The following is a 144179-nucleotide window of genomic DNA, read 5'->3' on the forward strand; positions in this document are numbered from 1 at the left end:
CAGTAACAGTTCAGTATATTATCTATGTACTTTGCACTCTGCACTTTATATATTCATGTACTGTATTTGGTTTTAATACTGTGCTGATGGCCCTGGCTGGGTCTATATACTATATACCTATTTTGGGTTATTTATATACTATGCTGTATTCTTATGACCCTGCCAGTACTGATGTGCAGATTGCCTAGTGGTGTCCCATTTTTTATCCTGTGTGTTCTCCATTCACCAATGTATTTGTCTCTCATTGTATTTTATTGGATTTTTCGTCTCTTTTTGAGACTATAATAAAGTTTATATTCATTGCTATTTGTGCTAGCCTTTTGGTGTTGTACTTTGCGTGCAGGCTTTAGCACGGGTACTCACGTCTGTGAGTCATTTATTATTGGTGTTGTCACGGCCATGGTTATGGTCGTGACTCCTTGAGACCCGCATGCATTTGCCCGCGGTCTTTTCTTTGTCAATCACAGGTGAGGGCCATTATCTTGCCTCACGTGTGGTTGCCGCTGGCAACTTGTGGTTGTTGGGCAGTGGAGCAGCCGGAGCTGGTGGCTGGGTGGTTCGCTGTCCATGCGTGCGGTGGTCTTTGGTAATGTGTGTATGTTATGCACTTTTGTATGTCTGGTGTGCACTTGGTGTTATGTTTGGTGTGCACTCTGACATTTTCCCTTCACTGTAGCTGCCCGTGGCAACGTTTGGTTTGATGTACATGTGGTGGCAGTGTCTCAGCCTTTTGGCCGGCTCCCAGGACACGTTTGCCACACATGTCGATGTCATCGGTAACAGCTGCAGTGAGTATTTGTGTGTATTTCCCTTTATGTGGTCTCACTACACTTCCTGGTGTTGGAAGGGTTAATTCCCTTCTGTGTGTGTGAACACTGGGCGTGTCTGTGTGGGTGTGACTACTTGGGCCTATAAAGCCTCATTGCTATCTCCAGTCTGAGGGGTACTTCAGCCATGACTAGCTGGAGTAGCCTCTTGTGTTATTTCACCTGCCAGTGGGGGCCACCCTTGTGGTCATAAGTTTAAGTTTAAGTTTGTGTGATGTTCAGTTTATGTTTTCCTTTATTATTCTGTGCAGCTATGGATCTGGGTTCCTGTGTGTGGATGTGTGAGTGCTGAGTTCTATTTGTATTGTTGTGGACTTCAGCTTGCCTGCACACGGATCCAGTCAGCAAGGCTGTGGCAGGTGGCTAGAACTAGTGCAGCACCTGCCATATCCATAGGCCTGTTTCTGTTCCCCTTTTTCCTGCAGCTTGGCCAGTGAGACTCCTGTTCCTCCGTGTCCAGAAGGAACAGGTCGTCTTACCCTTCACTCCTAGTTCAGGGACCGGCGGAGGGTAAGTAGGGATCCGAGGTTCCTGAGCATGGGCCCTCCTACCTTCAAGGTCGGCCCATGCAGCTAGGAGTTAGGGACGGATTAGGGATGCGTTAGGAGGTGACCTGCTCCCTAATTCTCTCGACCTGGCCGAGCAGGGGTTAACATCTTCTGGCATCGCACGGCTGAGGATTTTCCCCGTCCTCAGCCGTGACAGGTGTATACCACCTAGAATCAAACCAGCAAGGAAACACAATACATGAAAAGACTTATCTGAGCAAACAGCAGCAGCAGCCTCCAGCAGTGAACACTTCATCCAGGTAGTAGTATAAACCGCAAAGTGAGGCAGTATGGGAGGGAATATAAAGGGAGACGATTAGTCTAAATAGGTGACACCTGGGAGAAAAAAAGAGATGACAAAGTGAAACCAAAACAAAGAACGTCATGCAAGAGGTAGAGAAGGACGTCTGCCAGACCTCACAGAACTGGCGGTGACACCTGATGCGTGGCCTAGTGTCACAAGGAGGGAAACATTTTGGAAGATGGTGTACATAGCAGACTGTATCAGCGTCCTCATTGATCCCTCAGTGCCTTACAACTATTGGGTGTCCAAGCTGGACACGTGGCACGAACTGGCGCTATACGCCTTGGAGGTGTTGGCCTGCCCTGCCACCAGCGTTTTGTCTGAGCGGGTATTTAGTGCTGCTGGTGGCATTATAACAGATAAGCGTATCCGCCTGTCAACTGAAAATGCTGACAGGTTGACTCCTTATAAAAATGAACAAGGCCTGGATTGACCATGACTTCTCGACTCCACCAGAGGAAAGCTGATGAACATAAAGGCACTTTAAATGAGTTGCTTATAATGTACTGAATACACTGTATTCCCATGCAGCCCTTCCACCACAAACAAGGGTATATGGTTGAATATTCCTTTTCTCATCCTCCTCCTCCTCTTCCATCATATCAACATGCTTATTCTTTGCATATAATGCCCTTGCATACATGCCCTTCGCATATAATGTTTTACAGGGTCAGCTCAGCTGCAGACCCTCACCTACAATCTTTTACAGTGTCAGCTCACCTGCGGGCCCTCACCTACAACCTTTTAGAGGGTCAGCTCACCAGCAGGCCCTCATCTACAATCTTTTACAGGGTCAGCTCACCTGCAGGCCCGCACCTAAAATCTTTTACAGGTTCAGCTCACCAGCAGGCTCTTGCATATAATCTTTTACAGGGTAAGCTCACCTACAGACCTTCATATATAATGTTTTAGAGGGTCAGCTCACCTGCAGGCCCTTACCTACAACCTTTTAGAGGATCAGCTCACCTGCAGGCCCTGGCATATAATTTTTTAGAGGGTCAGCTCACCAGCAGGCCCTCACCTACAATCTTTTACAGGGTCAGCTAACCCGCAGGCCCTTACCTACAATCTTTTACAGGGTCAGCTTACCTGCGGGCCCTCACATTTAATTTTTTTTTTTTATAGGGTCAGCTCACCAGCAGGCCCTCACCTACAAGTCCAGTCTCACTATCCAGGAGTCTGGTCAACACAATCCTCACCGCAGGGGGTTGCGTAACTAGTTATCACGGAGGAGTCTCGTTCGTTATCGGAATTAACCAAACAAATCACTCCACCAACTAAGAACTTCCATGCACCACTACCCACAGAATCTAGATAGAGCTATCAGTCTGTCAATCTTTTCCGTGTCCGGGTCGGGTGACGTTTCCCGTGTTGAGTCAAATTAAGCCGCAGGCTCCACTCCTGGTGGTGCACTTCCGTCAATTCCTTTAAGTTTCAGCTTTGCAATCATACTCCCCCCGATCCCAAATTGGATTCCCGGAAGCTGCTCGGCGGGTCATGGGATTAACGCTGCCGGATCGCTGGTCGGCATCATTTATGGTCGGAACTATGATGGCATCTGATAGTCTTCGAACCTCCAACTTTCGTTTTTGATTAATGAAAACATTCTTGGCAAATGCTTTCCCTTTGTTTCGTCTTGCGCCGGTCTAGGAATTTCACCTCTAGCTGCGCAATATGGATGCCCCCAGTCGTCCCTCTTAATCATTGCCCCAGTTCCGAAAACCAACAAAATAGAACCGGAGTCCTATTCCATTATTCCTAGCTGAAGTGTTCAGGCGACCTGGCCTGCTTTGAACACTGTAAATTTTTTCAATGGTCAGCTCAGCAGCAGGCCCTCAACCATAATGTTTTAGATAGTCAGCTCAGCAGCAGGACCTCGCCCCTAATGTTTTAGATAGTCAGATCAGCAGGCCCTTGCTCCAAATGTTTTAGAGGGTCACCAGCAGGCCATCAATCATCATTTTTCAAGGGTGTGTATGATGCCCTCCTTTATGTGTAACAAAGGGTGTATTGGAGTGCCGGTTCCTTGTAATTTTTGGCAGCCTTTTCACTTAGTGCATAGGCTTTATGAGTGTAGGAGTCCCATTACCTGAACAATTGTACCCCAATGTGAATGAGGCCCTCCTTTATGTGATATACAGGTTGTATCGGAGTGCCTCTTGCTTGTAATTTTTGGCAGAACTTGCACTTTATATACAAGTAAATATACGGGAAAGAATGTTTCCTAGCAATTTTTCCTCTAAAATTGATTTTATCTTTGGTTTTGTGCGTATTATTGTCTTAATGTGTTCAGTCAGAACACCCGAGCACTTTGGTGCTCAATTAACACTACTCCCTACATCCTTCCAGCTGGCTCATTAATTTTCCCACATACACTCACCTAAAGAATTATTAGGAACACCATACTAATACGGTGTTGGACCCCCTTTTGCCTTCAGAACTGCCTTAATTCTACGTGGCATTGATTTAACAAGGTGCTGCTAGCATTCTTTAGAAATGTTGGCCCATATTGATAGGATAGCATCTTGCAGTTGATGGAGATTTGAGGGATGCACATCCAGGGCACAAAGCTCCCGTTCCACCACATCCCAAAGATGCTCTATTGGGTTGAGATCTGGTGACTGTGGGGGCCATTTAAGTACAGTGAACTCATTGTCATGTTCAAGAAACCAATTTTAAATGATTCGAACTTTGTGACATGGTGCATTATCCTGCTGAAGTAGCCATCAGAGGATGGGTACATGGTGGTCATGAAGGGATGGACATGGTCAGAAACAATGCTCAGGTAGCCCGTGGCATTTAAACGATGGCCAATTGGCACTAAGGGGCCTAAAGTGTGCCCAGAAAACATCCCCCACACCATGACACCACCACCACCAGCCTGCACAGTGGTAGCAAGGCATGATGGATACATGTTCTCATTCTGTTTACGCCAAATTCTACCATTTGAATGTCTCAACAGAAATCGAGACTCATCAGACCAGGCAACATTTTTCCAGTCTTCAACAGTCCAATTTTGGTGAGCTCGTGCAAATTGTAGCCTCTTTTTCCTATTTGTAGTGGAGATGAGTGGTACCCGGTGGGGTCTTCTGCTGTTGTAGCCCACCTTTCTTTCCCATTCTGACATTCAGTTTGGAGTTCAGGAGATTGTCTTGACCAGGACCACAACCCTACATGCATTGAAGCAACTGCCATGTGATTTGTTGACTAGATAATCGCTTTAATGAGAAATAGAACAGGTGTTCCTAATAATTCTTTAGGTGAGTGTATATGCAAGATGGAGTACATGTTCATACAAAATTAATTCTCATCCTTCACAATTCTTGAGATATCTTGGAACTGACATCTTAACCCAGAGGTACTTCAAATGGGATAGGTCCAATTGCCAGCTGGAGGCCAGATTCCCTCTCAGGTATTGATGCAGTTCCCAGGACTTCTCAATAATCTTGGTAGTTTTTCCTTTTGGTACATAAACTGTTGGTGCACATAAACATAAGCTTAATCACAGCATATACTACTATTATGATCAACACTACTTGCATTATTGTTTGTCTTACCACTAGGGAGCCTCCACCCACCCTGCTATGGGAAGAGGGACTGCAGTGGAATTATACTTTTGATCATCAGACCCTGGTCTTCTTTGTGAGACAAACTGCCAAGTACAAGACATATGAATAAGTTCTTTAAAAGTCAAAGGGATTGCCAGATAAGGCAGAGTTCTTGAACTCGCAGGACTGTGAGTACAGATCCAACAGTTTTTAATTTTACTGTCAATGTCATTGAGTCCTCTAAACAACACCTGGTGGTGTTGGATAGGTGCATTGTCCCAGTTATCCTTCAGTTGTTGGTACAGTGATGTTGTTTCCAGGATTAGGGCGGCCATCATCCTGGCAGGATCCTCATCCTGAAGTGTCAGAACTTTCTTGCAGTGAGAAGCGTGTATCCAGTTAGGCTTTCCTTCAACTTTTACTGCTGTATGAGTAGTTAACAGGACTTGGAAAGGACCATTAATTCTGGCATTCAGGCCTTTTCTCACATGTCTTTTTATCACCACCCAGTCTCCTGGTTGCAGACTGTGTGTTCCTTCTACTGAAAATGGATCTGGAAGTGAAGCAAACACTTGTTTATGGGTGTACTCAAGTCTCTTTGTGAGGGCCTGCATGTAGCTTGTTACGCTATCATTGTTCATTTGCAACTGTTGTAGAAAATACAATCCTAATCTGAGGGCGCTTCCAAACAGAATCTCAAATGGGTATAATCCTGTCTTTCTGTTTGAAGTGGTCCTAACTGAGTATAGGGCCAAAGGCAAACACTCTGGCCAAGACCGCTAAGTTTCCTGCATGGCTTTCTGAATTTTCAATTTGAGCGTGCCATTTAGGCGCTCAACGCTGCCGCTGCTTTGGGTATGGTATGGTATGAAAATCTTGGGTGACCCCTAAAGCTTGCATCACTTCCCTCATTACTTCTTCTGTGAAGTGGGAACCCCTGTTTGATTTAATAACTTCAGGGACACCATACTTGCACACCAGTTCACTCACCAGCTTTTTTTGCTGTGTTCTTTGCATTTGCCTTTGCCACTGGGAAAGCTTCCGGCACCCTGAAAAGAGATCAACACATACAAGGACAAATTCCTATACTCCTACCTTAGGCAGTTGTATATAGTCTATCAGCAGTCTCTAGAATGGGTAAAATGGCCTGGGGTGTGCTTGCTTGGAGTCTTCACCACTTGACCGGGATTGTTCAATGCACAGACCATACATCCTTGTACAAACCGAGCAGCTACTGTAGAAAATCCTGGAGCAATCCACCCTGTATTAACCACACTTACCATGGGACCTTTTAATATATGAGTGGGCCTCCTGAGCCATAGCTGGGTATAGAGGGCGTGGTAGACAAATTTTGTCCTTGATTCTCCAAATTCCATGTTCATCAGGTTTTCCCCCTTGTTTTGCCCAAAGTTCTTTTTCCTCTGGAGGGGCTTGTTCGAGCATTCTTTGAAATGTACTTACAGAAATGTCCTCAGGTCTCAGGGCCTTTAACAGGGGTGGCGTCAGGATTTAGTGGCTGGAGTACAGCTTGTTTGGCTGCCTTGTCTGCTCGATCATTGCCCTTTGCTTCCACCGTGATAAATCTTGCATGAGCCTTTACCTTAATAATAATAACCTCCTCTGGTAATAACAGAGTTCATAAGTTCAAGTACAGTCTTTATTTTTAATTAGCTGGCCTGCTGATGTTAGAAAGTCTCTACCCTGCCATATAGGTCCATAGTCATGTGCAATACCAAAAGTATACCTTGAGACCGTGTAGATGTTCACCTTCTTCCCCTTGGCCAATTTACACGCCTCAGTGAGTGCCTTCAGCTCTCTAATTAATTTCCTCCCTGGAGTTCATTGGTTACCCATACTTCAAGGGTTCAGCCCTGTACCCGTTCAATACACCCCTAGGATATCTATAGAAAACAGGAGAAATGGCGTAATTTAACCCCTTAAGGACTCAGCCCTATTTCACCTTAAGGACTCGGCCATTTTTTGCAAATCTGACCAGTGTCACTTTAAGTGATGATAACTTTAAAACGCTTTGACGTACCCAGGCCATTCTGAGACAGATTTTTCGTCACATATTGTACTTCATGACACTGGTAAAATGAAGTAAAAAATATTAATTTTTATTTAGAAAAAATACCAAATTTACCAAAAATTTGTAAAAAAAAATGGCAAATTTCCAAGTTTCAATTTCTCTACTTCTATAATACATAGTAATACCTCCAAAAATAGTTATTACTTTACATTCCCCATATGTCTACTTCATGTTTGGATCATTTTGGGAATGATATTTTATTTTTGGGGGATGTTACAAGGCTTAGAAGTTTAGAAGCAAATCTTGAAATTTTTCTGAAATTTTCAAAGACCCAATTTTTAGGGACCAGTTCAGCTCTGAAGTCACTTTGCGAGGCTTACATAATAGAAACCACCCAAAAATTACCCCATTCTATAAACTACACCCCTCAAGGTATTCAAAACTAATTTTACTAACTTTGTTAACCCTTTAGGTGTTCCACAAAAATTAATAGAAAATAGATATACAATTTCAAAATTTCACTTTTTTGGCAGATTTTCCATTTAAATATTTTTTTTACTTTTACAAAGCAAGGGTTAACAGCCAAACAAACTCAATATTTATGGCCCTGATTCTGTAGTTTACAGAAACACCCCATATGTGGTCGTAAACCGCTGTACAGGCACACGGTAGGGCGCAGAAGGAAAGGAATGCCATATGGTTTTTGGAAGGCAGGTTTTGCTGGACTGTTTTCTTTTTTTTTTACACCATGTCCCATTTGAAGCCCCCTGATGCACCCCTGGAGTAGAAACTCCATAAAAGTGACCCCATCTAAGAAACTACACCCCTTAAGGTATTCAAAACGTTGTTAACCCTTTAGGTGTTCCACAAGAGTTATTGGCAAATGGAGATGAAATTTCAGAATTTCAATTTTTGGGTAAATTTTCCATTTTAATTAATTTTTCCCAGTAACAAAGCAAGGGTTAACAGCCAAACAAAACTCAATATTTATGGCCCTGATTCTGTAGTTTACAGAAACACCCCATATGTGGTCGTAAACAGCTGTACGGGCACACGGCAGGGCGCAGAAGGAAAGGAATGCCATACGGTTTTTGGAAGGCAGATTTTGCTGGACTGTTTTTTTTGACACCATGTCCCATTTGAAGCCCCCCTGATGCACCCCTAGAGTAGAAACTCCAAAAAAGTGGCCCCATTTTAGAAACTACGGGATAGGGTGGGAGTATTGTTGGTACTAGTTTAGGGTACATATGAAGCAAAAAAATCATGTTTTAGTGTTTCCATAGTCTGAGAGCCATAATTTTTTCAGTTTTTGGGCGATTACCTTGGGTAGGGTAGGATTTTTGCGGGATGAGATGACGGTTTTATTGGCACTATTTTGGGGTGCATGTGACTTTTTGATCGCTTGCTATTACACTTTTTGTGATGTAAGGTGACAAAAAATGGTTTATATAGCACAGTTTTTATTTAATTTTTTTTTACGGTGTTCATCTGAGGGGTTAGGTCATATGATATTTTTATAGAGCCGGTCGATATGGACGCAGCGATACCTAACATGTATACTTTTTTTATTTATGTAGGTTTTACACAATAATATCATTTTTGAAACAAAAAATAAAATCATGTTTTAGTGTCTCTATAATCTGAAAGCCATAGTTTTTTCAGTTTTATGGCGATTATCTCAGGTAGGGTCTCATTTTTTGCGGGATGAGATGACGGTTTGATTGGCACTATTTTGGGGTGCATATGACTTTTTGATCGCTTGTTATTACACTTTTTGTGATGTAAGGTGACAAAAAATGGTTTATTTATCAGTTTTTATTTTTTACGGTGTTCATCTGAGGGGTTAGCTCATGTGATATTTTTATAGAGCCGGTCGATACGGATGCGGCAATACCTAATATGTATACTTTTTTTTTATTTATGTAAGCTTTACACAATAACAGCTTTTTTAAAACAAACAAAATGATGTTTTAGTGTCTCCATATTCTGAGCCATAGTTTTTTTTTATTTTTTAGGCGATTGTCTTAGGTAGGGGCTCATTTTTGGCGGGATGAGGTGACGGTTAGATTGGTACTATTTTGGTGAGCAAACACCTTTTTGATCGCTTGCTGTTGTACTTTTTGTAATGTAAGGTGACAAAAAAATGGTTTATTTAGCACAGTTTACGGTGTTCATCTGAGGGGTTAGGTCATGTGATATGTTTATAGAGCCGGTCGATACGGATGCGGCGATACCTAATATGTATATTCCCCCCCCCCCCCTATTTTTTACCAATTGTTTTTTAACTTTATTTGGGGAAAATGACGTTTTTGTTTATTTTTACTTGAAACTTTAAAAATTTTGGGGGGAAAACTTTATTTTTTAAACTTTTTTTTTCACTTTATGTTTTGTCCCACTTTGGGACTTGAGTTTTTGGGGGTCTGGAATGCATTGGCTGTATGAGTAATACAGTGTGAATTACTCATACTGCTTCCAGGGCCTGTAAGATCCAGGGGGCTGGATCTCACAGGCTCTTCACCGGAAGGCAGCGCAATGCCTTCCTTAGACATTACGCTGCCTTCCATGTCATCGGGTCCCCCCCTACAGCCGCATGGGGACCCGATGGCACTGCCGCTGCAACCGCAGGTAAAATCCGCAAACCGCAGGTCTGAATTGACCTGCGGTTTGCGGCGATCGCCGATACGGGGGTGGTCGCATGACCCCCCGGCGTTGTGACAGGATGCCCGCTGAGGATAGGTCATCAATATGGAAAAGTTCGGAGAACCCCTTTAATGGGAATGAGCTGCAACTAGGCCATGTGACTGATGTATATTGGCCCAGAAAGAGGCTCCTAGGCCGGGAGTCGGATCCCACCGATCAGATATTGATGATAGTATCCTGAGGATGGGTCATCAATATTTGACTCCTTACACTAAGGCCTAGTTCACACGATCGTATGGCTTTTATAGTTTTTTGCGGTCCGTTTTTTACGGATCCGTTGGTCCGTTTTTGACTTCCGTTGTGTTTTCGTTTCCGTTCTGTATGTCCGCAAAGAATAGCCGTATGGTTTCCGTTTTCAATCCGTTTTTTGCGGATCAGAAACGGAATAGAAAAGATTGGACATCATCAATTTAGGCCACATCCCTTTTTCACTCTCCCTATTTAACTTGTGATAGTTGCAGGGGCGGACTGACCAGTCGGGCACTTCGGACGTTGTCCGAGGGCCCGGCTGGGATGGGGGCCCACTGCAGTCGTGCTAAGGAGCTATTTTTCACCACGTATTTTACATTCCCGCGTCACGTGACCTCCCAGGAGCCCATACATTAGAGGCTTTTTCTAGGAGGCTAAAAGACCTTTCATGATGTCACTACCATGTGATCCTGTGTGGGCGGAGTCAGTCTCCAGGCTGTTCAGCAGGAGGAGGTAAAGGACCTGTGATGATTTCACGACCATCTGATCCTGTGTGGGAGGAGTCAGGCTCACAGGCTGTGCATTTGGAGGAGGTAAAGTACCTGTGATGATGTCGCGACCCTGTGATCCTGTATGGGCGAAGTCAAGCGGATCACATGATCATGTGCTGCTGTACTTGTTGGACAGTGACCCAAGGAGGTGGAGACTGGTAGTCTAATGGGCGGGGCCTCTTTCTAACAACTCCAGTCTGCCTCCCCATACATGCCGTGTAAAGAAATGCAGGTATGTGTGTAGTCTCTGCCATTTTCTGTCATTAACCCCTTCACTACGAGCTCTCTGCTCTTGAATTACCTCCTATTCCTTATTAACACCAGGAGGCGGTTAAAGGGAATCTGTCACCTGCTTTTACCATTTTAAGCTGGCACCATCGCTATGTTGACTAAAGTACCTTATTTCCAGCAGTCTTCTTTTTACTTTATTTCGTTTAGTAGTTTTGATATAAAAGCGATTTTAATGTTATGCTAATTAGGGTGCAAGGTGCCCAGAGGGGCGTTTTTTTCACTCTCCGGTGCCCAGTGATCCCCCCTGAAGTGCCCAAGAACGCCTCCTGATCATCAAATAACCTCCCACAGCCCGGCAAACTGTTCCGCCCCCTCCTCACGTCATAGTCTACCTTATAGAAATGCCCTGTCCTTCTTCCTGTCTGCGGCCAGAAAACTTGCGCAGGCGCAGTACCGCCTGCGCGATCCTCAACCTCCTGAGGGAAACAGCCTCAAAAGTCTCACTGGGCACGCGCCGAGCCCAGTGATGTGACCTGAGCGCTGTTGCCCTCAGGACGTTGATGATCGCGCAGGCGCAGGCCGCTGGCAGTACTGCGCCTGCGCAAGTTTTCTGGCCGCAGACAGGAAGAAGGACAGGGCATTTCTATAAGGTAGACTATGACGTGGGGAGGGGGCGGAACAGTTTGCCGGGCTGTGGGAGGTTATTTGATGATCAGGAGGCGTTCTTGGGCACTTCAGGGGGGATCACTGGGCACCGGAGAGTGAAAAAAACGCCCCTCTGGGCACCTTGCACCCTAATTAGCATAACATTAAAATCGCTTTTATATCAAAACTACTAAACGAAATAAAGTAAAAAGAAGACTGCTGGAAATAAGGTACTTTAGTCAACATAGCGATGGTGCCAGCTTAAAATGGTAAAAGCAGGTGACAGATTCCCTTTAAAGGAGGTTCTCTGAGCACACACCTCATGGGAGTATTATTTCTATACTGTGTAATGGACTTATATAAGGGGCCACATGACCCTGAGGCGGGTCCTGCTCCTGGGTGTATCCTCCTGCCCCTTACCTCATCCTAGTGGTGGTCCCAGCCCTTCTGTACCTTGCTACCTCCATTACAGCACCTGCGTTACAGTGTGTCAGCACACAGAGAGCCCTAAATACAATCTGCTGTCTCCATCTAACATAAGCTTTTCCAGGGTGAGATCCACCTGAAGCTGCTCGGTTCTTTCTTTCAGCCAGATGTTCTCTGTGATTTCTGGGATCTGTCTACAGACGAGCTGTCTGGGCCGTACTCTGTGAGCGTCTGTCCCTGTGTGTGTGTGTGTCTCCCTGTGTATCACCATCTCAATGCCCACAGTGTTCCTATGTTTTGACGCAGCTGCATCAGGACGTTCTGTGCGGGGCAAGAAGAAGAAGATGGAAGAGGAGGCAGCGCCGCCAGCATGGAGTCCATGGGAGTGAGACAGGGAGGCGCACTAAGGATGTAGGTAACACTACCACATTATCAGCACTAGTGTTTTCTGTAGTTTTACATAGGACTGCAGGTAACACTACCACATTATCTACACTAGTGTTATCTGTAGTTTTACATAGGACTGCAGGTAACACTACCACATTATTAGGACTAGTGTTATCTGTGGTTTTACATTGGACTGCAGGTAACACTACCACATTATCAGCACTAGTGTTATCTGTGTTTTTACATAGGACTGCAGGTAACACTACAACATTCTCTGTACTCAGATAGTCATCACTGTGTTATCTGTGTTGTCACATAGAACTGCAGGGGACATCTACTATATTATCTGTACTCAGAGAGTTATCACTGTATAGGGGGGCCCACTGAGACTTTATCGCCCAAAGGCCCACATGAGCCTGGAGCCGAGGCGGTGCAATATGTGGGTGGGGCTGTGTGTGGGTGTGGCTTGAGGGTGGGCGGGGACACAGGGGCCCCATAATCTCTTATTGCCCGGGGTCCCATGAGTTGTCAGTCCGCCCGCCCCTGGATAGTTGTGACTCCATTTTCATCAGCTTGTTTCAGCATTGAGAGCGTATTTGGAATCCTGTGTTTGCCAGACATTGGTTTCTGGCTACAATTTTCTGCTGTATCATGGCTGAGGAGGAACTGGTTCTCGTGTGCTGGCTGCTTTCTCGGGACTTCGAACCGCAGCCAACTCTGCAGAACGTGGAACCGAGGAGGAGGAGGAGGCAGTGGGTTCACCCTATTGTCTCTCAGCGGCACAGGAAGGGTCATTTCCACACGCTGTACATGGATATGCGACAGCATCCTGAGAAATTTTACCGTTATTGTCGTATGTCTGTGAGCAGCTTTGACTTGTTGCTAGCGACTCTGCGTCCTGGCCTCACCTACCAGGACACAAATATGAGGCGCTGCATTCCTCCAGAGGAACGGCTCATCGTCACGTCGAGGTATGCATCGTTTATTTTATAGAATGTGCTTAGTATTACATGTTATTAATGTTATCAATTTGTTATATGTGTCATAGTGTCGCGCCAAATTTTTCAATGGTAAATAGAGAAATAGTAGTGTAGACGGGCACTCTATACCAGGAGACACACACATGTAGATATAGAGTGCACGTCTACAGTACTATTTTTCGATTTTCCATTTTATCTGACTGGGTGATTCAGGCTAGACGACTAGCACCTATACATATTTACTGAGCGGGTGACCAACCACTTTGGTTATATTAGTTGTAAATGGTGGTTGTTATAGTATATAATCTTTTTTTCTTTTTCAGATTCTTGGCAACAGGGAATTCATTTGTATCTCTGCATTTTGAGTTCCTGCTGGGAGTCTCGACGATTTCTATGATAGTTCGTCAAACATGTGATGTGATTTGGCAGCGACTCAGGGAAGCGGTGGTGCCAGAGCCCAAGGCTGAGGATTGGATCCGAATTGCTGAGGGTTTTTATGGTGATGCGCAGTTTCCAAACTGCATTGGGGCACTGGATGGCAAACACATTCGTGTTAAGAAGTCGCCTCACTCAGGGTCCCTGTACTACAATTATAAACAGTATTTATCTGTCGTGCTAATGGCCTTGGCTGACAGTAATTACAAGTTTATAATTGTGGATATTGGGGCATATGGGAGCACTGCAGATGCGCGCATTTTCAGCGCTTCCAGAATGTGTGAGAGACTTCGAGCCAACCAGCTTGCCCTACCAGAGCCCAGATTGCTGCCAGGTTCTGCGGGACCACCGGCTCCATTTGTAATTGTGGCTGATGAAGGGTTTGCATTGGCACCACATGTCATGCGACCCTTTCCCAGACGCAACCCGGATGACAGCAGACGTATCTTCAACTATCGGCTGAGTAGAGCTCGTCATCCTTACAGATGGCACCGGAGAATGCCACCCGGGTTATTCAAGCGTGTGTGATCCTGCATAACTTTGTCAGGATTAATGATGGTCCCTCAGAAGTTGAGGATTTGGAATCTGGTACATATTCTTCTTCCGGAGGATTGGATCAGACCCTTCACGGACGACCTGGAACTGCAGCCCTTGCAGTTCGGGCCCTCTATGAAGAATGTTTTTCAAGTCCTGAGGGAGCAGTGCCGTGGCAGAGGGGCGTAGTTCATGGCTGAGTGCAAAATAATCTGGACTCTGGTAATCCTAGTAACTTTATTTTCCTAGTTGTATTTTTTTATTTTTGGTGGTGGGGTTATATGTTGATAGTGTAGGGACTCACAAGACAAAGAGGACCCTTGACGTGGGCTTGTGGGCTGGGGTTTTATTGTATGAATTGTCAAATAACATTCGTGTAGTCGAAATTGTGAAATTAGTACATTTTCTTGACTACAAAAATCAGATATTTGATTGTATACAACAACCCTCTAATACCTCTTAAAAACCACAACTAAATCGGACCTATGTTATGATTGCATACGCACCCATATGTTGCAATACTTATTCCAAACTTGTCGTTTTTCCCTAGGCATGCCAAAGACTTTTAAAGATGCTGTCCAAGGTCCCGGATTCGGAGATTATTCAAGCACATACATGATTCCGGAAGGTTGAGCAGCGTTGACTTTACGTGTATTTCCAGCCCGAGTTGTAATGATTCACCAATAAAAAGATGTGTATGACGTTTGGAGTGTAGTGATGTAATTCAAACATGTAATGTATACCGTTTAAATGTTGATGCTCTGCTAAGGCTACTTTCACACTTGTGGCAGGACGGATCAGACAGGCTGTTCACCCTGTCGGATCCGTCCTGCGGCTATTTCGCCGTGCCGCCGGACCGCCGCTCCGTCCCCATTGACTATAATGGGGACGGGGGCGGAGCTCCGGTGCAGCACGGCAAAAGGCCGCCGGACTAAAATTACTGCATGTCAGGCTTTTTAGTCCGGCGGCTTTCGCCGTGCACCGCCGGAGCTCCGCCCCCATCCCCATTATAGTCAATGGGGACGGAGCGGCGGTCCGGCGGCACGGCGAAATAGCCGCAGGACGGATCCGACATGGTGAACAGCCTGTCGGATCCGTCCTGCCGCAAGTGTGAAAGTAGCCTAATAAAAGGATAGATATTTTTGGAATCTATGTATATATTTGTAACATTTTCCAGGGTAAAAATAAAAGTGTCAAATACAAAAAAAAAACATAACATCAAAATTACATTTCGGATAATTTCCGCATAAAAGGGCCCTGTGTGCTAGGGCCAGCCACATTAGGGGGTGGTGGGTATCTCATCCTTGGTACAGGACAAGGGGGTCGAGGGGCAAAATCATGTTCTTGGGAAAATAGGGTCTGTGAATAAGTTTGTTGGATGGGCTGCTGGTAATACATACTGGGCCCTGGTTGGGCTGATGTGCCAACGCTTATAGTTAAAGCCCAACAATGTACATTATGGACTGCCCGCACTAGCTCCACTGGGTCCATAGGGCTTTTTAGAATGTTGGCTACAGTAGCCATAACAGAAACAAATATATCTTGCTTTTCAGCAGACAAAGGTTCTATAAGTGGCGCAAGGCCACTGAGCATTCGTTCTTCCTTGCCCTCAATCCTTCTCTGCCTTAAATACTCGAGCACCCGACTTTTAACAATGGCTCGAGTATTTAGGGCAGGTTCGGCAGGCTGTGGTGCGCCCCTTCTCCACTGTGATGGTCTCCTTAATAAAGGTTCGGGGCTCGACTGAACCTCAGCCCCAACCTCCACAGCAGAGGACTCCTCCCTCTCTGCCGGATGCAACGGTTGCGACAGTTGTGGCTCTTCAGTGGCCAGAGAAGGGGAATCCTGTGGAGCAGCCACACGCTCCTCATCACTGGTCGTAGACTCATGGCCCCTCTGCTCTTCCAGGCTGTCAACGGTGCTGTGGAATGAGAGAGTAATGTAAATAAGATTGGTATATATATATATATATATATATACATTGTATGAACATATAAGCCACATTTCGTAACCCACACTGGATGACATGGGTCCAGTAGACATGTCACATATTGAATATCAGGATAACTAATCAATCTGAAAAGGCGTTTGGAGATCCCTATTATGTAATATAGAGCTGCACAGATGGTTGTCCCTTATCGCTATCCTCACCTGTTTATAATGTTAGCCATTTGTGCCGGTCATATCAGGATAAACAATGGTAGCTGGAATACTTTAGTGATCATTGTGGTGACAAGGGCAGTATATTCACACAAGTTATTATAACAACATGTACCTGGCTTGTGCACTCCAGCCCTAGTTGTATACTAGCCTATAAAACATTACTGGTAAAATTAAAAATATTTTACTAAAAATAAACCACTACTAATATATTTGGGGACATTTCTAAGCAAACATTCAAAATAATCTAGACATTTCATACTCACGGCCTAAGGTCCAGCACTGGCTTTAAGAAAGCCAACTGCCGGGTATAAATGTATGGCTTCTTTCTGACGCCTCCATCACCACTTTTGCCCATGGCCTGAACTCGTTTCCGGCGGAGCTGATCCCGGCACAACTGCCAGCGAGTCTTTAAGCATTGGACTGTAGAAATATAACATAACAACAATTGGAACTTAAAAAATGTCATCACACGTATAAAATCACATCACAAAATATGGTTACTACTACATTAAAACCGGCAAATACTTAAAGGGGCTGTCCAAGTTATATTTATTGATGACCTATCCTCAGGATAGGTCATCAATATCAGATCGGCGGGGGTCCGACACCCGGCACCCCCCTCCGATCAGCTGTTTGAAGAGAAGGCGTGGTGTCAGCGCTGCCTCCTCTTCACTGTTTACCTTCTAGCCGTTGCATCTGCAGTGGTGAGCAGGTGTAATTACACTCAAGCCTTCCTATTGAAATGAATGGGACGGCTTGGGTGTAATTACACCTGCTCACCACTGCAGATGCAACGGCTAGAAGGTAAACAGTGAAGAGGAGGCAGCGCTGACACCGCGCGCGCCTTCTCTTCAAACAGCTGATCGGAGGGGGTGCCGGGTGTCGGACCCCCGCCGATCTGATTCCTGAGGATAGGTCATCAATAAATATAACTTGGACATCCCCTTTAATTTAGTATACCATATACTGGAGATTTTCAAACCTCATAGGCTGAATAACCTGCGAGATAGCATGGTTGTTGTAACCCGGTAATCATAACAGGCCTTTAAACATTATTCACACTTGATATTTTGACATTACAGGGATACACGATATGAAGTTCTAAAGATGGTTAAAATGTATACCTCTAAGCATGTCCACACATGAAATATATATCAGACTGCAGCAGGCCATGGTTATAATTGAGGTTTTAGTACAGCAGGTGAGCCACAGGTGGCCATGGCTGATGAATAATCAAACATTATATAGTGCTGAGCACTTTCACATTGAAAAAGCAAGTGCTACACAACATCCTCATGGTGCACATAAAAAAAAAAACATACCGTACTGATTTACCTGCTTGTGTAAAATACTCCAATATACACCACTGCTTGACAAGTAACAATAAAATTTTAGGCATTTGACACATAAAACACACCAACATGGGTTGTCATACCTAATTTTCGGCGTTTGGAGGAAGTGCCCCTCTCCCACTCTCTGGGCAACATGTCACGGGTCACCTCGTCCCATGCCCGCTCCTTGCACATGCGGTCGTGATAGGCCTCCGTTCGAGTGTCCCAAAGCAGGGGACGTTCCTGCATCAGCAAGATCAATTTTTCTACATCCATCTTGAGAAGCTGCTATCTTCAAGGCAGACAGGCTGGGGCCGGTTTCAGCACCTGCACATGTGCTCTTGGCAAAGTTTGTAAACACAGAACACATGGCTAAAGTAGGCTGGGCCTAGTATGTCTAAATTAGTGATCCGCAAAAAACGGATGACATACGGATGTGTTCCGTATGGCCAGCCCAATTTTTTCTATGTAATTACTGTATACTGTACATGGCATACGGAAAAAACGGAACGGAAAAACGGAAAGGAAACGGAAACAAAACGGAACTCAAAAACGGAACAACGGATCCGTGAAAAACAGACCGCAAAAAACAATAAAAGCCATACGGTCGTGTGAACTAGGCCTAAGGGCTCTTTCACACCTGCGTTCTTTTCTTCCGGCATAGAGTTCCGTCGTCGGGGCTCTTTGCCGGAAGAATCCTGATCAGTTTTATCCTAATGCATTCTGAATGGAGTGAAATCCGTTCAGGATGCATCAGGATGTCTTCAGTTCAGGACCGGAACGTTTTTTGGCCGGAGAAAATACCGCAGCATGCTGCGCTTTTTGCTCCGGACAAAAATCCTGAACACTTGCCGCAAGGCCGGATCCGGAATGAATGCCCATTGAAAGGCATTGATCCGGATCCGGCCTTAAGCTAAACGTCGTTTCGGCGCATTGCCGGATCCGACGTTTAGCTTTTTCTGAATGGTTACCATGGCTGCCGGGACGCTAAAGTCCTGGCAGCCATGGTAAAGTGTAGCGGGGAGCGGGGGAGCAGTATACTTACCGTCCGTGCAGCTCCCGGGGCGCTACAGAGTGACGTCAGGGCGCCCCAAGCGCATGGATCACGTGATCACATGGCACGTCATCCATGCGCATGGGGCGCTCTGACGTCATTCTGGAGCGCCCCGGGAGCCGCACGGACGGTAAGTATGCTGCTCCCCCGCTCCCCGCTCCTACTATGGCAACCAGGACTTTAATAGCGTCCTGGCTGCCATAGTAACACTGAACGCATTTTGAAGACGGATCCGTCTTCAAATGCTTTCAGTACACTTGCGTTTTTCCGGATCCGCCGTGTAATTCCGGCAAGTGGAGTACACGCCAGATCCGGACAACGCAAGTGTGAAAGAGGCCTAACCCTAAGTTCATACCTGAGCGTTTTACAGCGCATTCCTACGCGCTGTAAAACGCTCAACACGGAGAAACCAATGATTCCCTATGGGAATGGTTCTCACCTGGGCGTTTTACAGCGCGTACGATCGCGCTGTAAAACGCCCGACGCTCAAACAAGTTCTTGAGCTTTTTTTGGGACATTTGTCGCGCGTTCCCGCACATAGATATTCGGGAACGCGCGACAATGTGTGCACGCCTGTCTCTGTATGCGCGATTGTAAACGCCCGTACAATCGCGCATACAGAGCGCTCGTTTCAGAACGCTCAGGTCTGAACCCCCTGTAAGAGGCAGAAAATTGCAAACAGAAGTTGCAAATTTTTGTCAAAAACTATTAGAGGGAACCTGTCACCGGGATTTTGTGTATAGAGCTGAGGACATGGGTTGCTAGATGGCCGCTAGCACATCCGCAATACCCAGTCCCCATAGCTCTGTGTGCTTTTATTGTGTAAAGAAAACAATTTGATACATATGCAAATTACCCTGAGATGAGTCCTGTACGTAAGATGAGTCACGGCGTTTGGAGGAAGTGCCCTTCTCCCACTCTCTGGGCAACATGTCACAAGTCACCTCGTCCCATGCCCGCTCCTTGCACATGCGGTCGTGATAGGCCTCCGTTCGAGTGTCCCAAAGCAGGGGACGTTCCTGGATCAGCAAGATCAATTTTTCTATTGAAAATGTTATGGCCAGCCCAATTTTTTCTATGTAATTACTGTATACTGTACATGGCATACGGAAAAACGGAACGGAAAAACGTAAAAGGAAACGGAAACACAACGGAACTCAAAAACGGAACAACGGATCAGTGAAAAACGGACCGCAAAAAACAATAAAAGCCATACGGTCGTGTGAACTAGGCCTAAGGGCTCTTTCACACCTGCGTTCTTTTCTTTCACACTTGCGTTTTTCCGGATCCGGCGTGTAATTCCGGCAAGTGGAGTACACGCCGGATCCGGACAACGCAAGTGTGAAAGAGGCCTAAGAGGCAGAAAATTGCAAACAGAAGTTGCAAATTTTTGTCAAAAACTGTTAAAGGGAACCTGTCACCGGGATTTTGTGTATAGAGCTGAGGACATGGGTTGCTAGATGGCCACTAGCACATCCGCAATACCCAGTCCCCATAGCTCTGTGTGCTTTTATTGTGTAAAGAAAACAATTTGATACATATGCAAATTACCCTGAGATGAGTCCTGTACGTGAGATGAGTCAGGGACAGGACTCATCTCAGGGTAATTTGCATATGCATCAAATCGTTTTTTTTACACAATAAAAGCACACAGAGCTATGGGGACTGGATATTGCGGATGTGCTAGTGGCCATCTAGCAACCCATGTCCTCAGCTCTATACACAAAATCCAGGTGACAGGTTCCCTTTAAACTTTTATACCTGCTTCCAAAGCTTCATTTACCTGAAGGGAGCTGCTAGGCTGCAGTTGAAGCCTGTGCTACTATACCGAAAGAGCAACGCTGTCCTGAGCCACTTCACAGTATAAGAGCTCATGCACACGACCGTTATTGGCCGAGGTCCGTATTGTGGCCCACAAACAGTGGGTCCGCAATATACGGGCTCCGGCCGTTTGTGCACCGCATCATGGATATGGGCCTATTCACTTGAATGGGTCCATAATCTGGAAGGTGCGGAATGAGGGCACGGAACCACTATGGAGTGCTTCCGTGAGTTTTCTGTCCGTGCTTCCACACCACAAAATAGAGAACTTCTTCTACTTGCAGTCCCCAATGCACGGAACTGGCCCTCAAAAATATATGCAGGCGGCATCACATAATGCATACCTCTCAACCGTCCCGGATGTGGATACTCCATTACTCCAGACCTGGGGGTACTACAAACGTATATACCTATGTAATATATTGTTATGTCGATTGTATGTTATGGCCGTATCTACAAGCAGGGAATGCTTGGCAAGGAGCGGGGCTACCTTGTTTCTCCCTTCTTGGTAGAAGTGGGTTGGTGCTGCCTCTTGCCAGGGAGGGGGAGTTCCTGACCAGAAAAAGAGAGGAGAGGAAGCACACTGCTGAGCTCCTGCACCTAAGAAGGATTCTCTAGAGAAAACAACCAACTGAGACCAGCATTAAAGACACTGCTGTGAGGTGAGGGACTACAGCTAAGACACCCATCACCCAGACTACTACTAGGCAAGTTCAATACAAGTACAAATTGCAGCTATCCAACCTGCTTCCATATTCCTTACTGGTGCCAGAAAATTGCACTTGAAATCTGCTGCTATTGAGTGTACCTGAAGTTCTAAGTTGCACTTAGTAAAAAGAGACTGTTGTACATTCACTTCTGGCCTCATTCTTTAAAATACATTTCCACTGCACAGATCCCCAGGGAGAAAAGGTCTGACACCTCATCAGGGCCACTACCACTCATTGGCTCCTTAGGGGCTCGCTGCATGATGGCGCCTGCTGCTGGGAACAGCAGAGTCACTGTGTTTCACAGGCTTTACTGATATACTGTAAAGGGGGCACAATGTAAGGGGGCATAACTACTGTGTGTGGGGGCACTAAGGGGACATAACTACTCAGTATGGGGCACTAAGGGGACTGGGTGGGATTGGGAAGAGGTCTGGCTTAGTGGAAAAAAAAAACTGATAGTATCAAGTCTACAAGTTGGGAGGTATGTAGGTGTAATGCATACCTCCCAACCATCCCGGATTTCAGTGGCTGTCCCGGTATGGGGGAGGTATGTCCGGCTTTCTGGCAGCTGTCTGTCTGATGTCCTCTGATCCCTGCTCCATCATTCCTCCTCCTGTCTGCGCTCCACACTGCAGGTCTGGGCAGCCGGGAGCTCTGTGTATCATCTGCTGCTGCTGCTGGGAACTAGGTGAGTATGGGGAGTTTATATATATTTTTTTGCTGCCTGTGAGGGGGGCACAGCTGGGCATAACTACTATGAGGGGGGCACAGCTGGGCATAACTACTATAAGGGGGTTCATATCTGGGCATAATCTGTGAAGGGGGTCACAATGCTGCCATAACTACTGTGTGTTGGTATAAAGGGGAAATAATTACTATGTGGGGGCATTTAGGGGACTGGGTGGGATTAGGTGTTCTGTTTAGTGTCCCTAATGTTAATATATCTTTGCTCTTCCATTTTTCTAGACTTTCTTTCCATTGATAAATACAACCATCAGCCTGTCACCAGCATGAAAAGGCTGACAACAGAGAACAACTATTACTACCTGGCTGTACTGCCCCTTTAAGACACCTCTACCTAGTCCAAAATGTACCGCTACACGGTTGGCAGACGCCGGGCTGCGCTTCTCATAGCGACCCCTAAGCCTGGAGGACCGCACAGCACCTGGTAGCGTAGCTTCACTGTGCGATCGGCTTGGCAACGCGGTTGACCACGCCCACCGGTCTAGCCTTCGGCCAATCGGAAAGCGCCCTGTTGGCTCTGCGGGTTCTCTCCGGTCGCCGCTACGTCAGCTTTATCCAAGATGGCGATGTCCATTCAGCGGCAGCATCTCCGAGCTGTAACCGGGCTCTGCTGGTTCCTAATCCTCTCCTCGCTGAGCTGTGCCCGGGCTGAGGGGGAGCAGACGCCTCCGCACCGCCGGTTCGAGTATAAGTACAGCTTCAAGGGTCCCTACCTGGTGCAGGGGGATGGGACCGTCCCATTCTGGGTCCACACTGGCAGTAAGTACCAGAAAGCATACCCTGGGGGGCCACATATTTGAAGGGTTAGTTGCAGAACTTGTTTTCCAACTCTCCAGCCACTTACAGCCTCTCAGTGTACGGTAAGTGGCTGCTAGTCACCCCTAAAACATAAAGAACCCGTAAAGAGAGACCCCAAATCCTATCTGTACGCAGGAAAGCTGGGTGACAACCCTCTGCTGCGGTCCCAGCTCACAGGCAGGGGGTCGGCCAGCTTCCCTGTCATCCTGTCAAATGCTGCACATACCCCTGCTCCTGCGTCACCTCACCGTTCAGGGTCTCCAGGAAAGCTGGGTGACGGCCGAAGGTCCTGCGGTAAGTCGTTGGATTGTCTAAGAATTCCGTTATGGATTCCGCAACCATGGACCCTAACGGAATTCTTAGATAACCCGAACCTTGTACGCCGAACTTGAAACAGAAGTTCGCTCGTCCTTACCGGGGATTAATCTGGGACTTTACAAGTAGCCACAGGCAAGGCCAGCCTAAAGGGACACAAAAGTTTCAGAAGCATACCGTAGGGCATGGGGGTCAGCAACCTCCGGCACTCCAGGTGTTTGTGGAACTACATCTCCCATCATGCACACTTGCTTGGCTGTTCTCTGAACTCCCACAGTAATGAAAGGAGCATGCTGGGAGTTGTAGTTTTGCAACAGCTGGAGTGCCGGAGGTTTCTGATCCCTGCCGTAGACTGGATACAATTGTAGCAAACTTTCCGCCATGAGAAATACAGTGAAATCCTTGTAATCCGGCATAGGATATTCCGTAATCTTTTGATAATCTGGTGATTGTTTCAAGTGTCAAACTGGCGTTTTGATGGAGCAAAAGTCAGAGCAATGTGGGTCAATTCACACGCAGCAGATTCGGTGCAGAATTAATCTGAGATCTATGCAGAAAAAAATCCCCTCGGATGCATGTGAGGCTATGATCATGTGTCAAAAAAAAGAAGAAGCAGTGTACTCCATTCCGCCGCATGAAACGACATTTCCATGCGGCGTTATTCGTATCTGAAATGCCACCTACAGCGATGAGACATATTTACCCTCATGCACATGGACGCGTTTTTACTACGCCGTTTTCGGTATTTGCTTTATAGTTGGTCACTTCTGCGAAGCGTATTTTAGCCCCGTTCCTCATTGACGTCGGTGGGACAGGGCAAAATACATTGGGGTCATTTACAATGGGAGCTCCGCTGTTTTTTGGCATAAAAAAAAGTTGCAATTCCCTGTTTTCCGACTCTTTGAACAGTATTTTGTCGCATGGGCATTTTTGCACCTTGCTCACCATTTGGGAGTGACGGTGATCGGGACATCGGGCCCGACACATTTTTACCGTCCTGGAAAAGTGAGTAAAAGTTTTCACTCTGAAAACTATTCAGTCAGGGTCCGTTTTTACTTCAGATGCACAGACGGTTATCAGTGCACCTAGCAATTTATGACAAGGCCTCGAGACCCTTCATAAGGACTCATGCACACGACCGTTGTTGTGTTCCGTGTCCGTTGTTCAGATTTCCGTGATTTTCTGCGGACCCATTAACTTTCATTGGGTCCGTTGAAAACTCGGATAATGCACAGTTTGTCATCCTGCGTCCGTGATCCGTGTTTTCAGTCCGTCAAAAAAATATGATCCTGTCCTATTTTTTTCACGGACAACGGTTCGCGGACCCATTCAAGTCAATGGGTCTGTGAAAAAACACTGATGCACACAAGATTGTCATCCACATCCGTGTCCGTTTTTTTTTTTTTTTCCCTATCATTTGCAAGGCAAACTTGACTTAGATTTTTTTTCACTTTCCTTCATGTCTGGCGATCCTCCAAAAATCAAGGAAGACACATGGAAACAAAAACGGATCACGGAACAACGGAACCCCATTTTGCGGACCGTGAAATAATACTGTCGAGTGCATGAGGCCTAAATGAGATGTTTTCCTCGCCAGTGTAAATGACCACCATTGAGTAGGAGGTAGCTTCTGACCAGCCGCTAAATTTTCCGATTTGTTTGTGGCCATGTTGCCGTAACCTAAGAGATTTTGGCAGCAAATCTGCTCCATGAGAACTTTCTCTAAGGTTTCTGACACGTCCGTGTCTGTGAGGACGTCCATGACGAGACAGTGATGTCCGTGAAGGGTCTGTTGTTGGCCCGTGTGTCCAGTTTTTTCCCTCCACGTGCATTGCTAGGATTTCCATCTCCTACCAGTGGTCGGTGAAAACCACTGAGAACAAATGCTATCGGACTACGGACCATAGCAGTGCACGTCTCCATTGTTTTTCCACTGACCGACGGTCTGTGGAACTACAAGGATTTGTGAATAAACACATTAAAATCAATGGATGTGTGTGTGCGCTGTCCGTGGAGAACATGATTCACTGATGTGTGAAAGGGGATCCGGCACTAATACATTCCTATGGAAAAAAAATTCAGGCAAGTGTTCCGAATTTTTGGCCGGAGATAAAACCGTAGCATGCTGCGGTTTTATCTTTTGCCTGATTAGTCAAAAAGACTGAACTGATGCATCCTGAACGGATTACTCTCCATTCAGAATGCATTAGGATAAAACTGATCAGTTTGATTCCGGTACTGAGCCCCTAGGACGGAACTCAATACCGGAAAAGAAAAACGCAAGTGTGAAAGTACCCTTAGGAAATTCCTCTAAGTGAAAAAGAAAGTGATAACAGCAACTTTTTTGTTACTTTTTATTTTTGAGCTTTTCTACTACTGGGAAAATGTAGAATTGTTGATATTCTGAAATTGCATTTTTAATTGTACTGTCGAGTCAGGACAAGGTATATTTTAGAAGGTAAATCTCCCTGTGCATGCACAGTATACGGCCTTCCTGTAGAATCGAGATCAGGAACCAGTGAGTTATGTGCTGGTAATATCCTGGGTGAGTGACACGTCGCGGTTTCAGTCTCCCCTCCACTATCTGATAAGGCACCTCGTGCTGATGTGGCCTTGTCGCTGCTGCAGCTGTGACCGTGTCCTAATATTTGTACTGTGCGTTCGGGTGAACTTTGTCAGTAGGAAATGGTGATGGAAACCTGAAGTAACAGATGTCTCCACACGTTATGTGCTGCAGACTAGCACAACCTGCTCAGGGGTTGCCTAAATAGCTGGCAGCCGGAGTATAGAATTAACAGATGCTTTACCTATTGCATGGTCTCTAACCAGTGATCCTCCAGCTGTGGCAGAACTACAGCTCCCAGCGTGCCCTCACAGACTGTGACCATGAGGGCATGCTGAAAGTTGTAGTTTTACGACAACTGGAGAACCACTGGCCTTCTTGGATGTGATTATGGTGGTAGGGTTCCCAAGAGGCATTTATCATCTATCCATAAGATCCTGAATTCCCCGTCCTCCTCACTAACATGCATGCGCTCTGCTTTTCCTTTGACTATAGGATTACGAATTACGCCACCATTACTACTGGTTACCCAAGTTTTCTAGCATTCAGAATGACAAATCTGCAAAGCTATTAGTATCGGCGCCGTACCTAGTCAGATCAGTATCGGCGCCGTACCTAGGCAGATCAGTATCGGCGCCGTACCTAGTCAGATCAGTATCGGCGCCGTACCTAGTCAGATCAGTATCGGCGCCGTACCTAGGCAGATCAGTATCGGCGCCGTACCTAGGCAGATCAGTATCGGCGCCGTACCTAGGCAGATCAGTATCGGCGCCGTACCTAGGCAGATCCGTTTCTTTTTGCGGATCCATTCTAACAATGCTTAAAACAGACAAGAATAGGACATGTGGGGTGTTCAGCCCGCAGAACCCTGTATGCAGGTGCACATTGCTATGGCGAAATACAGATAGAAACGCAAAAACACAAATGCAATCGCACTCTGCAACCAGCACTCTGCCCTGCCTCTATGCTGGATGTTGAATAAGGCATTGGTGTACATTTTGGCCAAAGCGTAATAAGCCACTCACCACGTCAAGGTCGCCTTATTTTTCTTTGTAGTATATATTGGAGGCGTGGCGATCTCCAAGCAGTCATGCACACCTGACCAGTTAGTCTGCCCTGGAGGCTGGTTTTAAAGTCAGTATAAAACGGAGTCTGCTTTATATAGCACCTACCAGTAGCCATTAGGCTCCAGGAGAAGTATATAGTGGCCCCAGCATGCATGTTGGTACTTGCATCCCTGGATCCGATGAAAGCTGTAATGGCACCGGACGGGGTTAAAAGCAGAGTTTGCTTGGCGTGCATGCTGTCCCTGCGCTCCCTGGACTTTGTGTGGCTGTCGTGGCCCATAGAAGGTAGGAACTAGTGTTGGGGACCACTCATTAAGGCGACCTTGACGTGGTGAGTGGCTTATTACGCTTTGGCCAAAATGTACACCAATGCCTTATTCAACATCCAGCATAGAGGCAGGGCAGAGTGCTGGTTGCAGTGTGCGATTGCATTTTGTGTTTTTGCGTTTCTAGAAAAATGGTTGCAATTCCTAAACGTTTTACAGGATATTTTTGCTCAACCCCTTGAATTAATCCTGAAAGTGTACACTTCAATTGCATCTGTTTGATCATTTCAAATCCAATGTGGCGGCATGCAGAGCCCAAAACCAGAAGATTGCGTCACTGTCCAAATATTTCTGGACCTGACTGTATGTAAGCGTAAAGTTGGGAAAAGATGAAAGGAAATATGGGTTCAGAATCAGACGGTACAGAGCATGTTTGCTGTCTGTTATCATGGAGATGCATAGGGCTTCATAGAGCTGGAGGCTCAAAATATTTTGGATGTATTGGGGCAATATAATGAATATGGAGCAACACTGGAAAATGCCGCGCTCTTCCACAGGAAGCCAGGAGCCCGGACCTCGCCCTGAACCTTGGGCGCACAACGGATCCCAAAAGAAAGAAAGATGGTCCAGCTTCACTGAAAAATACTTGAGGCTTTATTCAATCCCGTGCAGATAAAAACCAACATACAGCAATGCAGAAAATCGACCGGTTTCGGATCACTGTAGATGCGGATCCTTAGTCATGATGTGCATCAGTGGGAAGTGAGGTCGAGACTAAATAGTGAACCACCAAACACAGGTGATCACAATCAGGTACAGGACACACCTCCTGATGACATCCTTCACAGATAAAATGCATAGTAATTAATTAATTACTATGCATTTTATCTGTGAAGGATGTCATCAGGAGGTGTGTCCTGTACCTGATTGTGATCACCTGTGTTTGGTGGTTCACTATTTAGTCTCGACCTCACTTCCCACTGATGCACATCATGACTAAGGATCCGCATCTACAGTGATCCGAAACCGGTCGATTTTCTGCATTGCTGTATGTTGGTTTTTATCTGCACGGGATTGAATAAAGCCTCAAGTATTTTTCAGTGAAGCTGGACCATCTTTCTTTCTTTTGGAATATAATGAATATGGTAGCACTGTTACACGTTACTTTCAACCAATCATATTAATAATTGCCCTGTATAAATGGTATCTGTGAGACCCCAGAATAGCGTCCTCCGCTACGTCTCATTGCATGAAGTGGTGCAAAAATTGTCGTAATGTCAGTAATCTTAAATGGCTTTCTTTTATAGATGCGATCCCCAGCGCAGACCAGATTCGGATCACTCCTTCCATGAAGAGCCAGAAAGGCTCCGTCTGGACGAAAATTGCTCCGAGCTTTGAAAACTGGGAAGTAGAAGTGACTTTCCGGGTAACGGGACGGGGAAGAATCGGTGCCGATGGCCTGGTATGTAATGAGGCTTTATTTGACTCCACAGGTGGCCAAGAAGCTGAGATAGGAGGAGGTGTTGGTGAGGTCCTCACGCTGTAAGGAGCTGTAGGGTCAAACCCTCCAGAGCTGCTAAAAGAAGGGAATAGCCGACCATGCTGTTGGGACCAGGGCACAAAGGCAGGTAGAGCATCACCAGAGTGGACCTCGCCGGCAGACCTCCTATCTCAGTATTCTGGACCACTGCAGTGTGACTTTGGTGGGTATATAGGGCATTAGGAGCTTTTTAACTCCTGAGCATACCCCACGTTGGCTAATGGAGGTGTTTCAATCTGGGGGACCTCCTTGTATGATGTCCATAATGGCCTTCGGATGTGCGTTTTCTAAGCAATGTAGCTTTGATGCATCTGCAGCCTCCAGTTGCATCCAAGTTGCAGGTGGCACAGCAGCAGTGCTTCCATTCAGTTCTATGGGAGATGTGCAGCCGATGGACCTGAAGACACGGAAATGAAGTGAAGTACTGTCAAAATCTAGGCTTGCGTTTCCTCCTTGGCCGTACAGTTCAGAGATAGGCTGTGTGATGCCGTGCAGTTCTGTGCCCGTTGTACACCCTGTAACATGTCGTCTCTCTCTCTCAGGCTATATGGTACACGGTCTCCCAGGGGCTGGATGGCAATGTGTACGGAGCCGCTGACTCCTGGAACGGTGTTGGTATTTTCTTCGACTCGTTTGACAACGATGGGAAGGTTGGTTTTCTTTCTGCACTTTGAATTTATCGTGGCTCGTTCCAAAGTACGCATGAGGCAAATCTGTGTACCTAACTGCTGAGCATTGCATCAGACCGCGTCCCTGCCATCGTCCTATATTAAGAAAATGCTTATGACATGAAAGTGATGCTTTTACATGGGCTTTGTAGGAGATGACAGTGCTTACTGTCCGTCTGTGACTTGTGTGCTGGGACTTTTCCATATGGATCTTTCATAATTATAGAAATTTGTAACTCACAATTTAAAGCATATTTCAGTAAATCTGTGCAGAGAAGACACTGAGCAGTACTTCCCCCCCCTTCCAGCGTTCCGCCGATTCGGCAATCCTGCCTGAGATCACACGACCTCCCGACTTGCTGCAGACGGCTTCTCCGACATTGTGACCGGTGGTGTCCATCTTTCTTCCTGTTCAGCTACATCTATGTGATGCAACTGAAGAGGAAGGAAGAGGAGCACGTCCATTCATGGCTCCATAGGAAAAGCCAGCGGCCAGACGGGCTCTGACGTCATCCCAGCCGACATCGGCGGACCAACAGAAGGGTAAGGACTGCTGAAAGTGTCTTCTCTCCACACGTTGGCTGTAAAAGGGGGTTTTAAGGTACAGGCCTGGAGAACTTAGCTTTCTGTCTGGAGCAGCTGAAACTATTGCTCTAAAAAGAAAACTTGACTACATAGTAAATACATAAAACTACTCTTACCATCATTTAGATCACCAGAGCAGGCTCTATGGAGAGCTCAGAAGTGTAACACAGGATGAAACTCAGGATCAGTACAGGATAAGTAATGTATGTACACAGTGACTGCACCAACAGAATAGTGAGTGCAGCTCTGGAGTATAATACAGGATAAGTAATTATATACAAAGACAATGAAGTTTGTATATAGATATACACTTTTGATTGCGCAGCCTCAGAGTTTACAGATTCCTGGTATTGGATGTTTCCTGCAATGTTATCTTATGTCAGATATTAAACAGAAGTTCACTTTTACTTGATCTACATGATTTAGTACAAGGACCACTCAGTATTTATGGTTTAAAGAAACCGTTTCTGAAATTTTCTGTGCCATACACCCTTAAGGATAGTGATTGGCTGCAACGCTGTGCTGGACGTCACTACTCCACCCAGAACAATAAGTCATTGGCTACAGTCTGGGGGAAAAGGAAGGGACAGTGGAATGAAGGGGGCTGTTAAAGGTGATGTGATCAGGCTCTTGGCAGATTTCACTAATACAAATAATTTATCTTTTAATAACCTTAAAGGTGTTATTCCCGCTAATGTAACTCTAGTTTAGACACAACTTCACTAAGGGTTCATTCACATGACTACAAAATGCAAATCTGCAAAAAAATACGGATGACGATCGTGTTGCATCCTTTTTTTTTGGCGAACTCATTGTAACAATGCCTGTTCCACAAAACGGACAAGAATATGACAAGTTTAATCTTTTTTGTGGGGTTGCGCAATGGACATATGGATGCGGACCGCACACAATGAGCTGTCCACATTTTTTGCGGCTCCGTTGAACTGACAGATATCCGATCTGCAAAAAATGTTCCGCATGTGATATGCAAAAATTTGGTCGTGTGAATGGAGCCTTAATCTGTATTACCTGCAGCTGCCAATATTGACCCAGTCTGCAAGAGGTCCACGAGAACACAATCTTCTTTCCTGCTCTTAATGGTTAAAAACATATATCTCTGGCAAGTCTGAGAGCGCCACATGGCGGCTGAATAGGGGTTTAATCCCAGTGCAAAAATGAGGGTTCAGTAAAAATGAATCTACTGCATTGATATTGCCAATCGCTACTGCATCATCAACAGGGCAGACCTGTCCGGCAAGGTTTCATATAGTTTGTCCTGAATTTGTAGTGTCGCAGTAGAAGAGCCCGGGTGTGTGGTTCATTAGGGTTACCACAGGTTTCTGCACATGCTGGATTACATACTGCAGATTACTGTATAAAATCGGGTACCTTCCCTCCCATGCCGTCTATCTTGAATACTCTTAAAGGGGTTGTGTCATCCGAGACATTGGTGGCATATTGCAAGGGTATGTCACCAGTATCGGATAGGTGCGGGTCCTATCTCTATAACATAGCCCAAGAAGAAGTCACTGCACATGCATGGAGTGCTTTCCATTCGCTTCTATGGGAGTTTTGAAAATAGCTGAGTGATTGCACTCGGCAGTTTTTGGAAGTCCCATAGAAGTGAATGGAGAGCTGGGACTGCCAGAAATAGCCGATCCAGCACTCTGCAATTTTTATCGTGATGGAGTGTCGCCATGATTTTGTGCTTTTCTCTCGTTCACCTTGGGGGGCCCCTTTCAAGAGATAGGAGCAGATCACACCCCTATCTGACATTGGTGGTTTATCAGTAGGATATCGCACCAGTCTTAGATGAGACAACCCCTTTAAAGAACTCCTGCAAATAATTATTCTCTGACCTGTTAGAAAGCTGCATGATGTAAACTGTAGTGAAGGTAATCTTCTCATCAGTGACTGTGTTATAACCTCCCTTCTGATCCTAAGCTGTGTCTTCAACTGACACAGGACAGAAAGTCAGTTACTTCTCTATTCATTCCTATGAGACTGAGGGCTCATTCAGACAGCTGTATGCTGTCTGCAAAAATGCGGATCCGTTTTTTTGCGGACAGTTCAGCATGTCCTCAAAAAAAACTGATAGCATTCAGTATTTTTGCGGACCCATAGACTTCAATGGGGCCATGTCCTGATTTTCACTGACAGTATAGGATGTGTTTCATTTCTTTTGCGAAGCCGTGGAATGGAAGAAAAGGACCCCATAGAAGCGAATAGGTCAGCATCTAATCCGCAAAAAAAAAAGCGGATCTTCATTTTTGCGGACAGCAGATGGCCATCTGAGCGCTGAGAGTGAGGCTCTCGTAGGAATACATAGAGAAACTTGCTTCCTGTCCACACATAAGGTGCTGTGTTGTTTGGAAAGCTTGATTGCTAGTCACATGACGCAACTGAGAAACAGAAGGGAGGGGATAGCTCACAAATACAGACACTGGTAAGAAAATTATATTCACTACAGATTACATCGTGTGCTTTTCTAAGGCCTCTTTCAGACGGGGGGTGAACGCATTGCACCCGCACTGAATCCGGAATTCACTTGTGCGTTGCGTGAAAATCGCAGCATGCTCCTCTTTGTGCGTTTTCCACGCAACACAGGCCCCATTGAAGTAAATGGGACTGCATGAAAATCGCAAGCATCCGCATGCAAGTGCGGATGCCGTGCGATTTTCACGCACGGTTGCTAGGAGACTATCGGGATGGGGACCCAATCATTATTATTTTCCCTTATAACATGGTTATAAGGGAAAGTAATAGCATTCTTAATACAGAATGTATAGTACAATAGGGCTGGAGGGGTTAAAAATAAATAAATAATAATAATAATTATTATTTAACTCGCCTTAATCCACTTGTTCGCGCAGCCCGGCTTCTCTTCTGTCTTCATTATTGCTGTGCAGTCGGAAAAGGACCTTTGGTGACGTCACTACGCTCATCACATGGTTCCTCACATGATCCGTCACCATGGTAAAAGATCATGTGATGGACCATGTGATGAGCGCAGTGACGTCATCAAAGGTCCTATGCCTCAAAGAAGAAGACAGAAGAGAAGCCGGCTGCGCGAACAAGTGGATTAAGGTGAGGTAAATTATTTATTTATTTTAACCCCTCCAGCCCTATTGTACTATACATTCTGTATTAAGAATGCTATTATTTTCCGTTATAACCATGTTATAAGGGAAAAATAATGCAATCTACACAACGCCTAACCCGATTTTCTGTGAAGTTCGGGTTTGGGTACCAAACATGCCGATTTTTCTCACGCGCATGCAAAGCGCATTACAATGTTTTGCACTCGCGGGAAAAAACTGCGCATTTTCCCGCGACGCACCCGCATCTTACCTGAGCCAAAAACATGACGCCCGTGTGAAAGATGCCTAACAGAGCAGAGAATAAATTATTTTGCGTAAGTTCTTCTTTAAGTATGAGGCTTGGTACAAATTGCATTCCCATAGAAGAAATAAGAGAGAATCTCAATAAACCTGGTTATTATAATCTCCTGCTCTCCTCGTCCATCTGCTGATTGACAGTTTTCTCCTAGATAGAAAGGGAGAAAACTAGGTAGAAGACTGTCAGCCATCAGCAGATGGGCAGGAGAGCAGGACTTCATGAATAACCAGGACTCTTCTCAGGTAGATGTGACTCTTTTCCAGGCCTGGGCTGCAATGATTATGATGCCGGTTCTCGGCAACCACTGACTTTTAGCTGATGAGTGACACACGGCTGACATCAGCATTTCTGTCACTAATTTATACCGCCCTCAGTGAGGTCAGCATAAAGTTGATGACAGGTTCCCTATAAAGTCACAGTAACTTGAGGATGAAGTCTGCAGGAACGGGCAGGTTTGTTGCTCTCACAGTGATTTGAGACTAGATAATTTCAGGTTGTGTTAGCCTGGGCGAGAGCCTGGCACGCAGAGTCTGTGTGATGGGTGTAGGTGGTGGAAGGAATCCGTATTTAGATCCCTATCCTGAGGGGTTGGCACCGTGACAATAACACATCACAACCTGCCATTTTCTATTTACACAGCTCCATTGCTACTTTATGCTGTAGGTGTGGCTATGCTTTTTTTTAAAGGGCATCTGTCAGCAGTTCTGTACCTATGACACTGGCTGACCTGTTACATGTGCACTTGGCAGCTGAAGGCATCTGTGTTGGTCCCATGTTCCTATGTGTCCACATGGCTGAGAAAAATGGTCGCTCCTCTCTGTGAAGCACTAATTTGCCTCAAAACATACATTCACCTTTGAACATTGACTGCATAAAGATATAATCTTCTTAGTTGAGTAATAAATGACATTATTTATCTCCTGATCCCAAGTTCAATCCATTATTGTACTTCAGAGTAGGGGTGGGCAGTATAGGCGATATGCAATATAAATTTGTGCCACGATATGGATTTTGTGCATATCGCCTATATCGGCGGACTGCGATATGACTACGGAGCGGCAGTTCCGATCGGAGTCCCAGCAGTGTAATGCTGGGGCTCCGATCGGTTACCATGGCAGCCAGGAGTCACGCTTCTGAAGTCCTGACTGCCATGTATGTTAGTGAGCAGCATTATACTCGCGTGCGCCATGGCCGCCGGGCGCTCCTTCTCATAGGTCTGTGCGGCGCATTGCTAATGCTATAAGCATTAGCAATGCGCCGCACAGACAGAAGGAGCGCCCGACGGCCACGGCGCACGTGAGTATAATGCTGCTCACTAACATACATGGCAGCCAGGACTTCAGTAGCGTGACTCCTGGCTGCCATGGTAACCGATCGGAGCCCCAGCATTACACTGCTGGGACTCCGATCGGAACTGCTGCTGCCACCAATGATGTGGGGGGGAAGGGGGGCCCTGCCACCAATGATCAATACTGGGGAGGGAGGGGGGGGGTGCACTGACCACTGCCACCAATGATTAATACTGGGGAGGGGGGGGGTGGGTTTGAGTTACCAGAGGGGGCTGATAAGAGGGAGAGGCTGGGGGGCACATGAGAGGCTGGGGGGCACATGAGAGGCTGGGGGGCACATGAGAGGCTGGGGGGCTGATCAGAGGCTGCACAAAGCACAGGGCAGCAGGGAGAGTGTAAAGTCCTATTCACCCTAATAGAGCTCTATTAGGGTGAATATGACAAGGGTTCTAGCCCTTAAAGGGGTTGTCCGGGATCAAATTATTTTTTTTTTTTAAACTGCTTACTCACTGTTAGTAGCCAAATCTATCTTCCTAAGATGTTTTTAGGTAGCTTTTGCACTGCTGCATGGCTCCTACAGTCCCCAGCAGACTGTGTACATATCTGTTTTTGTATGCTATCACTTCCTGCTGCAGTGCATTGTGGCTCCCAGTGCAGATCAGCAGCTCCTGGTTTCTACAGTGTAAGATCACCTCCCTGCACCCGCCCCCTCATACATATACCGCCTCCTCCATAGACCCGCCCACCTTTTACATATTCCTCCCCCATAAACTCCTCCTTGCTCTGTCTCTTGCACATGTCATGTGCTCAGTGTTTGCAGACAGTGAACTAACACACAGGGAGCAGCTCCATCTTTCCACAATGGTAGATCATTTTTATGCTTGTGCTAGTTACTCATGGTATACAACCTTAGGGATAGCAGACTGCAACAAACTATAAGGGCCACGCTCTCACATCTATCTATAAACATCGCTGACAGCATCCCACTATAAGGGCCACGCTCTCACATCTATCCATAAACATCGCTGACAGCGTCACACTATAAGGGCCACGCTCCCGCATCTATCCATAAACATCGCTGACAGCGTCACACTATAAAGGGCCACGCTCCCACATCTATCCATAAATATCGCTGACAGTGTCCCACTATAAGGGCCACGCTCACACATCTATCCATAAACATCGCTGACAGCGTCACACTATAAGGGCCACGCTCCCGCATCTATCCATAAACATCGCTGACAGCGTCACACTATAAGGGCCACGCTCCCACATCTATCCATAAACATCGCTGACAGCGTCACACTATAAGGGCCACGCTCCCACATCTATCCATAAACATCGCTGACAGTGTCCCACTATAAGGGCCACGCTCACACATCTATCCATAAACATCGCTGACAGCGTCACACTATAAGGGCCACGCTCCCACATCTATCCATAAACATCGCTGACAGCGTCACACTATAAGGGCCACGCTCACATATAGATCCCTAAACATGACTGAGAGCTTTACACAATTATAGCAGCTTTGAAACAAAAAAATATTGTTTGTGTGTCCATAGTCTGAGAGCCACCGTTTTTTATTTTTTGACCGATTGTCTTAGTTAGGCTCCTTTCACACCTGCGTTCAGGTGTCCGCTCGTGAGCTCCGTTTGAAGGGGCTCACAAGCGGCCCTGAACGCAGCCGTCTGGCCCTAATGCATTCTCAGTGGAGGCGACACCCAACCTTAGTGACAGGGAGCTGCGATCAGCGACAGTTAACCCCTCAGGTACCGCACCTGAAGGGTTAACTCAACTGCCGCTGATCGCAGCTCCCTGTCACAGAGGTCGTGTGCCGGCTATTTGATTCTGGCACCCGCCTCCTGTATTTGTATTACAGGTCAGTTTTCTTCATTGGTGGCATTTTGGTCGCCATCTGGAGCCCTGACTAAGGCTAATCAGACCTCAGGGTCTGATTAGCCTTAGGTCCATAGCAACCAGGACGCCTTTGTTAGGCGTCCGGTTGCCATGGCAACGATCGGCCGCTGCAATCGCAGCAGCAGGGGCGCGATGGTAGAGAGAGGGAGCTCCCTCCTTCTCAACCACATGGATCTGGATGCCGCGCACCTGTTACAGAGTGTTAGCTGTTACAGTTACAGCTAACGCTCTCTGCTGATGGCAGCGGCTCCGTTCCTGAGCCGCTGCCATCAATATCTGCACCACAAGGAGCGGACGCATGGGGGGGAGGGGGGGGCGCATTTGTTATATATGGGACAATGGGGGCAGAAAGGAGTGGAGCATTTTAGCGGAGGCACTTTATTTCACTTTGACGTCACCGGACTGGAGGGGCGGAGCTTAGCGCAATCTTGGCCAGGAGAGTTACTGCCCCTCCTAGACTTTTGAATGATTAATTAGGCTGTCAGTGACGTCACCGGGCTCCCGGAGCAGCGGAAGAGGGGGCTTTCCTCCTCTGCAAGGGACCCGGTACGTCACTGACTGAAAGAAATCAGTTACTTCCTGCCATAAAGGTTTTTGGTAAAAAGGGTACTTAGAAACATGCTGAAAAGGTAGGACATGGGTGTATGTAAAGTGTGTGTATGTGCAATGCTATTAAACAATGGTCCCTAATCCCGGACAACCCCTTTAAGGGGGCTAATGGTTATTAAATAAAAAGTGTAAAAAACCCCAAATATAGAAAACAATATATCGCGATATATATCGCACATGCTTAAAATTATATCGCAATATAGATTTTAGGCCATATCGCCCACCCCTACTTCAGAGCTGCAATCACTATTCTGCTGGTGGAGTCACTGTGTACATCATGGATGTCAAACTCATGGCCCTCCAGATGTTGCAAAACTACAACTCCCATCATTCCCTGATAGCTGTAGTATGGCCAGGCATGATGGGAGTTGTAGTTTTGCAACAGCTGGAGGGCCACGAGTTTGACATCCCTGGTGTACATACATGACATTACTTATCCTGTACTGATCCTGAGTTACATCCTGTATTATACTCCAGAGCTGTACTCACTATTCTGCTGGTTGTTGATGGAAATGTTCAGCAAGCTTGCCAACAGACTTGCCTGTTTTACCTTAACTGAACTCCTGTGACAAACACTAATTCACTGTGGACTGGATTTAATTGTTGTCTCTTTTCCCTTTAAGAAAAATAATCCAGCGATTTTGGTTGTCGGCAATAATGGCAAGCTTGCATACGACCATCAAAAGTAAGTGCGTGTTTTACCGCGGGAACATGTATTCCTGAATAATTTCTGAACCTTTTAAAACTTTTAATGACTACAAATGAATTGGAAATTTAAAATAAAACACTGAAAATGTGCTGAGCTGTGCAGAGAGGGGTCGCGTGTGCGAGACTCTGGATGGAGAGGGGTCGCGTGTGCGAGACTCTGGATGGAGAGGGGTCGCGTGTGCGAGACTCTGGATGGAGAGGGGTCGCGTGTGCGAGACTCTGGATGGAGAGGGGTCGCGTGTGCGAGACTCTGGATGGAGAGGGGTCGCGTGTGCGAGACTCTGGATGGAGAGGGGTCGCGTGTGCGAGACTCTGGATGGAGAGGGGTCGCGTGTGCGAGACTCTGGATGGAGAGGGGTCGCGTGTGCGAGACTCTGGATGGAGAGGGGTCGCGTGTGCGAGACTCTGGATGGAGAGGGGTCGCGTGTGCGAGACTCTGGATGGAGAGGGGTCGCGTGTGCGAGACTCTGGATGGAGAGGGGTCGCGTGTGCGAGACTCTGGATGGAGAGGGGTCGCGTGTGCGAGACTCTGGATGGAGAGGGGTCGCGTGTGCGAGACTCTGGATGGAGAGGGGTCGCGTGTGCGAGACTCTGGATGGAGAGGGGTCGCGTGTGCGAGACTCTGGATGGAGAGGGGTCGCGTGTGCGAGACTCTGGATGGAGAGGGGTCGCGTGTGCGAGACTCTGGATGGAGAGGGGTCGCGTGTGCGAGACTCTGGATGGAGAGGGGTCGCGTGTGCGAGACTCTGGATGGAGAGGGGTTTTCCCATGTACAGTATTCATCACTTATTTATAGGATAGGTAATAAATGTCAAAATACTTGGTGTCCGACCTCTGAGACAGCGGTCCTGTGAACGGAGGGTCTCCTCTGAGTGTTGTGGTAGTGAGCATGTCAGTCCACCGCTCCAGTCACTTCCATGAAACTCTCCCTCAGTCCCATAAAAAGTGAGCGGAGCGGTGGACTGACATGCGCACTACTGCTCCATTCCTAGAGGAGAACCTCTGTTCCCAGGATCGCTGGGGGTCCCACCAGTTAGACCCCCAGCGATCCAACATCACCTGTCCTGAGGTTTGGTGGTCATTTTAGTGGGGTAACCCCTTTAAGGCACTGTTCTAACTTTTCTAGTTTGTCAGGGTTTTTATGCTATTTTATACTGCAGGGATAGTACTCTGCCGTCATGGATACCAAAAACCCTGACGAGTACGTGATTGACCCCATTAAACTTAATTGCATTCTGTCAAGAGGATGCAGTGAACAATCCCTAACACAGCAGTTTGCTAGCACTGATACATTGTAACAAATGATCAGCTGTTTTCAACAGCTCATTTCTTTTTTTATTGCCCAGGAGTGTTTCCGTTCACCGATAGCAAACAGAGATCTTGAAAATGGTGAAGAATCTGCACAGAATATTAGACATTTGTAGAATGTAATAGTTTCTTGGAGAAACTCGGTTAACTTCAGTTCTGCTCTGTTTCTCCTCTTCCCAGTGACGGTACGACACAAGCGCTGGCCTCGTGTCTGAGAGATTTCCGTAACAAGCCGTACCCAGTGCGGGCCCGGATAACCTACTACAAGAAGACGCTGACGGTGAGCTCCTCGGTGCCCCCGTGTCAGGGACTGGCGGGGAATTTGCTCAGTTTTATCGTTTCCTAGAATGCTCTCTTCTGTATTGTTCTCGTAGGTGATGATTAACAGCGGCTTCACCCCTGACAAGGAGGACTACGAGTTCTGCGCCAAAGTGGATAATATGATATTGCCCCAGCAAGGCTTCTTTGGAGTATCTGCAGCCACTGGAGGCCTCGCAGGTTAGACACAATTCTCTGAATTCTGACAGTTACAGAAGAGTGTGCAAGAGCAGCTGTCATGGCGGTCAGGCCTGTTCTTTATGAATATCCATTAGAGTAGGGGTCATCCACCTTTGGCACTCCAGCTGATGTTAAGCTACAGCTCCCAGCATGCACATGTACTTGGCTCTTATTGTAACTCTCATAGGGGTAAAAGGAGAATTCTGGGAGTTGTAGTTTCAGACCTGCTGGAGTGCCGGTGGTTGCTCATCCCTGCATTGGAGAGTCCTAATGAGGGTCAGACAACTGGTGCAGCTACACACGGGCCCTATAGTTATAGGGGTTTTCTCATTAACATCATTTATCACCTGTCAACCAGGCAGGTGATAAATGTATGGTTGCTGGCACCCCGGCCTACACGTGAAGGAGGGTCCCGGGTGTGAATGCAGTGGTAGTGTGTACGCGTGACCACCGTTCTGTTCAGTCTGAGGGACTGATGGAAATAGCACTGTTCATGGCAGTCCCATAAAACTGAGTAGAGCGGTGGTTACGAATGTGTACCACCGCTCCATTAATCTAGTGGACACCCCATTTCTCTTGATTGTACATCTAACAACCCTATGTAAAAAATAAATTAAAAAAACAATGTTGAAGGGGCCCATCACCTACTGCAAGCATCATCCAATCCGTGAGGAATATAAGGGGTCTTTCAGGAGTCCAATATTGATGACCTTTTTTCAAGCTGCTGGCATTGCTACCGATTACCTGTGGCCTCCTCACAGCTGACTGAGCACAGCGCCGTACTTTGTATAGTGGCTGTGCTTGGAATTGCAGCTCAGGCCCATAGGCTGCCATATGACTGATGAACGTGACATCACTAGCCTAGGAAGGGGCAGCGGTGCTTACTGCTGCCTCTTCAGGGCCTAGGACTGTGATGGCTAACCTCTGCACTCCAGATGTGGTAAAACTACATTTCCCAAAATGCACACTTGCTTGGCTGTTCTCAGAACTCTGTAGAAATGAATAGAGCATTCTGGGAGTCGTAGTTTCACCACAGCTGGAGCGCCGGAGGTTAGCCATGACTAGCCTAGGAAAATGCTGCGGTGCTCATTGCTGCCTCTTCAAACAACTGATCGGTATTAGTGCCTGTAGTTAAAGTCCCACTATCCGATATTGATGACTAATTCCACAGGTAGGTCATCAATATTCTACTCCCAGACAAGCGTGTCCAGATGCGTTGCGTCTACGATCTGGGAAAATCGTGTGAGTAGGTACACAATTGCAGTCAGTTTTGACTGCGATTGCGTTCCGATGTTCGGTTTTTATCGCACGGGTGCAATGCGTTTTGCACGCGTGTCATAAAAAACTGACTGGTACCCACATCCGAAACCTGGACTTCTTTACTGAAGTTCGGGTTTGGGTGAGGTGTTCTATACATTTTATCATTTTCCCTTATAACATGGTTTGTAAAGGAAAATAGCATTCTTAGTACAGAAATCTACTAAAATGTGGCTTTAGGGGTTAAAAAAAAACATGAACAGCAGGATGAGGTGAGTTAATTTTTTATTTTATTTTTTTAACCCCTAAAGCCACATTTTAGTAAGCATTCTGTATTAAGAATGCTATTTTCCTTTTTATAACTTTGTTTGACTTTTATCAATTTACTTAAATCATCTTCTAGCAACCATGCGTGAAAATCGTACTGCATCCGCACTTGCTTGCGGATGCTTGCGATTTTCACGCAGACCCATTCATTTCTATGGGGCCTGCGTTGCATGAAAAACACAGGATATAGAACATGCTGCAATTTTCACGCAACACACAAGTGATGCGTGAAAATCACCGCTCATCTGAACAGCCCCATTGAAGTGAATGGGTCCGGATTCAGTGTGGGTGCAATGCGTTCACCTGGCGCATTGCACCCACACGGAATTCTGAAAATTGTATAACTTTTCATTGTAAATCTGTGTAGAAACTGTAATGTCCCTTTTTTTTAAAGGGTTTTCCAGGATTTCCTATCTGGATAGGTCATCAGTATCTGATCGGTGGGGGTCCTACACCCGGGACCCCCGCTGATCAGCTGTTTGAGAAGGCAGTGGTGCTTTCCTTTCCTCCTGTGAGCACTGCTGCTTTCTCCCTGTTCACCAAGCACAGCGCAGTCCATTGTATAGTGGCTGTGCTTGGTATCGCAATCAGATACTGATAACCTATCATCAGGATTGGTCATCAGTATAACAATCGCGGAAAATCCTGAAAAAAAAATCAGCTTAATAAAGTTTGCGTCACTGTGTTTGCTTCTCAGCCAAAAGAGGGTCTAAAATTATATATCTCTCTACAGTGTGTATCTCATGATGGTGTTAGGGACGCTAAAACAGAGTTAAATGTTGGTGCAGTTCAACAGTTGGTGCAACATTGACATCACAGATGTCAGTGTCTCCCTTCTGTAGGTAGCAGGGACTCGTTAGTGTGTGTGTGTGTGTATATGCACACACACACACACACACACACACACACACACACACACACACACACACACACACACACACACACACACACACACACACACACCTCTTATAGCTCGTTGTTCACATTGAACCTCCTCCTCTTGTGTTTTCTTACAGATGACCACGATGTGCTGTCGTTTCTCACTTTCCAACTGACCGAGCCAGGAAAGGAAACAGTAAGTTGCTAATAAGGGTGCACTGAGTGCATATGATGATCAGTCTCAGGAGGACTGGCTGACTGCTAACCACTGCTGAGACCATCGTGGGTGTCATACATGGTGCGTCTCAAGACTCTGCCTCACGTTCAGTGGCAGCTTTGATTAAGTTGCAGAGAGAGCAGAACCTCTAGGTGTAACGGTAACGCCCCCGTTGCTCCTAGAGGCTCATTTGCATATATTAAAACATCATATTTCTCAGCAATACGGACACATATATGAACATGGGACCAACACAGATGCCTTCAGCTGCCAAGTGCACATGTAACAGGTCAGCCAGTGTCATAGGTACAAACCTGCTGACAGATGGGCTTTAATGAATTGCCATCAGTCTGCAATAAAGGTCTAGCTGGGTCTTACTAGTTGGGCATGTGTCCCTGCACGGTATGACACTGGCATCACTGATTGGATAGTGTCAGACTATGGGGTAGACATAAAAATCCATAAGCATCTCCCCAATCCCTGGCACTGCCGGAGTCTCCTCTGTACTTCCTGCTTCCATCTCAACACATAGGAAATGCCTTTTGCTGAAGCCGGTCACCACTGCAGCCAGTGATTAGCTGTGCGGGCTTTCCCAGGCTCGGAAAGTAGCAGGAAGTGGACACGAGTGTACAAATGTCAGGGGATACTTTTTTTTTTTTTAAGCCCACTACCACCAATTGTTTAGTGCTGAAAAAAACCTTTAAGTCTGTGTAGAATAGTCTGGGACAGGAGTAGGCAACCTCCAGCTGTTGTGAAACTACAACTCCCAGCATGCATACTTCCTCTATTGTTCTTAGAGTGGAAATTGTAGTTTCACAACAGCCAGAGTGCCGAAGGTTGCTGACCCCTGGTCTTAGGACCTAGAAGTCCTTCTAGAATATTCCAGAGGATTTGCCACAGATATCTCTTTACATTGCAAGGGTGAAATTTGTGTCAGCGTTCTATAACAAATCCTGTCACTATATACATCCTCCTCTCTTCCACTGTGTGAACAAGGTTTAAAAAAATCCCCAACCACTAGCATTGTACTGTGTACTTTGTTGGGGATTTTTATTGCAGAAAATCGGATCTTGTCTGGACCTGGCCTAAAAAAAAATATCAAAATGGTTTATCCTAAATGGAATTGTTTTTTCTTAATTTTTATTATGTATTTTTTGCATCATGATAGAATTGAAGCAATTCACAACACGTCTCTTTAATACTCGCATTAGTGTCTGCTCCAGAATGATGTATTTCTTCGTGAGGCGAGCGCACTTTTATATGTCAAGGGTTTCTGCGCAGTCTTCTGTAGTCAGCACGCAGACAGGGTTTCTAGTATGGGAATGTAACCCTGTCGTCATTCAGCCCGCTCCAGATGGAGAGATCCCCAAAGAGGAGAAGGACAAGTACCAGGAGGAGTTTGACAACTTCCAACAAGAGCTGGAAAAGAGGAAGGATGAATACAATAAAGACCACCCAGAGCTCAAGGAGCACCCAGGCACGTATACACCCCGGCCCTTATTAGCTCTTCATATGGCTCCAGGGGGTTTGTGTGCTTGTAGCATTCAGATACTATAATTCCACTTAACCTTTTAATGACCAAAGTGTTTCAGGCCTCTGTGACCAGACACTATTTGGTGGTTTTTCAACGGCGTTTACTTTTTGTTAAGCTGCCAACATAAAATTTGGGGCAGGGGACTGTTATTAATACCTTTTTTGGTAAAATATTTTCTTTTGGGCGGAAAATGTTCACAACAATCCTAGGTCTTTTGTTTTCTAAATTTGCCTATTGACCCTAAAAATAACGTGTTACAATAGGTTCCCTATTTTGTTTTGATAATTTTGATACGTAGTATGTATAGTCTAAGGTAAATGGGGCGGATATGCTATGCTGGGGGAACACTACGATCATCGCCAGCCCCAATAGAGGGAGCAGTATTGCCTGCAGCATAGCATTCATTGAGAGGGATACTTACTAAAATGTTTACGCCATGGTGGGGTAAAAAAAAGTTGCGAATTATGGCGCACGCCTCTTTGGCCAATAATTTGAGCTTCTTGTTGGCGAGTAAAGAGGTGGGGCTTAGCGGAAAGGGGTGGGGCTTGTGCGGTCCACCGTATTCACTATAACGTTTGCCAGAGACTGGCGTAAGTTATAGCTGAGGTCTACACCAGGCGCAGACTTCAGTTTCTGGCACGCGGCAGCAACTAATTTATTAAAAAGGTGTCTGCCTCTTAATTAGGCTCATCTCATGCCAGCACCGAGAGATCAAGACAGACGTATGGATACACAGGTCTTGATAAATGTCCCTCATTGAGTGCAATGTAAAGTGCAAAAGTGAAGACAGAAGCAGTTCTAAATGGCTTCTCTCTTCTCTTCAGGGTCCCTGGTTTCCGACAGCGGGCGCGCAACACGGGACCTGCACTGCCTGCCGTCCAAAAACAGGGGCCAATAAAGTCTTAAAGGGGTAGTCCAATTAGGACAGCTTATCCCCGATCTTTAGGATATGGGATAAGCGTCTGACCGCTGGGACCCCCACCAATCATGAGAACAGGGCCATGTGCTCACTGAATAGAGCAGCAGACACGCGTGTGTCTCTTTTGCTCCTTTCAGCTTTAAGGGACTTCCTTGTTTTGGGATGGATTATCAAATATTATCAGACCTGCAAACGAATACAAGCGTGCACCTAGCATAACTTTTTATCCTTTTTTTGCCGTCTCTAGTGGATGACATGTTTGAGTCTGTAAATGATCGAGAGCTCAGGCAGGTCTTCGAAGGTCAGAACCGTATTCACCTTGAAATTAAGCAGCTGAACCGTCAGCTGGACATGATCCTGGACGAGCAACGCAGATACGTGAACGCGGTTACCGAAGAGATAACCAAGAGGACAGCTACCGGTGGAAACGTCCAGCAGGTAACGAGGGTCTTCCAGATTATAGCATTTCCTAGAGCTATCATTGCAAAGTACCAACCAGGTAGGGTGCCTGGACTTCTTTCTGAAAACACTATTAATGTTATTTATATTACCTCCAGGCTTCGCAACAGGAACTTGAGACTTTGCTCAGCGGTCAGAGGGAAGTCTTCAAGCATGTCAGCGAGATGAGGTAAGACGCTTTACCCGGTTATTAATAATAATATTATTTATTTTTTTTCTCTCTTTTTAAGCAGACATCTAGTGAACAAAAGACATACAGAGCACATTTACTAATTCTGTGAAAATGCAGACTGGACATTCTGAAAATGCACCAGATGTATCGCAGTGGCTGATGGGGGTGATAAATATGGCACTCCTTTACACTGTATAGTCTAGTAGGTCATTTATGAAGACCAGCGTTTTAGACACCGGTCTTAATAAGCCCCTGCGTTCAGCGTATCCAGCGCCGGTCTAAATGTAAGCCAGCTTCCCAGCCAGGCATAGAATATGATGAATGAGACGGGCCTGCTGAATGTTATAGACCTAGCGTGAACAGGGAAAAGTTGCAGATTGTGGCGCAACACGCCTTTGCGCCACACTCTGCGGCAGAAATATGCCTAATACAGATGTATTTTTTTATCGTAAATGACCCCTAAGTTTGTACGAGCTAGTAGTTACCTTACTTTGCTTCAGAGTTTTGCAGCAATTTTGAACTACATTGTTGCATCTCCTGAGGATCGGAACCGACTTGTTTTTCTAAAAATAGGGGTTCCCCAAGTCTACTCTGTTAAAGGGCCTGTCCGAGATTTTGATATTGATGGCCTGTCCTCAGGATGGGTCATCATATTTCATAGGTGGGGTCTGGTTCTGAAGATTCCATGGCACTCGATAGAGCACTGCGGCCTCTTCCTAGGCCAGTGATGTCGTGTTCATCGGTCACATGGCCTAAGCACAGCTCAGTACCATTTAAGTGAAGGGGACTGAGCTGAAATCCCAAGCACGGCCACTATGCAATGTGCACTCAGCAGAGCTCCGCCACCTCCTCCTTGCTGGGTTCTAAGCTGACCAATGATGACGTCTGCATGGAGTTTGTATGTTTTTCATGCGTTATCCTGAGCTGCCTCCCACATTCCCAAAACATATTAATATGTTAAAGGTGTTTTATACTGATGACATATACTCAGGATAGGTCATCAGTATTTTATCGGTGGGGGTACGACAACCGGACCCTCGATAATCTCCTCTGAGCACTGCAGCCTTCTTGCAGCTTGCCAAGCACAGAGACGTCAATTGCATAAAAGTTGTGCTTGGTATGGCATCTCAGCCCAATTCACTTGGCCTAGGGTAAGCTGCAAGGAGACCACGGCAGTGGCATTCACCGGAGCGATGTGACCTCCTCAAACGGCCTCCACCACTCAGATACTGACGACCTACCCTGAGGGTACGTCATCAGTATAAAACACTCGGAAAACCCCTTCAATTGGGAATTTACATTGTGAGCCCCAATGGGGACAGAGGCAGTGATCACAATCTCTGTACAGCACTGTGCAATATGTTGGCGCTATGTAAATTAACACGATAGATAAATTAAAGGGGTTGTATCCCCTTTTTCACCCAGACAGACCCTCTGATATGAGCCCTCTGTATCCCACGGGGGGCAAGGGCTTTTTGGTTTATATTTTTTAACTGCGCCTAGCAGAGACCTGGTACATCACTGGATCGAAAAAGCCCTTGCCCTGCGCGATTCAGCGTTTCATGCTCCGATGCTTATCAGACGGGGCTGTCTGGGTGAAGAAGGGGTTATATCCGGGTTCAGCTCTGAACCTGGACAACCCCTTTAAGGAGAGTGCTCAGGGAGTCTGCCCAGGGATGACTTCTAAGCCATGCTGCTGTGCAGCTTGGAGGGAACATAGGCTGTGATAGGGGCTCGTAGCAGCAAGACCCCACTACTGGTACGCTTTAACTTCATAGACACCTAGATTATAACAATTCAAATTTTCATGTATTATATAATTGTACTATTTTCAGTAACGCATAGTAGCTTTTATTCAAAGGTTCGTAAGGATCTTGCATGTAGAGTGTTCCTTTCTTTGCAGGTTATAAAAACGGGGCCGCACCAGCCCGCAGCTTGTGCAGGGTTTTGCGCCTTCGCTTCGTTCTCTGATCAATTGTGTCCTAGACGAGCATGGCTTCACCATTGACTTTCCAAGTGCTTCCCTCCTGCACTCAGTATTTGCCAGTGACATATCGGATATAGTGACACCAGCATGGCCGGTATGCTTCCATTGGCCGCCGTTGTCACTATGTAGGTCAGCTGTGCTCTGAAGATTATCATAGTTTTGTTTTCCAGCGGAGCTTTTGCTTTTAATATTCTTTCCAAATCTTTATTCCAAGTGAGCAAATAAGATTTACCGGTTCAGGGCCGGGCCTCGGCTCTTATTTAATATTTCCTTTAATATGCTCCGGCCGGATTAGAACGATATTTCTGGGCATTTTTGGAGAAAATCACAGCTAAGTGAGCATCCTCTTACGTGCTTATGCGTTGCTCATGCTCGTGAAGTAATTTTCCTGCACAGATTGGTGGATTTCTTCTTTTCCTGCGCTGCTTAAGATTTAATAATAGCAGTTAATATCTAATATGCTTCTCTTAAGGATTTGTGTATTACAGTTAAATCCGGGCATGAGGCCTATTGCCAATTTCACCGTGTAAATATCTTCTAAGCTTCACGTGCATATTGGTTTCATGTTCCCCTTACAGTTGGCACCGCATTAGATGGATTTCTTTGTGTGCACAATGAAAAGGGGGCTTTTTATTTTCCTACATTTTTGGACAGGCCCTACTTTTTTGAAGGGTCTTTTGACTATCAGTAGATCACAAAGTGTCCTCCTCCTGGCATCCCCAGCGGTGGGGAAACCTGGCAGTAAGTGTTCAGCGTCCCTACAGCGCCACCACAGGGCAGAATAAAGCATTGCACAGTGTCCATTCAAATCAGGGGGTTGACAGATCCTCCAGAGTGAGAACGAGTCTAAGTAACCGCTCTCCACTTTGGCCTAAAGATGAGGATTCTGAGCAGAGGGCTCCCGCTATTAATACCGTAATAAGGTGTATGACAATGGGTTTTCTAAACTGGACAACCCCTTTTATATAAGTGTTTTCCGGGACCCAGTGTGTCCTGCCAACCCTCCTTCAAGGGTTATTCCCATCACAGACAATGGGGGCATATCGCTAGGATGTGCCCCCATTGCCTGATAGGTGTGGGTCCCACCTTTGCCGAGAACGGATCAGGGAGAGTGGTTGCTGGAGGACCCCAGGTTTCCCGGGGTCTGGCCACCGCCAAGCGCTCTCCCCATACAACTGAATGAAAGCGCACCACGCTTGTGCGGCCACTGCTCCCATTTATGTTTATGGGGCCGACAGAAATAGCCGTGCGCTTGGTCGGCTATTTCCGGCGGCCCCATAGAAATGAATTGAGTGGCTGCGCATAGGCAGTGCGCCCTCCGCCAGCTACCCCGTTCAGTTATTGGTGTAGGTGCGGGTCCCACCTATCAGACAACGGAGACACATCCTAGCGATATGCCCCCATGATGGGAATACCCCACATAACACCCCTGTAGGAGAACATTTGTAATACACTTACAATCCTGAAGTTGCATAGATTGGCCTTTTAGGAACCCGGTCACATGACACTCCTCTTCTAGAAATCCAGCTTCTGCGAAAGTCACGTCCTTTACCAGATTTCTACCCCAGGCTATCCAAGGCATACCACTTCTGCTTTGGACTTAACCAGAACTATTCCTCTCCCTGGCACCTGTATATAAAAGTTATACAGTTTTCCAATATACTTTCTGTATCTATTTTTGACAGTTTTCAAGATCTCTGCTTGCTGTTATTCAAAATCTATCCTGGTCGTGTGACAGACGCACAGGTGCAGGGCTTGTTACAAGACGTGTGTCCATGACTTGGACCGTCTTTCATTTTTTTTAAAAATACCTTAGGAATAAACAATGGAGCAATCATAGTTTGATTCATTAGGGCAGTCAGTGCCTTGTTCCATAGTACAGATGTTAAAGGGATCATCAGTAATTAGAAACACATGGCTGCACAGCGCCACACCTGTCCACAGGTTGTGTATGGTATTGCAGCTCAGCCCAACTCATTTTTACTAGAACTGAGCTGCAGTACCAGACACAAGTACTCATGGACAGGTGTGCCCTGTGTGTGCGCATGTACGGTCTGTTTTTTTGTGTTCCGTATACGGAACCATTCATTTCAATGGTTCCGCAAAAAAAAGGAATGTGTTCCATATGCATTCCGTTTCCGTTTTTCCGTTCCGTTGAAAGATAGAGCTTGTCCTATATTTGGCCGTAAATCACGGGTCGTGGCTCCATTCAAGTCAATGGATCCGCAAAAGAAACGGAACGCATACAGAAATGCATCCGTATGTCTTCCGTTCCCGTTCCGTTTTTTCTGAACCATCTATTGAAAATGTTATGGCCAGCCCAATTTTTTCTATGTAATTACTGTATACTGTACATGGCATACGGAAAAACAGAACGGAAAAACGGAAACCTAACAGAACTCAAAAACAGAACAACGGATCTGTGAAAAACGGACCGCAAAAAACAATAAAAGCCATGCGGTCGTGTGAACTAGGCCTAAGAGGCAGAAATTTGCAAACAGAAGTTGCACATTTTTGTCAAAAACGAAAAGTTAAAGGGAACCTGTCACCGGGATTTTGTGTATAGAGGCCTAAGTCTTTGAGGGACATTTATCAATGGTGTAATTTGCGCCCAAAAAATTACTATAACCTTACAAATCAAAAGTGGTGGTTTGTTTCACCTCCTATATCAAAAGGTGCACGCCATATTTAAAATGTGACTTTTGAAGCATAATTGTGACATTTCCACTGGTAATTTGTGGCTTTTGTCCCAGACTTGGGACTTTTTTTTTGTTTTGTTTTTTTGTTGAATGTCAATTTTCTGACAAAATCCTGTTGTTTGGCTCAGTTATATTAGATATAAATAAATGCATCCTGTCTTATTACTTGCCTGTTGGTTTTCTATTAATGACTTTTTGACAAAATGCCGCATCTTCATGCCATAAATAAGACCTTTTACGCATAACACCACCACATAAGCCATCTTTAAGGGGTTGTCTGGGTCAGCTCTGAACCCAGACATACCTCCATTTTTACCCAGGCCTACCCCTCCTGATATGAGCATTTCACGCTCGGATGCTCTCCTGCGCTGAATCGCGCATAGCAAGGGCTTTTTTTGTTAACTCTGGCACACTGCTGGGTGGAGACTTCCGCCCAGCACTGTATTCGGTAATGTCACCAGCACTAATAAACTGGCTTTAGCGCTGCTCTAGCAGAGCTCACTGCTGTGTGGAAGCCTCTGCCTAGCAGTTACTATGGAGAGCCCGATACGTCACCGGATCTCCGAAAAATGCCAAATCGCAGGGCAAAGGAGAGCATCGGAGCATGAACTGCTCATATCGGGGGGCTGCCTGGGTGAAAATGTGGGTATGTCTGGGTTCAGCTCTGAATCCAGACAACCCCTTTAATTGTCTGCAACAATTTGAGCCATTTCTGCCGATAAGAGGCTGATAAATGGGGCGTAATATGCGTCAATTTGATAGCCCCACCCACTTTGACATTTGTAATTTCTGGCGTGATGCATTCTTTATGGTAAAAATTCTGGAGAAAAAAGTTGATCTATCTGGTGCAAATCAAAATGCTATTTTTATTTTGGAGCATTTTACTCCATAATTCTGGCGCAACATCCTTAGTAAATGTCCCCCTTTGTCTTTGTTATCGTACACGCACTCCTACGTATTTCCCTGCGTTCACCACCCTGTTATGAAAAATCGGCCTCTAAATTCCGTTACTGGGGTTATTTATTTTTTATCTTCCTTGTTATGTTTTTTGCCAGAAGTAGAAAAGGGATTTAAAAAAATAAAATAAAATCCTCCTGATGATAAATATTCCCGTTACAAACCTTAATCCTCTTTGCAACAAAAAACCCCGTAGCCTAACAGCACGGCTGAGTGATACAAGCATATTGATTAAGCGGCATGTCTGCGCGCTGATCCGATCACGTTACAGATCTGTGTAAACGGCCGGCTCCCGAAACCCAGACTGGATTTTAATTTGACTTTTTTTTTTTTTTCTCTTCTGTAGTAACAGCGGAATAAACAGAGGGGGAAAAAGCAGGGCTACAAATATTCCAGCGCGCTAGAGGAGCACATATGGGAATGAGTTTGTCTTATGTTCAACGTAATCTTGGACCTTAGCCCTAAATCTTTCCTTATCCTTAAGCCTCTTCATTTCTTGCACAACTGCATTAATTTCTTTTTGGAAAGCTTTGCATTTTCTCGATGGGATACATCTGTGTTAGGGCTATGACACAAAGGAAAGAAGTGGCTCCTTTCTCCAAGACCTAAGCGAACGGCCCTGACTAGCATTTATCAGTTACATAGTAAAGTACAAAATGAACCAAATACAGTAAAGTACAGTGAGAACTGTCACCTCACCGTGTATTTAATTTAGAGGGACAGAAAAAATGTAAAAAAAAATTACTTTAACATCTAGTTCCTTTTGTGATATATCAACAATTAGCGGTTGTAAAAAAAAATAAAAAATTTAATGGACAATAGGAGAAAAAAACTGCTTTTATTTTTCCCAGGAGGCAGCCATTGTGCCCCACATCTTCCTACAGCTGGAAACTGGGTGTGGCTTAGGTTGTTACATTGTTGTGAAGGTCAGTTTAGCAGTGCCCCGCCCCCTCATTCAGTCCCCAGTGTGTTTGCTCAAGTTTGTAGGGGAATTACGATTGTTTCAAGTTTTCCCCTATCCACAGGATATTGGATTGGTGGGGGTGCCAGCAGTAGGACCCCCACCAATCATGAGAACGGGGGCCCTGTCTACCCCCCCCCCCCCCCCTGCATCCCCCTTGGAGAGACCAGTCGGGCATGCGTATGGGCACTCCGTTCTTTCCATGGGAATTCCAGAGACATGTGAGCGCTGTACTCAGCTATCTCCGGAATAATGGAACATCTACGCGCATGTGCGACCATCCGTTCCATTTTAATTTCAGGGGGCACGGAGCCCCTGTTCTCATGATCATCGGTGGTCCCAGCAGTAGGACCCCCCCCCACCGGTCTAATAGTTACCCCTTAGGATAACTTCAAACAACGGAATACCACTTAAGTGCCAAATGTTCATACCTTTTATACGACTGCCAACTGGGAAAAGCAGGTCCCAGACTTGTTCTGACCAGTGGAGCAAATTTCCTTTGGTTGTAACCAGAGATGAGCGAATTGATTTCTGGTGGTGCAGTTCAGGCAAATTTTTTCAAGAAAGAGGGGGGGAAGGAGAGGGATTTTGGAATGATGTGCGGTGAACTCGCCTCATAGGTCGCTTTTAGGAAACGCTTACGTTCTCTTTTGAAAAACCATTCTGGGGCATCTTTTCTCAGAATTCAGTGTTGCTCATCTGTTATTCATCTTTGAACTGGTAACACATAGTTTATTAAATTTCTAGAAGGAATAACCGAGGAATAGCACAACACAGAGTTCTAAGAAAAGATACCCCAGAATTGTTATTTCATGGGGAATGCTAGTTAGTTATTGGAAGAGACAAGTCTTGGGAGCTTAAAGGGGTATTTTGGTTGTTTGAAGTCATCCCCCTATCCACAGAATAGGGGATAACCATTAGAAAACATGCAGAGTACAGACTCACCTCTCTCCAGATCCCATAGAAATGAATGGCTGCACGCATGTGCGACTGGCCGCTCCATTCATTGCAGAGGGGTACAGGGCCCCAGTTCTCGTGATCGGTGGGGATCCCAGCGATACGACGCCCACCAATCTAATAGGTATCCATTATCCTGTGGATTGGGGATAACAGCCGGAATACCCCTTTAAGTTGTTCTTTAAACTCCCTCATTGTAAGCAGTTGGCTCCCCTGGTGATGGTTGCAAGCAGTAATTACCTTTGTCTATGCAGAAGATTTGGAGCTCCAACCACTATAGAGAGAGATTCGGAGATAAATCAGCCCAGAAATTTTAACTTAAAATCAACTCTAAATTGAAAGTGTAGAGAGAACCTGTCACCGCTTGTAACGTGACTCCATGTTGTGCCGCTCTTCTGCTATTCCTGGTAAAGTTTATGGATAAAGGTACAGATGGGAGTTACCAGTTCAGGGTGTGTCCCTGCACAGTCCTGCATATGCAGCACTGACTGGATAGTGTCAGACTGTGCAGGGACACACCCTGAACTGGTAACTCCCATCTGTACCTTTAGCCATAAACTTCTAGCAGGAATAATAGAGGAATGGCACAACATAGTCATAAGATAGGAGTCATAGATGCTCCAGAATTATTATATAGAGAATGCAATTAGCTACTAAAACAGACATGTCAGGAGGGGACAGGTCCTCTTTAAGCTTGTAGGAAGTACATTTTGAAAATTTAAATAAAAACATGCGATCACTGGAATAAAAGCAATTTCTTTTTTCAAAGGAACTCTATGAGTGAAACTTTAAGACTGGTGTCTGGGAATCCTGGGGGCGCTGCTGGTTACGAGAACACCCAACACTTCAACGAGATCAAAGAGCATCTGCATCTGGTGAAGAGGGACATCGAGTCTCTAGTGCAGAAGAACTTGGTAATAATGCTATATCTCCTCACCGTACCAGACACAGAATCATCTGCTGCTCCATAAAGAGGACCTACCCCCTGTCCTGTCACCTCTGTTTTAGTAACTACTTGCATCCCCCATGTAATAACAGTTCTGGAGTATATGTGGTTATGGCTGCATTTTGTGCCGTTCCTCTATTGTTCATGCTGGAAGTATATAATTGAATTATCAGCAGTCTGTAAGTGAAAGTCCAACTGGGTGTTACCAGTTGGAGGGGGTCCCTCTACAGTCTGACAGCACTGATTGGATAGCGTCACTGTGCAGGGACACCCCCACCCGACTGGTAACACCCAGCTGAATCTTTATTTACAGACTGCTGATAATTCAATTATATACTTCTAGTAGAAATAATAGAGGAGTGTCCTAAAAATAGATGCTCCAGAATTATTACATGGGGAATGCCAGTGCCAGACATGTTAGGAGAGGATTACAGGTCCAAACAAGGACACCATACATTACTGATCCTGAGTTACATCCTGTATTATACTCCAGAGCTGTACTCACTTTTCTGCTGGTGCAGTCACTGTGTACATACATTACATTACTGATCCTGAGTTACAGCCTGTATTATACTCCAGAGCTCTACTCGCTATTCTGCGGTGGAGTCCCCGTGTACATACACTACATTACTTATCCTGTACTGTATTATACTCCAGAGCTGCACTCACTATTCTGTTGCTGGAGTCGCCGATGTGCATCCATTACTTATCCTGTACTGCTCCTGAGTTACATCCTGCATTATACTCCAGAGCTGCACTCACAGTTCTAATAAACGCCTATAAAGCAGGGGTTCATCAGATTAATATATACAGTGGCTGGTGCTTTGCACATATTGAAACAGCATGGAATCCTGATAGATGCCAGCACTATTGTGATTGCAGCTCTGGAGTTTATGACTTATAGATTTTAGCATGTATTGCGTTCAGCATAATTGAATGTCCTAGTCAGTCTGATTACTACTTTGTATTCTTTAATTGTATATTTTTCTTTTCAGCCACACGAAAAACAGAAATGCCCTGAAACTCCTGTCCCCTCGTGTCTATCTACAGCGCACTTCTTTATCTTCGTAGCTGTGCAGAGCTTATTATTCATCGGCTACATCATGTACAAGTGAGTGCCGCACATTCCTCCAGCTGTCAGAAGAAGGGACGGGCAGCGCATTGTCCTTTCTGGCATTACTTAGACGGACACACGTCTCACCTAGAATAATGCATGTTTCTGTAAATCTCCAGCGCTTTTTACATGCTCGTCCTTGAATTAACGCAGCGTTTTGTGAATTTGTACCGTTAAACTTACCATCACATGGGTCGGATTTGTCAGTGTTTTAACACCTTATTTACTTCGCTGTCATCTGTGAACCTTTGCCCTGCCTGCTTGTGTTTTTCTGAGGCAGAGCCCTGGCAGAAATGGTGCCAAAAAGCGGGGTACATGGGGAGCACCACATCTTTGTGGATTTGGGGGTCATTTATTATTTTTATTTTTTTCCTCATATTCCTGCACAGAACAATACTAAATAGATGAACTCTGTCCAATATCTGTCACGGCTAAGCGCCCCGCGAACAAAGGATCCTATTCTCTGCTCATCTGTCCCCCACCCTGAATAGCTGGTGCGTAGCATAGACGTAAGGCAGAGGGACAGCTTGCCTAGGTTTGTGGTAGCGTACGTTAAAGGGAACCGGCCACCGGGATGATCTGTGTCCTCCCTGCATTTCCCCATATACAGATCATACGTAATAGTGGCTGCTGCCCATGCCACAAATTGTCCCCCCTGGCCCTTTGTGAAACACAAACCCATGATGTCACAGGTTTCCATTACAACTGTCTTCAGCTCCCTTTTGAGCTCCATGTTGAGATTTATTTTTTATTTTATTTTTGTGGCCAGGAGCTGAATATTGCTTCACTAGATTAAGGTGACACTGCAGTATGTCTGTGTGTAGCGCCCCCCTAAGCCGTACTAGAGGTATTGCAGCTGATTAAGCATCTTCTTTGTTTTGCAGAAGTCAGCAAGAAGCAGCAGCCAAGAAGTTCTTTTGATGAGCCCTGCCACTTTGTATGCGACCACCACGCTCTGCCTGACCTATGAACACGGCATGAGGGACTTTTTAGTATTGTGCGCCTAGATTAAATTATTGAATTTATGAGAAAGGAGAGAACTTCTGTTTATTGAAGAATGGCCATAGATGCAGGGGATGGGAGGAAAAAGAGAAGTATTTTTTTTTTTAAATCTATTTTTTAATATTTTTTGTTTAGTAGAATTCTCCGGTCTCTGTTAATTTTATGCGTTCGACCCTTTATAACTCAGGGCAAATATTTTTTTTATTTTTTATTCCCCCCCTGTCTTGTTGAAGAGGCCTATCGGATGGTAATTTCTGTGTAAATTGGATGATTTTTGTGCTATTTTGATATAACATTTTGACTGGAGAAAACCACTTGAGATATTAAGTATTATAAAGGGTTTTTATAAATAAAGTTGTTTAGTCGTGGAATGTAAATAATAAATAAATAAAGAGCAAACTTTATAATGGAGATGTCCATTCTGGTTGCCATGGTTACATCCAGGTTCTTGCATTTTACGTGAATACACTGTCTCCTGTAGTCTATAATAGATATATTAACATAGAACTACATTTATATTACATGCGTGACATTTGGTTCACGTGCTAGTAAAATAAACAGTTACCATAGTGTACGCCACTCTGGACAGGGCTGTGGCATACTTACAGTTAAAACTTTAAAATGTGGACACTTAATCCCGCCCCTGTGGGCCCCTCTAAGATGGGCATGTTTGGGCTGGGTTTGCTAAAGCCACGTCCTTTGCAGTCCCGTTTGTACGAATCTTGGTGAGTTGACTATGGTAACCAGAATGGAGTTGACTCCAATAAACCAAAAACTGGGAAAAAAATACATAAAATCTGAAGCAAATATAGATTTTTTTTTTTCATGACTCTGCAGCTTTATTTGTAACATGTAAAATGCCCTTAGTCCAGTATTATCGATGAAAAAGTGTTACCAGTCTCCGCACCCCCACTGCTGGTGTCACTTGTGCCAAGAACTACAAGGTGAAAACTATTGGTTCAGACCAATGAAAATCCAAAGAAACCTTCTAATGTGTATCAATCTTGTGTAAAAATCTCCCTCGATATTTTTGAATCCTGCTGTGTGGTCCCCACTGGACAGTTACAACAGCTTGGTGTGTTACAGTTACAGCAGCCAGAGGTATTAGTGATGTGCCAGGTGCTCTCCCGTACCTTGCATGCATTGCTACTGCAAAAGTACAAGATTGAGATAACCTTCGTACCACTGCAGTGAGATCTACAAAGCGGTTTTTGATTAGAGTTTTGCATTAATGTGAATGTCCACCGTAGAACGTCACCTTTTCCTTTTTTTTTTTTTTTTTTCTTTTTTGTAATCTAGATTTGTCCCAAATTTTTTATTATCTTTATAGTGGTCTGAAGTTTGTTTTTCCGCTATTGAACTCTGAATCACCTGCATAGACATAGAGTTAAATTATAACATTCAGTCACCACTAGGGTGCGTGCACTGCGTACTCTTTGAACTTAAAAATGGAACTGTATGCTCTAAGCTCCCTCTAGTGGTGGCTGCAGGCAACCAGAATGTTATCATTTAACTCTCTCTCTATAGAGAGGATTTGGGGAACACACTCACACAATTGTAATATTAATGTCAAGGTTGATTTGCTGACTGTGGAACATCAAATATAGGCAAGTCCTGAATGTGTTTTGTTTAATGTCATTTTTACTGCCTTAATTATACATTTCATCTCCGTGTCCAGAAAAATTTCTGTCTCCGCTTTTTTTTAACCACGGTGTAAAATGTACAGCAAATACCTTTTAGGCCTATTGCACACGACCGTATGGCTTTTTCAGTGTTTTGCGGTCCGTTTTACATGGATCCGTTCCGTTTTTTGTTTCCGCTGTGTTTCCGTTTCTGTTCCGTTTTTCCGTATGGCATATACAGTATACAGTAATTACATAGATAAAATTGGGCTGGGCATAACATTTTCAATAGATGGTTCAGGAAAGAACGGAAACGGAAGACATACGGACGAATTTCCGTATGTGTTCTGTTTTTTTTGCGGATCCATTGACTTGAATGGAGCCACGGACCGTGATTTGCGGGCAATAATAGGACATGTTCTATGTTAAAACGGAACGGAAATACGGAAACGGAATGCATACGGAGTACATTCATTTTTTTTTTTTTGCGGAACCATTGAAATGAATGGTTCCGTATACGGAACGCAAAAAACGGCCAGTAAACGGGAAAAAAAACACGGCCGTGTGCAATAGGCCTTATATGCAGGACTTACAAGTTCCGGCTGTCTTTGCTGCTTCCTGGCTATGGGTTGTGTCCAGTATTGCAGCTCTGCTTCCGTAATGTAATTGTGACTGAGCTGTAGAATCAGACACAACCTATGGACTACAGTGGCGCTGTTACTGGAAGAAAGTAGCTGTAGATTTCAAAACTTGGACAGCTTCTATAAGAAACCAGATGTCCAAATGTACTCTGTATTACATAAATATATGGGTGCAAATCTCCATTGTATACATTAAAGGGGCTTTTGGAGACAAAAAAAAAAAGATGCCCGGGCCCCTCACACTGAATCTACTTACCTGGCTCCCTGCTCCGCTCCTGGTCCCCGCAGCTGCTTCCCCCCCCCCCCGTGCGCAGATGAAAACATGAGGTGTCGGGGGGGGGGGGGGGGAGCAGCCAATGGTAGGCGGTGATGGGGATGAGCCTCCCTAGCGTCCCCTTGATGCTAGGGAGGCTCGTCCCCGTCACAGCCTGCCATTGGCTGGCCTCATGTTAGCCTTCGTTTTGGAATACCCCTTTTAACCGAGGTTTACAACACCTTAGTGATCAGTTTATTGCGATGGGAGGGTTTTTCATTTTAGAAAGGGGGTTTTCCTTGCTGGACAGTCCCTTAAAGGGTCGTTCTATATGCATCATGCAGAAAAAGGAGTGTCCTGTAACAGGTAAAGAAATTGTCTTCAGACAAGAATTGTAAATGTTCCCTTCTTGGTCGTGTTGAGCTCATAGAGCAGATGTCTTCTCTATGTATTCCCCTTAAATGAGTTGGCCAGCCTAGGAGCCAACATCCCCAGTGTTTGGAAGGTGTGCCCATTCAAAAACAAAAGGAAACTTGCCTATTTGTAATTCTTCCTTTCAAGTGCCACTGCCCTGTTCCTGGCCAGACATGAACTTGCTATGTCCTGTGACCACTGTGGCCAACCACTGTACTTGAATGTCATGTCACTGCTAACAATGTTCCATTTATTGGCGGCAGCAATCAGTGGAACAAGCCATGGTCCAGTTGGGAACAGGGCAGTGATGCTGGAACAGCAGGAGTAATGAGTATTTTTTTATTTCTTTTACATAATTGGACTCCCAATCAGACCACTGGGGCACCTCCCCCTAGACTGGATGACCCAATTAAAGGGCTTCTGTCATCAGGAACATCATTATTAAACTGTCTGACTTTAAACATGTGCGAATATTAGATTGATATGTGCAAGATAATGCACCTGGGGCGTAAAAACCCAAGAGCAGAATAAAAAAAATCAGTGATACAGTCCTAACCTCAGTATCTGAGGAAAGGGATTTAGCGGTCATTATTTCAGAAGACTTAAAGGTAGGCAGACAATGTCATAGAGAAGCAGGAAATGCTAGCAGAATGCTTGGGTGTATAGGGAGAGGCATTACCAGTAGAAAGAGGGAGGCGCTCATGCCGCTCTACAGAGCACTAGTGAGACCTCATCTGGAGTATTGTGCGCAGTACTGGAGACCATATCTCCAGAAGGATATTGATACTTTGGAGAGAGTACAGAGAAGAGCTACTAAACTGGCACATGGATTGCAGGATAAAACTTACCAGGAAAGATTAAAGGACCTTAACATGTATAGCTTGGAAGAAAGACGAGACAGAGGGGATATGATAGAAACGTTTAACTACATAAAGGGAATCAACAAGGTAAAAGAGGAGAGAATATTTAAAAGAAGAAAAACTGCTACAAGAGGACACATTTTTAAACCTTTGTCCCTCGAATTTAAAATTTGAATATCCGGAAGTATTACTTTACTGAGAGAGTAGTGGATGCATGGAATAACCTTCCTGCAGAAGTGGTAGCTGCAAATACAGTGGAGGAGTTTAAGCATGCATGGGATAGGCATAAGGCTATCCTTCATATAAGATAGGGCCAGGGGCTATCCATAGTATTCAGTATATGGGGCAGACTAGATGGGCCAAATGGTTCTTATCTGCCGACACATTTTATGTTTCTATGTAGACAAAGCTAATACAGGTCCTTCTAAAAAAAATTAGCATATTGTGATAAAGTTCATTATTTTCTGTAATTTACTGATAAACATTAGACTTTCATATATTTTAGATTCATTACACACAACTGAAGTAGTTCAAGCCTTTTATTGTTTTAATATTGATGATTTTGGCATACAGCTCATGAAAACCCAAAATTCCTATCTAAAAAAAATTAGCATATCATGAAAAGGTTCTCTAAACGAGCCATTAACCTAATCATCTGAATCAACTAATTAACTCTAAACACCTGCAAAAGATTCCTGAGGCTTTTAAAAACTCCCAGCCTGGTTCATTACTCAAAACCGCAATCATGGGTAAGACTGCCGACCTGACTGCTGTCCAGAAGGCCATCATTGACACCCTCAAGCAAGAGGGTAAGACACAGAAAGAAATTTCTGAAGGAATAGGCTGTTCCCAGAGTGCTGTATCAAGGCACCTCAGTGGGAAGTCTGTGGGAAGGAAAAAGTGTGGCAGAAAACGCTGCACAACGAGAAGAGGTGACCGGACCCTGAGGAAGATTGTGGAGAAGGACCGATTCCAGACCTTGGGGGACCTGCGGAAGCAGTGGACTGAGTCTGGAGTAGAAACATCCAGAGCCACCGTGTACAGGCGTGTGCAGGAAATGGGCTACAGGTGCCGCATTCCCCAAACAGCGGCAGAAGCACCTGACCTGGGCTACAGAGAAGCAGCACTGGACTGTTGCATGTCATTCGGAAATCAAGGTGCCAGAGTCTGGAGGAAGACTGGGGAGAGGGAAATGCCAAAATGCCTGAAGTCCAGTGTCAAGTCCCCACAGTCGGTGATGGTCTGGGGTGCCATGTCAGCTGCTGGTGTTGGTCCACTGTGTTTTATCAAGGGCAGGGTCAATGCAGCTAGCTATCAGGAGATTTTGGAGCACTTTATGCTTCCATCTGCTGAAAAGCTTTATGGAGATGAAGATGTCATTTTTCAGCACGACCTGGCACCTGCTCACAGTGCCAAAACCACTGGCAAATGGTTTACTGACCATGGTATTACTGTGCTCAATTGGCCTGCCAACTCTCCTGACCTGAACCCCATAGAGAATCTGTGGGATATTGGGAAGAGAAAGTTGAGAGACGCAAGACCCAACACTCTGGATGAGCTTAAGGCCGCTATGGAAGCATCCTGGGCCTCCATAACACCTCAGCAGTGCCACAGGCTGATTGCCTCCATGCCACGCCGCATTGAAGCCGTCATTTCTGCAAAAGGATTCCCGACCAAGTATTGAGTGCAGAACTGAACATAATTATTTGAAGGTTGACTTTTTTTGTATTAAAAACACTTTTCTTTTATTGGTCGGATGAAATATGCTAATTTTTTGAGATAGGAATTTGGGTTTTCATGAGCTGTATGCCAAAATCATCAATATTAAAACAATAAAAGGCTTGAACTACTTCAGTTGTGTGTAATGAATCTAAAATATATGAAAGTCTAATGTTTATCAGTACATTACAGAAAATAATGAACTTTATCACAATATGCTAATTTTTTGAGAAGGACCTTTAGTCTTTGTCCCTACGTTCTATGTGCCTCTGTTTTTGTGAGAGAAAAAAATTACTCCTAGAGGCTCCGTTCTCCCTCCTCTGACCACACCCTCATCATGTTGATTGATGGGGCCAGGCATTGTTCACATAATCCTGCTTGGCCCTGTCAATTAACATGATGAGGGCGTGGCCAGGGGAGGGAGATTGGAGCCTCTAGGAGTAATGGCAACACCCCCATTGCTCCTGGAGGCTCATTTCCATAAAATAAAATTTAAAAGTTCATTTTTCACAAAAACAGAGGCACATAGAAAGAAGGGACAAAGACTGTTAGCTTCAGCTGCCATTAGCACATGTCTAAAGTCAGACCGTTTAATCACAATGTTCCTGATGACAGAAGTCCTTTACATATCTTCTTTGGAGATCACAAGAGGGTCTATTAACAGTTTTTGCCCCTTGAAAGACCGTGTGCAAATCTGTGATTTTACTACAGCACTGCTTCAAATTAGATCTGGCCAGGGACCCTGGGGGTCCGAAGGGGAAGGACTCTCACTCTGGAATAGGTTAGGCCTCTTACACAGGCTAATAGGACAATGGTTGGGATAGAACAGTTTGTTTCTGAGCATTGTAGCAAGGTGTATATCCCAAGTGTCTCCTGTGATGGATACAAAGGAGATTTACTAAGCAAAATGTAGCCGAATTTTGCTCAAATTACACCAAGAAAAAAAAACTGTTGCACTTACTATTTGCCCAATTTATTGTGTTTTTTTTTTTTACACTTTCTTCTGAGAAGAGGTCATGACTAAGAAGTCATAAAATGTGCCATTATTTTACAGCAAAAATTTGGTGTAAAGTGAGCAGTCAAGAAATGATATAGGAAAGTGTGCTGACTCATCAAGCACCAGCTGAGAGAAGTTTGGCTCAGCTTCTGCCTGTCCGGTCTACTTTATTGTTGTCTAAATTTGAGAGCATAAAAATATATCTGAGTTTTATGTCCACACGGATCATTCACTTGATTGTGCTCGGCCTATTTGCCACTGCCGAATGCAATCAGTGTTACAGGAGTAGGGCGATGTCACTGCCGCATTTGAGTGGTGATTAATTGCGGTAAAGTTTTATTTATTTTTTGGTTTTGGTTTTTTTCAACAAAAAGAATAAATACAATAAATTATGAATTTGTTTCTGGCTTGAATTGTTTTTAACATTACTCACTGACAAAAAAAATAAATAAAAATTCCGCACTCGGGTAGAAATGTTCGCTTGCTGCAGAACTCTGCATACAGTTATATCCCAGGCTGATATGTAAAAGGTGAGGTCTGATTAGACACTGGTTCTTGCCACAAGAAGGTATTAAAGTGCTTGCTCCGCTGCCCTATAAAAAGGCCCTCAGAGGCTACATATGGGCAGTGTACCTTTTTGCCAGAGATCATTGACAGGTAGACATGTTTCAACGACAAACTCGGACATTTGGTCCAGTTGACACTTTGAGAGGGTACACCTCATTGGGCTGAGAGAAGCAGGTTGGTCGTTTCGATGAATTGCTCACCATCTAGACCAGGGGTATTCAACTGGCGGACCGCGGTTGCCAGCTGTCTGGACCCCTGCATGCATCGGGGTGCCAGAGTCCAGAAGCAATGAGCGCTTCCATCAATACAGATGGAAGCGCTCATTGCTGGAGCGCAGGGAGCTGGGTCCTGTCCCTCACCGCTCTGCTTCCCGCGCTCCTCCCCTTCCTCAGGCCGGCGGCGATCTGAATGGTGAAGCAGGTCCACCATTCAGCACGGATCACGCTGTCAGCCTGTGTGGGCAGAGCCTGCATTCCAGAAATCTGCATAAGCTCTGCCCACACAGTGCTGCAGAGCGATCTGTGTCTGCAGGGGAGAGAGGACTGTGAGCTTCAGGAACGGGACAAGGTGAGTAGCTACAGTTTTCTTTGTTTGTTTAACAAGAGTGGGCACAATGGGCATTTCTACTTTGGAGCGGGGCACAGTGGGCAATTCTACTCTGGGGGGGCACAATGGGCATTTCTACTCTGGAGGTGGCACAATGGGCATTGCTAATGTGAAGGGGACACAATGGGCATTTCTACTATGGGTGGGGCACAGAGGCCACTATTTCTGTGAAGGGGGCACAATGGGGATTTCTACTATGGAGGGGCCACAGTGGGCATTACTACTGTGAAGGGGGCATAATGGGCATTACTACTATTAAGAGGCATTATTACTGTGAAGGAGGCACAATGGCGATTATTACTATCAAGGGGGCACAAAGAAGGCCTTACAATTGTGAAGGGGCACAGAGAGGGCATTACTACTGTGAGGGGGCACTTGGGGAGAAACTAAGGAGGCATCGCAATGTGTCAGGGGCACTAAGGGATCACCATGCTGCAAGGGTGCACTTAGGCGTATCATACTGTCTGAGGGACATTAAAGGGGCATCAATATTGTAAGGGGGCAGTGAAAGGACATTCTTAGTGTTTGGTCGGCAGAAAGGAGATTTGGTGGGCTTGGAGGTGTTGATTATTGTAAAAAATAATAATAATGCAGTGCTACACGCCAATGGTGTTGTCCCTCCTTATATATTTTTTTGTTTAGAGCTCACACCTTCATCCTACAGCAGACTCAGGTATGTGGACCTTTTAAAAAAAAAAAAAAAAGTACTTGAGTACCCCCTAATCTAGGCTATTCTGACCTAGCTTTTAGGAGGCGACCAGCCTCTGAAAGACCCAGACAGACCACCAGCAGTGAGGATCGTTTCATCCACCGACAAGCACAAGCAGCTTCCACAGTTTTTCTGTCCACCATGCAGACAGGTGTCACCTTCATTACATACCCATCTGTGGTATCATCTTTAGTAACAAATCCAGGTTCTGTGGGAGAGCTGATGTCAGGCTCAAGTATGGAGGCCTCGTGGTAAGCGATTCAATCCTGCCTTTGCTGTGTAGGACACACTGCCCCAGCTGCTGGTGTGATGATCTGGGAGCCATCACATACGACAGTCGGTCACCCCTAGTAGTGATATGAGGGACACTAACAGCTCAGCGATATGTGCAGGACATCCTGACACCACGTGGGCTCCTCATGGCAGGGCTTCCAGTTGGCATTTATCAGTAGGATAATGCTCACCCACACACAGCAAGGGTTTCCCAGGAATGTCTCCTCCAGATTACAACACTTCTTTGGCTGCCCGGTCACCAGATTTATCACCAATCCAGCATTTATGGGACACCAGCTTCACCAACCTACCAGTGCGCAGGATCTACAGGCCCAGTCGTAACATCTGCAGGCAAATGCAGGATACCACACGGAACCTATATGCTTCCATGCCCAACAGTATCTCACCTTGTATCCAGGCCAGAGGCCGTATCTCACCTTGTATCCAGGCCAGAGGCCGTATCTCACCTTGTATCCAGGCCAGAGGCCGTATCTCACCTTGTATCCAGGCCAGAGGCCGTATCTCACCTTGTATCCAGGCCAGAGGCCGTATCTCACCTTGTATCCAGGCCAGAGGCCGTATCTCACCTTGTATCCAGGCCAGAGGCCGTATCTCACCTTGTATCCAGGTCAGAGGCCGTATCTCTTCTTGTATCCAGGCCAGAGGCCGTATCTCACCTTGTATCCAGGCCAGAGGCCGTATCTCACCTTGTATCCAGGCCAGAGGCCGTATCTCACCTTGTATCCAGGCCAGAGGCCGTATCTCACCTTGTATCCAGGCCAGAGGCCGTATCTCACCTTGTATCCAGGCCAGAGGCCGTATCTCACCTTGTATCCAGGCTAGAGGCCATATCTCATCTTGTATCCAGGCCAGAAGCTGTATTCTTTCCTGTCTCCAGGCTGGAGGTGCTCAACAGGGTCCAATTGTACAATTTTTCCCAATAAACTTCTCCTTTTGCTCTAATGTAATCACTCCTCCTTGTTGGATTATTATTTTTTTCAGTCACTGTATAATTGAATTAGTCTAATTTGTTCAGTATGACAGTTTGGTTTTTGTTTATTATGGCGCCACGACAGATCCACTGTGTAAAAAGTCCTATGGACTTAGACTCATTATATCAGGCTATTTTTTTACAGGTGCAAGAAAAGGTAAGGCCCCTTGCAGACGAGCGTGTCCGGATGCATCCCGGGTGCAGCGCGACAAACCCACGCAAGTTTTTATCGCGCGGGTGCAATGCCTTTTGCACACGCGTGATAAAAAACTGAATGTGGTACCCAGACCCGAACTTCTTCACTGAAGTTCAGGTTTGGGTTCAAGGTTGTGTAGATGTAATTATTTTCCCTTATAACATGGTTATAAGGGAAAATAATTGCATTCTTTAATACAGAATGTTTAGTACAAGGTCAATTGAGGGTTAAAAAAATAAAAATTAATTCACCTCCTCCGATTGATCGCGTAGCTGCCGGTCTCCTGTTCTTTCTTCAGAACCATGTGAGCTCATCACATGGTCTAATCACACGGTCCATCACCACAGTGATGTACCATGTGATTAAACCATGTGATGTGACGTCACCACGGGTCCTTTAGCCGGCAGCTCATGATTAAAGAAGTAAGAAGAAATCGGCAACTACGCGATCAAGAGGAGGAGGTGAGTTAATATTTTTTTTATTTTTTAACCCTCAATTGTCCTTCTACTAAGCATTCTGTATCAAAGAATGCTATTATTTTCTCTTATAACCATGTTATAAGGGAAAATAATACAGTGAATAGACTGTCATCTTAGCAACCATGCGAGAAAATCGCACAGCATCAGCATTTGCTTGCGGATGCTTGCGATTTTCACGCAGCCTCATTCACTTCTATGGGGCCTGCTCTAGCATGCTGCGATTTTCACGCAACGCACAAGTGATGCGTGAAAATCACCGCTCATCTGCACAGCCCCATAGAAGTGAATGGGTCCGGATTCAGTGCGGGTGCAATGCGTTCACCTCATGCATTGCACCCGCGCGGAAATCTCGCCCATGTGAAAGGGGCCTAAGTGTCTGTGTTCTGGTTACCAACGGCACAGAGTCCCTGACCTTAATCCTATGGAGATACTGTAACATGACCAGAAGAGCGCTGTGCACGTAAGGTATCCCAGAAATATCGATCAACTGAAACACATTTGCTGGCTGGAATGGTCCAAAATTCCTCCTCGGCATTGTGGAAATCTTGTTTGCAGCTACAGGAAACAATTAGATGGAGGCGATTACTGCTAAAAGGAGATTTACTGATTTTTAGGGGTTCACATTTTGTTTCCTCTCTGTACTGCAGATGTTTACTCAATGTGCTCATTAAAAGACATGGGCGGTACAACTGTTTGTGCGTTATTAGGTTAGGCTACTTTCACACTAGCGTTCGATCGGATCCGATCATAATAATGCAGACGGAGGCTCCGTTCAGTACGGATCCGTCTGCATTATTTTAGCATATAAAAGCTAAGTGTGAAAATAGCCTCGTACGGATCCGTCCAGACTTTCAATGTAAAGTCAATGGGGGACGGATCCGCCTGAAGATTGAGCCATATTGTGGCATCTTCAAACGGATCCGTCCCCATTGACTTACATTGTAAGTCTGGACGGATCCGCACGCCTCCGCACGGCCAGGCGAACACCCGAACGCTGCAAGCAGCGTTCAGCTGTCCGCCTGTCCGTGCGGAGGCGAGCGGAGCGGAGGCTGAACGCCGCCAGACTGATGCAGTCTGAGCGGATCCGCTCCATTCAGACTGCATCAGGGCTGGACGGCTGCGTTCGGGTCCGCTCGTGAGCCCCTTCAAACGGAACTCACGAGCGGACCGACGAACGCTAGTGTGAAAGTAGCCTTAGTTACATTGTGTGTTTATAATTGTGATAACAGATTACATTTTATTAGTAATCAATGTAGAAAGCCAGGGCTTTCCAAAGGGTTCACTTACTTTTTCTTCTACAAGATGTCATTCTGATTATTAGGGAGAACCAAATTCTACCAAAGCAGACTAGAAGACCAGTGTGAACAGAGCACCATGCTCGTTAAAGAGGTTGTCCAGTTTAACAGAATGGTTCCCGGCAACCTCACCGAGCAACCATTTGAAGAGACTGCGGCGATCGTGCGAGCGCTGCGTTCTCTTCACTGTATACCTACACGCTGTCGACGTTGCAGGGGCGGTGCAGTTTAACTACAACTGTTCCATCCTATTCAAGTCATAGGTCATCAATATGGGAAACCCAGAAAACCCCTTTAAGGTCAATTTATCTGCTCACATGAAAGAACATATCACGGATTTTATTCTTCTGCCTGTGGTGCTCATGGGGCTAGTTTCTCATTTCAGATGTGGTGACACGAGGCAGATTTGCCGCACACATCTGGTTGCATTAAACTCATTTTCAGTCCCAGATATTTCTGCAACATATCTGCCTTGTGTGAACATAGTGGAACAGTCTATGTAGTCATACATTTCCAGAAGGCATAATAGAGCAACGGAACAACGCAAACTTCCTCTTTATATCGAAGCATGGACAATGATTCCAGCCCACAGCGAGCTGGCTGTAACACACAGAGACGGTACAAGAGGTAAAGATGTTTCTGATGAATCCATAAAATCTCTTTCAGGATCAAGCGTATTGTTGACGAGTGAAAGCAATCCATTTGTTTGCCTCTGCTTGTGTTGATTTCATTTCTTTGAAATGATCACTGATAATCTGGGATTACAGAATATCCACAACTTTCTGGGAACAGCGAGTAATTTAATTAGAAAGCAACTAATGCAAATGATGGAATTAAGGAAAACGCCGCCTCTTCTACCGACTCCAAAAATAGCCGTTCTACAGATCTGTGATTAAGCTGATTGCACTGATGGTTTAGCATGTGCCCTGAGGCCTCCGTATGGCAGTGGCTACCTACATGCTCCCAAATGTGGTTTAGGCCTCTTTCACACGGGCTTTGCGGGAAAATGCACGATTTTTCAGCGCGAGTGCAAAACATTGTAATGCGTTTTACACGCGCGTGAGAAAAATCGGCATGTTTGGTACCCAGACCCGAACTTCTTCACAGAAGTTCGGGATTGGGATCGGTGTCCTGTAGATTGTATTATTTTCCCTTATAACATGGTTATAAGGGAAAATAACAGCATTCTGAATACAGAATGCATAGTACAATAGCGCTGGAGGGGTTAAAAAATAGTAATAATTTAACTCACCTTAATCCACTCTATTGCGCAGCCGGCATCTCTTCTGGCTTCTTTCTTTGCTGTGTGCAGGAACAGGACCTGTGGTGACGTCACTCCGGTCATCACATGGTCCATCACATGATCCATCACCATGGTAAAAGATCATGTGATGGATCATGTGATGACCGGAGTGACGTCACCACAGGTCCTGTTCCAGCACACAGCAAAGAAAGAAGACAGAAGAGATGCCGGCTGCATGATCAAGTGGATTAAGGTGAGTTGAATTATTATAATATTTTTTTTAACCCTTCCAGCGCTATTGTACTATGCATTCTGTATTCAGAATGCTATTATTTTCCCTTATAACCATGTTATAAGGGAGAATAATAATAATCGGGTCTCCATCCCGATCGTCTCCTAGCAACCGTGCGTGAAAATCGCACCACATCCGCACTTGCTTGCGGATGCTTGCGATTTTCACGCAACCCCATTCATTTCTATAGGTCCTGCGTTATGTGAAAAACACACAAAATAGAGCATGCTGCGATTTTCACGCAACGCACAAGTGATGCGTGAAAATCACCGCTCAAGTGAACGGCCCCATAGAAATGAATGGGTCGGGATTCAGTGCGGGTGCAATGCGTTCAACTCATGCATCGCATCCGCGCAGAAATCTCGCCCGTGTGAAAGGGGCCTTAGGGTACCTCCACATGGTGCAGATTTAGGGACCATTCACAGGACTGTATGTTTGTGTCCACATCCGTTCCTCCGTTTTGTGGACCCATTCATTTCATTAGGGCCACAAAAGATGTGCTTCCGTTCCGTGGCCCCCCAAAATATAGAGCATGTCCTATTCTTGACTGCAATTGCGGACAAGAATAGGCATTTCTGTCATAGGGCTGGCCATTCCGTTCCACAAAATGCGGAACAAACACAACCAGTATCCACAAAAATGGATACGGACGTCTGAATGAGCGCTTATAGGCAGAAAAGTAGCATGAAATTGGCACCAAAACCACACATAAATCCTATTGTTTATCGCATTTTTGCAGATTTTCCACAGATCTTACCCTTCCATTGAAAGGGTGAAATCCACACAAGAAAAATGCAACAATTGATATCCTGCAGATTTTAAAATCCACACGGCAGGTCAATATCCGCACCTAAGAACAAAGCAAAGTGTACACTGGATTTATCTAATCTCATACATTTTTCTGGTACTGTATTACGCTGCAGTTTTTTGGCACGAAATTCATACAGAAAAAACGTGTGTAATCTGCATTGTGTGCAAGTACCTTTAGAACTCACTGAAAAAAGTGGCCTAAACGGGTGAAAATGCTCCAAACCCAGACACTGTAGCGCGTCTATAACCGGGGGAGCGATTCCTCCGCATGCGGTCCGCAGATAACGGCAATCCCCAGCAAAAAATGCGTACAATGGAGGATGCCGGGGCGGACCACATGCACCACAAGAACATCTTACACAAAATGATACATTGTGCAGGTGAAAAAATATACATACCAATATCACTGCAAAAAATGCACCAAAATGATACGCAACTGACAATACTAACTAATTCCTCTGCACAATGTATCATTTTGTGTAAGATGTCCTTGTGGTGCATGAGGTCCGCCCCAGCATCCTCCATTGTACGCATTTTTTTGCTGGGGATTGCCATGATCTGCGGACCGCATGCGGAGGAATCGCTCCCCCGGTTATAGACTCGTTACAGTATCTGGGTTTGGAGCATTTTAACCCGTTTAGGCCACTTTTTTAGTGAGTTTTTGTCTTTATGTGTATGGAATGTGCCACCTTATTTTGTTGGTAACATTCTTCTGCACCTGGCAGCTTCTGTGTCACATGGTCTGTTGTGGGTGCGGCTTCTGTGTCACATGGTCTGTTGTGGGTGCGGCTCACAGCTTTATCCTACCTCACAGTGCATTGGTGATACCACTATGGAGGCATGGGAGAGTCTGGCTGTGAGTTGGTTTCTAGCACTGATTCAGACCCTGTTCACACACCACGGGCAGTTGAGTGGTAGGACCCCATGCGTGCTGAGACACCGTGACGTGGTGCATGAGGGGCTCAGATATGTTCCTGACTGGAAGATATTGGCAAAGTTCTCAGCTTTCAACATTGGTCTGAGGAATTAGCTAGTATTGTCAGTTGCGTATCATTTTGGTGCATTTTTTGCAGTGATTTTTGTACCTTTAGAACTCAATATGGATCTAATGATGGATGTGCTCAACATTGCGAGCATACTCAGCCGCACCCTTTAGGCAGCAAGTGAACATGAGTACTTGAAGTGGATGCGTTGGAAGCTAGAAAAATGGGTAGGATCAAGTGAAGATCATGCCCCCAGTGTCAGGAGTTAATGTGTTATGATGCTACTTTCCCGGACAAATGAGAACTTATAAGACACAGGATGTTGTAGACTGGGGGGGGGGGGGGGGGGGGGGGAATTAAAGTTGTTTGCAAACTAAAGGCCAAACTGTACTTCTTGCCAGTTACAGTAGAGGTGATAGTGGAATTAATGCAGGACTGTGAGTATCCATAGACCAGAAGATACACTTCAAAAGCTGCCTTATCATATTTCAAATTTTGTAAAAAAATAAATAAAAATTAGTTATGATCAACTAACTGGTGTGTTTCTTTGGTCTTAAGCACCAGAATTTTTGGCCTTAGGAAACCTACTGAATTACTTATTGGTTGAAAGGATTAATATTTCACATTCATGTTTGGTATGTCTGGGTTGAAAAAAAATATCCTATAAAACATGTCAATCATATTAACCATCTGAGAGATACCTAGAAGTTTTGTCTCAAATTAGAATTATGCCATACAACCTTCCAATTTTTGCATGTAATTAGTCACATGACTAAGATGAAGATTCTGAGGCCGGCTGACCCTTTAGAAATGTCATACTAAGCATCTGTAACCGGATCCTTTTGGTGGATGTACAGATGGATGTTGGCATTGTTGTGTGGGGATTTTTCGGCGTGTTTGGGGTCGCTTTACTCCTTAGTAGCTTAATGCATTAGGTGAAGGTGCAGTAGAGTTCCCCATTATAGTCACATCCAAGGTTGTCAATGCCAGAGTGTCCCTCGTGGCTTGTTGTCTTCCATGTGTGCCCGATCGCGACACCCTGGATTATTTATTTTAATTTATTTCACACAATTTCTTAACATCTGACAATATTTTTTGTGATAACAATTAAAGAGGATCTTTCATGGTTTTGTATTAATTGAGATAAATACCTTTACTTGTGGGGTACCCCCGGCTGATGCTGTCACCCTGCCAGCTTTTTTAAAATATCGCTCCTATGCCCCGTTGTGCCCTCCTGCACTTTTACCGCTCAGTATGCTAATACTGAGCATCGGTACAGGGAGGAGGAGACACCAGGGTTTCTCAATGGGCGTCTCCTTCTCCCTGGCTGTGCCGCGATCCAATCATAGCAGAGAGCGTCACAGCCAAGGACAAGGTGAGTTTTTTTTTTCCCTGGCTGTGACAGTCTCCATGGCGTCTCCTCTTCCCTTTACCGATGCTCGGTATTAGCATACTGAGTGGGAAAAGTGCAGCGGGTCACAGTGGGGCGTAGGATTAATATTTAAAAAAATCTGGCAGGGTGGCACCATCAGCAGGGGGTACGCCGCAAGTAAAGGTATTTATCTCAATTAATAAAAAAACATGAAAGATCCTTTTTAATTATTGATTAATAATTATTGATTGTTGTACATCGTTTATTGCTTATTTTATATTTCATTAAGAAATTTAGTCAAATATATTAAATAATCCAGTGGGACATGTTCTTTAGTTGATCAAATGGGCAAGCATAAAGATCTGATCTACTTTAACAAGATACAAATTGTTATGTCTAGACAACTGGGCCAGAGCATCTCCAAAACGGCAGGTGTAGTGGGGTGTCTAAGGAAGGACAACCCGTGGACCATCAGCAGAGTCTATAGTGCTTAAGGCTCATTGATCTACAGTACAGACCAAAAGTTTGGACACACCTTCTCATTCAAAGAGTTTTCTTTATTTTCATGACTATGAAAATTGTAGATTCACACTGAAGGCATCAAAACTATGAATTAACACATGTGGAATTATATACATAACAAAAAAGTGTGAAACAACTGAAAATATGTCATATTCTAGGTTCTTCAAAGTAGCCACCTTTTGCTTTGATTACTGCTTTGCACACTCTTGGCATTCTCTTGATGAGCTTCAAGAGGTACTCACCTGAAATGGTCTTCCAACAGTCTTGAAGGAGTTCCCAGAGATGCTTAGTACTTGTTGGCCCTTTTGCCTTCACTCTGCGGTCCAGCTCACCCCAAACTATCTCGATTGGGTTCAGGTCCGGTGACTGTGGAGGCCAGGTCATCTGGCGCAGCACCCCATCACTCTCCTTCATGGTCAAATAGCCCTTACACAGCCTGGAGATGTGTTTGGGGTCATTGTCCTGTTGAAAAATAAATAATGGTCCAACTAAACGCAAACCGGATGGAATAGCATGCCGCTGCAAGATGCTGTGGTAGCCATGCTGGTTCAGTATGCCTTTAATTTTGAATAAATCCCCAACAGTGTCACCAGCAAAGCACCCCCACACCATCACACCTCCTCCTCCATGCTTCACGGTGGGAACCAGGCATGTAGAGTCCATCCGTTCACCTTTTCTGCGTCGCACAAAGACACGGTGGTTGGAACCAAAGATCTCAGATTTGGACTCATCAGACCAAAGCACAGATTTCCACTGGTCTAATGTCCATTCCTTGTGTTCTTTAGCCCAAACAAGTTTCTTCTGCTTGTTGCCTGTCCTTAGCAGTGGTTTCCTAGCAGATATTCTACCATGAAGTCCTGATTCACACAGTCTCCTCTTGACAGTTGTTCTAGAGATGTGTCTGCTGCTAGAACTCTGTGTGGCATTGACCTGGTCTCTAATCTGAGCTGCTGTTAACCTGCGATTTCTGAGGCTGGTGACTCGGATGAACTTATCCTCCGCAGCAGAGGTGACTCTTGGTCTTACTTTCCTGGGGCGGTCTGCATGTAAGCCAGTTTCTTTGTAGCGCTTGATGGTTTTTGTGACTGCACTTGGGGACACTTTCAAAGTTTTCCCAATTTTTCGGACTGACTGACCTTCATTTCTTAAAGTAATGATGGCCACTCATTTTTCTTTACTTTTCTGCATTTTTCTTGCCATAATACAAATTCTAACAGTCTATTCAGTAGGACTATCAGCTGTGTATCCACCTGACTTCTCCACAACGCAACTTATGGTCCCAACCCCATTTATAAGGCAAGAAATCCCACTTATTAAACCTGACAGGGCACACCTGTGAAGTGAAAACCATTTCAGGTGACTACCTCTTGAAGCTCATCAAGAGAATGCCAAGAGTGTGCAAAGCAGTAATCAAAGCAAAAGGTGGCTACTTTGAAGAACCTAGAATATGACAAATTTTCAGTTGTTTCACACTTTTTTGTTATGTATATAATTCCACATGTGTTAATTCATAGTTTTGATGCCTTCAGTGTGAATCTACGATTTTTATAGTCATGAAAAAAAAGAAAACTCTTTGAATGAGAAGGTGTGTCCAAACTTTTGGTCTGTACTGTATATGTTGAGTGAAGGCTAGCCTGTCTGGGCCAATTACAAAAAAAAACTGCATAACAAATTGCTTTAAAAATTGTCCGCCACAAAAATTGTCTACAGTGGGCACGTGAGCATCCGAACTGGACTAATATAGCAACAGATGAAAGGTGGTTTGGGCTAATGAAGTTTTGGCATATTAAATAAAAATGTAATGGAATTCACATGGTAGATCGTATGTGGCACACTAAAAAAAAAAACACCCTTCAACTGACACCTACCATCGGTCACCATCTGTCAATCTTGTTAGTATCTGAAAAGGCACCAATGACCAGCACAAAAAGGGCTAAATTGGCTTTTTTCGGTCATCCAAAGTCTCTAGTTGCCAACTCTCCTGGAATTTTGTGAAGGCTCCCAGAAAAATAGACAAATCTCCTGGCCGTCTTCTACCACACATCCACAGCGTAAAATCGTACCTGGATGAAGAATGACTGTGTGTGGCGCCGCATGATCAGACTCAGCCTCAACGTCCAAACGTGTGGTGAGGGGGGAAGTTGATACTTGCGAAAAACATTTTGTGGTGCACCAGGCATGCCGCACCCCAACACCTCCCAGAAGCCAATTTTTGAAAGTATCTTTAGAGTATGGACAGCATTACACTTACATCTGAACATATACATCTCCACTGAATGGAAATTAGGGGATGCTGCATTTCGTGAGAAGTTGGGGTCCTAGAAATGAGAAGTATTTATGCCACTTGTGTAATGAGTGACTACCTGGTCCATTTGGAAAAAGGATGCATGGTCGGCTACAAACTGGAATTTGCCTTCAGCCTAAAAGATGTATTGCAAGACAACAAACACTGCTCAGCAACTAGTTCTCCTGGTCCACCATGATTGGTTCAGAAGATTAGACCAGAGCAGGAATCTCCAATCTGTGGCTCACCAGCTGATGTAAGACTACAACTCCCACCATTCCATGAGAATACCTCTGCAACATAGCATCCAGTGCGATACCGTATTCCTATGGGAGCTAACAGAAGATCAGAGGCAAATGGAGTTACAGTAGGGCAGATCCCAAAGCCTGTTATGAGTGCAAAAGGCCTATGCAACTGCTGAACAGCAGAGGTCAAGCCAAGGGCAAGAATTTTTAGATGTTCAGATAAAATTTATATTAAAATTCATTTTTTTACATTTTATTTTGTGAATGAAATCTGCAACTTTAAAAGTCCTCCTTGGATATCATACACTTTGATTAGAAATTAGCTTAAGGTATTATTATGGAAAGTAGGCAGCTGCATCTAATGATTTTTGAAGTAATCTGAACCATCTGCCTCAGTCCGTAGCAGTTCAACCGCTAATCCAGATTATGGCTGACAAACCATTTTTGGCATATAGTTCCCGGTGACAGTGTGCCCTTGACCAGCTGGTACTGCTGCATACATCTCCCCTGCCTGACTCTATTCCTGTTCTGTCTGTATGGTGGGATAGGCAGCGACATGGCGTTCTTAATCAAGAGCATGGTGGGCAACCCCTTGAAGAGTTTTGGATTTGGAGAATCAAGCGAGGAGAAGAAAGAAGGGGGTGATGTGTCTGACCCGGCAGCTGCCCAAGGGATGACCCGGGAAGAGTATGAGGAGTATCAGAGGCAACTAGTAGAGGAGCAGTGAGTATGAGCCATATACAAATGTAGTAGTTGAATTTATTATTCTGCGATATTGCCAACAAAATCAAATAACAAAGCAGTGCCTTCTACATCGGAACTATTTTTATGGCCACTTTGTACATGTAAATGAACATTAACAATGGTCTACATTAAGACTACAAGAAGCGTTCCATAAAATTTACTAAAAATATTGTAAGTACTTTATCAAATTTGATCGTTGCCATCTGAAGGTTACACTTCTTTAGGGGCCGCCAGTGATACTTTGTAGCTGCATTTGAAATACCATTTGTGATTTGCATTGTTGAAATGAATCATCTCTGTTATTTCAGAAGGTTGCCATATATTGATGTGTCATTTGTGGTTTTACTTTGCACTGCTGTACACGGGGCTATATTATCTAACTACAGAGATCTTTAGCCATAGAACGTTAACTGACAAATTCAGCTCTGCTACATTTGCACAGCATACAGGTGTAAATCAATAACCCATGAAATAAGTCATGCTCCACTCATTATATATAACCTTTCATAGTACTCACCAATTAAGTTAGATGTAGGATATGCCATTGTTACAGGGCCCAACTAGTGGAGAGGACAGGAAGTACAGAAATTGTCACTACAGTATGTGGGTTGTGTCGCACAATAGGAGGAGGGAAGGGGCAAGATGAAAGAGGTGGTTTAAGGCCAGTCCATGTCTATTTATCAGTAGATATCATGGGGGCCATTTGGACTGAGCAGGTCCATTCTTTACACCTTTGTGGACACAGGCTGGTTAATGTGCCACCCAGGGGCGTTGGTAGGGTATGAAGACATCCAGGGCACAAACCCATGTGAAGCCACGCCCTCATTGCCACCTCGGGGGGGCCCCTTACAGTAGTTATTATTAACCCCTTTCCGCAGTCCCCCTTCAGTGAATGGGGGAGTGCTGAATGGGGTTAATAACTACAGTGAAGGGCCTAGCCGTCTGGACAACCCCACAGATCCCCCTCCCCATAACAGTGCCATCCACAGATCCCCCTCCCCATAACAGTGCCCTCCACAGATCCCCCTCCCATAACAGTGCCATCCACAGATCCCCCTCCCATAACAGTGCCATCCACAGATCCCCCTCCCCATAACAGTGCCATCCACAGATCCCCCTCCCCATAACAGTGCCATCCACAGATCCCCCTCCCCATAACAGTGCCATCCACAGATCCCCCTCCCCATAACAGTGCCCTCCACAGATCCCCCTCCCCATAACAGGGCCATCCACAGATCCCCATCCCCATAACAGTGCCATCCACAGATCCCCCTCCCCATAACTGTGCCATCCACAGATCCCCCTCCCCACAACAGTCCCATCCACAGATCCCCTTCCCCATAACAGTGCCCTCCACAGATCTCCCTCTCCATAACAGTGCCATCCACAGATCCCCCTCCCCATAACTGTGCCATCCACAGATACCCCTCCCCATAACAGTGCCATCCACAGATCCCCCTCCCCGCCGCTCACAGGAGTGTACATTAACATTTTAAACTGTAATCCTAATCCATATCCTGCAACTTTAGCTTTAAGTTTAAATCAGCGCTCATCTCTAGTCTTTATCTTACTCTCTGCTAGTCAGCTCCAGTAACAGGAAGTGCGGGCGGTGCTCACTCACTGACGTCACGCGCCTGCGCCCCCTAGTGGGAGGAGCAGGCGCCTGACATCAGTGAGCGAGCGCCGCCTGCACTGCCTGCTGTTACCGGAGCTAAGAATCTAGTAATGAGATGAGCGGCTGATTTCGAGTTAAAAGTTAAGTCTGCAGGCAGATTAGGATTATAGTTTAGAGTTAAATATATGTGAGCGGCGAGGCCGGTGTAGCGCAGGAGAGTCAGAGCGCCAGCCGGCCCTGCCAGTGCCAGCAATTATTTGGGGCATTGGTCAAAACATCTGGGGCTCAAGCCCCGAATGTTTTGACCCAATGACGCCCACTGGTGCCACCGGTAGGAAACTCGGGATCACCTGATTGATGCCTGGAGGTTGAGTAGAGAGATGAGAAAATTTCCAAAATTCTCATGAATCAAATCTCAAGAAATTCTGATTCTAACAAACCAGACTTCATGTTTGTTAGAATTCATGCTGAATTTTGATCCTAAAAAATCTATTTGCTCATCTCTAGTTGGGTTATTTGAAGGTTCAAGGGTCATCTTGTCCCCACGTGCTAACCTATTGGGCATTCTAAACTCACTTACTGTATGTATAGAAGACCCACTTGAGCAAATATTTCAGTAATCGGGTCCAAGCTTTCTGGCAATTTTTAGGCTGCCATTCCACTGTGCTGCTACTCTTGAAGATCTTATGGAGTGTGGATCTGGTTTCTTGCCTTTTTGGTGCTCCCTTCTGAGGAAATCACCAAGACATTTGAACCCTAGGTGATACTTGAGTGGGAGCCTAGACAGGGCACAGACAGGCCTTCCTAAGCTTTGGTGAGTGGATGCTATTGGTTCTTTATGTTGTAGGCACTACTAATTTGTAGGTTTAGGGGCTGGTGGGACCTCCTTTGGGAGAAGGCTAGCAATAGATCTCATCCTAATGCCCTGTGTGGCACTTTCATGCTTCCCTGCACATGGGTGATTATGGGCTTTCAACAGAGGTGATCTGGGATTCTTCTTCTTTTCATAAGAGCACACATTTTCAAGTTAGATGTTGCCTCAAGAGCCTCATTAGTTGCATCAGGGGTGCTTCAGAAAAAAACACATCAAATATCTGGACTGGCTAAGCATTTGTTGACTGTGATGTTTGATTGCATGTTAGAAATATGGTTTAGGCCTTTATCAGACTTCCGTGATGACAACCATAGCAAGATGGTCAGTGGTTTATCCGTGAAGATGTCCATGATCCATGAAGGATCTATGTTTGGTCTGGTCTGCGTGTGCGCTTTTTGCCCTCTGTGTCTTAACCATATTCCATGGACACTGCTAGGCTGAAATTTAATTTCCAGAGAATCTGCTACCAATAGTCCCTGAAAACCACAGGCCAAATGAAACAGGAAGCTACCACCGACTGCCATCAGATTCTTGAGGAGACAAAAACCTTCCAGTGACAACAGAAGACCTGCAGCAAGAATTTGTGGCAGTAGGGACTGAGGTTTTAGTTTGCAAATGAGGTGCAAACTGAACGTTGAATGTCTCCATGCCCAAACTCCAAGACATACTCCGCTACTGACCCAAAAACACAAGAAAAGTTGGCTCCAGTATGCTCAAAACTATATATATATATAAAAAAGCTGGCCTATGGATCAATGGTATGGCTGGAGGAGGAAGAATGAAGCATACCCTGAAAAGAATACCCTGCCTAAGCATGGCAGTGACTCAGTGATGCTCTAGGGTGGTTTTGCTTCCTCTGCACAGGGCAAGATAGACTTATGTATCAGGATATCCTAGGAGAAAACATCATGCCTTCTGTGAGGAAACTAAAACTTGGGCATCATTGAACCTTCCAACAGGACAATGATTTCAAACATACCATCCAAGCTTGGTTTCAGAATAAGTACTGGAAGATTATGGAGTGGCCTATCACAGTTGCTTGACTTAAACCCCATAGATAATCTTTGGTGGGATTTGTAGAAGGTGGTTACAGGATACAGGCCCATAACTATTAGTGAATCGGAGGTCTTTGCCCATGAGGAATGGGCTAAGATTCCTCAGGAATGTTGCCAGAAACTGGTGTCTGGGTATGTATTGCATTTGCAGCAGGTCATAACAGTACATAGTACTATGTACTTAGGGTGCTTGTATCATGAAAGGGTTGAATAACACAGCCTGGACATGGCCGGAAGAGGAAACTATCATGGCTGCCACCAGATTCCTGCGTAGGCAAGTGGTAAAAAACGTTTGAGTGACTGCAAAAGACCTGCAGTAAGTTTTGGTGGCTGTAGGCACTGAGGTTTCAATTTGCACATTAAGGTGCACACTAAATGTTGAAGGTCTCTGACCCAAAAGCACAAGAGAAGTGGTCCCCAATATGCTAAAAAACATAAATAAACCACAGAAGCTTCTGAATTATGTTCTGTGGAAATACATTCAATCAAGGAAACCTGAGGACAATATTTCAAGCCTTCTGTGAGGAAGCTGAAGTTTGGGCACCATTAGACATTACAACAGGAAATTGATCCCAAGGATACCTTAAAGTCCACCAAGGCTTTCTTTCAGAAGAAGTCCTGAAGGATTGTGGAGTGGCCTATCACAGTCACCTGACTTGAACTTTGATGGAATTTGCAGAAGAGGATTTCAACATGCAAACCCAAGAAAATTAGTGAACTGGAGGCCGTAGCCCCTATCAGAGGCTAGTGTCTGGCTATCCATCACGTTTGCAGCAGGTCATCACAGGAAAAGGATGCTCCACAAAGTACATGAAGGTGTTGAATATACTGTAAGACAGTAGTTATTAAAAGGGCATTTTGTGCTGATGTTGAAGAAACCACTTGTTATAATTAGATGTGTTGAGCGATTTAAAGGGAACCTGTCATTCCAATATTCCACTATTAGCTATGAACATTACCTTATGAATACAAGCATGTTGGCCCCAATGCCTAATTTCTTCTGTTTTTCTGCTTCATGGTTGTTGAGAAAATGCAATCTTGCTCCCACCAAATGCTAATGATCATCTTGATCTCAAGAAGGTTGGCACTTGCATCCTCCAGGTCATGGTTGTAGTGTCCAAGTCATGCTTCCCACCCTATGATAGATACTTCCCAGCAGTCGCAACATCATCTTCTTGCATCTCAACATCTCGCTCATAACTCGCAAAGGCACACGCCGACTTCTGGACCACTGAGGAGAAGTCATGTGTTTCACCATTGTAGGTGTGCTCTCTCCCTTGACTAGCGCATGTGCAGAAGTGTGTTGAAACCAGATGCGAGCAAGATGTTGTGATGCAAGAGGATGACGTGGCCACTGCTGGGAAGAATCAATTATGGAGTGAGAAGCAGGATTTAGGTGTGGCAACAGAGACCTGGAGGATACAAGCGCCAGCATCCGTTACTTCAAGGTGATCATTAGCATATGGTGGGAGCAAGATATAAAGTTCATTTTCCCAACAACCATGAAACGGAAAAACAGATGAAAGGAGGCATCGGGGACAACATGCTTGTATTCATAAGGTAATGTAAATAGCTAAAAGTGTAATATCAGCATGTGCAGGTTCCCTTTAAAATGCTCTTGCACCTGTACCTCTGATCCTGAATACATTTAGAGTACAGCCACGAGTGAATTCAAAAAGAGAAGTCATATCTCTCCTTTATATTTTGTCTCCTTTGAAGGTCTACTCTTGATTTTGGCTTCCAAAATTGCATCAGGAAACCTGAAAGTTGGACGTACCCTTACATGGGTTTATCTATAGGCAAGGGATGACGTATTAGGTTCTAGGTGTGCAGCGTCCACATATGTGTGTAAATGGGACTAGTCAGAGTAACAGCTAAACTCAGCTTATGGACCTCATTAGCACCAGTGCCTGAGACCAACTTTCCGAGTGCCAGGACACAAATGGACAGTTAGTGCGCAGAATTGTCCTTATCCATTACACAAGCCTTCTGGGTCATAGTGGAAAAATCAAAACCTTTTCAGAATAGTATCCTGCAAATGATGTGGCAGAAGTGTTTGCCTGCTGCGAGGGGGACGGCCTTATTGGATAACTCAAAATATAAAGTAAGCAAATGTCATATTCAGTACCAGAGTGCTAAGGTGGGAACTTAAAGTAAATCTTCAGTTTGCCTGTAAAGTATCAGCATTAGAAGAATCTCTCTATTGACAACTGCCACTACCTGATAATAGGATTACTAGTGAACTTATTATTATTTATGCCATACAAAACGCTTTCCATTGATGAACTGTACCAACTGTCCAGAGACTATTGACTTTTAGTAAATCTTCAACTGGTTTACAACAACCGACTCCTCATTCTTACTACTACTACTCTCAACCTTTGCACTTAACGGTGCTGGCGTCACGAACCAGGGGCCCAGCCGCAAAAGCACCTAACACCAATTACCATCAAGGGCACCTCAACTTCCATCTGGCTGGTGTTCCCTGCAACCGAGAGTGCCCCGGAGGATTTCGTGCTGTCTTCCCATCCACTGTACGCCAGCCCATGGAGGCAACTGCTAACCATGAGTACATGAGCTATTGCACCCATCGGCCCACCGTGAGCCTCACGTTTTTTCTCCTGTGGTTTGGTATGCTACTGGTGCTCCAACTTCTTCCATTGTGAAGATCCATGTGTGCAATACTGAAAAGCTTGATGTTCTGACCACAGATAGGATAGGAAACACTGACTCTAGAACGTGCTGGTTTATATAACACCATCATATGTTGTGGCTGCGAGGTACCCGTCACGTGCATGTTCATGGCTCATAGACCACATAGGCTTTACATCCAGAACTGTACGAAGCTGGTTTTATCTACATATCATTAAAGGATCTTGGTTCTCAGACTTTGTTTGGCTGAAGAAATTGGATCATGGTGATTAATATGATTATTGCTACTTAGGTGCTTCGCTTTACCTGTTAGGCCAGTTTCCTTATGTCCTAATCCTTCTTCTTGTGATTATTCCTTTCTATGACCAGATAATACTCAGAACCCCCTTCTAGGAGCAAGAGCGGAAGCTGCTGCAGAGAATGGTTCCTCCTCAAGGCAGCCAGACATAACTGACCACTCTGTTCACTTTAATGGGCTCTAATGCAACATGTGAAACAGTGTCCTAACAATCGTGCCTTATCTCTAGTCCTAGGGACAGTGGGACCATTAGGGTCCCCTAAGTCTTCAAGGTACTACACAACTGCTACGCCTTAGTTGCCATGTAATACTAATCTGAAGCCACCATCTCTGATCGCTGAGACAGAAATGTGCCCTCAGCACTGCACGGTGTAGAAATCCAGGCTGGAGCCATCACCCAGCTTCTGGTTACACATTGAGATACTTGGCAAAAACTGTGCATTTTGTTTGTGCAGATAAAAACTTGAGAAGAAAGTTAAACACGACTTGGGTTCATGGGCTGCACTTGCTGGGTCCGGAGTGTATTCTGTTCCAGTGCTTAACTTCTCCTTAAACCCTGGCAAACACTGAGAGAGCTTGGCCTCTGCCCAAATGACAATTTTTTTAAAGAGGACTTCCCTATAGCATGATCCTTAGTAAATATGATTAAGGCATTTTTTGCAGTTTTTATCTCTCTTTTTGGTACGACAGGTGTGAAAGTGAATTTTTGCATTCATTTTTTTATTATTATCACAGAATATTCTAGGTATGGAAATTTTTCATATGAACAATAAAAAATTATATTATCTCCCAAAATTAAACATCAGGTTTACAATCAGTGAATATAAACTGATGCAACCATATAGAGGCACTTTACATTTAATGGCATGTAAACAAATGAGCTGAATTGCCATTTGCTGCGGATATGCACAACGTGATGTTACAGCACTGGAATAATACATATGGTGAAGGGATGATTAACCTGTACATAGAATTCATATGTCCAAGTGGTCCTTGTTTATCCTTGCAGACATGCAGTGACAGCCGGGCTCCCAGAGAGAAGCCAGGGATAGGTATTTACTGTCACATGATTACCAAGTCCTGGGTAACTGCATGATCTGTTGGGTCTTAGCAGACCCAGATGAGCACTACAATGCATGTCAGGAAGCTGTGTCCCCCTGTGTAACTGGAGCTAAAATGTCAGCCCCAGATACAGGAGAAATCTGGACTAGTAAAATAAAAAAATAAAATGTTAAATGTATGATGTCATAGAGGGCACAACATATAAAATAAAAAAATTATGAAAAAAAAAAAAGATTAAGCAACTAACCTACACCACAGCATCTAGCCTAGCCCCGTCTACCATAAACAATATATCTCCTATATCACAATGACTGTAACTGAACAGAGACTCGATTTAAAAACTTATTTTAGTTGCACTTTGAGCTATTTAAAAAAAACAAAACAGACTAGTTTTCCTTTTTTCTAAATTTAACTCGAAGTCACAGCAATAACAGCGAAAAAAGACATTTGTCCATCCAGTTCGGCCTGTTATCCTGCAAGTTGATCTAGAGGAAGGCAAAAAAAAAACCTGTGAGGTAGAAGCCAATTTTCCCCACTTTAGGGGAATAAAAAATTCCCTCCCGACTCCAATCAGGCAATCAAAATAACTCCCTGGATCAACGACCCCTCTCTAGAAGCCATAGCCTATATATACATGCACAGAGATTTCCCAGAATAGGGGTAATGCACATAGTAATATCACAATACAGGGATAACACAACTAGTGATGTTACTGGTGTAATACAGGGAGTGCAGAATTATTAGGCAAATGAGTATTTTGACCACATCATCCTCTTTATGCATGTTGTCTTACTCCAAGCTGTATAGGCTCGAAAAGCCTACTACCAATTAAGCATATTAGGTGATGTGTATCTCTGTAATGAGAAGGGGTGTGGTCTAATGACATCAACACCCTATATCAGGTGTGCATAATTATTAGGCAACTTCCTTTCCTTTGGCAAAATGGGTCAAAAGAAGGACTTGACAGGCTCAGAAAAGTCAAAAATAGTGAGATATCTTGCAGAGGGATGCAGCACTCTTAAAATTGCAAAGCTTCTGAAGTGTGATCATCGAACAATCAAGCGTTTCATTCAAAATAGTCAACAGGGTCGCAAGAAGCGTGTGGAAAAACCAAGTCGCAAAATAACTGCCCATGAACTGAGAAAAGTCAAGCGTGCAGCTGCCAAGATGCCACTTGCCACCAGTTTGGCCATATTTCAGAGCTGCAACATCACTGGAGTGCCCAAAAGCACAAGGTGTGCAATACTCAGAGACATGGCCAAGGTAAGAAAGGCTGAAAGACGACCACCACTGAACAAGACACACAAGCTGAAACGTCAAGACTGGGCCAAGAAATATCTCAAGACTGATTTTTCTAAGGTTTTATGGACTGATGAAATGAGAGTGAGTCTTGATCGGCCAGATGGATGGGCCCGTGGCTGGATTGGTAAAGGGCAGAGAGCTCCAGTCCGACTCAGACGCCAGCAAGGTGGAGGTGGAGTACTGGTTTGGGCTGGTATCATCAAAGATGAGCTTGTGGGGCCTTTTCGGGTTGAGGATGGAGTCAAGCTCAACTCCCAGTCCTACTGCCAGTTTCTGGAAGACACCTTCTTCAAGCAGTAGTACAGGAAGAAGTCTTCAAGGTAAGAAAAAAATGATTTTCATGCAGGACAATGCTCCATCACACGCGTCCAAGTACTCCACAGCGTGGCTGGCTAGAAAGGGTATAAAAGAAGAAAATCTAATGACATGGCCTCCTTGTTCACCTGATCTGAACCCCATTGAGAACCTGTGGTCCATCATCAAATGTGAGATTTACAAGGAGGGAAAACAGTACACCTCTCTGAACAGTGTCTGGGAGGCTGTGGTTGCTGCTGCACGCAATGTTGATGGTGAACAGATCAAAACACTGACAGAATCCATGGATGGCAGGCTTTTGAGTGTCCTTGCAAAGAAAGGTGGCTATATTGGTCACTGATTTGTTTTTGTTTTGTTTTTGAATGTCAGAAATGTATATTTGTGAATGTTGAGATGTTATATTGGTTTCACTGGTAAAAATAAATAATTGAAATGGGTATATATTAGTTTTTTGTTAAGTTGCCTAATAATTATGCACAGTAATAGTCACCTGCACACACAGATATCCCCCTAAAATAGCTAAAACTAAAAACAAACTAAAAACTACTTCCAAAAATATTCAGCTTTGATATTAATGAGTTTTTTGGGTTCATTGAGAACATGGTTGTTGTTCAATAATAAAATTAATCCTCAAAAATACAACTTGCCTAATAATTCTGCACTCCCTGTATAGCCCCAATGCACAATGCCACATTATTTGTGTGTAAGGGATAATAAACTCAGTGATGTCACAGTACAGGGATAATAAACACAGTGATGTCACAGTACAGAAATAATAAACACAGTGATGTCAGAGTACTGGGATAATAAACACAGTGATGTCACAGTACAGGGATAATAAACACAGTGATGTCACAGTACTGGGATAATAAACACAGTGATGTCACAGTACAGGGATAATGAAGACATTGATGTCACAGTACAGGATAATAAACACACTGATGTCATAGTACAGAGATAATAAACACAGTGATGTCACAGTACAGGAACAATAAACACAGTGATGTCAGAGTCCTCAGGATATGTCATCAATATGAGATCTGTTGGCGTCTGAAGCCCGGAATGAACCCCCTCCAGTCAGCTGGTTCAGGCAGCCCCTGGTGCTGGACATTATACAATCGATGGACAGAAGGCTCCCTCACTGTGAAATAATTTTCTGTGTGGGTTTAACAATACTGTTCTGTTTGTCTTGTAGGATGGAAAGAGATGCCAAGTTTAATCAGAGAAAAGCAGAAAGAGCCACAGTGCGGGTACATTTAAGGGAAAAATACAGATTACCACAGGTATGGGGTTAATTTGGTTACGACCCAATGTAGTAGCATTTATTCAATGGAACAATAAAGGAGATTGATCGAAACTGGTGTAAAGGAAAACTGGTTTAGTGACCCATAGCAACCAATCAGATTCCCACTTTCGTTTTTCAGAGCTCCTTTAGAAAATGAAAGGTTGAATCTGATTGGCTACTATGAGCAACTAAGCCAGTTCTACTTTACACTAGTTTTTAGAATGAAGTTCTCCCCCAATGAAGTTACCCACAAATTCTGGGTGACTCCTTGTCAGGTGGAGCCAGATTAGCAAAATGGTAGTTTTTTTTCAAAACATGTAAACAAGCCTTGTTGCTCATAACGACCAATCAGCCTCTCAGCTTTCAGTTCTCAAACTGCTCCAGAAATATGAAGCTGGGCTCTGATTGGTTACTATGGGCAACAAGGCCTGTATGTCATTGAGAAGGTTTTAAAAATGGAGGCCTATTGGAGAAAATTTCTAAAGGGAAAAAATATTTTTTTTTTGCTTTGCCTAAAACACAGGGCTGGATTTAGGGAGGGTAATGTGGAAATTGTCTGGAGTCTTATTGTTATAGTAACATAGGGCGTAAAGGTCCTTTACGCCGCAATCTGCAGCTTTTCCCCCTCACGCCAGGTCTAAAAAAGTGGGCATGGTGTGGGTGACTAAGGGGCTGGGCCGGCAGGACTATCTCATTCATCATTTTTTATGCCTGTTTTAGGTGTAGAAAATGGTCTAAATCTAAGACTTAATACTTGTAAGGAAACCGCAGCACTCACTTGTCTTCTGTTTTTCAAAATGTAATCACCAACACAATGCACCGTTTCGACCTGTATGGTCTTTCTCAAGCAACAAACAGTGTGAACATAACCAGATATATATATACCCTCCCAGTGGGTCACATGACCGAATCAAATATGTTAATTATAAATCAAATATGTTAAATACATACCACCCATTTGTGTGGTCTAATTACTCAGATCAAGATATACATGTCACCATTCCATTACATATAGTGTCCTTCATAATGAAATATTAGAACCAAAAATATGTGCTTACTAAATACTCCCTGGTGGAATCCTGGTGGGCACATCTCAGAAGGCATTGTCCGGACTGCTTCGGTATACTCAGAGAGCGCGCTCATCCTGGCGTCCCTCTGTAAGCGGTGTGCAGGCGCGCCGGGCACATGTGTGTACTAAGCGAGACGTTCCTCTAATCTCCTTGCGCCTGCGCTCTAAGCATTAAGTGTGCGCTATGGAAACCATGTAAACAATTCATTAGGGCGTAGCGCATCCAGTCACTATTGCTCCGCACCTCTGTCTGTGCTATCGCTATCCCAATCTTATATTATGTTTGCCACAGCTCTAGGTAAACATTTAACCGTATCAAGCAATTATAGCATTATAACAGTAAGAGACTTTATGGCATTTTATGCTCGATTATATAATAATTATATGTCCATTTATGTGGATATGTGTCAGAATTGACCACCTTACTTATATTAGGATAATCTAGCAAATACGTGCATCTCCAATATCTCGGTCGTCTGTCAGAAGGGTTCCATAGTGGCAATAAACTGAAAGCCATTTCTGGTACATCTATAATGTTCATAGCATGATCTCTGCCATTAAACCAAGGTCCAAATACCAAAATTGAACAATGGTCTCCTCAAAACAAATTTCTATAAGTATCTCTATAGTCCATAGGTCATAGATAAAATTTGTTTATGGGCTCATTTAACCATTTAAGAGGTGGGACGTGTGGCAGGCGCAGCACTATGAAGTGCCTTTTGCGCTGTGGCATTAGAAGAATTTTGATATCTCTGACTTTTAGTCTAACCAGACTGTCTATTACTCTGTAATTCCTGTAGCACCTTTCTATGGAAACAGTAGGTTTAAAGAGCACACCAAATGCTTGAAATAACTTCTTTATTAACTTCAACTTTTCTTCATATATATCACTGCCGCCTCCACAGCAGATAGTCCATGTAGAAAACACGTGTTGGAAAGATATCACAAAATGGCGGTATGCATAAGATGGTGGTCCAACTGTTCAATCTTGTCATTCAACATAAAATGGTGGATATGTTTCTCTCTTCAGTATCTGTAATGTCACTTTAAGTCATTTAAGCACTTTATGATCTCTCTGAGAGGTAAATCTGAGGTCTAACTAATAGTTCTACTTGCAGTATGCAGTTAGCAGTGACTATTTGCAGATTGGTTGAGCATGATCTGGTATGGGTGTATGTAATTTGGATTGCAAAATGGAATCTGAATGCTTGCAATTGTATAGTTGCAATTTGTAGCTTGCAATTTGTATGGTTGCAATTGGTGGAACTGTAAGTAAACACATATATATCTAGTTCAGTATACAGTTCTAAACACAATACTAACAATATAAACATTATATCACTGTTTTAAATACCTATATTGGCCTCTTGTTCCGATAAAACTCAGCTCTCAGTGGAATGAATGTTTCTTCAGCTCCTGTCTCTAGTGAATAATGATTCTAGCAGCAGGAGCTGGGGGAATTCCCAGACAGGCTGTGTGTGAGGCTGGCTGTGATTGGTTAAAACTCTTTCTGTGTTAGAAGCTGGCTGTGATTGGTCTAGACTTCTGCCCAGCAACAACAGATTGACACTATGCTTTCTGTTGTTTCTGCTGTGTCACTGAGTTTACCTTACATTACAAAATTAATTTTAAAGGCATATTATCTTTTTCTGCTTCTGTGAACACAAAATATAACAGTTATATGACATCCAAAACATGATATCACAGTAAATAAATCAGCTTTTGTCTTTAACACATAAACATAAGAACTGTATTAAGGCTATTGGCAGGTTTAGCTGTATACACATATAAGCTATACTAGCAACCTAGGACAGGTCTTAGCTGGCCAGCTACAGGACGTACCCCACATATGTTATGTGAGGGTCATTTGCCTCCCCCCAATCAGCACACTTTTGTCCCTGCTGGGGAACACATCCCACTATAGTAGGCATCCTCAAACTGCGGCCCTCCAGCTGTTACAAAACTACAACTCCCAGCATGCCCGAACAGCCTACAGGTATCCACCTACAGCAGGGCATTGTGGGAGTTGTAGTTTTACAACAGCTGGAGGGCCGCAGTTTGAGGATGCCTGCCCTATAGTATGTGGGAGAGATGTATCACCCAGGACATTATACATTCAATCAGTGGGGGACGTATCTCCCAAATTGTGGGAGAACCGCCCCCCACCCTTATATCAACCAAAGTTGACTTCCCTGGTAGGGCACAGGGGCAACCCGTTCCCGGGCTTACCCCCTCTCCCAGACAGGTCCGTCCCATTCATACCAGCCCTATAGTCACCTATGGGCACCGTGGACTTTGTATAGCTACAATTCTATCAAAGATAGACAAGAGGCCATTATCCAAAGGGCAAGTATGTATGGTGGGAACAGCAGAGGCCATATTAGGTGGGACAATTATTTCCAATTAATCTATGCCACTAGTAGGTCCCACCTGACCTTGGACTTTTCAGATATGTAAATATATAACAAAAACAGACAGAGGTATCATATAAATGCGTACACTTTACGCTTATTTCCTAGCATAGCTACCGCAAAGTATAAGCAGTCCAAAAAGGAAATCCTTTCTCAGACTATGCCCCCAGGTTCCATCATCAGTGCATTAAGTATTAATTCATCAAACATAACCAAATAGGGCTGGGTACATTACTTCAATAAAAACATATCCAGTACTAGGACTAGGTATAATAGTCTTATCAAATGAGGAAGAAAACATAATACTGTCTGGTTCAATAAAGTGAGCCAACTTTAAATTCCCTGTTAAGGCCTTTAGGTTCAAGTGTTTGTAACTCAAAAATCCACCTTAATTCCAACCTTTTCAATAGTCTTTCTCTATCGCCTCCTCTTCTTTGGGAAGATACCCCATCAATCACGCGAAACAGAAGTTGGGAGACATTATGTCTAGTATAGTAATCCACAGGGATAGTAATCCACAGGGACATTGCAGTACATAAATTACATACCCCATAGCTGATATTTTTTACCCGTTCTAGGGTGTGTGAAGCTACTACCTCCAGTGTTCCTGTCCATATGAAAAAAATGTTGTCTATATACCTCATACAGCCCCTCACAAATGTGAAGAGGCCAGATGGGTATACAAAAGTCTCCTCAAACCTACTCATGTATATATTTGCATAAGTCAGGGCCACATTAGAACCCATTGCGGTCTCCTGCTGCTGGACATAGAATGTATCTTCAAATAAGAAATAGTTACAGGTAAGTACTACCTCCAATAGGGAAAAGGATAAATTGACAGATTTTCCTCAACTTTGACCTTATAAAAGGCCCATTCTACAGCTCCTAGACCCTTCACATGGTCAATGCTCGTATAAAGACTCACAACGTAAAAAAAAAAAAGGGATTGTCCCTCCTCATATTGTAATGTTTGCAATTTCTTAAGAAAGTCGGTAGTGTCCCTCACATATGACTTGTCTGACATGGCGTAACTTCTCAGATATTTGTCAAGAATGGTGAAAAAACTGAATTAATACCTGACACTATTGGGCGTCCGGTGGGGGGGGGGGGGGGGGCTTGGGTTCTTAAGGCTTTTATGTATTTTCGGTAATGTATACAGTACAGGTGTAACCGGTTGCTCTACCAGTAAATATCTATGTAAATTATCTTCAATTAGATCAGTAGCAAAAGCATTGTCAATAAGTAATTTCATCCTTCGCATAATGGCAAACGTGGGGTTGGAGTCCACTGATCGGTATACGTCTATGTCACTCAGCTGTCTCTGAATCTCTGCTACATATTTGGCAGTATCCATCATAACTATCGCCCCACCGTTATCCGCTTTTTTGATAGTAATATCTTTCCTACTGCATAGTGTCTTCAATGCCCTAATGTCTCCTTGGCTCATGTTCCTTTTAATGTCATGTGTGTTGGCATCAAGCCTGATTTCCTCTATATCTTTCTTTACTAGATCTATATATGTGTTAATAGCATCTTTAAACACTGGAGTTTGAAAATCACTTTGAAGATGTAGACCCATATCATTCAATTTTATCATCTTAGGGTCACTGGTCTCCTGAGTTGTACTAGATGTATTTGCAGTAACTGAATCCCCAAAGAAGACCCGCAACTTAATACGCCTAAAAAATATCTGTAAATCTATCTGACAATTAAACCAGTCCATATCTGTAGTCGGACAGAAAGAAAGTCCCTTTTCTAGCAAAGATAGTTCAACATTGGACAAGTCAATAGATGATATATTTACCACCAATGTTGATTCCTCTTCATTGGCCTTGCCTCTCCTGTTGTCTTGGAGTCGCTTTTAAACCTTTGTTGTCCAATGGCAGTTTCCTTGAGCGTGTCATCCTTGTAGTGTTGTTTCTTGCTCCTATGGTGTTTGCGTCCTCCTCTCCTGGTTGGTCTTTGTCTCCTTGGGTCATTCTCTGTTCTAAAAAACGTTGATCCTCACTCATTTCCCTGGAAGACTCTGTATCTGTGTTGTGTGTCCTCTTCCCCCGGCGTCTTGTGAATCTCTGTCGTCCCTGGGTTTTCCTTCTCTGTCCTCCCTCAAATTGGATTTCTTTTATATATATCACCTTTCAGGTAGTTGTCCTGATCCCGAAACCATTTCTGTCTTTTGGAGGTCTCAATGTTAGCACGATACACTTGGAGGTCTTTATCTGATTGCTCTTTAATTGTAGTGAAATGCTGAGTTGTCATTATGGATCTCAACTGTTGTTCAGTCCCTCTATTCTTTTCTTACTCTCCATTAATTCCTTTTGAAGATATTCCACTTTCAATAGTATTATGTCCATAGAATAACAATTTGATATCTGTTCGAACTTAGTACAAAATTCAGAGTTCTTTGGTAATAGAATAGGTCTCAGGTGTGCTCTCAACCCCCTCGGTATCCGCTCAGCAACATAATATTCTCTTAAGGTGGAAAGGTGTAATTCAAAATTAATATATTGTTTAATCTCCATTTCCCATTTTCTTTTAATTAAGTCCTTAGTAGGTTTATTCAAAAAGGAACCATCACCCACCACTCCGTCCAGAATTCGCGTCACCTCCTCACTGGAATATACTGACTTGCTTGGTGAATCAATTGTAGACTCCCACTTCAGGCCACAAAATTTAAAAAAGTTCAAATGTGGTTTCGTGTGCATGCTACCAGACCGTTATAGCCATAGAGAAAAAAAAATTGTAGCAGCACAATGAAAAAAAAAATTGGAAAATAAGAAACCTTTGTAGTGGTGGTGCCAGCAGTGTTGGGTGCCAGTCGGAAGCTCCACCATTAACACATAATACTTGTAAGAAAACTGCAGCACTCACTTGTCTTCTGTTTTTAAAAAATTTCATCACCAACACAATGCGACGTTTCAGCCTGTATGGTCTTTCTCAAGCAACAAACAATGTGAACATAACCAGATTTATACAGTATATATACCCTCCCAGTGGGTCACATAGATTAATTGGGAATAATTGTCCCACCTAATATGGCTTCTGCTGTTCCCACCATACATACTTGCCCTTTGGATAATGGCCTCTTGTCTATCTTTGATAGAATTGTAGCTATACAAAGTCCATGGTGCCCATAGGTGACCTGTAAGTAAAAGGGGGTAAGCTCGGGAATGGGTTGCCCGTCTGCCCTACCAGGGAAGTCGACTTTGGTTTATATAAGGGTGGGGGGCGGTTGTCCCACAATTTGGGGGATACACCCCCCACTGATTGAATGTATAATGTCCTGGGGGGATACATCTCTCCCACATACTATGGGAGGATGTGTTCCCCAGCAGGGACAAAAATGTGCTGATTGGGGGGAGGGAAACGACCCTCACATAACATATGGGGGGTACGTCCCACCTCTTAAATGGTTAAATGAGCCCATAAACAAATTTTATCTATGACCTAGAGATACTTATAGACCTTTGTTTTAAGGAGAACATTGTTCAATTTTGGTATTTGGACCTTGGTTTAATGGCAGAGATCATGCTATGAACATTATAGATGTACCAGAAATGGCTTTAAGTTTATTGCCACTATGGAACCCTTCTGACCGACGACCGAGATATTGGAGATGCACGTATTTGCTAGATTATCCTAATATAAGTAAGGTGGTCAATTCTGACACATATCCACATAAATGGACATATAATTATTATATAATCGAGCATAAAATGCCATAAAGTCTCTTACTGTTATAATGCTATGATTGCTTGATACGGTTAAATGTTTACCTAGAGCTGTGGCAAATATAATATAAGATTGGGATAGCGATAGCACAGACAGAGGTACGGAGCAATAGTGACTGGATGCGCTACGCCCTAATGAATTGTTTACATGGTTTCCATAGCGCACACTTAATGCTTAGAGCGCAGGCGCAAGGAGATCAGAGGAGCGCTGCGCTTAGTACACACATGTGCCCGGCGCGCCTGCACACCGCTTACAGAGGGACGCCAGGATGGGCACGCTCTCTGAGTATACCGAAGCAGTCCGGACAATGCCTTCTGAGATGTGCCCACCAGGATTCCACCAGGGAGTATTTAGTAAGCACATATTTTTGGTTCTAATATTTCATTATGAAAGACACTATATGTAATGGAATGGTGACATGCATATCTTGATCTGTGTAATTAGACCACACAAATGGGTGGTATGTATTTAGCATATTTGATTTATGATTAACATATTTGATTCGGTCATGTGACCCACTGGGAGGGTATATATGTATCTGGTTATGTTCACACTGTTTGTTGCTTGAGAAAGACCATACAGGTCGAAACGGCGCATTGTGTTGGTGATTACATTTTGAGAAACAGAAGACAAGTGAGTGCTGCAGTTTCCTTACAAGTATTTCGTGTTTATGGTGGAGCTTCAGACTGGCACCCAACACTGCTGGCACCGCCACTAGAAAGGTTTCTGATTTTCATTTTTTTTTCGTTGTGCTGCGACAAATTTCTTTTCTCTAAATGTAAGACTGCTCGAAAGCTGTCTTACATTTAGAAGCGGCAGTGGATCCGCCCGAGGTTATGTACAGTATCTCACAGAGTCCATCCCTCACATTTTTGTAAATATTTTATTATATCTTATATTGGGACAACACTGAAGATCTGACACTTTGATGCAATGTAATGCAGTCAGTGCACGGCTTGTATAACAGTGTACATTTCGTGTGCCCCAAAATAACACTCCACACTGCCATTAATGTCTAAACCGCTGGCAAGAAAAGGGAGTACACCCCTAAGTGACAATAGCCAAATTGTACCCAATTAGCCATTTTCCCTCTCCGGTGTCATGTGACTTCTTAGTGTTACAAGGAGTCAGGTATGAATGGGGGGCAGGTGTGTTATATTTGGTGTTATCGCTCTCACACTCTCTCATACTGGTCACTGGAAGTTCAACATGGCACGTTATGGCAAAGAACTCTCTGAGGATCTGAAAAAAAGAAATTATTGCTCAACATAAAAATGGCCGAGGCTATAAGAAGATTTTCAACACCCTGACACTGAGCTGCAGCACGATGGCCAAGTCCATACAGCTGTTTAACAAGATGGGTTCCACTCAGAACAGGCCTCGCCGTGGTTGACCAATGAAGTTGAGTGCACATGCTCAGCGTCATATCCAGAGGTTATATGAGTGCTGCCAGCATTGCTGCAGAGGTTACAGGGGTGGGGGTGGGGTCCGCCTGTCAGAGCTCAGATCATACGCCGCACACTGCTTCAGATTGGTCTGCATGGCTGTCGTCCCAGAAGAAAGTCTCTTCTAAAGATGATGCACAAAAAAGCCTGCAAAGATTTTTCTGAAGACAAACAGACTAAGGACATGAATTACTAGAACCCTGTCCTGTGGTCTGATGAGACCAAGATAAACTTATTTGGTTCAGATGGTGTCAAGCGTGTGTGGTGGCAACCAGGTGAGGAGCACAAAGACAAGTGTGTCCTGCCTACAGTCAAGCATGGTGGTAGGAGCGTCATGGTTTAGGCTGCATGAGTGCTGCCAGCTGTGGGGAGCTGCAGTTCATTGAGGGAACCATGAATGCCAACATCTATTGTGACATACTGAAGCAGAGCATGACCCTCTCCCTCTGAAACTGGGCTGCAGGGCAGTATTCCAACATAATAACGACCCCAAACACACCTCCAAGATGACCACTGCCTTGCTAAAGAATCTGAGGGTAAAGGTCCTGGACTGGCCAAACATGTCTCCAGACCTAAACCCTATTGAGCATCAGTAGGGCATCTTCAAACAGCGGGTGGAAGAGCACAAGGTCTCTAACATCCTCCAGCTACGTGATGTCATCATGGAGGAGGGAAGAGGATTCCAGTGGCAACCTGTGAAGCTCTAGTGAACCCCATGCTCAAGAGAGTTAAGGCAGTGCTGGAAAATAATGGTGGCCACACAAAATATTGACACCAGTGGTTTAGACATTAATGGCACACCAAATTGACACTGTTATACGAAGGAGAAGAAGAAGAAAAAGAAGAAGAAGAAAATCAAAACAAGAGCAAAATAAGAGTAATTAGAAATTGAAGAGTAAAATACAAGAAAAAACATAATACAGAATTTACTTTAAAAATTCACTACTGGGTTTCTGGGAACAGTGGTGGTTATAAATCCTAACCGCTGCTGGGAAGAAGGACCTCTGATAACGTTCCTTAGTGCACCTAGGAGTTCTTCTGTCACCCACCTCCTGCACTGGATCAAGGGGGCAACCTAGGACAGCGCTGGCCTTCTTAATGAGCTTATCTAATTTCTGTCTCCCAGCCACAGATAAGCTGCTCCCACAACAAACCACACCATAGAATATGGCTGATGCCACCACTGAGTCAAAGAAGGTCTTTAGGAGTGTCCCCTGCACTCCAAAGGACCTCAGTCTCCTCAACATATACAAGCTGTACACTGACTACTTTACATTGTGTCAAAGTGTCATATCTTATTTTTTTTTTTCATTAAATTTTTATTTTTAACATATCAACTTCACAATAAAAAAATTCCATATTAACAATAAATTACAATCTCCAATTTATCAAAAAACATTAATATTCTATACTTAAAGGAAACAATTTTCAACCCCCAATTTCCCACCCACCACCCTTAGGGAAGGAGGGAGGGGGGACGCAATAAAAAAAAAACAAAAAAAAAAACTCTCAAATATCCAGCCCTAAAGCAGCCATCTCTTCCATAATTCATCAACATTTTGCAATCTTTTACTATGGCCCTCCATCCCCCGTTCTTCTTTAATCAGATTATCAACTGCTTTTCTCCACTGTCCCACTGTCGGAGGATCTACCTTTACCCAATTCTTAAGTATAAGGAGTCTAGCTTGAAATAGTACTTTGGTCAGGACTATTCGTGTATTTTTGTTTAACTTCAAATGTTCAAATGCCCCTAGTATACAGATTACTGGATCTTCAAATATTTGAACCTTCAAAATTAAATATACAGTCTCTAATATTTCTGTCCAATATCTGAACAGTCGGGGCATCTCCAAAAACAATGTAATAAGTCAGCATTCTCTCCCTTACATTTTGGGCACTCGTCTGAGTCTCTCACACCCATTCTTTTCAACATCCGTGGGGATCCATGTAATCTGTGGACTATAAAAAACTGTGAAATCTTATGTGAACCCCTATCGGAAACCCCAGCATAACTTCAAAGTGTCACATCTTCAGTGTTGTCCCATAATAAAAAAATATAATAAAATATTTGCAAAAATGTGAGGGGTGTACAAACTTTTGTGAGATACTGTAGAGACCGGCGCCTCTGCATAACTTTGGTGGATCCACCACCAGTACAGAGCCTTAATAAATGTGCCCCATAGTTAGTAAGGGTGAAAAAAGACATCTGTCCACCCATCAATTCAACCACAGCTGATCGGTCTAGGAGTTCCCTGACCATGTATATATTAATTCTTCTAGAGCGAAAAGGATGATAATCAAATACAGATGGCCGGAGATGACATAGATCTACCCGAAGACCTCCAGAAAATGGTGGCTGAAGACGAAGATGAGGAGGAAGAGAAAAGCTCAATCTTTGGTCATATCCAAAATATTCAGAACATGGATGTGGACACACTTAAGGAGAAGGCAACAGCAACGTTCACAGAAATGAAGCAAGCGGCTGAAGAGAAGTGCTCTCTGATGTAGCAGAGAAAAGAACCATACAGCGTACAATATGGAGTCACTGGATGGAAAATCTGGTGCTGACAATTCTTCTATCAGGACTATGTGGGAATTGTTGTGCAGAATTAAGCTGTCTGATGATAATGTTTTCTCGAGGGGTTGTCCAAGGTTAGAAAAACATGGCTGGCTTCTTCCTTAACCCCAATCATGGAGCTGAGCTGCATTATCCGTGGTGCTGTTTCTGGATTAAAGTAGTCATGTTTTTTTATAATTCTGTCCAACCCCTTTAATGACTTTACTTAGTGTTATTTAAAGGAATATAATCTAACCGTTGGAGTCTCAGGGACAAAACTCCTGTTCTCACCAGAGGGAAAACGTCAGGAAGTCCACACTTCCTGAACCATAGAAATAGCCGGTTACATGGCACCAACTGGATTTAATGGGCCATCTGGGTAATTGAAGAACATGTTGAGTCCTCCAGAAGGAGGGCTGCTCTTTGTATCGGTCCCTATACTCTGACTAAAAGAGGTAGCTCCCCTTTAATACATCTATATGCCCCGAACAAGACTTTACCTAAGACTGTATGATTTGCCTATGCCATCAGTTTCCAATCGGTGGAGCTCCGACTACTTAAACCAAATTGACCTGTTTTGGATGCTGTATGGTAGGTCCTTGACTATAATATGCAGGCCATGTTGCTTCCTGAAAAGAGACAAAGAGGCATGATGCTTTCCTATCTCTTTTCGCACTTTGTTCTAGTGATCACAGCAATCAGTCATTGAGAAATCTCCCGATCCTGATTTATGCATTTTAATAATCGTTCCAATGACAGCTGCATTAACAATTCTGCAGCTTGAGTCTCCCGATACCTCCTGCTTGTTCAGTGCCTGCGCTGGTAATTTTTAGTATTTGAATTTACATTTTTACACCAGGCTCTATACTGTGCAGTCATCAAAATATAGGAACGACTAACTCCCCGCTGCATAATAGAAACTCAATTTAGGCAGAGTTCACATCACCGTTATTTTTCAATCCTTCAGATCCGTCAGAAAAAAAACGCATCCTGTGCATCAGTTATGCACATTCGGCATCCTGTGCATCAGTTATGCACATTCGGCATCGCTTACGCTACTGATAATACAACCATCTGCATCCGTTATGAACGGATCCGGTTGTATTATCTTTAACATGGCCAAGACGGATCCGTCATGAACTCTATTGAAAGTCAATGGAGGACGGATCCGTTTTCTATTGTGTTAGAGAAAAAGGATCCGTCCCCATTGACTTGCATCGGGGGTCATGCCGGATCCGTTTTGCTCTGCGTCCCATGACGGGAAGAAAATCGCAGCTTGCTCTCCAGTATAGGAACGCAACCAAACGGAACGGAATGCTTTTTGGAGCATTCTGTTCTGTTCAGTCCATTCATTGTCAATGGGGACAAAACGGAAGCGTTTTTCTCCGGGAATTGCGATCCTATGACGGATCTCAATACTGGAAAATAGAAACGTGTGAAAGTAGCCTTAAAAAACTGATCTCAGACACAAATGGCTCAAACGGATGCCAAATGAGCATAACTGATGCACAGGATCCGTTTATTTTATAGGATCCGTTTTTTTTGTGGTTTTTTTTTCTGTTCTTCTGATGGATCAGAAGAACAGAAAAATAATGGCGATGTGAACTCTCCCTAAGCGGTAAGGGGTGTGCCTGACTGCAAGCTTGTTGGCTGTTTCCAGTAGCAATGCATCGTTAGACCAGTACCTAAATAATATGATAAAAAAGGTTTTAGGGGCAATCTACCATGGCTGCAATGTAAACGGAAACAAGGACGACAAGTAACTGCAGACCGCTATGACGAAGACACATGCAAACACTAGAAACATGAATAAATGTAAACTGCATCACTGCTATAAACTTACTATATGAAAAAAAGAAGCTCTTTGTGCACGTTTTTTCAGGGCAATGTAGAATCCAGCTATATCACACTCCGATTAAAAGCCCTTGGCAGTCGGGCAGGAGTGCACAGCACAAAAGGGGCCTCTGTGGCCGACTGAGGGGCACGTCAGGAATGCTTGTGACCACCATAAATCTAAATATTAGTTGCATCCTACTGCAATGAAATAGCACACAGAGCTGTTATTTGATATATTGGTATTATCTCAGCACTATATTTGATATTCTTTGGCACTGTACAAAGGGGCAGAGTATAGCATTGTTATTTAGGCTTGTGTATAAAAGTGTTATTTGGCCAACATATGGCACTGTGTTGCACTTATAATAAGTCAAAGCATGGTAGGGGTATTTGTCTGTGTATGCTATATGGCAGCACACTAGATGCGGGAGGGATCCATTAGAAGGTACTGTGCAGAGTTGCTATCCGTTTTGAAAGTTTTCTAAGATGTTTTGTCGCAATAGTTTTTAAGGTAAAGGGCATATATGAAAAAAGAGTGACTTTTAAAATGATTGAATTTATTAAATATGTAATTCAAAGCTCTGGACCTGCAAAGCCGGATTTTTTGTCTGGACAAACCCCCATCTCCCCCGCCTGCACCTTGAGCGGGACAAAAGAGGTCTTTTTCTTCCTCTTGGCGACAGGCAAAAAAAGTATTGTGGTTTTGATATCTGGTCGCAAAGCTAAGTACCACAAATTGTATCACACAGTATCCATCTATTATGTTACCCCCTGATGAACCTGATAAATATTAGGCGAAACGCGTCGGGTTCTTAGTGATTATCTGTTTTGTTTTAAGAGAATAAGGGTGACAATCATCCATAAAGAGCACCATTTATTCTTTACCATATTATCCTGGAGCATTTTCTATGTAGGGATTTTTAGGGATCGGATAGCACTAGGTTCGGGGACAGGGAACCTCCACCATCAGGGGGCTGCCCTAGGCACAGCAGACCTCTAGGGCTTCTAGGGGTAGCTGGTTCCTGTTTCTAACCCTGTAATTTATCGGGTTGGAATTATCTCCCCGTACCCATCTAATTAAGTGTTTACCCTGTGTGTTTTTCGTTTTGGGGGTTACTACTGTGCAGAGTTGCATTCAAGATAGGACAAAAGCAGCATTCTTTAAGGAGATCATATTTTTTTTACATAGCCAGAGTGGGTTAAAAATAAAAAAGCATTACTCTCTAATCTCCCACCCCTGCCGTTTTGGCGCTGCTCTCCAGTCCCTGCCGCTCTCTACTTCCTGGCTCCTCATCAACAAACAGGAAATGGCAAGTAATGTCCACTCAGCCAATCACTGGTGACCTGCCTCAGTCAGTGATTGGCTGAGCAGCCGCTCAGTCAGTGATTGGCTGAGCAGCCATTTCCTGTATGTTGAACCGGGACAAGGAACAAGAGAGCAGCCGGGGAGTAGTGAGGTGAGCAATGTTTATTTATTTATTTATTTTTTAATCCATTGTGACCCTTTTAAAAAATAAATAAATACAAAAATCCTTCCTCTGCACAACCCCTTTAAGGTCATGGACAGAGATTCTGTGAATTTTCTGCTGCAGAATCTTAAAGGGGAAATCCACTGCATCTACAGTAGCAGCAAAAAGTGGATATGATTTTACAAGAAGGAAAAAAAATCTGCAGCGGCAATCGTCCTTTGGTGCAGATTTTAAATCCGTCTGATAAATTGTCAATTTATGTTTTGGATTTTCATTTCAGATTTCACCCTTTAAGATGCATAAGCAAAATCTGCAACAAATTCACAGAGGACTTTTTTTCCTCCGCAAAATACATAATTATGGAAACTGACCCTCAAATTGCATAGGTAAAAAGAAAGCTTATGTGATTTTCTGTTTTGCTAACTTTTCATCCTGAGTAACTGAGGCTAGGACATATTTTGTTTCTGGAAACAGCGCCGTTCTTGTCCTCAGGATGTGTCTGGTACTGCAGTCTAGTGAACGGAACTGAGCTGCAATACCAGACACAGCCACAGACAAAAGTGGCGCTGTTTCTGAAAAAAATAAAAATGAGACCCTTATTCTGTACTTTCCCTGCACCTTTCCTTTAGGGAGTGGTTTACCTAATTCCTGCAGATGGGAAAAGCGGTTGTGGTGTCGGATCACATTTGGGCACGTACGTCAATCACGTCGTTAAGCAGACCTGATATACAGGTGTTGCTTAGTAACAATAGTAAAGAGGTAGAACAGGCTTATTTAATAGGTGTCTGGGGGATTAGCTGAAAGTGATTAACAACTAAACCCCATTAATCCCTTTCATATTAAATGATGCGTCTAACGAGTACAACTACATACAGTATTTGCATGTTACAATCGTAACCCATTCACCTTAATGAAATGCCATTGACAGGAGCCGACCTAGGGTGAGCAGTGAAGAAACTTACAATTAACCCTTATTATACCCACACACAAGGTGAGTGATTAGTGTCAGGCCATATGCAAACACTGGATTTTGGAACGCCCAATGTCCTCTTTGAATTAAAAAAGGTAAACATTGTATCATTCCAGGTTTGACAATTTTTCGGTTATATATTTCTTGCCAACATGTGACATCGGAGACATTTTGAGAAGTGATGTAGTAAGCGACATGTGAATTTTTTTTAAATAACGGATGCTCCGCTTATTTATATAGGACACGCCTCACAACCTAAGACATTTCAGTCATAAGTAATTCATATGATCCCCTTCATTATGCCCCACAATGAATATAGACACCAGACCTCCCAGCAGGGTTGCCAACCAGAATTTTTCTTTTTATGGGACAATTTATCCCAAAATCATGGACAGACAACATTTTTTATAGACAAATCGGAAAACCCTAATGAATGATAGAGATTATAAGTAATACATGTCTATAGTCAATATACTGATAAGAACTCACTACCATCATTTTTTTTTGTGAGCTGAAAAATTATGATAATCACTACCAAAATAATCTAGTCAAGTACCACCAGCCTCAAAAAAAATTGCGGACACATCTATTTTTTTTCACAGACAGGAAAAAAGTGCCCTATTTTTATGGATTGTCCAGAAATTTCTGGACGGTTGGCAACCCTGCCCCCAGGCAAATGTCTAAAAAAGCACAGTTGTCAGATCAAACTCTTTAAAAATACAAACCCCAGACCAGAAACTCTGAACAAATACAGACCCAAGACCAGATCTCTAAATAAATACTGAACCCAGACCAGAACCTCTAAATAAATACTGAACCCAGACCAGAACCTCTAAATAAATATTAAACCCAGACCAGAGCCTCTAAATCAATACTGAACCCAGACCAGAACCTCTAAACAAATACAGACCCAAGACCACATTTTTGAATAAATACTGAACCCAGACCAGATCTTTAAATAAACAGAGACCCAAAACCAGATCTCTAAATAAATTCTGCCCCAGACTACAACCACTAAATAAATACTGACATCAGAACAGACCACTAAATAAATACTAGACTCCAGATTTCTAAATAAACGCTGACCCCAGGCCAGACTTCTCAATAAATGTTGACCCCAGACCAGACCTCTAAATAAATGCTGACCCCATCCAGATCTCTAAATAAATGCTGACCTCAGACCAGACCTCTAAGTAAATGCTAACTTTAGACCAGATCTTTAAATAAATACAGACCGCATACAAGAACCTCCATAAAATACAGACCATATACAAAAAAACTTTTAAACAAATACAGATCCCACACCAGACCTCTAAATAAATCCTGACCCCAGACCAGAAACTCTAAATCAATACTGAACCCAGACCAGAACCTCTAAACAAATACAGACCCAAGACCACATTTTTAGATAAATACTGAACCCAGACCAGATCTGTAAATAAATAGAGACCCAAGACCAGATCTCTAAATAAATTCTGCCCACTAAATAAATACTGACATCCGACCAGACCACTGAATAAATACTAGACACCAGATTTCTAAATAAATACAGACCCAAGACCAGACCGCTAAATAAATGGTGATCCAGACCAGAACCACTAAATAAATACTGACCCCAGAATAGACTTCTAAAAAAAAATGCTGACCCCAGACCAGACCTCTAAATAAATGCTGACCCCAGACCTCTAATTAAATGGTGATCCAGGCCAGAACCTCTTAATATACGTTGACCCCAGGCCAGACTTCTCAATAAATGTTGACCCCAGACCAGACCTCTAAATAAATGGTTATCCAGACCAGAACCTCTGAATATACGCTGACCCCAGGCCAGACCTCTAAAAAAAAAATGCTGACCCCAGACCAGACCTCTAAATAAATGCTGACCCCAGACCTCTAAATAAATGGTTATCCAGACCAGAAGACCAGATCTCTAAATAAATGTTGACCCCAGGCCAGATCTCTAAATAAATTCTGACCCCATCCAGATCTCTAAATAAATGCTGACCCCAGACCAGACCTCTAAATAAATGCTAACCCTAGACCAGATCTCTAAATAAATGCAGACCCCATACAAGAACCGCTATAAAATACAGACCATATACAAAAAAACTTTAAAACAAATACAGATCCCACACCAGACCTCTGAATAAATCCTGACCCCAGACCAGAACCTCTAAATATATACTCACCCCAGGACCATGTTTAAAATAAAGATATGGAGCAAAATACCCTTTACAATGGCTGATAGAATTTCTTTGTTTAAAATGATTTTACTAATCTGGATAATTTATTATCTTGGTAATGCTCCAACCTGGATCGGGAAGTCCTAGCAAATTGCACCTTTGGTGGACGAGCTCACCTGGAACTGTGAGTTATACTAAAGCAAAAGTACTTGGCGCTTCTGATGGAAAAAGGAGGTCTTGCAGTTCCAGATATATTTGGCAGGAAATATGGGACATATGGCAAAATGGAATGACTATCCTTCATTTCTACAGGAGAGCAGAGGATTAAGGAAGAACTTATAGTTGATTAAGGTAAAACCCCCATAGGAAAAATGATTTGCAGCAGTGAAGAAGATTTTTCAGGTGAGGAATTCTTTACATTTCACACCTATGATTTATAATAAAAAGTGGGAAGAGTTTAAAATAGATGTCCTGAGGGGTTAGGAAAATTAGCCGATTTTCTGATTGAAGATTGCACACTGAAGGGTCGCACGGATATACTTGGGGAAGAGGTAGGATTTATGGCACAATTGAAATATTGGCAATTTAAAGGGTGTTCCTCACCAACTATTTATATTTTAAATTGTTCCTGATGCCCTATTGCTCACATGCACCCTATCCCAGACATACTTTTATGTTCCTTTTTATTTCTTTATAGCCCCTGAAAAACATCTTTATAATGGTATGCAAATAAGCATAAAAGAGCCCAAGGGGCAGTACTTATTCACAAAGGAGCCCAAACACTTCCATCTTATTTGGAGACCCACTCCTCTCCCCTTTACCTCCTCTCCCGACGTCATCAAGCAACTGCTGGAAAGCTCATGCAGATGCACCTTCAGTGGACAGTGTGGCGCTGCACATCCTTTCGGTGCATGTGCAGGGCAGCTGATGAAGACAAGGCCCATAGAAGGACCCAGACAGTGCAAGTGCAAGCACAGAGGTGAGGAGCCAGCCGACTGCATATACTATTAATGGCAATCCTTTTGTGTCTTACTGCATATAACTGATATTGTGCTGGGACATCCTGCCTAGAGAAGGAGAGAGAGAGCTGTCTGAGTCCCAGTCTGGACACAAACGTGTTTCATCAGACAACAGCCTGATACAATGGAGAATTAAAAAGTTGTTTTCTGGACATCATGTGCAGGGAAATGTGGAAATGCTTCAGCCTATATTTCTTTTCACAAGAATACGCAGAGTTGATTTTTGATGAATACAATTGATTTTCAATCATCCATGTCCTTTAGGCTGAATGCACATGGCCGTGTTCCGCGGCCGAGAGCGGTCCGTGGTATGCCGGGCTGGATTCCTGTTAAGAGAATTCCTTGTGCGCTTCATGACGCCGCTGCACTACAGTAATACACTATAAGAGTGTATTACTGTAGTGCAGCGGCGGCATGAAGCGCACGGCGTCATAGCAACCAATGACGCAGTGCGCTCCTGCTCTGAACAGGAATCCAGCCCGGCATACCACGGACCGCTCTCGGACGCGGAACACGGCCGTGTGCATTCGGCCTTATGAAGACCTTTGATCTGAAGATAGGTTTTTGGATTCCCTTAATATAGGCTTAAATCTATTGATTCAAGAAGGTTCCAAGTTTTCTGGGCTCTGCATGCCTTAGGAAATTGTTAATCATTTGGAATTTGATGACATTTCTTCCATTTTTTTGCTAAGACACCACTTGTTTAATGATCAGGGTCAATAACATAGTATATAACATAGTATTATAAGGCCGAAAAAATACATCTGTCCATCCAGTTCGGTCTGTTATCCTGCAAGTTGATCCAGAGGAAGGCAAAAAAAAAAACTGTGAGGTAGAAGCCAAATTTCCCCACTTCCCCAAGGGGAAACAAATTCCTTCCCGACTCCATTCAAGGAATCAGATAACTTCCTGGATCAACGACCCCTCTCTAGTAGCTATAGCCTGTAATATTATTACACTCCAGAAATACACCCAGGCCCCTCTTGAATTCCTTTATTGTACTCACCATCACCACCTCCTCAGGCAGAGAGTTCCATAGTCTCACTGCTCTTACCGTAAAGAATCCTCTTCTATGTTTGTGTACAAACCTTCTTTCCTCCAGACGCAGAGGATGTCCCCTCGTCATAGTCCTGGGGATAAATAGATGATGGAAGAGATCTCTGTACTGCCCCCTGATATATTTATACATAGTTATTAGATCTCCCCTCAGTCGTCTTTTTTCTAAAGTGAATAACCCTAATGCTGATAATCTTTCAGGGTACTGTAATTCCCTAATTCCCGTAATTACATTAGTTGCCCTCCTCTGGACCCTCTCCAGCTCTGCTATGTCTGCCTTGTTCACAGGAGCCCAGAACTGTACACAGTACTTCATGTGTGGTCTGACTAGTGATTTGTAAAGTGGTAGGACTATGCTCTCATCACGGGCATCTATGCCCCTTTTGATGCAACCCATTATCTTATTGGCCTTGGCAGCAGCTGCCTGACACTGGTTTTTGCAGCTTAGTTTGCTGTTTATTAAAATTCCTAAGTCCTTTTTCATGTCAGTGTTACCGAGTGTTTTACCATTTAGTATGTACGGGTGACTTGCATTATTCCTTCCCATGTGCATAACCTTACATTTGTCAGTGTTAAACCTCATCTGCCACTTATCTGCCCAAGCCTGCAATCTATCCCGATCCATCTGTAGTAGTATACTGTCCTCTGTAGTATATATACAGTATACTGTCCTCTGTAGTATATATACAGTACACTGTCCTCTGTAGTGTATATATGTATACAGTATACTGTCCTCTTCAGTGTTAATTACTTTACACAGTTTAGTGTCATCTGCAAAAATTGATATTTTACTATGCAAGCCTTCTACAAGTTCATTAATAAATATATTGAAGAGAATAGGGCCCAATACTGACCCCTGAGGTACCCCACTAGTGACAGTGACCCAATCTGAGTGTGTACCACTAATAACCACCCTCTGTTTTCTATCATTGAGCCAGTTACTTACCCACTTACAGACGTTTTCTCCCAGTCCGAGCATTCTCATTTTATATACTAACCTTTTATGTGGTACAGTGTCAAATGCTTTGGAGAAGTCCAGATATACGACATCCATTGATTCGCCGCTGTCAAGTCTAGAATTTACCTCCTCATAGAAACTGATTAAATTAGTTTGACATGACCGATCCCTCATGTTATTTGCTTATTTTTATTGAGGTGCTCCAAGATAGCATCTCTCAGAAAACCTTCAAACAGTTTATCCACGACAGATGTTAAACTTACCGGCCTATCGTTTCCGGGCTCTGTTTTTGCACCCTTTTTGAATATTGGCACCATATTTGCTATGCGCCAATGCTGTGGAACACTTCCTGTCAGTATAAAGTCCCTGAATATCAGAAATAAGGGTCTGGCTATGACATTACTTAATTCTCTTAGGATACGGGGGTGTATGCCATCTGGCCCTGGCAATTTATCTATTTTAATCTTTTTAAGACGCAGCTGTACTTCTTCCTGGGTCGGACAGGGCACTTTTAATGGGGAATTTACTTTTACATTCTGCATTTCATCTGACAGTTTATTTTCTTCAGTGAATACAGTGGAGAAAAAAAATATTTAATAGCTTTGCTTTTTCCTCATTGCTCTCTGCAACTCCTCCCTCATTACTCTGTAAAGGGCCGACACCTCCAGATTTATACTTTTTACCATTTATATAATTGAAGAATATTTTAGGGTTAGTTTTACTGTCTTTGGCAATTAATCTCTCAGTCTCTAGTTTGGCCGCTTTTATTAGTTTTTTACATATTCAGTTTTTTTCCTTATAGTTTTTCAGTGCTTCCTCGCTACCCTCCTGTTTTAGTGATTTAAATGCTTTTTTTTTGTCATTTATTACTTTCTTTACAGTTTTATTTATCCACATTGGTTTCTTCTTGTTTCTTAACCTTTTATTCCCATAAGGTATGTACCTCTCACAATGAGATTTTAGGATGCTTTTAAAAATATCCCATTTTGTGGCTGTATTTTTATTTTTGAGGACTTTGTCCCAGTTAGGCCTATGGCCTCTCTTAGTTGGCTAAATTTAGCTTTTTTGAAGTTTGGTATTTTGAATGATAATTGGAAGGTTATTACTTTATGGTTACTATTTCCCTGGTGTCCCCCAACCTGCACATCTCTTGTTCTGTCATTTCTATTGGTTAATGTCTAGTATGGCCGTCCCTCTAGTTGGGTCCTGAAGCAGTTGGGAAAGCTAATTGCCAAGAACCTGTTTCCTTTATGAGATATACAAGTTTCAGTTTCCCAGTCTATATCTGGGTAGTTGAAGTCCCCCATAATAACGACCTCATTATGATTTGCCGCCTCGTATATCTCGTTTAGTAGTAGATTTTCTGTGGACTCTGGTATATTAGGTGGTTTATAATAAACTCCTATTAATAATTTATTATTGTTTTTGCCTCCATGTATTTCTACGCACAGTGACTCCACATGTTCATGTCCCTCACTTATATCTAATGTCAAATAATACATTTGTATTTTAATAATTAATACAACAGGGTGGATAATAATAATCGGATGACACGATAGTAAAGGTCACTTATCACGGATGAAGGATAACGAGTGAATACACAAATGCTATTCATGTTAAATCCTCAATTCAGATTGTTCTGCATGCCTCCTGTATGTGTAACACCCCAGAGTGGTGTTACCACTTCTGCACCCTGCTACTGTCTTTATTGCTCTAGCCTCATGTCATCTTTATTTATATCCCAGGTCCTCCACAATGTGCATTCCTAATATCTTTATGCAACTGTTATGTTCATGTAATATGCCTCATTTACCAGCAGGTGGCAGCAAACAAGGCAGAGCTATCTTAGACAAAATGGAACTTACTATTCCATTCTAACCCCCCATCTGGAGAGAAGTGGGCAAGCCCTATTTTCTGCAGGAAAGGTAGGGACTAGTTAGTTCCAGTCTAGCTTACCCCCAGCTATGGGAAAGGTGTGCAGGGGCACGTCTCTTCTGGACGTGCCCACGCCAGCCAGTTCACCTTAAGCTCTGCTGGCCATGGAGGCCAAAGCTTGAAGCCTCAGCAGCCAATAGGAAAATTCCCTGGCATAACTTAGAGTCAGACTACAGAGAGAAAGTGCAGCATACAGAAGAAGCTGAGTTATACAGCCAACCTGTCAGTACAGCAGAGTCAGAGAGAAACAGATATAGCAGAGTGGAGTTTGCCTGCCAGTTTCATGCTAAAGCCTGCTGGAACCAAGACAAAGCCTGTAAACTGTTTGAAGAAACATTTATTCAAAGTAAATCTGCCATTGAACTTCATCTCAAGGTCTGGACTCAAGTTATTCTTTTATCCCTCAATTATTCCCCCTATTTATTGCTTCAGAGCCAAAGCCTGCGGTCCATCTGTATCCAGGTAGGAGCACCGTGACACAAATAAAGAGACATTTTAGGCCGCACTATACCACTCTGCATTCCTACACCTGGGACGCGATTTATATAGAGGGCCCGTTGCATATGTTCTGACCCTGAAATTCAGGATAGATGAAGAACATCTACAGGTCAATGCATAGTATTCTTACAAAACAGAAATTGCCAAGATCTTCATGAAATGTCCATCCAAGGTTAAATCCTATATCAGATGAACGTTAAATATAATGATGGGGTCAGACAAAGATGGGAATGAAAAGGATTCGTCATGGTGGAGAATGGTACTTAAAGAGAGCCTGCTGCATTAAGCATGCACAGGACAGCATCAATGTTTCATACAATTAGGATGTGTGGCTGTAAGGAACTGATTCTCCTTGTGGAGATCCAGGTGATGTAGGGAGTCTTCGAACTGTATTAGATCAACAGATTAATGGCCAATTTCTGTCCAATCAGACCAATAGTTGGTGTGTAGAACAAAAGATCTGTGTGTGTAAACGGCCATCTGACGAGATAATTTGTTGGTGTAATACAGCCTTTACACATATTTTATACACATACTTTGACTAAAGATCATTGCCTGTAAGACTCCCTGCACCACCAGAATGTCTGCAAGGAGAACGCGTGCCTTGTAAGACCTGCTTCAAAAGCATCTCATCCTACCTATAAGATCCCTACGCTGTGCTGATGAGTAGCAAAAACTCCAAAACAAGTGTTGCTGGTTTGGTTGAAATTAGAGATGAGTGTACCTGTCGAAATTTGGTTTGTTGAATTTTTGAATAAGTTTGGTTCGGACCCAAAAGTTGGCTCCAATTGTCCTGAAAATTGGTATATAACTCCCTCTAGTCTCCTAGGACTTTTTAGAAAAACATATGTCTTTTCGTTCATTTTATTTTATTTGTATTTTTTTTTATTGAAAACAATTCAATTGTGGATAGAGACAGAGATGTTACATACATAAAAGCTGAAATTTTCAACTTATTTCAATTAGGACTCCAAGTCCTAATATCACTGACGATGAATAAATTCCATGTAACATGTCTAAACCACAATATTACAATGTTGAAAAAACATTTGGAAAAAAAGGCGGGGGGGGGGGGGAGTTAGGGAAGGGGAGAGAGAAAAGTTACACTTGGAGAGCACCTAGGGTGCCTTTTAAAGAGGAAGTGAGATACCAGGGATATTTCGGAGGGACTAAAATGTGTAATGAGGAAAGTCTTTCAGCCTCAATCCTATCATGTCTCAACAGTAATTTCAGTTCCAAAACCACTGCAGACATATCTGGCATGGAACTGGAAAGCCACTGGTGTAATCGGAGTCTCTTGGCTACCAGCAATATTGAGTGGAGAAAAAGAGGAACAATTGTCGAGCATGTGGGTTGGTTCGACGGTTGACGAATATAATGGAACAGCAATGTCTGCGGTTCAAAGGAGAGAGCAATTGAGAGTGCATTTTAACATACATTATCAGATTTTCCTAAAATTTCGAAACCTGAGGGCATGACCACATGCCATGCCAAAAATCCATGGCTGTTTTTTTGCATTTAGGACAATGGGTGATGCGATCCAGGGGAACTTGGGAGAGGCTGGAAGGTTAAAACCATAAATGGAGTTATGCATCATTTTGAAGAAAGATTCTCGCCATCTCTCATTTTTTACGCATTGGCGAACCTTTGTACACTCTCCAGGATTTTGTCCCCGATCTCAGTATCCATTGTTATATGTTACCATTTACTGAAGAGTTTGGATGGCACCGCTCTCGTGAAATTCCCGGACATGGCTCTGTCAAGATCTGAGAGCGACAACAATAAGACACATGTGCAACTTGTATTCTGTATTGCTATATTTTTTAAAACAAAAAAAAAAGTTGAACTGCCTGGAGATGCCCTGACACAGATTTCGGACTAGTATTTCATGTTTTCACTCAGAGGTTTAAAATGCTACCCTGTGTATTGTAAGACACACGTTGCACACGTATATTGCTATTTACCCAAATCCCCCCCAAAAAACAAAAACTTTAAAGGGGTTCTCCGGGCTTTTAATATTGATAACCTAGTCTCAGGATAGGTCATCAATATCAGATCGATGGGGGTCCGACACCCGGCACTCCTGTCCATCAGCTGTATGAGGAGACGGCACATGCAGTCTCTTCCTGCTTCTGCTACTATGTCTATGGCAAAGCAGCAGCCAGCAGGAAGAGATAAGGTAGACGGCACGGGCACACTGCGCTTGCTGTCTCCTCATAGAGCTGATCAGATATTGATGACCTATCCTGCCCTGACAGATTGCGGCCTAGTATTTCACGTTATCATGCAGAGATTTCAAACACTACCCTCTCTATTATAAGACACGTGTTTCACACTTGTATTCTGTATTGCTATATTTTGCATAAACAACAAACCACATTGAACTGTCTAGAGATGCTCTGACACAGATTTTTGACTAGTATTTCAGTATTATCAAAGATTTTAAACAATACACTCTGTATTGTAAGGCACACGTTGAACACATACATATAATACTAGTTTCAAAACTAAAAAAAAAAAAAATGTGAACTCTTTGGAGATGCCCTGACACAGATTTTGGCCTATTACACATTATCACTCAAAGATTTGAAACACTACCCTCTGTATTATAAAAAAAACACGTTGCACACTAGTGTTGCTACTGTATATTTTGCAAAAAAATGTAAAAACTTGAATTGTCTGGAGACGCCCTGACACATATTTTGGACTAGTATTTAACGATATCGCTCAGAGAGTTTATCTGCTACTCTCTCTATTCTAAGAAACACACCTAGGTTGCACACCTATATTGCTATTTTTCCAACCCCCCCCCCAAAACAATTGACCTCTCTGGAGATGCCCTGACACAGATTTCGGTCTAGTATTTCAGGTGTTTTCACAAAGGTTTCAAACGCCAGCCTCTCCATAACTTCAGCGGATCCTCCGCCACTTCTAAATGTAAGACAGCTTCCTAGCTGTCTTACATTTAGACCTTTTTGTACGCCTGAAACAGGTGTAGAAAATGGAAAATAAGATGGCCCTAACGGCCCATCTGCCTCCCCACCCACGGCACGTCCACCTATTTAGACCTGCCGTGAGCAGGGAAAAGTCACAGATTGCTGTGCAACTAACGGTTGTGCTGCAATCTGCGCCAGAAATACACGTAATATAGGCATATTTCAGTATAATAAATGACCTCCTTATATTACAATGTAACCAATGTTCACAAGACAGGTATTATTTTAATCACCAGGGTCAACTCTACCAGGCAGTGTACCTGGTTTAAAGGGGTTGATCCTGCTTTTTTAGTAACTCTCTACGATCAAAGATTGCAAACCTCATTTCCTGTCAATTAAAACCACAACTTGTCCTCCCAGAACAGAAGCGCCAGCTGACTGCATATACTATTAATCTCATTCCTTTTGTATTTCACTGCATATAACTGTCTTGATATTGTGCTGGGACATCCTGCTGGGAGAAGGTGAGAGAGAGCTGACTGAGACCAGTTTTCACTGGACAACAGCCTAATAAAATGGAGAATTAAAAAGTTGTTTCATGCACATTAAATGCAGGGAAATGTGTTATTTTTTTCAGAGAAGTGCTTCAGCCTATATTTCTATATATTTCTTGATTTTTTTTTCTTCGTTTTTTGCTGAATACAATTGATTTCCAATCATTTATGTCCTTTATAAAGGTCTTTGATCTGAAGATAGGTTTTTGTATTCACCTAATATAGGCTTAAATAAATTGATTCTGTGCTCTGCATGCCTTAAGAAATTGTGGATCATTTGGAATTTGATCACATTTCCTCCACTTATTTCTAAGATGCTACTTGTCTATAGAAAATCTGTGTTTAAAAAAAAAATCATCTTTATTAGAATGACATTTTTTCTCTTTCATAAAAATTACAATTTAACATTATTATTACTTTACCTTCCCCTTAACCATCTCTTTCCCACCCCTCCCTACCCTTGTGATGCATCTCAATCCCCTCTATCACACCAATAGAAGCAGAGAACAGAAAACAATAAAAGAAAAAAGAAAGAAAAAAGACTCAGGCCCCATGCACACGGCCGTGTTTCACAGCCGTGTGCGGGCCGTGGAACCGCGGCCTGGATCCCTCCTGAGAGCAGGAGCGCACGGCGTCACTGGTTGCTATGACGCCGTGCGCTCCCTGCTGCCGGCACAGTACAGTAATACACTGGTATAGATCGTACCAGTGGGGGGCGAGGAAGTTTAAAACCTCCAAGACTCCAATATCTTAGGGCTCTTTCACACTTGTGTTGTTCTGTTCCAGCATAGAGTTCCGTCGTCGGGGCTCTATGCCGGAAGAATCCTGATCAGGATTATCCCCATGCATTCTGAATGGAGAGAAATCCGGCATCACAGGATGTCTTCAGTTCCGGACCGGAACGTTTTTTGGCCGGAGAAAATACTGCAGTATGCTGCGCTTTTTGCTCCGGCCAAAAATCCTGAACACTTGCCGCAAGGTCGGATCCGGAATTAATGCCCATTGAAAGGGCATAAGCTAAACGTCGTTTCGGCGCATTACCAGATCCGATGTTTAGCTTTTTCTGAATGGTTACCATGGCTGCCAGGACGCTAAAGTCCTGTTTGCCATGGTAAAGTGTAGTGGGGAGTGGGGAAGCAGTATACTTACCGTCCGTGCGGCCCCCGGGGCGCTCCAGAGTGACGTCAGGGCGCCTGGATGACGTGATCGCATGGTTCACGTCATCCATGCGCATGGGGCGCTCTGACGTCATTCTGGAGCGCCCCGGGAGCCGCACGGACGGTAAGTATACTGCTCCCCCGCTCCCCACTACTACTATGGCAACCAGGACTTTAATAGCGTCCTGGCTGCCATAGTAACACTGAACGCATTTTGAAGACGGATCCGTCTGTGAAAGAGCCCTTAGTCCATTTTTCCTGACTATTTCTTTGCTTATATAGAAAATATTTATAGTTGTTAACCTTATTCACCAATTTTATCCATGTGTTCACATTTGGAACATTTCGGGAGAACCAAACTCTAGTAATCAAGAGTCTTGCCAGGAACAATATTCTACCCAGAAGAATCTTTTTATATTTATGACAATTTACCTTAGAGAGATCGCTCAGTAGCCAAAATTCAACCGTAAATGGGACCCAGAGTCTTAGTTAATGGGTAGTATTCTTTTAGTTCTGGACAGGACCAAAGCATATGTAAGTGATCTGCCCCAAGTGAGTCCCACTGTGGACACTTAGAACTATCTCTTAACCCACATTTATTGAGCCATAAGGGCGTAACATATAATCTGTGCAAAATATTAAATTGTACCAGTAGGTGCAATCTTAACCCTCTGATCTAAATTCCCCAACAAATCATATGAAAGATTATCTATTGCCAACAGTGATTTTTCTTTTACACTAGAAAGTGCCAAACGTAGCTTAAGGTATCTAAACCAAGACTGTTAAGACTGAAAACGGAAGTATCTCCCAATTCCTCACAACCTGTGTAACATATTAGATATTAATCTTTTGCCAAAACTGGTCCCCGTCTATTTTATCTAAAGCCTGTAGATGGGAGTTATACCAAAGAGGAGTGCACTGAAGAGATCCCTTTATTCCCAACTATCTTCTAAGGCTACTTTCACACTGGCGTTTTGGTTTACGTTTGTGAGATCCGTTTCATGGCTCTCACAAGCGGTCCAAAACGGATCAGTTTTGCCCTAATGCATTCTGAACGGATGCATGCGGTTGTATTATCGGTGCGGATCCGTCTGTGCAGATCCATGACAGATCCGCACCAAACACGAGTGTGAAAGTAGCCTCATAGTATCCCAGGACTTAGATAATAACTTTTTAGCCTATCTGTACTCCGGGAGACTGCATGTTCGTGTACAGACAGTGAAGATTATAATAAGTACCCTTCTTTGTAATAAACCCGTTCTGTTCTGGGTGTATAATTGATGGAATAACCTTGGAGAGCCTTGTAGTCAGAATCCTTGAGAGAAGCTTCACATCTGTGTTCAATAATGATATAGGTCTATATGACCCCAAATCTAAGGGGTCTTTACCTTTTTTCAATATTAATATTATTACAGCTTCTGTCATTGACTCCGGTATATCCTCCCATCCTCCAATGAGTCAGCGAATACCTTCAAAAGACTATGGAGGATAACTCTGTATTTACGGTAGAATTCATATGGGAATCCGTCTGACCCAGGGGAGGAATTACCAGAACATGCTTTAATTGCAGCCTCCAATTTCTGTAGATAGAAGTCGACCTCAAGCTTTGGGTATCTGTAAGGACTGGGAGAGAGATGGCATCCAGATAGGAGTCCATCATTTCATCCCTAATATTTTTTATAAGATCTTGATCCTTAACAATTGTACCCCCTGTTGAGCGGATGTTAGCTATCAATTTTTTTTGGTCCTTATTAGAGTTGAGCGGACACCTGGATGTTCGGGTTCGAGAAGTTCGGCCGAACTTCCCGAAAATGTTCGGGTTCGGGATCCGAACCCGATCCGAACTTCGTCCCGAACCCGAACCCCATTGAAGTCAATGGGGACCCGAACTTTTCGGCACTAAAAAGGCTGTAAAACAGCCCAGGAAAGGGCTAGAGGGCTGCAAAAGGCAGCAACATGTAGGTAAATCCCCTGCAAACAAATGTGGATAGGGAAATGAATTAAAATAAAAATTAAATAAATAAAAATTAACCAAAATCAATTGGAGAGAGGTCCCATAGCAGAGAATCTGGCTTCCCGTCACCCACCACTGGAACAGTCCATTCTCAGATATTTAGGCCCCGGAACCCAGGCAGAGGAGAGAGGTCCCGTAACAGAGAATCTGGCTTCATGTCAGCAGAGAATCAGTCTTCATGTCATAGCAGAGAATCAGGCTTCACGTCAGCCACCACTGCAACAGTCCATTGTCATAAATTTAGGCCAAGCACCCAGGCAGAGGAGAGAGGTCCCGTAACAGACAATCTGGCTTCATGTCAGCAGAGAATCAGTCTTCATATCATAGCAGAGAATCAGGCTTCACGTCACCCACCACTGTAAGAGTCCATTTTCATAAATTTAGGCCCAGCACCCAGGCAGAGGAGAGAGGTCCCGTAACAGAGGATCTGGCTTCATGTCAGCAGAGAATTAGTCTGCATGTCATAGCAGAGAATGAGGCTTCACGTCAGCCACCACTGCAACAGTCCATTGGCATATATTTAGGCCAAGCACACAGGCAGAGGAGAGAGGTCCCGTAACAGACAATCTGGCTTCATGTCAGCAGAGAATCAGTCTGCATGTCATAGCAGAGAATCAGGCTTCACGTCACCCACCACTGCAACAGTCCATTGTCATAAATTTAGGCCCAGCACCCAGGCAGAGGAGAGAGGTCCCGTAACAGACAATCTGGCTTCATGTCAGTAGAGAATCAGTCTGCATGTCATAGCAGAGAATCAGGCTTCACGTCACCCACCACTGCAACAGTCCATTGTCATAAATTTAGGCCCAGCACCCAGGCAGAGGAGAGAGGTCCCGTAACAGAGGATCTGACTTCATGTCAGCAGAGAATTAGTCTGCATGTCATAGCAGAGAATGAGGCTTCACGTCAGCCACCACTGCAACAGTCCATTGGCATATATTTAGGCCCAGCACCCAGGCAGAGGAGAGAGGTCCCGTAACAGACAATCTGGCTTCATGTCAGCAGAGAATCAGTCTTCATGTCATAGCAGAGAATCAGGCTTCACGTCACCCACCACTGTAAGAGTCCATTTTCATAAGTTTAGGCCCAGCACCCAGGCAGAGGAGAGAGGTCCCGTAACAGAGGATCTGACTTCATGTCAGCAGAGAATTAGTCTGCATGTCATAGCAGAGAATGAGGCTTCACGTCAGCCACCACTGCAACAGTCCATTGGCATATATTTAGGCCCAGCACCCAGGCAGAGGAGAGAGGTCCCGTAACAGACAATCTGGCTTCATGTCAGCAGAGAATCAGTCTTCATATCATAGCAGAGAATCAGGCTTCACGTCACCCACCACTGTAAGAGTCCATTTTCATAAATTTAGGCCCAGCACCCAGGCAGAGGAGAGAGGTCCCGTAACAGAGGATCTGGCTTCATGTCAGCAGAGAATCATTCTGCATGTCATAGCAGAGAATCAGGCTTCACGTCACCCAACATTGGAACAGTCCATTGGCATATATTTAGGCCCCGGCACCCAGACAGAGGAGAGGTTCATTCAACTTTGGGTAGCCTCGCAATATAATGGTAAAATGAAAATAAAAATAGGATTGAATGAGGAAGTGCCCTGGAGTCCAATAATATATGGTTAAGGGGAGGTAGTTAATGTCTAATCTGGACAAGGGACGGACAGATCCTGTGGGATCCCTGCCTGGTTCATTTTTATGAACGTCAGCTTGTCCACATTGGCTGTAGACAGGCGGCTGCGTTTGTCTGTAATGACGCCCCCTGCCGTGCTGAATACACGTTCAGACAAAACGCTGGCCGCCGGGCAGGCCAGCACCTCCAAGGCATAAAAGGCTAGCTCTGGCCACGTGGACAATTTAGAGACCCAGAAGTTGAATGGGGCCGAACCATCAGTCAGTACGTGGAGGGGTGTGCACATGTACTGTTCCACCATGTTAGTGAAATGTTGCCTCCTGCTAACACGTTGCGTATCAGGTGGTGGTGCAGTTAGCTGTGGCGTGTTGACAAAAGTTTTCCACATCTCTGCCATGCTAACCCTGCCCTCAAAGGAGCTGGCATTGACACAGCTGCCTTGGCGACCTCTTGCTCCTCCTCTGCCTTGGCCTTGGGCTTCCACTTGTTCCCCTGTGACATTTGGGAATGCTCTCAGTAGCGCGTCTACCAACGTGCGCTTGTACTCGCGCATCTTCCTATCACGCTCCAGTGCAGGAAGTAAGGTGGGCACATTGTCTTTGTAGCGTGGATCCAGCAGGGTGGCAACCCAGTAGTCCGCACAGGTTAAAATGTGGGCAACTCTGCTGTCGTTGCGCAGGCACTGCAGCATGTAGTCGCTCATGTGTGCCAGGCTGCCCAGGGGTAAGGACAAGCTGTCCTCTGTGGGAGGCGTATCGTCATCGTCCTGCCTTTCCCCCCAGCCACGCACCAGTGATGGACCCGAGCTGCGTTGGGTGCCACCCCGCTGTGACCATGCTTCATCCTCATCCTCCTCCACCTCCTCCTCATCCTCCTCGTCCTCCAGTAGTGGGCCCTGGCTGGCCACATTTGTACCTGGCCTCTGCTGTTGCCAAAAACCTCCCTCTGAGTCACTTCGAAGAGACTGGCCTGAAAGTGCTAAAAATGACCCCTCTTCCTCCTCCTCCTCCTCCTGGGCCACCTCCTCTTCCATCATCGCCCTAAGTGTTTTCTCAAGGAGACATAGAAGTGGTATTGTAACGCTGATAACGGCGTCATCGCCACTGGCCATGTTGGTGGAGTACTCGAAACAGCGCAACAGGGCACACAGGTCTCGCATGGAGGCCCAGTCATTGGTGGTGAAGTGGTGCTGTTCTGTAGTGCGACTGACCCGTGCGTGCTGCAGCTGAAACTCCACTATGGCCTGCTGCTGCTCGCACAGTCTGTCCAGCATGTGCAAGGTGGAGTTCCACCTGGTGGGCACGTCGCATATGAGGCGGTGAGCGGGAAGGCCGAAGTTACGCTGTAGCGCAGACAGGCGAGCAGCAGCAGGATGTGAACGCCGGAAGCGCGAACAGACGGCCCGCACTTTATGCAGCAGCTCTGACATGTCGGGGTAGTTGTGTATGAACTTCTGCACCACCAAATTCAGCACATGCGCCAAGCAAGGGATGTGCGTCAAATTGGCTAGTCCCAGAGCTGCAACGAGATTTCGCCCATTATCACACACCACCAGGCCGGGCTTGAGGCTCACCGGCAGCAACCACTCGTCGGTCTGTTGTTCTATACCCCGCCACAACTCCTGTGCGGTGTGGGGCCTGTCCCCCAAACATATGAGTTTCAGAATGGCCTGCTGACGTTTACCCCGGGCTGTGCTGAAGTTGGTGGTGAAGGTGTGTGGCTGACTGGATGAGCAGGTGGAAGAAGAGGAGGAGGAAGCCGAGAAGGAGGAGGTGGCAACAGGAGGCAAAGAATGTTGCCCTGCGATCCTTGGCGGCGGAAGGACGTGCGCCAAACAGCTCTCCAGCCTGGGGCCCAGCTGCCACTACATTTACCCAGTGTGCAGTTAGGGAGATATAGCGTCCCTGGCCGTGCTTACTGGTCCACGTATCTGTGGTTAGGTGGACCTTGCCTACAGATGGCGTTGCGCAGTGCACACTTGATTTTATCGGATACTTGGTTGTGCAGGGAAGGCACGGCTCTCTTGGAGAAGTAGTGGCGGCTGGGAACAACATACTGTGGGACAGCAAGCGACATGAGCTGTTTGAAGCTGTCTGTGTCCACCAGCCTAAATGACAGCATTTCATAGGCCAGTAGTTTAGAAATGCTGGCATTCAGGGCCAGGAAACGAGGGTGGCTAGGTGGGAATTTACGCTTTCTCTCAAATGTTTGTGAGATGGAGAGCTGAACGCTGCCGTGTGACATGGTTGAGACGCTTGGTGACGGAGGTGGTGGTGGTGGTGTTGGTGGTACATCCCCTGTTTGCTGGGCGGCAGGTGCCAACGTTCCTCCAGAGGCGGAGGAAGAGGCCGAGGCGGCAGCAGCAGAAGAGGCCGAGGCGGCAGCAGCAGAAGAGGTAGCAGGGGGAGCCTGAGTGACTTCCTTGGTTTTAAGGTGTTTACTCCACTGCAGTTCATGCTTTGCATGCAGGTGCCTGGTCATGCAGGTTGTGCTCAGGTTCAGAACGTTAATGCCTCGCTTCAGGCTCTGATGGCACAGCGTGCAAACCACTCGGGTCTTGTCGTCAGCACATTGTTTGAAGAAGTGCCATGCCAGGGAACTCCTTGAAGCTGCCTTTGGGGTGCTCGGTCCCAGATGGCGGCGGTCAGTAGCAGGCGGAGTCTCTTGGCGGCGGGTGTTCTGCTTTTGCCCACTGCTCCCTCTTTTGCTACGCTGTTGGCTCGGTCTCACCACTGCCTCTTCCTCCGAACTGTGAAAGTCAGTGGCACGACCTTCATTCCATGTGGGGTCTAGGACCTCATCGTCCCCTGCATCGTCTTCCACCCAGTCTTGATCCCTGACCTCCTGTTCAGTCTGCACACTGCAGAAAGACGCAGCAGTTGGCACCTGTGTTTCGTCATCATCAGAGACATGCTGAGGTGGTATTCCCATGTCCTCATCATCAGGAAACATAAGTGGTTGTGCGTCAGTGCATTCTATGTCTTTCACCGCTGGGGAAGGGCTAGGTGGATGCCCTTGGGAAACCCTGCCAGCGGAGTCTTCAAACAGCATAAGAGACTGCTGCATAACTTGAGGCTGAGACAGTTTCCCTGGTATGCATGGGGGTGATGTGACAGACTGATGGGGTTGGTTTTCAGGCGCCATCTGTGCGCTTTCTGCAGAAGACTGGGTGGGAGATAATGTGAACGTGCTGGATCCACTGTCGGCCACCCAATTGACTAATGCCTGTACCTGCTCAGGCCTTACCATCCTTAGAACGGCATTGGGCCCCACCATATATCGCTGTAAATTCTGGCGGCTACTGGGACCTGAGGTAGTTGGTACACTAGGACGTGTGGATGTGGCAGAACGGCCACGTCCTCTCCCAGCACCAGAGGGTCCACTAACATCACCACGACCATGTCCACGTCCGCGTCCCTTACTAGATGTTTTCCTCATTGTTATGATTCACCACAACAACAAAAATATTATTTGGCCCAATGTATTGTATTCAAATTCAGCGGGATATAAATTTGAGGCCTAGTATTTAGGCGCTGGGTGACCGGTATGGATTTACTAACAGAATTGGACTTGGAAATGCACAGTAGCGTGTGTGTGAAGTTATTCTGAATGACCCTATGTGCACCTTGAATATTATATACCCTTTTAGGGATAGATTTCAAATAGCTCTGATATAGCAGAAACCACTAAATTATGAAATTGCTAAATTGGGAATTGTATTTCAACCCAGAACAAAAAATGTGCTTTGACGGACACTAAATAACTTTCCCAGCCACAACAGGACAGCGGTAACGAGAGATTTAGCGGGATATAAATTTGAGGCTTAGTATTTAGGCGCTGGGTGACCGGTATGGATTTACTAACAGAATTGGACTTGGAAATGCACAGTAGCGTGTGTGTGAAGTTATTGTGAATGACCCTATGTGCACCTTGAATATTATATACCCTTTTAGGGATAGATTTCAAATAGCTCTGATATAGCAGAAACCACTAAATTATGAAATTGCTAAATTGGGAATTGTATTTCAACCCTGAACAAAAAATGTGCTTTGACGGACACTAAATAACTTGCCCAGCCACAACAGTACAGCGGTAACGACAGATTTAGCGGGATATAAATTTGAGGCCTAGTATTTAGGCGCTGGGTGACCGGTATGGATTTAGTGACAGAATTAGACTGGGATATGGCCAAAAAATAACCACACTATTGCTGGTTAAATGCACTTGGTGACGGGCGCAGCTTGCCCCTGATGTAGTATATGGCCAAAAAATGAACAGACTATTGCTGGTTAAATGCACTTGGTGTCACAGCTTGACCAACCACACTACTGAGGGTTAAATGCACTTGGTGACGGGCGCAGCTTGCCCCTGATGTAGTATATGGCCAAAAAATGAACAGACTATTGCTGGTTAAATGCACTTGGTGTGACAGCTTGACCAACCACACTACTGAGGGTTAAATGCACTTGGTGACGGGCGCAGCTTGCCCCTGATGTAGTATATGGCCAAAAAATGAACAGACTATTGCTGGTTAAATGCACTTGGTGTGATAGCTTGACCAACCACACTACTGAGGGTTAAATGCACTTGGTGACGGGCGCAGCTTGCCCCTGATGTAGTATATGGCCAAAAAATGAACAGACTATTGCTGGTTAAATGCACTTGGTGACGGGCGCAGCTTGCCCCTGATGTAGTATATGGCCAAAAAATGAACAGACTATTGCTGGTTAAATGCACTTGGTGTGATAGCTTGACCAACCACACTACTGAGGGTTAAATGCACTTGGTGACGGGCGCAGCTTGCCCCTGATGTAGTATATGGCCAAAAAATGAACAGACTATTGCTGGTTAAATGCACTTGGTGTGATAGCTTGACCAACCACACTACTGAGGGTTAAATGCACTTGGTGACGGGCGCAGCTTGCCCCTGATGTAGTATATGGCCAAAAAATAAACAGACTATTGCTGGTTAAATGCACTTGGTGTGACAGCTTCACCCTGATGTAGGCTTTAGCCAAAAAACAACCACACCATTGAGGGTTAAATGCACTTGGTCGCAGCTTGTGCTGGCGCACCACAAGACACAAAATGGCCGCCGATCACCCCAGAAAAATGTGACTGACAAACGGTCTGGGCAGCCTAAAAACAGTGAGCAATTGAGTATCAGCAGCTCAATGATCCACAGCTGCAGATCGATCAATAATCAAGTACTTTGGAGGAGTTAATCTGCCTAATCTCGCCCTACTGTCGCAGCCGCAACCTCTCCCTACGCTAATCAGAGCAGAGTGACGGGCGGCGCTATGTGACTCCAGCTTAAATAGAGGCTGGGTCACATGGTGCTCTGGCCAATCACAGCCATGCCAATAGTAGGCATGGCTGTGATGGCCTCTTGGGGCAAGTAGTATGACGCTTGTTGATTGGCTGCTTTGCAGCCTTTCAAAAAGCGCCAAGAAAGCGTCACAAAAGCGCCAAGAAAGCGACGAACACCGAACCCGAACCCGGACTTTTACGAAAATGTCCGGGTTCGGGTCCGTGTCATGGACACCCCAAAATTCGGTACGAACCCGAACTATACAGTTCGAGTTCGCTCATCCCTAGTCCTTATTAGAAATCACCCTCGACAGCAGCTTTCCTGGATGACCCGATTCCGTGAAATATTTTTGAACCTTAACCCCTTAAGGACACAGGGCGTACAGGTACGCCCTTGTGCCCTGGTACTTAAGGACACAGGGCGTACATGTACGCCCTGTGCATTTTCGATCACTGCCGTGCGGCTGGCAGTGATCGGAACCCGGTGCCTGCTCAAATCATTGAGCAGGCACCTAGGCTAAATGCGCGGGGGGGTCCCGTGACCCCCCCATGTCGGCGATCGCGGCAAACCGCAGGTCAATTCAGACCTGCGGTTTGCTGCGATTTCTGCAGTTTCTGATCCCCGCGGTCCCTGACCGCGGGGATCAGAAACTTTAGTATTCCTAAAGTGCATCTGTATCCCCCCCCCTGCACCCCTTAGTGATTTTTGCCCGGTGGGAGGTGCAGGGGGAGGGTTGCGGGCGGTGCGGGAGGCGGGCGGTGCGGTAGGCGGTGCGGTAGGCGGGATCGCGATCCCCCGCCCGCCTCCCATTGCGTAATCGTTGGCGTCTAGTGGGTATACCAGGGTGCCAGCACATTGCTGGCACCCTGGTATAAACGGCTGACATCGGTGATGCGATGTCAGCCGTTTAACCCTTTCCATACAGCGGTCCGTACGGACCGCTGTATGGAAAAGGTTAACAGTAAGAGGGAGCTCCCTCCCTCTCCCATCGGGGGGCTGCTGTGCCTTTGCAGTCCCCCGAATGGAGAGGGAGAGAGCTTCCAGGCAGCCCCCCCAAGCCCCGTCCTTACCCTTCCCCGTCTGCGCAGTTCTGGCCACTACTGAGCAGACGGGGAAGGTTCCCATGGCAACAGGACGCCTTCTCAGGCGTCCTGCTGTCCATGGTGCTGAACAGATCTGTGCTGAAAGGCATAGATCTGTTCAGACAAAGTGTAAAATACAGTATAGTACTATATATTGTACTGTACTGTATTATGCAGACATCAGACCCACTGGATCTTCAAGAACCAAGTGGGTCTGGGTCAAAAAAAAGTGAAAAAAGTGAAAAATAAAGTAAAAATCAAAAAACACATTTATCACTGATTAAAAATGAAAAAAATAAAATTCCCTACACATGTTTGGTATCGCCGCGTCCGTAACGACCTGATCTATAAAACGGTAATGTTACTTTACCCGAACGGTGAACGCCATAAAAATAAAAAATTAAAAACTATGATGAAATTGGAATTTTGCCCACCTTACTTCCCAAAAAAGGTAATAAAAGTGATCAAAAAAGTCGCATCTATGCCAAAATTGTAACAATCAAACCGTTATCTCATCCCGCAAAAATCATACCCTACCCAAGATAATCGCCCAAAAACTGAAAAAGTTATGGCTCTTACACTATGGAAACACTAAAACATGATTTCTTTTGTTTCAAAAATGAAATCATTGTGTAAAACTTACATAAATAAAAAAAAGTATACATATTAGGTATCGCCGCGTCCGTATTCACCGGCTCTATAAAAATATCACATGACCTAACCCCTCAGATGACCACCGTAAAAAAATAAAAATAAAAACGGTTTTAAAAAAAGCCATTTTTTGTCATCTTCCGTCACAAAAAGTGTAATAGCAAGCAATCAAAAAGTCATGTGCACCCCAAAATAGTGCCAATCAAACCGTCATCTCATCCCACAAAAAATGAGACCCTACTTAAGATAATCGCCCAAAAATTTAAAAAACTATGGCTCTTAGACTATGGAGACACTAAAACATTTTTTTTGTTTTAAAAATGAAATTATTGTGTAAAACGTACATAAATAAAAAAAATTGTATACATATTGGGTATCACCGCGTCCGTGACAACCTGCTCTATAAAATTACCACATGATCTAACCTGTCAGATGAATGGTGTAAATAACAAAATAAAAAAACGGTGCCAAAAAAGCAATTTCTTGTTACCTTGCCGCACAAAAAGTGTAATATAGAGCAACCAAAAATCATATGTACCCTAAACTTGTACCAACAAAACTGCCACCCTATCCCGTAGTTTCTAAAATGGGGTCACTTTTTTGGAGTTTCTACTCTAGGGGTGCATCAGGGGGGCTTCAAATGGGACATGGTGTCAAAAAAACCAGTCCAGCAAAATCTGCCTTCCAAAAACCGTATGGCATTCCTTTCCTTCTGCGCCCTGCCGTGTGACCGTACAGCGGTTTACGACCACATATGAGGTGTTTCTGTAAACTACAGAATCAGGGCCAGAAATAATGAGTTTTGTTTGGCTGTTAACCCTTGCTTTGTAACTGGAAAAAAAATATTAAAATGGAAAATCTGCCAAAAAAGTGAAATTTTGAAATTGTATCTCTATTTTCTATTAAATCTTGTGCAACACCTAAAGGGTTAACAAAGTTTGTAAAATCAGTTTTGAATACCTTGAGGGGTGTAGTTTCTTAGATGGGGTCACTTTTATGGAGTTTCTACTCTAGGGGTGCATCAGGGGGCTTCAAATGGGACATGGTGTCAAAAAAACTGTCCAGCAAAACATGCCTTCCAAAAACCAAACGGTGCACCTTTCACTATACGCCCCGCTGTGTGGCCGTACAGTAGTTTACGGCCACATATGGGTGTTTCTGTAAACGGCAGAATCAGGGCAATAAAGATACAGTCTTGTTTGGCTGTTAACCCTTGCTTTGTTAGTGGAAAAAATGGGTTAAAATGGAAAATTAGGCAAAAAAATGAAATTCTCAAATTTCATCCCCATTTGCCAATAACTCTTGTGCAACACCTAAAGGGTTAACAAAGTTTGTAAAATCAGTTTTGAATACCTTGAGGGGTGTAGTTTCTTAGATGGGGTCACTTTCATGGAGTTTCTACTCTAGGGGTGCATCAGGGGGCTTCAAATGGGACATGGTGTCAAAAAACCAGTCCAGCAAAATCTGGCTTCCAAAAACCATACGGCGCATCTTTCACTCTACGCCCCGCTGTGTGGCCGTACAGTAGTTTACGGCCACATATGGGGTGTTTCTGTAAACGGCAGAGTCAGGGCAATAAAGATACAGTCTTGTTTGGCTGTTAACCCTTGCTTTGTTAGTGGAAAAAATGGGTTAAAATGGAAAATTAGGCAATAAAACTAAATTCTCAAATTTCATCCCCATTTGCCAATAACTCTTGTGCAACACCTAAAGGGTTAACAAAGTTTGTAAAATCAGTTTTGAATACCTTGAGGGGTGTAGTTTATAGAATGGGGTCATTTTTGGGTGGTTTCTATTATGTAAGCCTCGCAAAGTGACTTCAGAGCTGTAGTGGTCCCTAAAAATTGGGTTTTTGTAAATTTCTGAAAAATTTCAAGATTTGCTTCTAAACTTCTAAGCCTTGTAACATCCCCAAAAAATAAAATATCATTCCCAAAATAATTCAAACATGAAGTAGACATATGGGGAATGTTAAGTCATCACAATTTTTGGGGGTATTACTATGTATTACAGAAGTAGAGAAACTGAAACTTTGAAATTTGCTAATTTTTCCCAATTTTTGGTAAATTTGACTTTTTTTATGCAAAAAAAAATATTTTTTTTTAACTTTATTTTACCAGTGTCATGAAGTACAATATGTGACGAAAAAACAATCTCAGAATGGCCTGGATAAGTCAAAGCGTTTTAAAGTTATCAGCACTTAAAGTGACACTGGTCAGATTTTCAAAAAATGGCCTGGTCCTAAGGTGTAAAAAGGCTGTGTCCCTAAGGGGTTAAAGAATAACCTCTGCTTGGCCTTATCAAACAAAAAGTGGGAGTAGGCTTGACTTGTATTCTGCATAGATTTTTTTTCTTTTCCTCTATCTTAGTCCTATAGAAATCCCTCATGGCTAATGTTGCTGCTTCCTTTAGAGCCTTCTCTTTAATACCATACCCTTTTCTTAAATTAAAAATATTACTAGCAAAAATCCTCATAAAGGCTTTAAATGCATCCCACACTACTTGGGTTTTAGCTGAGTTGTAATGAATATCCCCAAAACGCACAATAAGGATTTAATCTAAATGGGGGTCTTACCATACCTTTATCATGAACCATTCAAAGCTCAAGAGAAAAAGGTACATGGTCCAAGAGAGACCTGGCCTCATAATTCATTAGTTTTACATAGCTCATATATTTTTCATTTATTAAGGCCAGATCTATCCCAGACATAGATCTTCCAGATTTGCTTAAACAGGAATAAGCTCTTCTCCCCCGCCCTAAGGATCCCCAAACATCCACAAAGCCCGAATCCTGACAAAACGTGCTAAGGGAGACCCTTGGGCAGAGGTATAAGAATAACCCCCTATTGAAATCCTATCTGTAGTGGGATTGAAAACACAATTAAAGTCCCCGTTGACTAACATGGGACATTCCGGCCATTGCTCCATAAAGGTTAGCAACAAATTAAGTACGTATATTGAAAAAATAGGTGGAATATAGACAAAAGCCAGGATATATAGTTTTCCAGCAAGATTACCATATAAAAAAACAAATCTCCCCTGCTTATCAACCGAGGGATGCTTCACAGACAAAAATCAATCATCCTATGAATAAGGACTGAAACTCCTCTAGAATAACTAATGAAGATAGAATGGTAAGTCGGTAGAGCACAACCTCTGTTGAACTGCAGGGAAGTCTCCTCAGTGAAATAAGTCTCCACCAAGCAGACAATCAGTGGTAAATGTCTCCGTAATTCACTGCAAATAATGCACCAAAATGATACGCAACTGACAATGTCTCCGTACCAAATCATGAGCCGCTTGTCTTTTTAATTTATCTACGAGACCCCGAACATTCCAGGTTAAAATTCTAACTGATATTACATCAGCCACAGACTCCCAAATTAGGGGATTCTCAATCCCCCCAGCCGCCATCTTCTTATCCTGTAAAACGCATTGCAACCCCTCCCAAAAAACATATTTACCCCCCAATCATCTTGATCTGCCACATCTGCAACAGATCTCTCACCTAGGACCACCCTCTCAGCCAGCCCCACCACTGCTACCAAGAAAAAAGATAGAAAAAATTGATAAACAAAGCAAAAAAGAGCTATTTAGATATTATTCCGATCAAGCCATTCTACAGCAAGATCAGAGGTATAAAAAAAATGGATTCCACCATTGAAAATAATCTGAAGTTTAGCTGGATAGACAAATAAATACTTAAAATCCTTTTCCTGAAGACGTTTTTGTTTTTCAACCGCAATACAGCTACGTCTCTTTTCTTGGATCTCCTTAGAAAAGTCCGGAAAAAAAGGATAGCTTATTATAAGATGGGGGAACACTCCCTCACCCTTCTCAAAATCATGTCTCTATCTCTCGATGCCAATATCTTCACCAAAAGTACCCTTGGCTGCCTTCCAGGAATTGGTTTACCCCCGGGAACCTAATGTGCCCTCTCCACCATAAACAATGGAGAAAAGTGTTCCTTTCCAAACTTCTCCAAAATCAACATTTGTATTATTTGAACAGGATTTTTTTCTTCTGTGCCCTCAGGTAGCCCCAGAATTCTCACATGACATCTCCTCGACCTATCCTCTAAATCAAGCATTTTTTAACATATTAAGTTCCATCTTCAGAGTGGAGGTTTCGGTTTTAAGTGTTTTGAATTCATTCTGTAGGACCCCCACAGACTTTTCCCTAGTAGCAACTCTGTCCCGAATCTTGGAAACATCATCCCTTATAAGGGTCACATCAGCCTGGCTGCGTTGAAAGATCCATTATTTTTACCACCACCAATTTTTATTTTAAATTGGAAGATTCAGCATTGGATACGTCTCCTTCCTCCACCCCCTCCACTCCCTCATCTTGGGAGTGATCAGCCAGTGTTTTTTCCACTGAAGTTCCAGCATTCTTAGTTTTTTTTAAGATTGATATCCTGAAACCCTTTTTGTCCTGCTCTTATACTTATATTTGGGGATTTCAAAAACTGGCAAACTTTTTCCAACGGTCTCTGGCCTGTTTTTGACAAAGAGAAGTCCATTGAACACCTGTTTTGCTTAGGACCCATTTTGTATTTATAAAAAATTTTCTCTTCTTCCCCTACTCTCCTTTCCCCTTTAAGATTTTTATTTTAAAAAATGTTGTTGTTTTTTTTTTCTCCCTTCCCCCCCTTCCTTTCCTCTTTTTTTCCCTCTTTTCCTCCTCTCCCCTTTTGCTTTTACCTCTTCTCTTTTGTTTAAACTACTTATATGTTAGTCCTTTGTTTCTGAGAAGTACAATAGGCACTACAAAAGAATAGGAAAAACAGCAAAAATAAGTCCAAAATAGAAACATCTCACCAATCTTCTTTTCTTCTTATGGGGATTAGCAGGGCACAGTGGTTCAGTGGGAGACGGCACACACAGCACAGAGAGGAAACCAGCAGTGAAATCCACGAGACAGGCAGGCAAGATGGATACACCGCTGGCCACACCAAGGGCAGCAGCCGGATCAATAAAGTCTGAAAAAACAGAGGCGAGCAGAGGGCAGAAGACAAGGAGGTTACCTGAGGAGATAAGATGGAGGAAAATTCTGAGGACTCCAAATTTCGCTCAAATCAAGGAGGGACTTGACACAGGAGAAGCAATGGGAAGTGGTAAAGCCTCATGGATCCATGTAACAAAGTCTCCAACAGGGACCGGACACTCCACCTCACAAGGTGCAGCCGTAGCACAACGGTGCCATCAGAAATCACCACTGCCACACAGAGTCGGTCTGGGGCTTGGGAGCACCGGACCACCGGACAGCGGGAGACGCGGTGGGGCATGGCCGGAGTAGAGAAAGCGGGCGTGACGCAACCTGCTCACGTCATCACGTCCTGCGTTGAATCCACTTCTGCACTTAATATAGGTTTAAAGAGGACGTTTCACCAATTCTGGAGCATTTATTCTTATGGCTGTATGTTGTGCCATTCCTTTATTACGAATTGCACAGCAGTCTGCAGTAAGGGTACAGAGGGGAGGTAACCACTTGGGGGCGGGGGTGTACCTGCACATAACTTCTAGTAGAAGGAATGGCACAACATAGAGTCATAAGAATAGATGTTCCAGAATGGTTATTACATGGGGAATGCAAGAAGCTATTAAAACAGGCATGTCAGGAAAGGTCCTCTTTAAATAAATTGATTCAAGAAGGTATCAAGTTTTCTGTGCTCTGCGTGCCTTGAGGAATTGTGGATCATTTGGAATTTGATGACATTTCTTCCACTTATTTCTAAGATGCTACTTGTTTATAGAAAATCTAAGTGTTAATAACACATAATAGATAATAATCGGAGGACACAATAGTAAAGGTCACTTGTCACGGATGGCAGACAATGAGGGGGCTCTGTAAATATGTGAATACTCAAATGCTATTCATGTACAATCCTCAATACAGATTGTTCTGCATGCCTCCTGTATGTTCTGACCCTGAGATTCAGGATACATGCAGAACATCTAAAGATCAATACACGCCATACTTACAAAACAGGAATTGTCTGACTTTTCATCAAATGTCCGTCCAAGGTTAAATCCTATATCAGATGAGCGTTGAGTATAATGATGGGCCAAGACAAAGATGGGAATTCAAAGGATTCCTCATGGAGGAAAATGGTGCTTAAAGAGAGCCTGCTGCATCCAGCATGGATAGGAAAGTATCAAGGTTGGCAAAACTTAGCTGGAGCATCATAGGATGTGTTGCTGTAAGGTGCTGATTCTCCTAGTGGAGATCCAGCTGATGTTGGAAGCCTTACACACATACTTTACCCAAGTACTATTACCTATAAGACTCCCTACACCACCCAAATGTCTTCAAGGAGAATTTATACCTTTTAAGAGTGGCTTCAAAAGCATTTCAGCCTATGCTGTGCTGATGAGTAGTAAAAACTCTAAATCGGATGGGTGTCTCTGATCTGGTTGAAATCCCTAGTCATGTTTCGAGGCTCAATAGTGGGTCAGACATTGACTTACAGGTTGGCTACCTACACTGATGAGCAGAAGGGAAACAATGTTTTGGACTTTTGACTTTTAGGCTCCATCCATTGGGAACGTGCAGAAGAGACCTGGGAACAGATTTCGGTCCAGACATGCTTGAATCTGATCAAGAGCATGCCCAGAAGGATTCAGGCAGTGCTGAAAGCCAAAGGTGGATTTACAAAATAATAAAAATATAAATTTAGAATAAACAGTAACAATGCAGCTACATGACAAGAATATGCATAACTAGTCATATGCTAAATAGTTGCAAGACTAATTTATGTATGAGAAAGCCAAGATGACTGTCTATAAAATGATGGTAGTCTCACGTTCAAAGCTGTAGTGGATGGTGAGATATGGAGCCTGATAGTCAAAAGATCAAAACATCGTTACCCTTTCGCTCGTCAGTGTATAGATGGGTATAGAGAGACAGCTTTCTCTGTTCTACAGAACAGCTAATCTATTTAAATTAATCATTTACAATAACCATAAGAGCTTACACTCTACAGGAGAAATCCGTATCCATATGGGCTTACGCTCTACAGGAGAGAAGTCCCTGCCTATAAGAGCATACACTGTACAAGAGAGAGGACCCTTGTCATAAGAGCTTACACTCTACAGGAAAGAGGTTCTGCATAAAAGACTGTACACTCAATAGGAGAGAGGTCCCTGCCCATCAGAGCTTACACTCTACAGGAGAGAGATCCCTGCCTATAAGAGCTTGCACTCGTCAGGAGAAGGATGTTTCTGTCCATAAGAGCTTATACTCTGCAGGGGAGAGGACCCTAAACATAATAACTTACACTCTATAAGAGAGAAATTCCTGCCCTTAAGAGCTTATACTCTACAGGAAAGAGGTATCTGCCCATAAGAGCTTATACTCTACCGGAGAGGCGACTCTGCCCATAAGAGCTTACGCTCTACCTTAGAGAGGACCCTGTCCATAAGAGCTTACACTCTACAGGAGAAAGGACCCTGCACATAAGAGCTTACACTCTACAGGGGAGAGGTCCCTGCCCATAAGAGCTTACACTCTACAGGAGAGAGGTCCTGCCCATAAGAGCTTACACTCTACAGGAGAGAGGTCCTGCCCATAAGAGCTTACACTCAACTGGAGAGAGGTCTCTTCCCATAACAGCTTACACTATACAGGAGAGAGGACTCTGCCCATAAGAGCTTACACTCTACAGGAGAGAGGACCCTGGCCATAAGAGCTTACACTCTACACAAGAGAGGACCCTGGCCATAAGAGCTTACACTCTACACAAGAGAGGACCCTGGCCAAAAGAGCTTACACTCTACATGAGAGAGATTCACCAGATCCGGCTCTGCTGGATGCGGACGGAATGTCTGGCGGCCCCATTAAGCATAAAGGGGTCCGTTGGAGATCCGTACACTGTTCCGGCAGAAAAGTGTTGAGTCGGCTGGACATAAATTGTTGCAGGCTGCGGTTTGTGTCCAAACAATTCTTTTTTTCGTCTGCCAAAACAGCGTGCTGGAGTTTCACACCAGAGGTCTAAAACCAGCCTAAGCTGCATGGACAACCTTGGCCAATACTTGACCTGATACATCATGGGCCGAAAGATATGACAAGAGCAGCTGCAGGAGCTGAGGACATGACAAAGAGACAATATCTGTGATCTAATCAGACTGTATACAGACCATGAATGGTTGTGTGATACAGACCTTCTTTAAGAAGCATAACTCAAACTGGGAACATCAGGAGAATGTCCATTAAAGGAGTTTTCCGGGAATTTAGAAAATGAAAATACTTAAATATTACTTTATTATAAATATATTCCCAAATCCCTTTAATTGGTTATAATGGCTTGTTTTGTCTAGGGAACAATCATTAGGAAAAATAAAATGGCCGCCGTCCTATTAGTACACACAAAACCTGTCCTTATCAAACAGCAGATTCAGAACACTGAGCTAAAGAGCTGCCTCATCCTCCTCTCTGCTCTGTCAGGGATGATGATCCTGTATACAGCAGATAAGATGTTCAGATGAATCTCTGTAGGAATGGAATTCATGAGGAGACATGAAGTACAGAGAGGACGGACAGGACAGACTGTGGTAATGTGGGGCTGTGGTAATGGAGACTGCATACAAGTGCTGCTGCTCATCAGCCTCACTCCCACCTCCTCTCTTTACTCACTCCTATCATAGCCCCGAGGGAGTGTCCTGTCTGCTGCAGCTCTACCCCTATCATAACTGAGGGGGCATGTACTTTCTTCTACAGCTCTCTCTCTCTCTCTTTATCATAGTTGAAGGGACATGTTCTTTCTGCTTTATAATGGGGGGCTGTGATAATGGAGATTGTTTACAAGAGCTGCGACTCATCAGCCACATCCCCACCTCCTCTCTGTACTGTGTTACTATCACAGCTCAGGGGGCATGTCATTTTGCTGCAGCTCTCTCCCTTTAACAGCTCATGGGGTGTGTACTTTCTGCTGCAGTTCCCTTCCTATCATAGTTCCAGGGGAGTGTCCTGTCTGCTGCAGCTCCCTCCCTATCACAGCTCAGGGGGCATGTCATTTTCCTGCAGCTCTCTCCGTTAACAGCTCATGGGGTGTGTACTTTCCGCTACAGTTCCCCTCCTATTATAGCTCTGGGGGAGTGTTCTGTCTGCTGCAGCTCTCCTCCTATCACAGCTCAGGGGGCAGTTTAAGGGTGGAACTAAGCAGGTGCGGCCACCTCAGTAGTTTGCACATTACTATGCAGATTATACACCAGGGGCGCCATTATAAGGAAGTAAAGAGCATATCATTTTTGTAACCAAACATAAATTACAAAAGTAAATCGTTTTTCATGCTGAATTATATTAAAATAACACTTAAGGGGAGTTGAAAGATAATATTTAAAGGGGTATTCCCATCTCAGACATTTATGGTATAACCACTGAATATGCCAGAAATGTCAGACAGATGTGGGACAACACCTATGGCTAGAATGGGTTCCTGCAACCCTATCGTCCCTGGGTGGAGCAGCAAGAAGTTGTCTGGATTATGGGAACAGCTGAGTGGGCTATGCTACACTGTTTTTGTAACTCCCATACATCTGATGCCAGTTCTTGATTCTGCAGAGAAGAAAGCATGAGGGGCCAACGGACTCTGATTTGAGGTCTGATAGGGGGTCTGGAGGTCTAATGGCGGTCTAATCTAAGGTCCTATTTTGGGGTGGTCTGACAAGGCGGTCCAATGGGGGTCTTATCTGAGGTCTGATATTGGGGGGGTCTGACATGGAGGTCTAATGGGGGTCTGATCTGAGTTCTGATACATGGGGGGCCTGGGGGGTCTAGGAGGTCTAATGAGGGTTTGGTCTGAGGTTGGATATGGGGGTCTGATCTGAAAGGTAAAGGGGTATTTTTTGTATTGGCGCACAATTTAAAGGGGTATTTTTTATACTGGCGCACTATCTGTGTGGTACCAGTATTTTCAGGGTAACTGTTTCTGCAGGATAGTATTGGGGGGGAGCACAGTGGACACAGTATTGGGGTTGGCAGGATGGAGTGTTGAGAATGTGGGAGGATGATGGAAAAGTAAGAAACTAAGGTGTCTGTCAAACTCTGCAGAGACAAGACACAGCTGAAAAAAAATCATCATGGCGGTCTGGACTGAAAGGAGAAGATGAGGAAAGAGAATTTCAACATCAGAGGAGACATCACTGCATGTAAGAGGTACATATGTGGGGCTGTATGGCCCTGTATGTTCTGTAGCGCTGTATGTAATGCTTTCAAGGTATGTCTTTAAAGGGGTTGTCCGCTTTTTTTTTTCTGTACGAGCGCTGCCTTCTCTGCTCTGTTTACCTGCTCATCACTGCCAATGCTGCGGCGAGCAGGTGAACAGAGCAGAGAAAGCAGCTCTCATATGAGCGCTGCCCTCTCTTCAAACAGCTGATCGGTGGGTGCTGTGTGTCAGACCCCCGCCAATCTGATATTGATGACCTATCCTGAGGATAACCCCTTTAACAGTAGGACTGGAGGGAAGGGGTTAGGTTGAGAATTCGGCATTGGGGGGGACGTTTTAATTTTTACCTTAGGCAGCAGAAAGACTAGGTGCACCCCTGGACACAAAGCACTGAGGAAGGGGGACGGTGGTAAGCTAAACTTTTGCACCAGGGCCCATGAGCCTTAACCTACACCCCTGGCAGCGTGGTATCATTTGCAAGAGAAGTGGTGTTCCCCAAGTGAGCACCAAACAAGGAACATTTGTATTTCAACATATGTCCCTTCCCCATCTTTACCTGAACCTTTGATCATGGAAACACTGCAGTGAAGAACACCGCCATCTCCATCAACCGGTTGCATGCCTTGTGTTGTGCCATTTTTAAAATTGGTATAGTTTCTCTTTAATAGTTAAAGGTATACACACCCCAAATAATCATCTACTGAAAACAAGCATCTGATACAAGGTTTGTGTAGGTGCAGAGTTCAAGTAGAGAATGTGACACGCAGGAGTTAATATTCCAGTGCGGAGCGTATGAAAGGGAAACCGGCGGAATATCCCCGATAACGGAAAGTAACTGGAACGGCAGATTAGCAGCGGCTGAGTCACATGGGGCAAGCTGGAGGTAACTGGGATTTGCATTCTTGCAGCTAATAGGATCATTTCGGCTCAGGCCTGTCATCCCATCAAGCTAAACGTCTCCGTTGCCCACTCTCAAGCAATCTGAATTCAATTAAGCTAATTGGAAAACAAGTAAAGAAGGATTGCATTAATATAGATTTACTTCATGAAACTCTAAAACCGTTCTCCCTCCGGGAACCGCGGACGTCGCAGCGCCCCTCGTGCGTGAATTATTACAAATGAAGACACACAAAGAACTTTTGGGGTCATTTATCAAACTGGTGTAAAGTAGAACTGGCCACAGATTCCACCTTTTATTTTCCAAAGGAGCTCTGAATTATACTTTGTGAGAGGTACTTAAGGGGCGCTATACTAAATGGGGGGCACATAACGAGCACCATATTGTGTTGGATCAGATAAGGGAAGAAAACACAATGCAGCAGCACTCTGCAAACACAAATAAAGTACAATAATGCCATAATTATAGAAAACATTCTGGTGCTAATGCTATGCTTATTTTGCAAATTTGAGATTCTTGGCAAAAACTTTTTTTACAAAATTATTTGGGCCCGTCTGCCGGCATCAAGGCGATCTCATTAAGACGGAAACCTAAGGGTACTTTCACACTAGCGTTGCTGGATTCCAGCAGGCTGTTCCGTCACCGGCAATCTGTACCCAGCTTGGACCAGGATGGAACTCAATACCGGAAAATAAAAACGCTAGTGTGAAAGTACCCTAACACTAAATACTACCTGTTATGTGCCTTAATGGCCACCATAGAATTCAGGGAGTGCAGGTTCCACATGCATGCTGGGTCCACTCTGCTTATTACCATTTTTGGTGCCATAATGGCCTCCATTAAATCCAGGGATGCAGGTACCAACATGCATGCTGAGCCCATGTGCTCATGTGCTGACTGACCCCCTTTTTTTGCAGTTGTACTGGAGCTGGAGGTGTGGCTGACTCCAGTTGGTCTTGCACCCCTGACCAGCCTGTCTGCCCCATAGGCTGATTTTAATTAGCGTAAGTAAAAGCTGTAGCCTGCTCTCATTGTATTTATTGGAAGCCATTTGGCACCAGGAAAAGTATAGCGTGGGCTCAGCATGCATGTTGATACCTGCATCCCTGGATTTAATGGAGGCCGTTATGGCACCAAAAATGGTAAAAAGCAGAGTGGACCCAGCATGCATGTGGAACCTGCACTCCCTGAACTTTATGGTGGCCATCAAGGCTTTTTATTTTCTATAATTATGGCATTATTGTACTTTATTTATGTTTGCAGTGCTGCTGCATTTTTTTTTCTTTGTGTTTCTAGCCATGGCAGCGTACACCTGCACATTGGGATGTGCTGACTGACCCCCTTTTTTGCAGTTGGATCAGATAAGGGAGCATCATATTGTGTTGGATCAGATAAGGGGGAACCATATTGTGTAGAGGTCTTATAAGAAGCCCATATTGTGTTGGGAGCACATAAGAGGTATAATATTGTTTTGGGGGCACATGAGAGGTACCATATTGTGTTGGGTCAGATAAGGGGGAACCATATTGTGTTGGTTCAGATAAGGGGGCACCAATTTTGTGTTGGAAGGGGGCACCATATTGTGTTGGAAGGGGGCACCATATTGTGTTGGAAGGGGGCACCATATTGTGTTGGAAGGGGGCACCATATTGTGTTGAGGTCTCATAAGAAGCACCATATTGTGTTGAGGTCTCATAAGAAGCACCTTATTGTGTTGGGGGCACATAAGAGGTACAGTACCATATTGTGTTGGGGGCACATAAGAGGTACTATATTGTGTTGGGTCAGATAAGGGGGCACCATATTGTGTTGGGGGACATAATAGGCACCATATTGTTTGGTGCACATGTAGGACACCATATTGTGTTACGGGCATATAAGGGGCACCATATTGTCTTGCGCTACATACGGGGCACCATATTGTGTTGTGGGCACATAACATGTACCATATTGTGTTGGGTCAGATAAGGGGGCACCATATTGTGTTGAGGTCTCATAAGAAGCACCTTATTATGTTGGGGGCACATAAGAGGCACCATATTGTCTGCATACAGGGCACCACATTGTGTTGTGGGCACATAACATCTACCATATTGTGTTGGTTCAGATAAGGGGGCACCATATTGTGTTGGTTCAGATAAGGGGGACACCATATTGTGTTGTGGGAACATAAGGGGCGCCATATTGTGCTTGTAGCACATACTAGGACATTATTCTGTATTAGGGGGATATAAGGGGGCATCATACTGTGTGAGGAGAACATAAGGGGGCATTATACTGTGTGCAGGGCATTTAAGGAGACTCTGTATGTTGTTGGGGCACATAAGGGGGCATTTGGTCCTAGGGGCACATAAAGGAGCATTAGGGCGCATTCACATGACCATATGTATTTTGCGGTCCACAAAGCGCAGATCTGCAAAAGATATGGATGACATCCATGTGACATCCGTGTTACATCCGTTGTTTTTGCAGATCCATTGTAACAATGCCTATCCTTGTCTGCAAAATGGACAATAATATGACATATTCTATCATATGGACATATGGATGTGCATTTTTTGCGGACCCATTGTAATGAATAGGTCTGCATCCTATCCGCGGACTAATCATATGCTAAATAGTCCAATTTATGTATGAGATAGCCAAGATGACTGTCTGTAAGATGATGGGAGTCTCATGTTCGAAGCTGTAGAGGATGGTGAGATATGGAGCCTGAAAGTCAAAAGTTCTAAACATTGTTACCTTTTGCTCATCAGTATTCTCTCTGTTTTTCTTTATAATTAGAGCCTGCACTTTGTGTCTTGTTTTCTTATTAAATTATGTCTGCAGAATCATGGATATGCTACACTACACTGATCCACCCTGGATGCAGAATTAATAATAGTAGTTTAGGAGCTGTGGACCAAACTGTACCACTGGGGTGTGGTGCATGAGGAGCCTCATACAACAAGACACCAGTCTTATAAATAGCACATGGTAGGTGGGGATCTTGTTAAATCAGGGCACAGGGGGAGATATAATGCCTTATAAAGATCTATTTTGGTTGACTTTGTACTTTATAGAAAATACTTTGTACTAGAATCACTGATCTCCTCCTTCATGAAGAGTCATCTTGGAAGAAGAATCTTTTCACTCCTTCACCAGGAAACACATTCTATACAGAAGAGTGACTGATCTTTACAGAACAAACTGCTGCCAAAAGTCAGAGGGCGCCATGAGAAGCAGAATGATCTGCCCACGAGGAACTCTGTCCTAATCATAAGGGGCTCTTCTGTGTATTCAAAAGTATTGGGAGATGGTGATAACACCTACTGGAGGGATAACTCAAAAATATTCCGATCTATCTATCTATCTAAGCAAAGCAGAGCAGCACCTCTAGATGCTATTCAGGAGGGGTGCCTGCGGCCGCGGACTTGATCGAACCTCCAAGAAAATAATAGAAGAAACCGCATGGCACTCTCAAAAATAGTTTAGTCTATTATTCAGTTAATTTCTTTCTTTTTTTCTCATATCTATCTATCTATCTGCCACTCTTTCTTTGTCTTTCGAGTTATCTAACATACAAGTGAAACTCAAAAAATTAGAACATCGTGCAAGAGTCCATTTATTTCAGAAATTTTTAAATTAAAAGGAATTGCATTAATGCAGCTTAAAATTAGAATTTTGTGAAAAGGTTCAATATTCTTGGCTCATAGGGTCACACTAGTCAGCTAATTATTCCATACCCCCTGAGCAAAGGAGACCTCAAAATTGTGACTTTGGGGTTTCATAAGCTGTAAGCCATAATCATCCAAATTATAACAAATAAAGGCTTGAAATATCTCGCTTTGCATGTAATGAGTCTCTCATATGTTACTGTAGTTTCACCCTTTAAGTTGCATTACTGAAATAAATGAACTTTGCACGATATTCTCATTTTTCGAGTTTCCCCTGTATATCTATCTATTTATCTGTCTATCAATCTAATATCTCTCTAGTCTATAGTTCTATCTATCTAATCTTTCTAATATCTATTTATCCATCTATCCACCCATCTATTTTTCTAATATCTATCTATCTCATATCTATCTATCTATCTCATATCTATCTATCTCATATCTATCTATCTATCTATCTATCTATTATCTATCTCATATCTATCTATCTATCTATCTATCTATCTATCTATCTATCTATTATCTATCTCATATCTATCTATCTATCTATCTATCTATCTATCTATCTCATATCTATCTATCTATCTATCTATCTATCTATTATCTATCTCATATCTATCTATCTATCTATCTATCTCATATCTATCTATCTACTCATTTATCCTATACTCAGTGGCGTAGCTATAGGGGTCGCAGCGATCGCAGTTGTGACCGGGCCCCTAAGCCAGGCCCCCCTTGCCAGGGGTACTGTACTTTTCCCTTTATAAGATGCAGTGTATCTTATAAAGGGAATACTAGTGAGCGCTTCCATAATAGAAGCGCTCACTAGTATGCAGGAGGAGGAGGCGGGGGTCAAGCGCTGTGAGCGCTGTACAGTACTTACCCCTCCTCCTGCTTACTCTTCTCAGGTACCGCGCTGCTGTGTACTGGCTGCCTGCAGCGTCAGGACGTACAGAGCGCACTCTGACCTGACGCTGAAGGAGGACAGGTGACTGTGCAGTGCGGGCCTTGAGAAGAGAGCCATGTCAGGGAGAGTGGCGGCAGGAGACAGGAGAGGTAAGTTATTTTATTATTTTACAGTCTGATCTGAGCTCTGATATGGAGGTCTTATTGGGGGTCTGGAGAAGTTTAATTGGCAGTCTGGAGGTCTTACTGGGGGTCTGGAGCGGTCTTACAGGGGAGTCTGGAGTAGTCTGACTGGGGGGGCTGGAGGTCTAACTGGGGGTCTGGAGAGGTCTAATGGGGGGTCTAAAGGTCTGACTGGGGGTTTGGAGAGGTCTAATGGGGGGTCTGGAGGTCTGACTGGGGGTCTGGAGAGGTCTAATGGGGGTCTTATCTGAGGTCTGATATTGGGTCAGGGTCTTACATGGAGGTCTAGAGGGGGGATCTGATCTGAGGTCTAAAACTGGGGTCTGACATAGAGGTCTAAAGGGGGTTTGGTTTCAGATGGGGTCTCAGTTAGGGTTTTATATGGGGGTGTGATCTGAAAGGGGTATTTTTTGGTACTTGCGCACAATATAAAGGGGTGTTTTTGTACTGACGCACTGTCTGTGTGGTATCAGTATTTTCAGGGGAACTGTTTCTGCAGGATAATATTGGGGAGCACAGTATTGGGGGTGGCAGGATGGGGTGTTAAGAAGGTGAGGAGGATGATGGAAAAGTAGGAAAGTAAGACGTCTGTTTGTTAAACTCTGCAGAGACGAGGCGCGGCTGAAAGAAGTCACTATGGCGGTCTGGTCTGAGAGGAGAAGAAGAGGAAAGAGAATATCTACATCAGAGAAGAGAAGTCACTGGATGGAAGAGGTACATATGTGGCGCTGTATGACCCTGCATGTTCTGTAGCGCTGTATGTAATGTTTTCCAAGTATGTCTTTAAAGGGGTTGTCCGCTTTTCTTTCGTACGAGCGCTGCCTTCTCTGCTCTGTTTACCGGCTCATCACTGCAAATGCTACGGCGAGCAGGTGAACAGAGCAGAGAAAGCAGCTCTCATATGAGCGCTGCCCTCTCTTCAAACAGCTGATCGGCGGGGGTGCTGGGGGACCCTGCCGATCTGATACTGATGACCTATTCTGAAGATAGGTCATCAGTAGTAAAAAGAGGACAACCCCTTTAACAGTAGGACTGGAGGGAAGGGGTTAGGTTTAAAATTTGGCATGGGAGGGGGGGGCGTTTCCATTTTTCCTTGGGCAGCAGAAAAGCTAGGTGCACCAGTGAGTGAAGGGGGGGGGGGCCCAAGCTAAACTCGTGCACCAGGGCCCATGAGCCTTTAGCTGCGCCCCTGCCTATACTTATACACGTAGGTCCTATGTAGCGGCCACTATAAGCCTAGAACAATAGAAGCTCTGGTTGTATATATTCAGTGGTAAGCGGTGACATGATGGAGCCTGATGGGTTGTGAGCCTCATTTACCACACAAATCATTGTTATTGAGCAGAGCACATGGTAACAATAGCCCCCAGCTGGCAGCCATCAGAGTCTTGTGGTGGCCACACAATGCTATTTATCTGCTTTATAAATCCCTCTACAAAAGGCCCAAGCCTCCCTCCAGTGTCCCCGGACGCCCCACTCTTCTTGGCGGCCCAGTCATTTCTCAGGGACACGTTATTAAATGGCAAAGGGACGGCTGCGGGCGGGCGGTAACTTCATCAGAGGAGCAGCAGAGCCCCCTAAAAAAGGCGACGTCAGGCAGATTCATAAGTTTAATATCAATGCAATGGGCAATAGATGAAAATATGCAGACTTCAAACTCAGTTTAAGACCATGTAATAACTACAACTCCCCACAACTTTACTGTATAATATTCTTATCGCCACAATAGAATAATAGTCAAAACAGGTCAGGAATAAAATTATATAAAAAATAAATATATGTATCAGCATTTCTCATTACATTTTTGAATGTTGAACATCTTTGAACATTGAATTAGTAGTAGATTATAATTAAAACGTTTATTTAATTTTAATAATAATAATAACAAATACAACAATAATAATAATAATGATAATAAATTACTAGATTAGTAATAATAACAATAATAATCAGTATAAGTATTCTCAATATCAATTTATTCAGATGGTCAGCATTTTATTATATTCACATTTATTATTAATATACTGCTATTCTTAATGTTTTTTTAATTATTATTAGTTTATATTTAATATTTTTTTATGAATAATAATAATAATAAGTGCAATCATTATTGTTGTCATCTTCACAGTATTCATTTATGGTTCACTAAATTGACTAAACTATAATTTAAATCACAATAATATTATCTCAAATAATCACATTATTATTATTATTAATAATAATAATTTATATTAACAACAAATCTCTTATAATTATATCAGTACCTCCTACCACCTGGAACAGAGCAGAAACTTTTCTTCCATGGTGGCACCCAGCCACTGTTCTCAGGGTAAGGCCTCATCTGCTGTGTTCTGATAAATAGAGACATAATAATACTTTTTGCTCTTACTATAAGGCCTTAAGCACACGACAGTATTTTGCGAATACGGAAAATATGGATAACAGCCGTGTGCATCCCGCAGTTTCCACGTGCCCCATTGTTCAAACTCTTATCTGCAAAACTGACAAGCATTTTTTTTTGTGGAAAACACATGTGAACATACGGATGTGGACGTGGATAAATGGGTCCGCATCCAATCCGCAAAAAATGTGGATTGGATATGGAAAAAAATATGGTCGTGTGCATGAGGCCTTATTATTAGTATTATCACGGAGCGCAGCCTTCTATCACTGTACATGTGCTACGGACTGTTCTAGATAAATACAGGAAAATTACAGAACATACCACAAGGGATAAAATGTAACATTGTATAATAGTGTAGTCTATATTGAAGCTGTAAATATATATGTGAAAGACATAGAGAGAGAGAAAGAGAGGGAGAATAGAAAGAAAGAATAGATAGATAGAAAGATATTAAATAGAAGGTAGATGATATAAAAGAGAAAGAAAAAAGAAAGAAAGAAAGAAAGATATGATAGCTATATAGAGAGAGAAAAAATTGAGATATATTAGAAAGATAACAGATGGTGGAATAGACCCATAATAGATAGATAGATAGATAAATAGATATGAGATAGATAGATAAATAGATATGAGATAGATAGATAGATAGATAGATAGATAGACAGATAGATATGAGATAGATAGATAGATAGATAGATAGATATGAGATAGATAGATAGATAGATAGATAGATATGAGATAGATAGATAAATAGATATGAGATAAATAGATAGATAGATAGATAGATAGATAGATAGACAGATTTACTGTATTTATTTATATAGCACTTACATATT

At 44.1% G+C, this 144179-nt stretch overlaps 2 protein-coding genes and 1 long non-coding RNA gene across 4 annotated transcripts; 2 read left to right on the plus strand and 1 right to left on the minus strand.

Annotated features, from left to right (window-relative positions):
- Positions 1 to 22675: 22675 nt before the first annotated feature.
- Positions 22676 to 56841, plus strand: LMAN1 (lectin, mannose binding 1). Its single transcript, XM_044276342.1, has 13 exons — positions 22676 to 22916; positions 28474 to 28628; positions 29249 to 29356; positions 37800 to 37861; positions 39373 to 39472; positions 39567 to 39690; positions 42291 to 42349; positions 43715 to 43847; positions 45071 to 45261; positions 45381 to 45451; positions 53785 to 53929; positions 54957 to 55072; positions 55960 to 56841. Exons 1-13 carry the CDS (start codon positions 22718 to 22720, stop codon positions 55994 to 55996), a joined length of 1500 nt encoding a protein of 499 aa, XP_044132277.1. The 5' UTR covers positions 22676 to 22717; the 3' UTR covers positions 55997 to 56841.
- Positions 56842 to 56892: 51 nt separating this feature from the next.
- LOC122924853 lies at positions 56893 to 57878 on the minus strand. The gene is made up of 2 exons (XR_006387440.1): positions 57063 to 57878; positions 56893 to 57028 (listed from the first exon to the last, which is right to left on the minus strand). It is a non-coding gene; the product is annotated as an uncharacterized LOC122924853 (long non-coding RNA).
- Positions 57879 to 76006: 18128 nt separating this feature from the next.
- On the plus strand, positions 76007 to 98193 carry CPLX4 (complexin 4). Of its 2 annotated transcripts, none has more exons than XM_044292654.1 (3): positions 76007 to 76173; positions 86563 to 86650; positions 97590 to 98193. In XM_044292654.1, exons 1-3 carry the CDS (start codon positions 76007 to 76009, stop codon positions 97815 to 97817), a joined length of 483 nt encoding a protein of 160 aa, XP_044148589.1. In that variant the 3' UTR covers positions 97818 to 98193. The 2 variants fall into 2 exon arrangements, with proteins under 2 accessions (XP_044148589.1, XP_044148590.1); XM_044292655.1 differs by lacking the exon at positions 76007 to 76173 and adding an exon at positions 81130 to 81298.
- Positions 98194 to 144179: the final 45986 nt, after the last annotated feature.

This window comes from Bufo gargarizans, chromosome 1, assembly GCF_014858855.1.
Source record: "Bufo gargarizans isolate SCDJY-AF-19 chromosome 1, ASM1485885v1, whole genome shotgun sequence".
Lineage (NCBI taxonomy): Eukaryota > Metazoa > Chordata > Amphibia > Anura > Bufonidae > Bufo > Bufo gargarizans.

Coding starts and splice junctions, on each gene's coding strand:
- LMAN1 (XM_044276342.1), top strand. CDS start 22,718: ATGGCGATGTCCATTCAGCGGCAGCATCTCCGAGCTGTAACCGGGCTC. Junction 43,848..45,070: donor AGAGCTCAAGGAGCACCCAG/GCACGTATACAC, acceptor TGCCGTCTCTAG/TGGATGACATGTTTGAGTCT. Junction 53,930..54,956: donor CTCTAGTGCAGAAGAACTTG/GTAATAATGCTA, acceptor TTTTCTTTTCAG/CCACACGAAAAACAGAAATG.
- CPLX4 (XM_044292654.1), top strand. CDS start 76,007: ATGGCGTTCTTAATCAAGAGCATGGTGGGCAACCCCTTGAAGAGTTTT. Junction 76,174..86,562: donor AGGCAACTAGTAGAGGAGCA/GTGAGTATGAGC, acceptor TTTGTCTTGTAG/GATGGAAAGAGATGCCAAGT. Junction 86,651..97,589: donor AAAAATACAGATTACCACAG/GTATGGGGTTAA, acceptor TAATTCTTCTAG/AGCGAAAAGGATGATAATCA.